Genomic DNA, 144,179 nt, shown 5'->3' with positions numbered 1-144,179 from the left:
TACAGATAAAGGAACCGAGGTAAATGGTTAAGTGATTCATCCAGGGTCACACAGCTAGTAAGTGTCTGAGGCTAGATTTGAACTCTGGAAGATGGGTCTTCCAGACTCCAAGCCCAGCACTCTATTCACTGTGCCATCTAGCTGCCCTATGGAGGTTTAGTGACTTGCTAAGGGTTATATATATTGTAAACATGAGAGGCTGGATTTCAGTCCAGATCCTCCGACTCAAGAACTAGAGTTCTTTTCACTGGGTCATGCTCTTTCATTGGCATAATTGCCGATTAATAATAGTAAATAACTTTCACATGAAAGTTTAAAGTTTTCAAAATGCTTTTCATACATGATCTCATTTCAGCTTTATAACCACCCTATGAAGCAGCAGGTACTATAGTTTTTACTATCCTCACTTTACAGATAAAGAAACTGAGGCTCAGAAAGATAAAATGATCACACGGTTAGTAGATGTCAGAAGTGGGATTTGAACGTAGTATTTCCTGACTCCGGAAGTTCTTCAATTTATCCATTCTATCTACTTCCACCCAATAACTTGGCAATGCAGATGAAATAGGGAGGGCTGATGTTTCATCCTAGTTAGGATAAGCTGTGGTTCTGAAAAGTCAGTCAATCAATGAGTATTTATTGAACATTCTGAGGATGGACTGTATTAAATCCTTGAATAAGAATGACTAGGGCTGCTGTGTCTAAAATGGAATGCTCAGTTTCCACATCTGTCAAGACGAGAGTAGTTTCCCTCTGTTGCATTGCCAAAGGGTTGTTAGTAATTCCCTTGCCCTAAGTCATATTTCATCTGAGGATAAAATAAAATGGAGATGCAATTAATGAAGAGCTCTTCTAATACCTAAAATAAGTCTCCTGCCTCTAGTTCTTCTACCTACTCTCTGGGTGAGGAAGCTAAGATAAATATACAACATGTGAATGCGCAAAATCCATTCTTTCTTTTGTAAGGACCAGTTGGATGTTTTCTTGCCTTCACAGAGCTTAAAATCTACTGGTAAGTTATCTCACCTGGAGTTATCCCTTCTGGCTAGAGTTTGGCCAGGACTATTATTTGGGAAATTTAACAAACATTTAAAGAGAGGATACTATGTGCCAAGCAAATGCAGCAGTCTACTTACCTTTCCATAGTCCTCTTTGCTCCATAAAGTAGAGAAAACTGTATTTTTTTCGGCGCTTCTAGGATTTGGTCACTGGGCTCTTTTCACTGACAGAACAGTTTTCCTTTGTCATAGGTGATAGTGCTCACCAATTGCCATAGTTCAAAAATTCGTTGCCTGGTGCCCAACCTTTGGGAGATGAGCCTTTCACTTGGCTAGAATGGTTCTAAGACCACACCCCTAGAGTTTCTCTCTGTGCTAATGCACTTTGGGCAAACCTTATAGAATTTATACTCTTTTGAATTAGACTTCAAGAATCTAGCACTAGAAAATGACCTTGCTAATGTGGGGCACCAGAGAATAGGACTGAATAGATTTTGACTTGAAATTATGGCAAATTAGTTGCTTTTTATTTTAGGGATATTTGCTCCCCAAGTCATTTATTTAGCAAAATAAGATTACTCACTATGCTTCCTGAAGTCATTTTGCTTTCAGAAAAAGTCAGAAATAGGGGATGGTAGTTGAGGTCTCCTAAAAATATACCTGGAGGCAAATGTTGGGCCTGGACTTGGGAAGACCTGATTTCAAATCCAGCCTCAGACACTTACTAGCTGTGTGACCCTATGAAGTCACTTAACCTTTGCCTTAATCCACTGGAGAAGGGAATGACAAACCACTCCAGTATTCTTGCCAAGAAAACCCCATGGACTACATTGGCATACTATGGTCACAAAGAGTCAGACATGATTGAAAGATTGAACAACAACATACCTAACTTATGATCGTTTCTCATGCAGCGTGAAGGTGACACGCAGCCCCTATTTAACAAAAGTTGTTTCTTAGAACCATTATTTATTTTTGGAAAATTTCATTTCTTTTCCTCCCCCTGAATAACTGTAGATCATTAAACTAAAACACCTCAAAACCTTGTAATTCAACTTGTAAAAATTTGATGGGTGTAAACAATTTGTTCTACACTGTTAATTCAAGAACAAAAGCAGACGTATCCATGAATAGGCAGAGATGCTGTTAATAGATTCAACAAATAGACTGAGGAAGCCAGAGACCCAGAACACATACCCTTTATGGTAAGAATGGAGGGAATGATGGTGTCTGCTTAACATCATAGAGGGAAAACAAAGCAACGATTTTTGTTTTATAGGAAAACAAGGCAGTTGAATTAATCTTAGGATCATTAGAGTATATATTTAGAGCCGGAAAGGACCTTAGAGGTCATCTGATACAACCTGTTTATTTTATACATGAGGAAACTCAGGGACCAGAGGGGTTAAGTGATTTACCCAATATACACAGATAGTAATCTGGATTCTACAAAGTTTTTCCCTTTCATGTCACTGGGAATAACCAATGATTAGGTGTGGAATCTGAAGAACTAAGTCCAGGCTCTTACTAGTGGTGTGATCTTGGACCAGCCACCTGTAAGAACCTATGTTTCCTCATCTGTAAAATTAGGAAAATGGTCCCTATACACTTTTGAAAAATGCTGATTTTGTTCAGAATGGCTCATACTTGAACTACAAATTGAAATCAACATATTTCTTGTGTTTGATCACCTCATTAGGTTTATAAGAATATCATATGAAACAATCTTTGTGTTATTATGGTTATTTTTTGCTTGTTTGTTTGTTGTTGCCACCTGGATATATGATTTCATCAATATAGGGAGGTACCAACGCAGATACTTACCTTCTCTAATGCAGTCTTAGTTTCCTGGGAGTAATCAGAGGTGAAGAGTCTTGCCTAGTGTCACATAACAAGTAAATGTCAGAGTCAAGATCTGAACTCCTATCTTTCTAATTCCAAGGCTGGCTTTCTTTCCATTATGCCATGCTTACTTCCCAGCTTTTATTAAGAGCTTCCAAATAAATTTCAGATTCCTTAACCTGGCGTTCTAGGCCTCTAAATTGTACAAACTCTCCTGATTTTTCACATTGACATAAAGATCACAACTTTTAAAGTTTGCGCAGTCATTTTGTGTCACCTCTTCATTTTACAAATGAGGAAACAGAAGTCTGACAAGGTTAAGTAACTTTCCCTTGTCAAATTCATACAGGTAGAAAGTGGAAAGCCAAAATTCAAACCTAGGAACTCTGAATTGTACATCCAAAGCTTTTTCCAGGGCACCCCACTGTCTCATAAGGCATAGTCAAAGTTAGTGCCAAAGTGAAATTTATCAGTCAAAGCCAGTTCTTTCTGGTGTTTTCTGTGCCAAAAACCTAGAGTTGATGGGTCCTCAGCATAGCCTGACAAATGCACAGCAGCCTACACCCCCAACCCCACCCCCTATTCCATCCCCAACATACAGGGGATGAGTATTCATGGCTTAGGGGAAAAATACTCAGGGAGACTCTATGCCCAAAGTTCCATGACTCTACTCAGAAACAATGTCCTACCTGTTTCCTCTCTCCTGGATTCTGGCATTTTGCACAGACAGGTGACTCAAAGCCAGCTTGTAAATGCCAGCAGGGAAATCTGGGCTTCTCTCCTTCTATGTGCTTCCAGCAGACCCAGGGCAAGAGAGGGGCTGATGGCATGATTCTCAGGATTACTGACCAAATATGGTGCCTTCTCACTGAAGTCACTCAGATGTATTGCCCTCTTTCCTACACTAGCACAAAGTATGCCACAGCTGAATTCCAGACTACCCCTTCAAGCTTTATTTCACACTAATCTCCTTCATGTACCCTCTATTCTAGACAAATTCAACTATTAATTGTATTATGAACAAGTTCTGTGTTTATTACCTCCATGTGTTTGTTTATGGAAGTTTCTATACCTGGGATCCTGTCTCTCACCCTACCCCTACTTCCTCCCTTCACTAAAGCTATATCTTTATATCTATACTGATATCCAAATCTTTATCTATGTATTTATCTAATACAGGAGAGGGTTGGCTAAAAGCTATATCTTTATATCTATACTGATATCCAAATCTTTATCTATGTATTTATCTAATACAGGAGAGGGTTGGCTAAATTTATGACTTAATCTCTATCGGGAATTTCCAGTGTAGAAATTTCCTCCATCAGGGTACATCACTATCTCAATTGTAATGTATAGTCTTAGATAAGTATTGAGAGGTTAGGTGACTTGCCCCAGCAATGTCAGAGGAAGGACTTGAAATCAAGTTTTCTTAAAAAAATCCAAATCTGACAAAAACCAACAAACAAGCATTTCCATATACAAAGAAGAACAAAAAAGAGGATTATATATGAAACCCCATATCTTTCTCTCTGAGACTGCCTTACTTCCTTTTTAAAATATATTTAATACATTCAACAATGTTTCAAAGCTGTGCTGTTGTGACTATCTCTCCCTCTAAACTTCCCTCTGATCTTTTCTATGTATTTTAAATCTATCAGGGTTTAGCAACTAGATTATTACTTTAAGGGGAGATTTGACTGATACACACAATTGACCCTGACTCTTACAAATGACAAAGTATTTTTACAAAGTATTTCCCTCACAACAGTCTTGTGAGTTTGGTTTTATGATGATACTGCCCCTCCCTCATTTTAAAAATAAAAACCATAAAAACAATTTTTAACATTTGTTTTTGTTAAAGTTTTGAGTTCCAGATTGTATCCCTCCCTCCCTCCTCCTCCCTCCCTGAGACATTAAGCTATCTGATATAGGTTTTACATGTGCAGTCATGTAAAACATTTCCATATTAGTCATTTTGTGCAAAAGACTTAAACAAAAAAAAGAAAAGAAGGAAGGAGGGAAGAGAAAGAAATGAAAAAAGGAAGAAAAGAAAGGAAGGAAGAAAAAAAGAAAAAGAAAGAAAGCCAAAAGTAGTATGCTTCTGTCTGTATTCAGACAACACCAATTCTTTCCCTGGAGGCAGATAGCATGTTTCATCATGAGCCTTTGGGATTGTCTTGAATCATCGTATTGCTGAGAGTAGTTAAGTCATTCACAATTATTCATTGTATAATTTTGCTGTTACTATGTTCAATGTTCTCCTGGTTCTGCTCACTTCACTTTGTATCAGTTCATGTAAGTCTTTCTGGATACCCCCCATTTTATAGAAAAGAAAACTGAGGCCTGAGAAGGGTTAAGTAACTCCCCTAAAGTCACACAGAAAGCAAGGGAGATAGAATTTATGTCCAGCTCATTGGATTCCCAGGTCAGGGTTTTTCTACCATACTATACTGCCTCTATTCAAGTCCTGGTTCAAGGTCATGTCCTCTGTGAAAGCTTCCCAGATCTTCTAGGCTAGAGGAATGACTTCTTCTAGTATTTTGCATCTTATGTCCTGTGTTGTATTGTAGTTGTTGGGTATATCTCTTAACATCCCCTATTCCATTATAAGACACTTGAGAGCATGGAAAGGATTGAGTCTCAGTTATCTTTGTATCTTCTTTAGTGCCCTGAACACAGAAGATTCTTAATAGATGTTGGTTGAATGACAATATTAGATTATTAATATACTTAATTATATAAAGAGAAAATATCAATGAATCATAGGATAAGATTATAAATTTAGATCTAGAAGTCACCTTAAAGTTCATGAAGTCCAATGTATCTTTATTTTACATGTGAGGAAATTGAGTCTTTGAGAAGTTACGTGACTTCTGCAGTGTCATATAGTAAGTACTGGAGGCAGGATTTGAACTTGGGGGCTTCTTACCTCCAAGTCCAGTACTTCATAAGAATGGTAACCTTCATTTAATATGATAACATTTTTAACCTGATGTCAATTTCTGCACACACATCAAATTTTAATGAAATCTTTTTAAAAATTGTAGAAAAACACACACTTGAAAATCGCAATTTTGGTTCAGCATGGTTCAAATCTGAACCACAAATTGAAATCAGTGTGTGTATCTTGCATTTTTAAATAGCCACTTCCTTCAATAGTCCTCATGGAAAAAACAGAAAAATATGAATATGTGAATAGTTGAATTTAAGCATGGACATTTTGCCAATTAGTATAAACCAGTTTCAACTATAAGTGACATGAAGGGTAATGACTTTTTGCCTGTGATATAGCTGGGGAAAATTTGAATGTTCTGTTTTTTTATTATTTAATATATTTAGTTTTCAGCATTGATTTTCACAAGAGTTTGAATTACAAATTTTCTCCCCATTTCTACCCTCCCCCCCACTCCAAGATGGTGTATATTCTGGTTGCCCTATTCCCCAGTCAGCCCTCCCTTCTGTCACCCCACTCCCCTCCCATCCCCTTTTCCCTTTCTTTCTTGTAGGGCAAGATAAATTTCTATGCCCCATTGCCTGTGTATCTTATTTTCTAGTTGGATGCAAAAAACTTTTTTTTTTGTTTTTGAACATCTGTTTTTAAAACTTTGAGTTCCAAATTCTCTCCCCTCTTCCCTTTCCATCCACCCTCCCTAAGAAGTCAAGCAATTCAACATAGGCCACATACGTATCATTATGTATAACCCTTCCACAATACTCATATTGTGAAAGACTAACTATATTTTGCTCCTTCCTAACCTATCCCCCTTTACTGAATTTTCTCCCTTGCCCCTGTCCCCTTTCGAAAGTGTTTGTATTTGATTACCTCCACCCCCATCTGCCCTTCCTTCTATCATCCCCCCCTTTTTTATCTTCTTCTTCCTCCTTTTTTCCTGTGGGATAAGTTACCCAATTGAGTCTGTATGTTATTCCCTCTCCAGGTCAAATCTGATGAGAGCAAGATTCACTCATTCCCCCTCACCTGACTTCTCTTCCCTTCCTACAGAACTGCTTTTTCTTGCTACTTTAATGCGAGATAATTTACCCCATTCTATCTCTCCCTCTCTCCCTCTCTCAATATATTCCTCTCTCATCCCTTAATTTGATTTTATTTCTTTTAGATATCTTCCCTTCATCTTCAACTCACCCTGTGCCCACTTTCTCTCTCTCTCTCTAATATATACATATACATATATACATACATACACACTCACATATACATATATATACATAAACATATATATATATATATATATGAATATTCCCTTCAGCTACCCTAATACTGAGGTCTCGTGAATCATACACATCATCTTTCCATGTAGGAATGTAAGAATGTTCTGTTTTAAGGATAACAATAGGTAACAAAAATTGGATTCTTTAGATAATTATTTTTCTTTAGATATGTGTGTTTAATCCTTATGACTAGGAAAGAAAATGTAAAATATTATAAAAGGCGAATTATAATCGGTTGAAAAACTCTTCTACCAATCAGTCCTTCTGGACCTCTATTGTACAATGATAAGATCATCGATGTAGAAGTGGAAGAGGCCTCATAGATCTCCTCCATGTATTTTACTGATGCCCAGAGTGGTTAAGTGACTTGCCCAAAGTCACACAGGTAATAAGAAGAAGAACTGGGATTGGAGCCCAGGCTGTCTCCCTTTAACTCCAAGGTTCTTTCCCTAAATCACACTATCTTTGATCATAGTTGCTGTTCACCATTTTGGATTGCCTTCTAAATCATCAAGAAAAGTTCAAATACACTTCAAATTAAGACCATGCTAAATGCAATTGTCTATATGTGGGGCATTATGCCCGACAGAAGTCACGGATGGGTTGTTGGACTGCAGAATATGCCTACCTTGATGAGCTCAAAGATCTCCTAGAGTATTGGCACAATTATTTGAAAATTGGCAATTTAAGATCTGCAAGTCAGTTTTTAACTGTCTTATGAATAAAACCTAATTTGGATAACTTGAGTTGATGGTTCATGATTTAGATGGGCCAATTGTCTCTGTAAGGGACAAATTATAAAATGTTTAAAACTTGTATTCTAGAAAATTGGTAATTATGTGTGGTATATAAGATAATCATTTGTTAATCATGATATTTTATAAAGAACCCTCCCCTTCTGCAGATGACTGCAGGCAGCACGAGATAACAGAAATCTTTGTAAACCTTGAAGAACTTTATAAATTTGAGTTATTATTATCATAATCCAGTTTCATTCTACACATATATTACATATATATGTCTATCTGTCTATCTTTCTATAATTTCTACATCTGTAGGCCTCTATTTGTAAATTGCTATGATTTGATTATTGATCATAACATATGTGATAATAATAGCTGATATTTATAGAACACTTCAATGTCTGCAAAAACCTTTTTGCACATGATCATGTTTGAGTCTTCTAACAACCCCCAGAAGGAGGTTCTCTAGGCAAGATGATCCTCATTTTACAGACAAGAAAAGTGAAGCCTAGAGAGGTCAAGCACCTTGTCCATGGTCCCATATCTAGTAAGTATCTGAGACAGGTTTAGAACCCAGAGCTTCTGAATACCAAGTTCTGTACTCTATTCATTATGCTACACTGGAGTAAAATCACATAATATTTTATAGATATAAAAATACTGAGGCACTGTATCAGTGGGAACTCATGACATATGAAGCACAGTTGGAGGGACCTTTAGAGATCATTTAGATTAGGGGTTCTTAACAATTTTGGGGTATGATGGACTTTTTTGATAGTCTGATGAAGCCTATGGACTCCTCATGTTTTTAAATACCTAAAACAAATAAAGTTACAAAGGAAACCAATTATATTGAAATTCAAACATCAAAAATACATGCATAAACATATGTATTTAAATATATGTGTCATCTATCTATCCATCCATCTATCATCTATCTATCCATTTGGAAATCAATCCATCATCTATCTATCCATCAGCTATCAATCTATCTGTCTATTCTTCCATCCATCCATCCATCCATCCATCCATGTATTCATTACTCTCTCTACCTCTCTTTATCTTTCTCTCATCTATCTACTCATCCATCCATCTCTCTATTCATCTCTCTGTCTTTCTCTGTCTCTCTCTGTCTATCAAAGCTCACAGATCCCAAGTTAAGAACTCCTGATCTAGTCCGATTCCCTCAGTTTACAGATGAGGACACTGAGTCTCAGAGGGGTGTGATGACTTTGCCAAGGTCCTATAGGAGGAAGCAGCTGAACCAGGACCTGAAGTTTCTGAACCTGGCTTCTGATTCTCAATTCAAGTGTGATTCTCACCACTCCAAACTGTCTCACTGAGAACATTCTTCCAAATATAAAAGGGTCCTCACTAGGTTGAAATCCTATTCTGTGAGGGTTGCCTGATGGTTATTCAATTTGGTTTCAATGTGACCCTTCCAGATTTTGTGGCTTATTTGTTTAAAGTGACTTTAACAAAGCTACCATGAGGAAGGCGCACCCCCCCCCCAACCCAAGTAAATAAAATCTCATATTTGTTCTGTTACCCTAATAAGCTTAATAACAATAATCCACAAACATCTGCAATCATAAAATAAAACTTCATTACCATTTCAATACAGTTAATACAAATCCTCAGGTTAGCCAGTGCGCCAGCTGTGTCCGGGTGCTCTGCAGTACAAAGCAACAATTCATTCCAAATTACCACTCTGGGTGAGTGACTCTTTGTTGCTGGCTCCCATCCCAAATATTCCCGCTGTTCAGAGCTATTGTTGCTCTTCACTGGAAGCCTTTCATTTCCTGGGAAAGCTCAAAGGATTGTCACCATGGAACGCTGTGGTAGGCTGCTACCTTCAGATTTTCTCATTTAGCTACCTTCTCTTTTCTTCAACATAGTGTCCTCTTCCATAAGAAAGATCCACAGTCTTCCCTTCCCTTCTTTCCTTTCCATCTGCTAAGAATTTCTGTCAACTCTACCTCCCACAAGTTCTTAGAGAGATGGAATGGATTAATGGATAGAGGGGTCATCCTTGGCATCAGGAAGGACTGAGTTGGAGAATGTGTTCTTGAGTCTACTCTTAATATCTCTGTGTCCCAGGCAACAATGGCAAACATTTATATAGCACTTTAAGGTTTGCAAAAGGATATCTATCTATCTATCTATCTATCTATCTATCTATCTATCTATCTATCTATCTATTGATTTGATAGATAGCTCTCTGACTTCTGACCTAGAGGACCTAGGTTCAAATCCTACCACTGTGAAACTCGCCACCTCTGTGACTTTGGGGTGGGGCAATCAGCCTTGCAAAGCCATCTTGATTCTCTGCTGTAAAATGAAGATGCTAGATGAGAAGGCCTGTGATCCCTAGATTCAGGGAACATCCTCTGAATGCGCCCTCCAAACATAAGGGGGTTGGATTTGTTGGCCTCTGAAGATCCTTCCTGTTCTACTTCTGAGTCTAAGATCATTCAATTAAAGAATCGTAGAGCCAGAGCTGGAAAAGAACACAGAGGCCATTTAGTCTGACCCCCTCAAGATGTTGAAACTAAAGCCCAGAGAGGGGAAGGGACTCACCAAGGTCACGTAGCAAGCTAGTGACAAAGACTACAACAGAGAACCCTAGACCTAGAACGGATCTTGGAGACCATCTAGTCCAACCCTATCATTTCACAGATGAGGAAACTGAAGCTCAATGAGGTTAAGTGATTTGTGCAAGGTCACACATGTGACAAGTGGCAGAGTCAGAATTTGAACTTGGTTTCTGGGACACTAAGGTTCTTTCCACTAAGTCAAGGCTGCATCCCAGTCTGTATTGGGGAGAGAATTTTCACACGGGTGCTTCTTTAGCACGATCAAATCACAATTTTGAACTAGAAAAAGGTCCTAGTGGCTTTGCAAATTTCCTCTAGGTTGGGAGCCTACCAAAGTACTTGTAAATGTTGAATTTTAAATTTCCAGCATAAATTTCCAACTGTATAATTAATAATAATAATAGTAAGTTGGTTGTCCTTCCTTCTTGAAGAGGATCTAGATGACATCACTGTGTTAGGATCTAGGTACAGTGTGTCTGACTGTGGTTGATCAGACCAGTAACAATAAGTATTAATAACAATAATTAGCATTTACATAGTGCTGTAAAGCTTGCAAAACACTTTGCAGGTGTGATTTCATATGATTCTTACAACATCCCTGTGAGGTAGGTCCTGCTATTATCCTTAATTTATAGATGAAGGAATTGAGGCAGAAGAAAGTTAAGTGACTTACCCAGGGTCATTCACTTAGTAAGTATCCAAGGCAGGATTTGAACTCAGATCTTTCTAAATCCAGGTCCAGCATTCTATAGACTTTGTCGCCTAGCTGTATACTTCCTTTCTAGCTACATGGGGTATGCTGTGAAGAAGAGACAACTCCCTCTCTCCAATTCCTATTAGGAGACCCTTAAGTCTGCCCCTACCATCTAATCTGACAGAGCACTTCCTTTTGAAGGTTTATGGCTCCTGATCCACTGATTAGAAACCGAGGATTGCTATTTGTCCTTCTTAGAAATCAGACACTCGATAACAACAATATGGCACCCACTTGGAGACCGAATTTCAGAGGCAATTCATTTTCCTGCCACTAAATACTTATCTCTCCCCTTTCATCTGCAGCCCAACCCCTTGCAACCCTGAGCAACAACTTAGGAGAGGAAGCTGGAAGGATATTTGTTCTCTGACCTACAGACAATATATAATGCTCAGGGAAAACATTGTTTAGGCTGACCCATCCATCTTCTGGATTAACTGCTTTGACCTTGGTTTGGCAGAACAGAAACCCAATCCAGGGATTTTCTCCCTCTGTTAGCCCATGGCATTAGAAGTCTATTAACTGTCAAGGCAAGGGCTGTAGAAAGCATTTCCTTGACATGCAATCACAATTCACGACTTAGGATTTAGGAATGATGCTGGATGCATTACAGCAGCCACCTATTGTGAGGTGTATAGCTTTGGCGTTTATTAAGGGCCCATTATGTGCCAGTGAGGGTTAGCTAGGTGGTGCAGTGGGTAGAATGTCAGGTTTGGAGTCAAAAAGACTCATCTTCATGTGTTCAAATGTGACCTCAGACACTCATTATCTGTGTGACCTTGGGCAAGTCACTTCATCCTGTTTGCCTCAGTGCCTTATCTGTAAAATGAGCTGGAGAAGGAAATGGTCAACCACTCCATTATCTTTGCCAAGAAAACCTCAGATGGAGTCACAAAGAGTCAGACACAATTGAAATGACTCAACAGCAACAACAACAACCAATGTGATGGTAATACAAAGAAAAAGATGGAGTAATCCCTGCTCTTAAGGAGCTTACATTCTATTGGGGGAGATACCATGTACACATAGAGGTGTATACATATATAGAATCATAGAATGAGGGTTGGGAGGGGTCTTAGCGGCCATACCTTCATTTTGCCAAGGAGGAAACAGAGACCCAGAATGGTTAAATGACTTGGCTGAAGTCATACAGACAGCTACTGGCAGTAGTGAGATTCAAACTCAGATCCCGTGATGCCAAATCCAGAGTTCTTCTTCCCCCTTTACTATGTCTCTATAAAGATAGTCTCGTAACTTTCTCCCCACTCTGGGGCTATTTTCAGAGGATCGTTATCATTTGCTAGGGGATTTCCCCATCCCTAGTGGTGATTCAGCACAGAGGAAGGGCCCTTGCACAGGAATGTGGCAGCTGATTTAACCCAGGGTTAATCCCAGCAGTATGTGCCAGAGATTCCTGAACTCCTTAGAAAAAAAAAATGGACTTGATGGGCCTGCATTGAAACTGGCTTTGAAACAGGCCGCTTGCCCTTCTCTTCCCTCCTCACCCCTCCTTCTGCCTCCAACTAAAATGCAGTTCTGGCTTTGAGATGAAATGCAGCAACTCTTTCATACAGCACGTCACACCCCACATCTATTTCCCAGACAGAAAATGAAGGAGACCATTTGAGCCAGATGAAACTCTGTTATTGCCCGGTAAATTTACGCAGGCAGAAGGTAAGAGGGGAGAAGAATCTGTCTGCAGGGTCCCATTGCACATTACGGAGATAGTGGTTGGGATAAAATTGGCAATAAACATGGTAATGAGCTCATTTTCATAGATTGAGTTCATTAATCTTCTCATGGGCAGCTTTTAAGTCTTGAAAAGACTTTTACGCTATACTGAACAGAAAGGAAATGGAGTCATGTAAAGTGGAAGTGGGGCACCCTGAAAAGCTGGCTCATTTCAGAACACAAGAGCTAGGTGGGTTAACCTGCTATTTGTCGCTCCCTTCCCCTGCTCCACGCATCCCCCACCCCCTCATCTTTCCCCCCTATGTAATTATCTTGTTGGCAGCTAGCAAACAATGCTTGACATGCTTTTTAAGATTGAAAAATACAGTGACACCTGCTTAGGAAGTCCACCCACAGTGCTACAGAAAAAGCAGCGTTTTTGACAATTGGTCTCTCAAAATAGATTCCGGGTAAGCATAGGAGTCCCCAGGGATGCTTGAAGGGTCAACTCAGGTGACCTCATAATGCCTGTTAGGCTGTTTCTTGGAGATCCCAAGGGCTCCTCTGTACAGATTCCTCTTAGGGGACTCTTAAGATCTAGGGTCACCTCTGGAGTCCCTATTAACTCTGGGGTCATGAGTTTCCATGGTGACTTGGAATCCTGGAAACCTCAGGAACCAGATTTTCTCGTAAGGATTAAGAAAATATATTACTAACAAACATAACATATTTGGTTCTAGGGCTGAAAGGGACCTTAGAGTCATCCAGCCCAATAGCCCATTTTACAGATAAGAAAACCAAGGCCTAAGAAGGTGAATTGAGTTGCCCAAAATCACACAGGGGATTTGAATTTAGGTCCTCTGACTCCAGGGCCAGAGCTCTTTCCTCCAAACACTCAACATCATGATCACCATCCTTATGACTGTTTAGGTGAGAAGTTCCTAACTTTTTTTTTTTTTTTGTCATGAATCCCTTTGTCAGTCTGGTGAAGCTTATGGACCCCTTCTCTGAGTGAGGTTTTTAAATAATTGAAGGACGTGCTGAATTTCAGTTAGAGGTTAGTGAAAATAAAAATGCAATATTTTGCCTATTGAACTTCATGGACTCCCCTGACATCTATCCATGGACCACTTGAGGGGATGGGCCAATGATTCCAGAAGAAAATCCCTTGTTTCTATACCAAAGCCTTGATCACATCCCTTGGACCTGTACTATAAACCCCTTAAAGGCAGAGACTGTCTCACTTCTCCCTTTGTAACACCAGCACCTAGACTAATTCCTGACATGTATAATTGGATCGTAATAAATTCTTGCTGCTTAATTGATTAAGTGCTTTGAAGGTCTTTTGTGGTTGAGCAGGAGATGGCTGAGTACAGACTTCAAATATATCAACTGGTCAGGAGCTCAGCAAAGTTGGCCACTTAGTTATGGAGGGAGTGAACCCAAGTTCTCTCCTGAGGTCATTTTACTTCCAGAATTGTAGGAAATGAGTAATAAATTGGAGATGGGACTGCTATGTGATATATGTCTAGTCAGTGCCAGTAATGATAGCCCACATTTCTATAATGCTATAAAGTATATCACATACTTCCATCCCAGAAATCTCATGAGGTAGGTAGTGTTAATTTTATTATCCTCATTTTTACAAACGAGGAAAACGAGATTCAGAGAGGCGGTGACTGGCTCACAGTTATACAATGGGTCATCTTTATCTTCTAACAAAGCTTGGGTCAGATACCAACTCCTTTATGAGATCTAGTTGATCCTTCCAGTTTTTCATCAATTAATCAATAAATAAGTATTTATTATGTACCTACTATTTGCCAGGCTCTATGCTAAGAGCTTGCAGTACAGAGACAAGTAGAAAAAAATCCCTACTCTTGAGGAGTTCATATTCTGTGGAGTGAGACAGTATGTACATATATGTACAAAATAGACATTAGGTTATATTTTTAGAGAAGAGGGCACTAGGAACTAGTGGGATCAGAAAAGACCTTGTGTGTTTTAACTGAGTTTTGAAAGAAAATAGGAATTTTTAAGATGAGGAGATAAAGAGAGGGTGTATTTCAGAAACTGGGGGAAACTAGTGGAAAGGCATGGGAGATTGGAAACACAGTTCTATGTATGAGGAACAGTAGGCAAAATTAATGCTTTTTTCTTCTTAAAATTACTTCGTATAGAATTGGCATTTCTATATGTGCGGGCTGTATGTCCCTCAGAAGAATGTAAGCCCCTTGAGGACAGGGACTATATAATGTTTATCTTTGTATCCTATCACAGTGGTTGGCATATAGGAGACACTTAATTGATTTTTGTTCAATTTAATTGAGTGTAATGGAATAATAAATGTTTTAACTAAACTTGGACTCCAGGTCCCCTTATTTCAATTCTAGCTAGTTATCTTTCTTACTGCTTACCTTTGTTCAAGGTACACAAATGTGAAACAACACAATGGGATGGGAAAAGCACTAGTCTTGGAGTCAGAAAAAATATGGGTCTTAGTACCTGTTTTGGGTCTTACTAGCTACGTAATGTTGAGCAAATCTTATCCAATCCTTACTTTTCTCATGTATAAAATGGAATTAATGATATCAGTACTAATAACCTCCCATGATTACTGTTACAAAAACACTTTGTAATCCTCAAGACAAGAAATAAATATGGGTTCTTATTATAGCAAGTATGAAATGACAAAGATCTCCCCTTGAGGAATTCTAGGTTTCATGGAGAACATGATATCTGAGCTGGATCCTGAAGGAAGGAAAAGATTTCAACAGTTACAGATATTGGGTCACCCATTTTGGGTGCAGAGGGTAGCATTAGGGAAAGCCGTGACATGGGAGAAGATGAGATTGGGGAATGATGAGGAGTCCACGTTAGCTGGGAGATAGCATGTATACAGATTTCTAGTCAAGATGGCTACCTGAACAAAAGACAGACCACTCAACTCCCATATTCCTATTCCAGCAAAACCTGAAATTTGAATGATTGAATAAAGATCAAGAAATCTACTACATTAAGTGAATTTTTCCAGCCCAGAATTACACAAAGGGTCACCCCAGGACAATAAAAAAGAGAGACCTTCAGCAAAGTCACCATCAGGGCAGGGAAGGCTTTTGGGACACATATAGATCACAGAGCTCTTTCCAGAAGGCCCTAACCTTGGGAAGGGGAGTTAGTGAAGAAAGAAGTGAAGAAAGAGTCAGTGAAGAAAGCCTAGAGATCCAGTGTAAGACCAAGGAATTCTGACCACCTTATCCAAAAATTCAATGAGAGTCAGAGCTTGGAACTGGCACAAAGTCCCAGTTCAGGAAATAAAGTTGGAGAGGTGAGTTAAACACCAATAAATACTTAAAAAAAGAATTGTAAATCAATATTCCCCCAAAAGAAGGAGCAACAGCTCCACAACAACCATGAGCAGAGACTCAAAGGAAATGATAGATTTTCCACAAGACTAACAAATATCTAGAAGAAATGAAGCAATAACAGAAACCTTCCCCCAAAAACTATGGAAATAAGAGCAAGCAGAATAAATAGCTTGGAAGACAAAGTGTTAAGCATTATCTAAGAAATGGATTCCCTGAAAACTAGAATAGACCAAACAGAAAACAATGACTATGAGACAGCAAAGAAAAAAAATAGAACAAAGTCAAAAGATTAAAAAAAATAGAAGAAAATGCAAGATACCTGTGATATCTATACATATATATTTATTTCTCTCTGTCTCTCAATATAGGTACCTCTCCATGTCTATCTATCTATCTATCTATCTATCTATCTATCTATCTATCTATCTCCTGGAAAATAGGTCAGAAAGAAATAATTGAAGAATCATTGAATTTCCTGAAAATTGTGATTAAAAAATCCCATTTTTCAATGAATCACAAATGAAAACTCTGTAGAAAGAATTCATGGATCACCTCTTGAAAGAAACCTCAAAAGAAAAAAAAATTCCAGGAATTTCATAACCAAAATCCAAAGCCCCTATGTCAAAGAAAAAATACTATAAGCACCGGAAACATAAGGTAAGTAGCTCAGACATTGAGGAACTACAAGAAGGATCACCCAAGAGCTAGTAGCTTCTACCTGAAATAAGAAGGGATCTTGGAACAGTACAGTACTCCAAAAGATTAAAGAGATAGGCTTACATTCAAGAATAACTACTGGAAAATCTTAATATAGTCTTACGGTACCAAAACAAAATAAGTGGGCTTTTATTGCAGTGATGTCAAACTCAAAAAGAAATCGGGACAACTAATGCATACATAAGGATCACATGTTGACAGTTTTAAAATGCAATGTTATCTATGTTTATTTTATTTTAATTTATCTTGTTAAATATTTCCCAATTATGTTTTAATCTGGTTTAGGTCACAGACTTGACACTTCTGGTTTAGCGGAATAAAGAACTTTTTTTTTTTAAATGAGTTTTGGCCAGTTTATTAAAAAATACTTTTGTACAGTTTACTTTTCACTGGTCTGTTTTGGCATGCTTCTAATGATATAAGAATCACTTGCATCAATGATAGCCAGTGTACATACTCTGTAGTACTTCCCACCCAATTTAATGTTGTGGCCATTGTCGTGATTTACTCCAGTTTTGGCCGACATAGCATAATATTCAATCTCTGATTTCCTCAAGGCTGACAGTTGTTGGCTAAGATGACCAATTTGGCTTTGCATTGTCTGATCATTTTCAGGGCCTCTGTAGCCTAGTACCTATTTGTCACTTTTCATGACCAGCTGGAGCCTCGAGTTGATGGACTTCAGTGACTTTTTCATCTTCTTTGCAGCCGCCATCTTCCTGCCTGTGGTGCTGGAGGACTCTCAGCCAGAGACTTGCCACCAAGATGGCCAGGAAGCAAGACATGGGAATAAAGGACTTTCAAGCAATTCTGATGAGAAAACCAGAGCTGAAGAAGAACTTGGAAATGGCAACATCTGCATCAAGGGAAGCCTAGAAAGTTAAATTTACTTGAGCCCCCAAAAGGAGCTATATAATGATCTAGTGCTAACATTCTAATGAGGAGGAGTAACAAGTAATCTTTATGAACTTCAGTGACTTCAAGAGATGTTGAAAATGTTAAATTGTTTCTGTTCTGAGGTTTTGAAGAGGGGAAAGAAAAGAGAGGCTGAAAAGAGAAATACACTAGTGTAGAAAGGATCAGGAAGGGGAAGAACTTGCCATTTCTCGTAATTGAGGTGTGAGAAAGGAGTATTCGAATGTGGAGCAAGGAATGGAAGCAGTGGGCATCATATTTATATAACTCTTATCTGAAATGGATAAAAGAGGGTTGAACACACACACATCTACGGTAAGCCAGTCAATAAATATTTATTAAGTACCTACTATGTGCCAAGCACTGTCAAACAGTAGGCTCATCCAGAGTTATAACTAGGGATTATGTGCTGAGGGCAGGGACGATAAATTGATTCCAGGGTAAGAAATATCAATGATCAAATGAGATAATATTTGGTAAAAAAAAAAAAGTGTTAGGTACAGTGCCTGGCACATAGAAGTCCTCTATAAATAGTTATTCCTTTCTTTTCGCTTCCCCAATATGAAAAATACCCTCAGTTGGGGGAGGGTGGAGGGTGAGGAGTACTTCCTCCCACCCTTGCCCCAGAACCCTGATGTAAAGCTTCTATGAAGTAAGGGAGAGTAGGTGTGGCAGAGGAGCTTAACTATATATACTGAAGCATTACAAGAACTTTCGGAAATTTCTAAATTTGCTACTCTGGAGCAAAGCTCTGGTGACCCTACCCTAGTTAGGGCTCTGGGGTGGTCAGTAGGTAGTGAATCTTTTGGCTATGGCAATCTAGAACTGCACATTAGAATCAAATTATGTAATTTTTTCAGAAATAAATTGACTCCAGTTTTCTGATTTGTTAATTGAATTTTGAAGGAAAAAAAAATCTAAATATGTGGTACTTCTAAATACAATACTTTTTTTTTTTTTAGTAAACTACTTACTAGATAATTTAGTAAGCTACTTGCTAGACAATTCATTTTGCATGTGCTAATATATGTAAATATTGTCTTACAACAAAGTACAATCTCTTTGAGGGCAGAGGCTTTCACTTTTGATGTTTTATTTTCAGCACCTAGCACAGTGCCAGGAACACAGGAGGGTTTTTTTTTTTAAATTTAAAACCATTCATTTATTTATTTTTTGAGGGGCAATTGGGGTTAAGTGACTTGCCCAGGGTCACAAAGCCACAGTAGGGATTTTAATAAATTCTTGTTGACTCGAATATAGGTTTTGTTTTTTTTTAAGTCGAAGTGCTATCTTTCGATCGTTTCAGATATGAGAAAGGTATGGAGTAATCGCTGCTTCATGATGACAATAGAAAATTCTCTAGCTCTGAATTGGTGCTTATTAAGCATTTGTTGAATTGAATTAAGTAGTATTAGTAATAATAATAGTTGGCATTTATCTAGTGATTTAAGCATTATAAAGTACTTTGTAAGTGTTATTTCATTTGATTCTTACAAACAGCTCTGTAAGATAGGTGCTTCATTTTATAGATGAGGAAACTGAGGATCAGAGGGGTTAGTTAAATGACCAGCCCAAGGTCACACAGTTTAAGGCAGTATTAAAACTCAGGTCTTCCTAATTATTTTCCCAATGGCAAATGGTTGGTGAGCAGAAGAAAAATGAACATTGGTTCACTAAGCCAATATGTGTAAGAGACAGAATTTGAACGGAAGTCTTACTGACTCTGAAACTAGATAGTGGTAGGCAGTGCTATCCATTTTACAGCTGAGGATATTGATTCTCAGAGATGTTTCCTACGAGATCATAGATTTAAAACTGGCAAGGACCAAAGAGGTAATCTATTCTAAACCCCTCAATCTGCAGATGAAGTTAAGTAAATGAAGTAAATTTACATTCTGTAAATGAAGTTAAGTGACTTGCCCCCAATCAATCAAGATTTGAACCTAGATCCCATGACCCTGTAGCCAATGCTCTTTCCATTTGGTCATACATCCTACTCTACTAAGTGACTTGTCAATGGTCATATAGCTAGTTAGTGTCAAAAGTAGGATTTGAAAGCAAATCCTTTATTGCTCTCCTGACATTCTCTAATGAATTTCTAAATAATCATATACATTGGCTTTTGGTTAATTCTAATTCTCCTTGACCTCAATGCAATACTGAAGTCTTCCCAACTTTCCTCAAAGTAGTGTTGATGTTTTCTAAAATTTCTTTTAAAAGGGTCTCTCAACCTCCCTAGGAAGACATGTTTAGGAGTAGTGATTTCATTTAGAAACCACATCCATATTTCATCACAAAAACTTGTTAAGTACTTATCAGTGCATGCTACTCTTCTGTACAATATTCAGGTCAAATAAAGAAGACAGTTGCCAAGAATTTATAATTTTAGATAGACAACAACAGCCTTGAAGGAGAATTGCACACCTGAGTCATCCCTGAACCAAGAGTTGATTGAGATAAGCAAAAACAACAACAACAACAAAAAAACGAAACCCCCAAAACCCAAAAAAAGCCTGCCATTATGCACAGGACACAGGATCATGGACCACAAGTGTCTTCCTGCCCTGTTTGTGACATACAGTGAGCTTGGAGTACAATATCTCACTGTCTCATTATATAACTTTTTTTTTCTCTTTTCCATGCTCACAAAATAGACACATGTAATCTGATTAATGCCCTCTAAGCTGGTGATAATGTCTCCCTGAACACATTTGGATAGGACTTAGTGAGATCTTGATTTGCCATATTCAAGGTTCCTTTTTTTCCTTTAAAGGTCAGTCCAATTATGCCATGATTAGAAGCCTTTCAATTTCCATTGCTGAGTCACCCTTCCTTTGAAAACCTACCCTGACCTTCTCAGGATGGAGGTAGATTTGATTCAACATTCCATGTAGGGAAGAACCTTATATGATTTTCAGTTTCAGCTGAGTATTCTAAAAAAAGGAGTTGGGGGGAGGGGGAACAACCCAACCCACAACACACTGCCTTCATATCAGTGGTTTGAAATAACGCATGGAAATGAAAAAATAATATTTCAATCCCTGGGGAGACCCTGCCATCTATTCTGGATGGGTCCCACCTTTCCCTCACCTTTTCTGGAGACTGCAGATTTCTTACTTATTAGATATAGCCCGGAAATTCATTTGTACATGCTTCATTTCAACAGGCATTGCCTACAATATAGTGGACAAAGGTAATTGTAAATACATTAATTGTAGTTGTGATTGTAATTGTCAATTACAATTGTAATTGACATCCTAAAGTCTTCATTTACTGACTACTTCCTGGCTATGTTAGCACCTTGCAACCTGGCCTCTGCTCTTGCTACTCTCTTGGCATTGCCTTCCCACAGGTCACCAATGATTTCCTAATTCCCAGATACGGTGGCCTTTCCTCAGTACTAACCTTGCTTGATGTCAATGCAGTATTTATCATTCTTGGTCACTGCCTTTTTGCTTTGATTCCTGTAACTGTGCTCTCCTCTGTTCCCTCCTGCCTTCTCAGCTTATCCCTCCCCATCTCCTTTGCTGGTATGTCAATTTTGCTGTCCACTCCAAATAAGAAAAATCATTTGCATTTCTATAGTGTTTTAAAGTTTGCAAATGTTTTACAAACATTATCTCATCTGGGCCTCACAACAACCCTAGGAGGTAGGTGCTATAATTACACACATTTTAGAGATGAGGAAGCTGAGTCTGAGATGGGTTAAATGACTTGCCTAAGGTCACCTAGGTAGTAAGTGTCTGAGGCCACATTTGAATTCAAGTTTTTCTGATTCAGGTGCTCTATCTACCAAACACCTACAGATCTCTTCTCTATATTCTTGGGCAAGTCACTTAACCCCAATTGCCCCGCCCTTCCCCCCTCCAAAAAAAATATGCATTTATTAAGCAACTATTAGGTGACAGCATTGTGCTAAGTGTTGGGGATACCAAAAAAGGCAACGACCAGTTCCTTCCCTCATGGAATTCCCATTCTAATAGGAGAGAATTGGTAAAAATAGGACAATTCTGTCAGGCCCCACAGATACAGACCATCTGGTGGGAAGTTCCTCTTGTTCATGAGCCTTCTACTTAGAGGTCTGCATTCAGGCTGGAATGGTTTGGGGCACGCTCTCCAATCCAAACCCCATTTCACCTGAGCCTGCTTCGAACCTGGGTAGCTCAAAGCAAAGTGGCTAAACCCAATGCTTCCTGCTGGGGTTCCAATCCATCGAGGGTTGGCCTCCATGGGAGCAGGAGTTTCTGGGCTGGCCTTCATTTGCAAAATGAGGTGACTGATCCAGCTGTGGATTGGAGTTGTTCTTCATGGATTTGTGCTGAGCAGTCACACCCTTTTTACTCTGGTGCCTAACATAGAATGGTCAGGGGCTAACTAGAAAGGGGAATAGGGACAGCTACCTGGTAAAGTAGATAGAGTGTGGGCTTGGAGTTAGGAAGACTTGAGTTCAAATGTGTTCTTAGACATTTGCTATTGTATGACCCTGGGCAAGTCACTTAACCCTGTTTGTCTCAGTTTCCTCATCCATAAAATGAACTGGAGGAGGAAATGGCAAACTAGTATCTTTGCCAAGAAAATTCCAAATGGGGTCATGATGAGTAGGACATGACTGAAGCGATTGAACAACAATAACAAAAGAAAAGGGATTGGTAGGTAAGGAACTAAGTTTCTCTGTAGGGGGAATCTACTCACACACACACGTATATATGTTATTTATTATATATGTATATGAGTATGTATGTGTGTGTATATATGTATATACACACACACACACACACACACACACACGCCATGGCAATTTTGACCATGTCACTTCTTTCCTCCAAAGCCTTCACTAATTCTTTTAAGATAAAAATATAAATTCCTTAGCTTGGCATTTGAGGCCCTCCACAGTCTAGTTCCCATCTACTTTTCTGGATTTTTTCCCCCCATAATCAAACTGAGATCCTAGCTGTTCTCTGAAGACGTGTAATTTCTCAGTGCCATAAAAATCAGCTGTCTTCTCTGCTTGGAATATACTTCTTCCTTATCTCTGCCATTTATAATCCTTATCCTCCTTCAAAACCTGCTTCCCCCAGCTGACTGTGTTCTCCTCCTCCTCAAATGTACCTAGAATAATTTGTTCTCTCTTTTTTCTTCCTTCACTCACTACCTTGTACTATACTTTTTTTGTTTTTTTGCAACTGAGCCACATCTTGCAATAAGATATAGGTTTCCTGAGGGCAGGGATGATTTTTCTTTCTCAGTTTTTTGTTTTTGTTTTTGTCTTTCAATTTTCATTGCCTACACAGTGCCTTGCATAAAGTAGACACTCGATAAGTGTTTGTTGAATCAATATTATGCTCTACCTGAGCGAATGGGTGAGGGGATGGAAAGCGAAGTGACCCTCCCTGGGCACACCAGCTGGCATGAATAAAATCAATCCTGCTGACTCACCAGATTGGCTTACTTTGATGCACATGGTAGGACATTCCAGCGTCCCCTAGGGGAAGATTTTAGGCCGTGCAATTTGGTCTCGATTTTTCAAATTACACAAGCAATTAGAAGCTCTTTCACATAAATATAATTTTCTTCAGCATCTGTTGAATTCTATTCGCTCACGAAATTTAGCAGGAAATTAAAAGCAGGAACACTTGCATAGCATAATGCCTAATTGGCCAAGTTTGAAAAAAAAACCTCATCCAATTTAGTCTCCAAAACTTTTTCCAAAAATCATTAGGCCCATCAAGTTTATATTACTAAAGTCTACTTTAATAAGTCATAGGATCATAAATGGAGAGTTGGACAGGACCTAAGAGACCATCGAATCCAATTTTTTCCTTTTATAGATTAGGGAATTGAGGTACAGAGAAGTGACTCGCCTAGGGTCACGCAGCTAGTAAATATCTGAGAGTGAATTTGGATGTTTTCTTAAATCCAAACCAAGAAGTCTAGTCACTGGGCCATGTATGTCAGCCCTATTAGGTTTTATCCAAGATCCTTTTGAATTTGTCACTCTTCCTTCCATCTTGGCACGCTTTGAAAACTTGCCAAATGTGGCTTCTACATCTTCATACAAGTCATTATTAAAAATGGGGTCAGGATAGGCCTGTGCTGCTAAAAACCAAAGTCAATACTATTTCATTTATCCACACCCTTTGAAGACCCTTTGAATATAATTAACCACCTGATCGGCTGTGAATCCATCAGATATTATATACGATCCACATTCTTTCACATTGTTCAAAAGTCTGGCTGAAATCTAGATACACTATACCTTTAGGCACCAAGTCATTTATTCTCACTCACCCTCAGTTTCCTTATCTGTGAAAACAGGATAATAATAACACTCACCTCATACACTTGTTATGGGTGTCAAATTAGACAATATAAAGAAAAGTGCTTCGTAAATCTTAAAAGACTGTATGAACGTTAGTCATTGTTACTGTTGTTGCTATATTTTTCTGATCTATTAGACTAATAGCCTCATCAAAAAAGAAAATCAGATCGATTTTTACTTTATTTATTCTTAGTGAACCCATCCTGGCTCCTAGGGATCATTAATATTCTTTCTAAGTGCTAACACATAAAAATCTATTGTAGAGTTTTGATGGGGATTGAGGTCAATTTCACTTGGTTTACACATTAAAGAATACTCCTTTTCCCCCTTTGTCTGTTTTTGAAATCAAGATTATATCAGCCAATCACTAGGATCACAAAGGATCATGAATTTAGTGTGGTAGGAACCTTAGGGGTCAGCTGGCAAGAACAACCCCCTCCTTTTACAGATAAGGAAGCTGAGACTGAGAGTTTGCCCAAGATCACTTAGCAAATAAATGTCTGAGGTGGGATGTGAATCTAGTTCTTCATGACTGCAGCACCAGACACTTACTACTTGTGTGATCTTGGGCAAGTCACTTAACCACCGTTACCCCCAATTTCCTCATCTTTAAAATGGGGATAATAGCACTTACCTTGCAAGTTTATTATGATATTAAATGACATCATACATATACAGTACTCTATAAGACTTCAAGTACTATATAAATGCTAGCTATTAAATACTACTTTTGATGGCTCACCCATTACATGAGTAAATTCTTTGAGTAACCTCAGAGTGAAGTTTATTTGATCCTGAATACACAGGATCATTTAAAGCAGGTAGGGTGTCCCTTTTGGCAATTCCTTCTCAATCATGTTTGCTTTGGGGTGGTTGGTGGTAGGAGGGGGATAGGAGCCAGCTATATTGCTATGAATGACTCCATTTTAGAATTAGTGTCCATTTCAGTGTAAAGGAGCAGCTGTGTTCAACCCTATATATCCACTTATACTCTATCCCAGTTCTTATTTGAGATCAGCCAAATGACAAACATAACCCTCCTCCTTCTCTTGCACTCGGTTCAGCAAAGGCTAGCTGATTGGAAAGTTCCTGTCCCACTAGCTCCCTCATCCCCCAAATATAAAAAAAAATTGCCCCAGAGGTACTGGCCAACTACTTGTAACCCAGTATAACTATATGCTTTTCTGTATGCTATTGTAGAAACATTTAAAAAATCTCTTTTTTAGTTCAGATGCTAGGTGGTGTAGTCTATAGTGGATAGAGCACTGGGCTTAATTCAAATCTGGCTTCAGACATTTACTAGCTAGCTGTGAGACCCTGGGCAAGTCACTTAACCGTGTTTGCCTCAGTTTCCTCATCTGTAAAATGAGGTGGAGAAATAAATAGCAAACCACTTTAGTATCTTTGCCAAGCAAACTACAAAATGAAGTTCTGAAGAATCTGAGATGACTGAACAACAATAACAAAATCCTTTTCTAGACTTTCCCATTTAGGGAACTACAAGGTCAAGAACAAAAACAAAGGTCTCAGGAATGTGGACTAAGTGTGTTAATCAAATTTAGAATAAAGAGTATCTCTTTCTCTTGATAAAATTTTAGCTTTTTCTATTTCTTGAAGTGATTAGTCCACCTAAGGGCAGTGCCCTATTTCCATTCTGAAAGGATTAAAGTATTAATCATTGGAAAGGAGCCCTTTAAATCCTCAAGGGTGTGGACCTGGGAGGAACTGAGTAGGATAGTTTGAGTGGAAAATTAAGTGACTAGTCTAGAATGTTGATCCACAATCTATTTTAACATACTGTAAACTTTTCTATTTTTTAATTCCTATAAATGTTACTACAACTGTCTTGAGGTGGAGAGATGTCTAAGGGCATGGGAGAGACTTTATCAGTTTGAACCTTTCTGTCTCCGAGCTAGAAATGTTTGGACTTAAAATATTGTTAGGCAGACTTGGGCCTAAAACACAGAATGTATTCAAAGGTTTGCTTGTCCCATAAAGACTTGCCTTCTCTGTGAGCTGAGGTTTCTTCATGCCACGGTTTGTAATTATGGACTAAATAAAGGTTTTTACTGACTTGTTCCCTAAATGGCAAGCAGGAGGTTTTCTTTCCATGACAGGTCTGCCTTTTCAAGATTGGAAAATGCTGATACAACTTATAAATCTTTTCCTTGTAAAGGAGACAGAAGTAAAATTGGAATAGAATAGTCATCTGTTTAAACCTTACTGTATGGCCCAAACAGTAGATCTCTTCCTCCCTCTTCTTTTTAAAAACTCTTATTGCTCTACCTACAGAATGTTGTTTTCTTTTGGTCTGCAGAATTTCCCACAAGTCTCAAATCATTACTTAGCCTTTCTGAAACCCTCCTTTTTAATGCATTCATTCTTGTTCATACTCACCTTCTTACAGTTTTTACCCGTATTCTTTGAGGAGTTTTCCCAGTATAAGAATATGAAGGTTCTGTGCTTTGCCCAGTTAGGAATTCTCCATGGGGTCCTCTCTCCACAAAGATTTTGCCAATCTGCTTAGTTTAGTAATTCTAAAATCCCGTTATCTGACCCTGTCTCACATGATGAAGTGCCTTATTCCTTGAGAAGACTAACCCCTTCTACATGTTTAAGGTATCCCATTCCACCCCTCCCATCTCCTCCATCAGATTACCCCTCCTTGTCATCCCCACTCTTTCACTTATTTTTAATATTTCCTTGACTATTGGCTCATTCCTACTGCCTACAAACATGCCCATTGCTCCTCTATCTTGAAAAAAAAAAACACCTTCACCTGGTTCTTCCATCCTCTCTAACTACCCTATATCTCCTATGCCCTTTGTAGCTAAATTCAAAAAGGCTGTCTACAATGGATGCTTTCACTTTCTCTCCTCTCACTCTCTTCTTAACCCTTACAATCCAGCTTCTGACCTTGTCATTCCACTGACATGGCTCTCTCCAAAGTTGCTAATGATTTCTTAGCTGCCAAATCCAGTGACCTTTTCTCAGTCTTCATTGTCCTTGAGGTGTCTGCAGCCTTTCATGCTGTTGATCATCCCTCTCCTCTTGGATACTCTCTTCTCTCTAATTCTTCTTCTATTCATCCACTAAAGTGATTTTCCTGAAGCACAGGTCCAACCATGTCACACTCGCTCTTCCCCCAACTCAGTAAACTTCAGTGGCTCCTCATCACTGACAGGATCAGATACAAGATGCGCTTGACATTCAAAGCCCTTTGTAACCCAAGCCCCTCCTACCCTTCCAGTCCTCTTATCCCTTACTCCCCAACAGGTACTCTTCGGTCCAATGACGCTACTCTCCTTGTGGTTCCAAGAACAAGACTCTCCATCTTTTGGCTCCTGGTATTTTTTCCTCATTGTTCCCTCATGCCTGGTATACTTTCCCTCCTCGGCTCTGACTACTGACCTCTCTGGCTTTTGTTAAGTCCCATTTAAAATCCCTTCTTCTACAGGAAGCCTCCAGCCCCTCTTAATTCCAATACTTTCCCCTCTATTAATTGTTTCCTATTTATCCTGTATATAGTTTGTTTAGTATATATTTGTTTGCATATTGTCTCTCCCATTATATAGTAAGCTCCTTGAGGTCATCTTTCTATCTCTGTCTCCCCTTTTCTCTCTCTGTCTCTCTTTTTTCTATCTCTCTCTGGTGTGTCTCTTTCTCTGTCTCTCTCTGTGCGTCTGCTTTGTGTCTATGTCTCTGTGTTTGTGTTTCTGTCTTTGTCTCTCTTCTCAGTGCCTATTAGCGCAGTGGCTGCCTGGCACATACTAAGCTCAGTGGTGGGGAACCTGTGGCCTCAAGACCAAATGTTGCCCTCTAGGTCCTCAAATGTAGCCCTTTAACCGAATCCAAACTTTATAGAACAAAAATCTCTTAATAAAAGGATTTGTTTTGTAAAACTTGGACTCAGTCAAAGGGCCACACCCAAGGACCTAGAAGGCCACATGTGGTGGCCTTGAGGCTGCAGGTTCCCCACCCCTGTACCAGAGGATTAATAAATGTTTATTGATTGACTTAGTAGATACCTACTAAAGTGTTGCTTGAGGTGCATAAAAATGAAGAATGAATTGCTAACATTGTTAGTTGTTGGGATTCACCTCCAGATCAAGGGATAAAAATTTAGAGTTGCAAGGGCCAGAAGAAGTCATCAGTAGGACTAGAACTCAGGTGTCCTGAGTCTGAGTTCACTTCACTTCCTCTTTTGCCATGCTGTCTCCCCAAATGTGGAGAACTCACCATATTAAGGTCCTCCCCCTCCCATTTCTTTGGATTCATTATCCATTTAAGGTATTCAATGTGAACCTACATGCATCTTGAGACACCTAAGATTATTTTGAGATCAGCATCAGTGTTCCAGCTATCTATTATGAGGTTTAGGAATTAAAGACAGATCAGAGTTTCAGTGTAATAATGTAAAGGAACATGATATGGCAAAATGTTACCCCCCCCTTAAGTATTATGATTTCTAGTTCTCCATGAATTAAATTTGTAACAGATGGGAGGTAATATGGGTCAGCTGGTAGTGGGAGGCTGCCATCTACTAAGCACCTGCTCTAGGGGGTTGTTCCTTCCCAGTAGGAGCTAATCCCTCTGCTCCTCCCCCATTCTTATCTTTGTAGTAGTTCAGAGATAATTTCCATTGTTTCGAAATAAATAATATAAATTCATTAATGGTGCGCTTTGTTATTATATTTCTATATCAAAGCAAATGAGGTACCCAGATCCTCCATAGGGAAGATGCTTCTGTAAACTTTAAACTATTCATTAAAGTAGAAAAGGAATCTGCCCATGTGGTTTAATTGGAGAAGCGATGGAGATGCCCACACCCACTCCAAAGTATCTCCCATTTGTTGTTTGAAATATGCCAGTGAGAGCTTAATTTCTTGAGCTGAAGGGATTCTAGGCAGTGTCCCTCTGAGAGACAGCCTGGCTTAGGAAACAGGGAGCTGTTCTGTGGGTTAGAAAGACTTGGATTCAGGTTCTGCCTTTGACATATACTTGCTATATTTTTCTGGGCAAGTCACTTAATCTCAAAATGTTCTCTCCAAAACTGTTTAAGGCTATAATTTGCAGAGCAGGTACTGACTGGCATTTGTAGGAATTTCTTTCTCACTAGGAGTGCCCCAAGCCAGTGAAATCATCAATCTAATTAAAAAAAGAAAATCATTGTTAGATGGCTCTTGTCTTGAAATGTAAGTATACCAGGGATTAATGTGGTAAGTCTATTTTTAGCTATTAACACTTTAGTTTATCAGATGACTCTCTTGTCAAGGCTAGTAAGGGGGGGACTGGGGCACTGGGCAGGCCAGATTAGATAGAGTGTTGCCATGGGGAGTGCAAGGGGGACCAGGGGCTTAAAGGGGGCACTGGGTGCCTGGTTGGATTGGAGACACTAAGAAGAGAAAGAGTAGCCCTTAAGGCAAATCATGATTGAAGCAAAGACAAACTTTTTGTTAATTCATAATTGGACCAAGCGTCAGCCCTCCTTGGCAGGGATGAAGGTGCAGGGTGTGGCCTCAGAGGTTATCTTAATCAATTCATGTCAGTAGTAAAGACTAAACTAGCTTGTGGCCATAGTTGTTGAGTTGTTTTCAGTCATGTCTGACTCTTCATAACCTCATTTGGGGTTTTCTTGGCAAAGATACTGGAGTAGTTTGCCTTCTCCTTGCCATCTCATTTCACAGATGAGGAAACTGAGGTAAACAGCGTTAAGAGACTTGCCCAGGATCACACAGTTGGTAAGTGTCTGAGGCCAGATTTGAATTTAGGAAGATGAGTCTTTCTGGCTCCAGGTTGTGATAGATGATTAATTGGACCCCTATTTTATTCCAATCAGTATTAATCAGTTTGATATGATTCCATAGGGGTAGTGACTATAAATTCTGTATGTTAGGTCCCAGGGCTGTGAGCTGAAGATTATAAGTTCACTTGCTTAATCGTAGGAAGCTCTAGAGTACCTCTACCCTTGTTTTTGCTTTGTTATGGTAACCAAGCCCATTGTGGCAGAGGTGACTCAATGACATGGAAACTCCCTCAGTTATTTTTGTAGTCTCTCTCTGTCCCTCGTCATCCCTCTATTGCCCAACATGGGGAGATGGCCGTGAGCACTTCACCAACAAGTAGCCCTGTTTGCTGGTCTGTGGCCTGCCTGTCTACCGCCCGTCTACCATGTGTATATTTTGACATCATAGTTCCGCCCATGGGTCTGCTCAAGGGTTTGGTAGGACTTCCTGAAAGGTCAAGACAAGTTTGTTAAGATCTGCTGATTGGCTCGTTTGTCAACTAGTGGGATTCTGTATTTTGTGTAGACCCTCCTGGAGGATCAGGATCAAGATCTATCAACCAATGAAACTGCGTTTGTGGTTTGCTCCATCTGTATTGTCTGGGTATCAAGCACTACAAAACTAAGGCTGTGGAGGAAGGAGACATCTCAGATAACTAGGAAGATCTGAGGTATACTTCATTGGAGGGGATCATGGACCCTTTAATAAAAGTGCTATATGGTCAGAGCTCTGCCTCAGTTTCTTTTGTTGTAGGTTGGACAATTTTGGACCCTGCAAGGCTTAGCACTCTATCTGCTATGCCACCTAGTTGCTCTGTGCCAATATACATGATTTGAAAATAGTTCCAAGAAGCTTTGTGTGCTATAAAGCTATGAATTGAGTGGTTCAAATGACACAGCAGAGTACCCAGGAATCTGTGCTCTAGTCCTGTGTGACATCCTATTTTAATCAATGAAGAAAAAAGTTGATCAAATTAGCAGATGTCACAAAGCTGAGAAGGGGCAGCTAACACATTGGATGACAGAGTCTGGATTGCTAATAATTTTGAGAGGCTACAATATTGATCTGAGTCTAAGAGGGTGCAATATCATGAGGAGAAAGTCTTATAATTTAGTTCAAAAAAGAGGTATGACTAGACAACAGAGGACCTCGAGCTCAACATACTGGTAGTGTTATGTGGAAGGTAAAAAACTTGATGTAAGCTTAGGTTTCATCGAGGGAGGAATAGGCAGGTGAGAGTCATTCTTTCCTGCTCTGATCAACTGGGGTATTGAATTCTGGGTATCCTATGTTAGGAAGGCCCTTCATGAGCTGGAGCATTTTCAGAAGAAGGCAGCCAGGATCATGCAGGTCCTTGAGATTATATCATGTCAGGATTGGGTAAAGGAAACAGGAATGTTTAACCCCAATAGGAGAAGAGTATTTGTCATGGGGAAAGGGAATTAAACCTGTTCTGCTTGGCTCCAGGTGGCACAATTAAGAGCAATGAGTGCAAGCTGAGAAAAGGAAGATTTCTGGTTCTACTCTATGTTTAAAAAGAAAAGAAAACTCCATGGTAATTGGAGCTTTCCAAAAGTGGAATGGGATATTTTGAGATAATAGCATCTACATAGCACTCTAATGCTTACAAGGTGCTTTACGGTTATTTCCTTATTTCCCTGGGAGACAGATGCTGTGTTATTATCCCTGTTTTACAGATGAGGAAACTGAGGCAGACTGACGTGAAGTGACTTGCCCAAGGTCACACAGTTAGCAAGTCTAAGGCAGGATTTGGACTTGGGTCTTCCTGATTCTAGGTCCATTGCTCTGTCCACTGTGCCACCTAGCTAGCTAGCTCCTCTTCATTAAAAACTTTCGAACAACACAGATGACATTTGGTTGGAGATATCAGAGAAGCAATACTTGTTCAGGATGAATTGGATTCAGTCTCTGAATTTGACCTGATTCATCATAAATGTAGAGCTGGAGGGGAACTTAAAGATCATCTAGTTCTATACCCTCATTTTATGATTCAGAAAGCCAAGATGCAGGGAAGTCAAACCAGCCAGTCTACAAGCACTTATTAAGCACTTACTGTATACCAGACACCATGCTAAGCACTGGTCCTTTGATGAAAGGTGAAAATGAGTTCCCTCTTCTGAAGGGGTTCACATTTCAGTGGGGGCTACAACCTGTGAATAGCTATATTCATACAAGATATTTGCAGTGAATGCTCATATGGATGGTAAGTGGTGGAGCCAAAATTTGAACCCAGGTCCACTGACTTTAAGCTGCTGCAATTATTCTCAGGCACCATTCTTTCCTCCTCTAGGAGGCTGTGATTCTATGGGAAAAAATCATTCATTCAATTCAATAAATATTTATTGAATACATTGTAGCTTGGTAGGGGTTGCTACAAAGTTATAGAGAGTTTTGCCCTCTAGTTGGGGAGTAAACAATAGGACACAAGTACCATTCACGATAGATAAGAAATGATTCTCATGCCTTCTCATGCCCTCCTCACCCCAGCAGACCAATCTTCTTCTTGCAGGAAACTCCATGATCTGGGGGGTAGAGAAAGTGTTCTACCGACTGAAAAGGAGGTCTGGAATACAAGAGGGGTCGGGGTAGGGAATTGGGTTGAAAAAGATACAGTGGTAGAACAACTCTAGGGAATCAAATGATTTTCTTTTCTTTTTGAGAGATTCATTTTGCTACTCTTTCCTTTTTTTTTTTGACATCATTGTCTTCTCCTACTGAATTCTCTCCTCCCTAAGATCTCGTCTTTGTAACAAATAAGTATAACTGAGAAAAAAAAATCAATATATTGACAGTCTCTGAAATAGAATTCTTTTCCCTATGGTAAATATTGCTTAATTTTAGAAGCTTTACTTTGCTTTACTCCCTATGTGCACATACATGCGTATACATACATATTTGCTTAGGTGTCTGTATGTATATCCAGGTGTACACATATATGCTTGTATACACACATGTGAGTATGTGTATGTGTTATATATCCCTATGTGCACATATATGTACATAGATCTGTATATACATATATGCACACATTGCGAGTAAAGAAAATACACATACACATATATATACATTACTTCCTATGTGCTTCTGTACTCCCTGTATGTACACACATATATTATATGTACATACATATATGATATGTACTATATAATATAGTATATACATACACATACATAGATACTATATGTACTATATATCTACTGTATATAATCTTTCTATATACATATATGCATACCCACATACACACGTATACATAGGAAATAAAGAAAAACACACACACATATACATACATTACTCCCTATGTTCTTCTGTACTCCCTATATATACATATATGCTCTCTCTGTATATACTATATATACCCCCTGTATATATGTATATATACACATATATATGTGCACACATAGAGAGTAAAGAAAAACATATACATATCTCTTATGTATACATATGTACACAATACTTTACTCCATATGTGCTTTTCTACTCCCTACTCACACATGTACATATATATATACACAGATAAAGAATAAAGAAAAGTATACATGCATATACATATATGTATAGCTCTATCAGATCTATACACATATATCTACTTTTCTGTGTTCCCTATACATACATACACATATACATACATACATACATACATAATATGCACATAGGGAGTAAAGAAAGATTTTTCCTCCCACCTGACCTGTTTTAATGGCATGTCATTTTCCAGGCTTAAAACCTTGGAGTCATCTTTAAATCCTCTCTCTTTCTTACTCTATACATCCAATTATTCATCAGATACCGTTAATTCTGTCTCCACAATGTCTTTCAAGGTAGTCCTTTCTGTGCTCACAGCTATGACCCAAGTTCAGCTCTTCATTACCACTTACCAACTATTACCTATATTCTGCTCTAATTGGTTCCCATGCCTCCATCATCTCCCTCTTCCAAGTTATCCTCGAGACCACTGATGGCATAATTGTCCTAAAGCACCCTTGTTCAAAGATCCCCCATGACTCCTCACTGCAAAAAAGACCTTTGCCTGCCACTCAAGGCCCTCCATAATCTAGTCCCTGTCCTCCCTCTCCTTTCCCCTAGCTTTATCTTACACTACTCTGCAAGTCTACTATAAGGAATAGGGTCAAGGATGGGACCTGTGATTTCAAGGCAGTCTGCAGATACCGTGGGTATGCAGAGAAAAACAAAACAAATAATAGCTCTCAAAGAGTTTATAACCCAGTAGGAGAATTAAGATATAAATACAAAAAAAAGAATAATACAAAAAGGAAAACAGCCACATCAGGCTACTTGCTGTTCCTCACATACCATGCTCCATCTCTATCCATATGGTTGCCCTGGTTATTCCCCAGGCCTGGAATGTTCTCCTTCCTTATTTCTGCCTCTTGGAGTCCCTGGCTTCCTTCAAGACTCTTCTTCTTCCCTCAGAAAAAGGAGGAAGATTGTATCAATTACTTTTGTGATTCTCGATAGTGAAGTAGTCAAAGGATATGAACCAATAGAAATTGAAGAGTAAATTATTAACAATTAAATGAAAGAGTGCTCCAAATTGCTAATAAGAAGATAAATGCAAATAAAAACTACTGCATACCTGGCAACTTGGTGAAGATGTCTAAAGATGGGAATAAATGTTCAAAGGGGATGTGGACATATAGGAACACTAATGCATCATTGGTAGAGTTGCAAACTAGGTCAACTGTCCTGGAAAACACTTTGGAATTGAGTGAAAAAATGGCTAAAATGTCCATTCATTTGACTTAGAGAGTTTATTACTAGGTAGGCATATGCCCCAAGGAGGTCATGGACAAAAAAAAGAAGTCTTCTGGAAATTACACTATTTATTTCAGCACTCTTTTGTGGTAGGAAGTTGAAATAAGGTAGATGCCCATCCATTGGACAATGCTCAACTAATTGTGGTACATGAATGTAATGGAATAATGGAAGAAACTGCTAATAAATGAATCTAGAGAATCATAGGAAGATTTATATGAATTGATGTAAAATAATAAGTAGAACTAAGCAGGAGGCAGGGCCAAGAGAACAAGAGATACAATGATTACTGTAGTGTAAATGAAAAGAACAGCCACAAAGCACGGGAAAATCAATGTTACTAATTAACAATTGCTAATGTTGTCTAGCAGCTCGGTAGCACAGTGGATAGAGCTCTGGGCTTGCAGTCAGGGAGATGAGTCCAAATGAGGCCTCAGACACTAACTGTGAGACTCTGAGCAAGTCACTTAACTGCTGCCTGGCTCAGTTTCCTCAACCATAAAATGGAATTTAATAATAATACCTACCTCCCAGGGTTGCTGTGAGGATCAAATGAGATAATACTTGTAAAAAACATGGTGTCTGGCACACAGTAGGCTCTTAATAAAAGTTTAGTCCCCTTTACTTTTAACTCTCCCTTAGCCCCCAATTATAAAGAACAAGTTTGGCCCCCCAAAGGGGAATAAAAATATATTTCTCCCCTGATTCTTTTGCTGAGGTGTTTGTGTGTGTGTATTGGGGGGCAGGGATGGAAGTGAGGAGTCCGTGTGTGTGTAATATTGCACATAGTGTCAGATTTTTTTCGATGTGTTGGTTGTATTTTTATTTTTTTTCTCTTTTGTTTTTGTTCTTTGGTTGTTCTTTTCCTGGGAAGATTTGTATGAAATGATACAGAATGAAGTGAGTAGAAACAGGAGAAACACACACACACACACACACACACACACACAAACATTTCCATATATTAAATCTATGTATTCATATGTAACACACTACCTACACAAACAATATTGTAAAATATAGAACTTGAAAACATAAGATCAGTGCAACGATCAACCACAATTTCTAGAGGACCAGTGATGAAGAATGCTACCTTAACTGAGAGGTGGTGGACTCAGGATGGCAGAATGAGACATACATTTTTGGACATGACCAATGTGGGGATTTGTTTGGCTTGACAACGTGTACTTGACTATGCACATTCTATGTAGCCATTTTGTTTTTCCTCCTCAGTTGGGCGAGGCAAGAGAGAGAAAATTAATGCTCGTTAATTGAAAAAATGAATTATGGTTCTTTAGTAGGGTTGGGGGAAACATATAGGGAAAAATCCAGGCAATGTTAAAGCAAAATATAAGAATAAAAACTATTTTTAAAAAATGATAGCCCCTACCCCAAAGGAGCTTATAGTCTCCTACTTTCTAGTACTTTACACTTATGCCAGTTACATTTTATATTATTACATCAATTCCATTATTAGCTTGTTGAGATCTTTTAAAATTGTGTCTATCCTTTGAGACAAATTGTTAGCACTTCCTTCCATCTTTTTGCCATTTGCAAATTAAATAAGCGTGTCTTCATGGATATTTTAAAAATACAGATAACAATAAAGAATGTGTCCCCATCATCTGCTTTGCCATTGCACCCTAAGATCCGTGGGAACTTTTCATCTAATTTGCAGCTGAAACTTCCTATATGCATTGCCTCCCCATCTTAGAATATGACCTCCCTGAGAGCAGGGCTGTCTTGTCTTCCTATTTGTATGCACAGCTTATGAACTTATGTATAGTGTTTTGCACGTAGTATATTAAATGTTTTTTTCTTCACTCATTCAAATACCTGGTCAAATGTTGAATAACAGAGCAAAAGACAGGCCTTGGAGTTAAGCTCATGGACCTGTAGCCTACAGACTCTACCTTCTTCTGTTTTGGAAATTTGAGACACCATTCACTTTTCTCCAGGTCTGTGGCATGTCTCAGGTCTTCAGATCACTGATAGAAATGACACTTGCCAGTTCTTTTGCTTGTTGGAGATAGGGTCCATCTAGCCCTGGTGACTTCAGTTTATCAAGGGCAGCCAGGGGCATTCTGGCCAGTATCTCACTTATCTTCAATTGCCATTCTATCAACCATGTTTCCTTGATCTCTGTCAGTCTGAAGATAATTTTCTTTGGTAAAGAAAACAAAAGCAAAATGAGTGAGTTAGTTTTATCTTCTCTCTGACACCCTTTATTATTATTCTTTCTACTTTGAACCTTAGGGTGATTCTTTCTTTAATCTTACTTTTGCCCTCAACATAGCTTAAGGAAAAAAAAAAGCAATTTTTTTTGGGATGTGTTTGCACTTAGCTCTCTATCTGCATTTTCTGTGCTTCAATGTTCCTGACACTATTTTTACAGGCCTGTACCATTATTCCTCTTATCTTTAACTTATATACATGCCTTTAAGAATCTAGGGCAGCTATATGCTAGAGAGGATACAGTGCTGGGCCTGGAGTCAGGAAGACTCACCTTTATGAGTTCAAATCTGGATTTAGACACTTACTAGCTGTGTAACACTGAGCAAGTCACTTAACCCTGCTTGCCTCAGTTTCTTCATCTGTCAAATGAGCTTGAAAAGAAAATGGAAAACCACTCCAGTATCTTTGCCAAGAAAACCTTAAATGGGGTTGTGAAGGGTCCAATATGTCTGAACAACAAAATCTAAATTGGTCAATGAGCTTCCTGTGCATACTCATCAGTCTCTTTAGACAACTCCCCTTTTTTCTTCAAATTTTTCAAGATAAGACTTATAAACACAAAAGAACAGGAAAACTGCCCAAAGTTTGCCTCAAGCTCTATATCTGTGATCATTCCATCTCATAATTATTTTCCTTCTCCATTCACTACCATGTTAGGTCTTGTTGCGCAGAGTCTGCACACTAGTGTTGTGGCAAGCTGAACACTAATAAGAATAAGAAATGATCTTAGGGAAATACCAGGTTGCCTTTTTGTTTAGTTTTTGGGTGTCCTGCTTAGAGATTTTTTATTTTTACCTCAAAAGGAATACCTGGCTCCAGCTGTTTGCTAATTTACATAGATATGGTGAACTTAATTGAGAAACAATCAAATTTATAGGTTGAGCCTGGCATGAAAATGAGATAATGTAAGTAAAATTCTCTGTTCCACTATTTGTTATGAGATTTTTGTATACAGTAGTCACGTTGTCTCTTCATGTTCACATCTTCTATATACATATATATATACAACATATATATGTATATACACAACATACATGTATGTAAATATACATACAAAATATATTTATGTATACACAATATCTGTATATATACATATTATATATATATAGACAACACTTGTATATATACAGTGAATTTCAATGTTGTTTACTTGTTTCAGTTGTGTCTGACTCTTCATGACCTCATTTGGGAGTTTCTTTGCAGAGATACTGAAGTGGTTTGCTATTTCCTTCTCTAGTTCCTTTGATAGATAAGGCAAACAGTTAAATGACTTGCCCAGGGTCATACAACTAGTAAGTGCATGAGGCTGGATTTGAACTCAGGTCTTCCTGACACCAGTCTCAGCATTCTATCTACCGCACCACCTAACTGCCCATACAATGGATACAACTATAGTATAATACTTCTGTCTCTCTATTGATTACATGTTTTAGAAAAACTTAACATTGAACACAAATACAGGCATCTAGGCTTAATTAATAGCTACTTTCATCCAGGAAGAGGTCCATAAGCACCCAGAAGTGTTTGCCCCAACCATCCGCTCAGGAAAAAAGAATTAGATGGATAATGCCTATTGTCCAGCTGTATGGCTAAACCATAGAGCTCATGCATCAATATAATGCAGAAATGTTTTGCACAAGCACTGCAAACAGGCAACAAGTAGGGGCCAGAAATTACAAAGCACCTTGAATGACCCTAAATTTCTTCAGAAAGAAGTTTCATCTTTTTAGTACCAATGTTATACCTGTGTTGTTGTGTGATTATATATGAGTCATGGAAAACTTGGTCTCTGAGGAATTTGAAATGAAAAACTCGATGAGCAATGGATTAGATCATAGTGGGTGTGAGCAGGATACTGCGTGTGACAAAGATGGAACTGAAAAGGGGAACCAGAATAAAGGATGTCAGTAAAAAAAAGTGTTGACCCCAAAAGAAGATAGTCTGGTCAGAGGATGAGAGTGAGAGGTAACTGATAAATATCTCAACTTGTTATATGAAGTGGACAACAGTTGCATAGGATAGACAATTGTGGATAAGTTGCAAGCTGATAATGGGAGGAAGCGTGCAAATCCATGAGATTACAGAACTTTTTGAGTATTTTAGGAATTTCAAAACATAAAATAGCATATTTTCATTCGCACCCTCGAAGTCCCCATCAGGATTCTTTGTCCGTTTGTCCTAGTTCACTTTTCCTCTTACATGAAAACATACATTTACTGTGTTTGCAATTGTTCTGTTTTTTCTTTTCTTTTTGTTATTTCATAAAGGTCTTTATAGATTTCTTTGCATTCCTCATACACTTGTCTTGATTGTACAATAGCATTTTCATTTAGCAACATATTGAAATTTGATGATTTTACCATCCTTCCACTTTAACATGTGGATGACCAGAAATTTACAGATAGCAAGAATCTTCAAATTATCTGGTCCAAAATATTCATTTTACAGTTAAGAAATCTTGAGACCTAGAGAGGTTAAATTGCTCAAGATCACAGAGGGATACATTGCAGAGCCATGAAAATCTTTGAAAATATAACTTCTCTTTTGTTTATTTTCTTTTTGACAATACTTTTTGGATCTATTCTAAGCCATATAATTACTGAGATAAATGAAACTTAAGTACCTTTCCCCACTGTTTTCCACTCTACAGAGTGTTCCTAAAGTCAGGACACAAAGGCAAAAATGCATATTTTCAAGAAATGAAATAAATGAAATTTTCAACATTTTATTTAATTGGAATATTAAGAAATAACATCTCCAGTATGATTTCCATCATTTGTGATGCAAAGGTTGATGCACTTTGCAAGATTCACAAGAACTTGATGCAATAATTCTACATTATCGTCAATTTTAGCAATTCACTCTATCCATTCAATTGTGTTGCATCTGTGATTTTCATTGAGTACACCTTCTCCTTTAGCTTACCCCCAAAAAAGAAGTCAAGGGGGCTAAGGTCTGTTAATATTCCAATTAAATAAAATAATTGTTGAAAATTTCATTTATTTCATTTGTTGAAAATATGCATTTTTGCCTATGTGTCCAGACTTTAGGGACACCCTGTATTTCTTCCATTTGACCTCACGTATTCTCTTTCCTCACCATTTTCCCAACTTCTCTGGTCTTTTTCAAACCTTCGCCACCCCAGACCATTCAACTTAGTTTTAAAGGTCTGTTTAGCCCTAGACATAAATACCATCCTCCAAGGAGATGTACTCCAAACTCTGTGATCATTGTTCTCTACCTCTCCTGAGATGGTCACACAATAGGGAGGGCTGTTTTATGAATGGGAGAGGAGGGAGAAGGAGGGAAAGGAACTGTGCCAGTTTCTATTTAATGACCTGCAACTTGGGCTGCCTTTTCTTATCTATGTCAAGAAAAGGGCAGACAATTCATTTACCAAGAGAAGATATTTGCAGAGTTCCAAAGGTTTTGCCAGATGGGAAGGGGATACAAGAATAGGATCCCCCGTTGAGGTTTCTAAAAAGAGAAAATGGATGAATATGGCATGTGAATACATATGGATAGAGTGTGGATATGGATGCTGAAAGAAAGCCTGGAAATGTAGGTCAATGTGGCTGTAGTATTAATAGAAATTTGGATCACATAAGCATAAAAATAGGTCTATCCATGAAATATTCCAGGAGGATAGATACACACACACACACACACACACACACACACACACACTCACATAGTCACATAGTCACACTCCCTTCATATAAATGCACATTAGTAGTATGTGGAGATTCTAAATACAAGAATTTTATTTCTGAATGAAATGGCTTCCCTTCCCATCTCCCAACCTCCATCCAAGTTTCTTTTTCTACATTTTAATTATCAAATGCTTTGTCTCTGAATTGGAACTACGACAACAGCCTGATAGATCATTATTCTTAGGCAGGACTGCCTTGCCTTAAAAAAAAATAAGTCTTTATTGATGTATTTTGTATTTTCTTTATATCACCATGATATTCCTAAGCACGCCTTCTCCTCCTCCTTCCAGAGAGTCATTCTAGATAACAAATGTCTAAAGACAGAAAAGAGGAAAAAAAGCAGCATAATTGATTAATATATTGAAGAAGTCTGAAAATATGTGCAACTTACAACACTTATAAATCTGCCAACTCTGCAAAGGTGTGGGATGGAGATGTCTTTTAATATCTCTTCATTCAAGTCATGCTTGATCTTTCTGATTTTGATATATGTATTTCTGAATTTTTTGGTTTGTGGTTATTCATTCCATTTACATTGCTCTTGTCACTGTGTATATTGTTTTCTTGGCTCTGCTTCTTCCACTCTCCATCATTTCTTATAGATCTCACCATACTTATATTAATCATTTCTTATAGCATAGTAGTACTCCACCACAGTCATATATCACAGTTTGTTTAGCTGGTCCTCAATTGATGAATACCTACTGTTTCTAATTCTTACAACCACAAAAATTGTTGTAACAAAGATTTTTGTGTATAGAGAAGCTTTCTTCTTATTAATGGACTCTTTGAGGTATAAGCCTCATAATGGAATCTCTGGGTCAAGGAGTATGGACATTTTAGTCAGTTTATTTGCACAACTTCAAATTGCTTCCTAAAATGGTTGTGCTGATTCACAGATCCACCAACTGTGCTTTGCTGTGTCTGTCTTTCCACATCTTTTCCATAATTGAGTATTTCCACTTTTTGTCACATTTGACAGTTTGCAGGGCATTAGGTGAAACCTCTGGGTTGTTTTGATTTGCATTTCTCTTATTATTAGTAATTTAGAGTGTTCTTTCATATGATTGTTAATACTTTCAAATTCTTTTGAAAACTGTTCATATTCCTTGACTACTTATCTATTGTGGGATGGATTTTGCTCACATGTGTGTAATATAGATATTTATACACATATGTATGTATACACACATATATGTCTATATATATATGCATATAGACATATATGTTTATATTTGCATCTCTCTCTCTCTCTCTCTCTTTCATTCTCTCTCCCTTTCATTCTCTCTCTCTCTTTCATTCTCTCTCTAAATTCTTTCTATATCTTGGATAACAAACCTTTATTAGAGAAATTTGATACAGGCTTTGTTTTCTATTCAACCACTTCCTTTCTCATCCTAGATGCATTAATTTCGTCTGTGCCAAAGCTTTTCAGTTTCATGTAATCAAAATTATCAATTTTATTTTTTTATAATTACCTTTTTTTCTCTTGTTGATTAAGAATTCATCTCCTACTCATAGCTGTGAGAGGTATATGATCTGTTTCTCTTCCAAGTTTTTTTTAGTCTAAGTCTAATTTGATCTAAGGTTAATCAAAGCCTAATTTCCACTAGACTGTTTTCCAGTTTTCCTAGTGGTTTAAAAAAAATCAAATAAGGAGTTTTGTCTTGGATTATTATGCTTTCCTTTTTATCAAACATGGGGTTACTAAATTCCATTGTTTTTGGTTTCCCCATCTAGTCTCTATTTTTTAACTCTCTATTGTTTGAAGCTCTCTAATTTTTTTTTTCCAAAGAAGCCAGTTTCTGGGCTAATAATTCACTATTTCACAAAAACTGTTGGGAAAATTGGAAAATGGTAGGGCAAAAACTGGGCATAGACCAATATCTTACACCATATACCAAAATAAAGTCAAAATGGGTTCATGATTTAGGAGTAAAAGCTGATACTATAAGTAATTTGGGAAAGCAAGGAATAGTTTACTTATCAGATTTGTGGAAAAGTAAAGAATTCATGACCCAACAAGAGATAGAGAGCATTACAAAATGCAAAATGGATAATTTTGATTATGTCAAATTGAAATGTTTTTGTACAAAAAAAGCCAATGCAACAAGAATTAGGAGGGAAGCAGAAAATTGGGAGAAAATCTTTGCAACTAGTATCTCTGATAAAGGCCTCATCTCTAAAATATACAGGGAGCTAAGCCAAATATATAGGAATACAAGCCATTCCCCAATTGAGAAATGGTCAAAGGATATGAACAGGCAGTTTTCAGAGGAAGAAATTAAAGCTATCTACAGGCATATGGAAAAATGCTCTGGATCGCTGCTGATTAGAGAAATGCAAATCAAAACAACTCTTAGATACCACATCTCTCCTGTCAGATTGGCTAAAATAACAAATCAGGAGAATGATAAATGCTGGAAAGGATGTGGGGAAATTGGAACATTGTTGCATTGCTGGTGGAGTTGCGAGCTGATCCAGCCATTTTGGAGGGTGGTGTGGAACTATGCCCAAAGGGCTATAGAAATGTTCATACCCTTTGACCCAGCAATTCCACTTCTAGGGTTGTATCCCAAAGAAATCACGCAAGCGGGAAAAGGACCCATATGTACAAGAATATTTATAGCTGGCTCTCTTTGTGGTAGCCAAGAATTGGAAATCAAAGGGATGCCCATCAATTGGGGAATGGCTGAACAAACTGTGGTACATGAAGGTAATGGAATACGTATTGTGCCATAAGAAATGGGGATGATGCAGACTTCATAACAACCTGGAAAAAACCTACACGACATAATGCTGAGTGAGCGGAGCAGAGCCAGGAGAACGTTGTGCACAGCCACAGATATATGGATTCCGTGAGGACCAACCCTGACAAACTGTGCTTTTCTCAGCAACCTAAGGGGCAAGGACAACTCCAGGGGACTCACGATGGAGAATGCTATCTTCATCGAGACAAAGAACTGCGAAGTTTGAATACAGACTGAGGCACACTACATGCTCACCTTTTCTGCTTCTCTTTTGTTTTTGTTTTTGGGGTTTTTTTTTGGTTTTTTTTTTTTTTTGGTTCTGTTTCTTCTTTCTCATGATTCATTCCATTGGTCAAAATTCTTCTCCATGACTTGACTGGTGCATAAATTAACTCAATGTGAAGTTATACATGACAGTTATATGAGACTTCATGCCGTCTTGGGGAGGGAGGGGGGAGGGAGGGGAGAAAAACTGGAACTCAAAACTATGTAGAACCGTGCGTGGTAAACTAAAAATAAATAAAGAAATTTATTTTAAAAAAGCTCTCTAATTTTTAACTTTTACTGCTGCTTTATAATATCAGTCATTGTCTAGAAGTGCTATCTCTCCATTCCTACCTTTCATCATTTCCATTGCTATTCTAGATAATTTCTTTTTCAAAATGAATTTTGTTATTATTTTTAGTTCTGTAAATTATGCCTTTGATGATTTTATTGCTATCACACTAAAACTATACTTGAACATTGGTAGCATTGACATTTTTATTATATTTGCATAGTCCAGCCATGGGCACTGAACTCCACCAATTTAAGTTTTTCTTTATTTCTTTAAGAAGCACTTTGTAAATATTTTTGTGCTTTGGTAAATTGATCCCCAAATATTTTATTCATCTTATGGTTACTTGGAAAGGGATTTCCCTTTCTATTATTTTCTCTTGGATTTTTTTATTGCTATATAGAAATGCTGTTGATTTATGAGAGTTTATTTTATGAACTACAACTTTGCTGAAATTATCTCAATTAGTATCTTTGCTGATTCCTTAGGATTTTCTAAGTAAAACATCATATCTTAGACAATAGGTATAGTTTTATTACTGCTCTACCTCTCTTTAATTTTTTTCTTTTGTCTTGCTATTGCTAACATTTATAGACCCATACAGTAATGGGGAGACTGGACACCTTTTCTTTACACTTGTATTTATTGGGAAAAAGTTTTACTGTATTCCTTTTGCATATTATGTTTTTTGGTTGTAAGATACTTTTTATGATCTTAAAAAATGGTCTCACTGTGTGTGTATGACACACACACATAATATGTATAAATAAGAGTCATACTTTGTCAATTTTTTCTACATATATCTATTGAGACAATCATGTGGTTTTGGATGTTTTTGTTTCTAATATGATTATTTATGCTGATTGCTTTCCTAACAATAAACCATTTTTTTTATCCCTGGTATATCTTTAACCTGGCCAAATTGAATGATTTTTTGAATGAATTACTGTAGTCTGACAGAATTTTATTTTAAAATTTTTGAATTGGAAGATGGCAGCTGGAAAGCAGGGACTTGTCTAAAGCTCTCCTCCAGGACCATCCAAACACCTATAAAAATGGCTCTGAACAAATTCTAGAACTGCAGAACCCATGAAAGAGCAGAGGGAAGCAGGGCTCCAGCCCAGGACAGCCTGGATGGTCGCTGGGTAAGGTCTATTGCACACAGCTGGGAGAGGAGCAGAGCAGAGCCCAGTGAGAACTGTGCCCGGACCAACCAGACTGGGAGCCAGGTGGAACAGGCCATAGCACCCTGAATCAGTGAGCTGTGGTAGTTACCAGACTTCTCAACCCACAAACACCAAAAGCAACAGAGAAGGTTAGTGGGGAAAAAAAAAACTTCTGGGACAGAGTGAAAGGAGTTCATGGTTCAGCCACCACCCCAGGGGCAGCGGAGGTGGTGCAGCTACAGAACTGCAGTTTCAGTTGCTTCTGGCCCCAGGCCCACCTGGTGGGAGGAATTAAGTGGTGGATCCCAGAGGGAGTGCAGAGCCTGCTCAGATCTGAGTCCGGTCCGTGTTGGTGGTTCTTGGGGGAGGAGGAGCCCTGGTGTGGTAGAACTTGCTGTGTAGAAATACCTCTGAAAACAATGGTGCAGCCCCTCAAGCTGGGGACAAAGTACTCTATACTCTACAAGCAGTCATATCCCGATGAAAAATTCAAGGGTCAAGTAGTTGGCTGGGAACATGGCCAGGCAGTGAAAATGGACTCAGATTCAGACTCAGACTTTGGAATCTTTTTCTGGTGACAAAGAAGACCAAGACATACAGCCAGAAGAAGTCAATAGAGTCAAAGAGCCTATATCAAAAACCTCCAAGAAAAACATGAACTGGTCTCAGGCCATGGAAGAGCTCAAAAAGGATTTGGAAAAGCAAGTAAGAGAAGTAGAGGAAAAATTGGGAAGAGGAATGAGAGTGATGTGAGAAAACCATGAAAAACAAGTCAATGATTTACTAAAGGAGACCCAAAAAAACACTGAAGAAAATAACACCTTAAAAAATAGACTAACTCAAATGGCAAAAGAGCTCCAAAAAGCCAATGAGGAGAAGAATGCCTTGAAAGGCAGAACTAGTCAAATGGAAAAGGAGGTCCAAAAGGCCACTGAAGAAAATATTACCTTAAAAATTAGATTGGAGCAAATGGAAGTTAGTGACTTTATGAGAAACTAAGATATTATAAAACAGAACCAAAGGAGTGAAAAAGTAGAAGACAATGGGACCTATCTCATTGGAAAAACCACTGACCTGGAAGATAGATCCAGGAGAGATAACTTAAAAATTATTGAACTACCTGAAAGCCATGATCAAAAAAAGAACCTAGATATCATCTTTCAAGAAATTATCAAGGAGAACTGCCCTGACATTCTAGAGCCAGAGGATAAAGTAGAAATTGAAAGAATCCACCAATTGCCCTCCTGAAAAAGATCCCCAAAAGAAAACTCCTAGGAATATTGTTGCCAAGTTCCAGAGCTCCCAGATCAAGGAAAAAATGCTGCAAGCAGCCAGAAAGAAACAATTTGAGTATTGTGGAAACATAATCAAGATAACACAAGATCTAGCAGCTTCTACATTAAGGGATCGAAGGGCTTGGAATATGATATTCCAGAGGTCAATGGAGCTAGGATTAAAACCAAGAATCGCCTACCCAGGAAAACTGAGTATCATGCTCCAAGGCAAAATATGGATTTTCAATAAAATAGAGGACTTTCAAGCTTTCTCAGCGAAAAGACCAGAGCTGAATAGAAAATTTGACTTTCAAACACAAGAATCAAGAGAAGCATGAAAAGGTAAACAAGAAAGAGAAACATAAGGGATTTACAAAAGCTAAACTGTTTTGTTAACATTCCTACATGGAAAAATGATGTGTGTAATTCATGAGACCTCAGTATTAGGGTAGCTGAAGGGAATATACATAAATACATACATATACATATACACATATACATGTACATATATATATATATATATATATATATATATATATATATATATATATATATATAGAGAGAGAGAGAGAGAGAGAGAGAGAGAGAGAGACAGACAGAGGCACAGGGTGAGTTGAATATGAAGGGATGATTTCTAAAAAAAAAATAAAATCAAATTAAAGGATGAGAGAGGAATATATTGAGAGAGGGAGAAAGGGAGAGAGAGAATGGGGTAAATTATCTCTCATAAAAGTGGCAAGAAAATGCAGTTCAGTAGGAAGGGAAGAGGGGGCAGGTGAGGGGGAATGAGGGAATCTTGCTCTCATCGGATTTGACCTGAGGAGGGAATAACTTGCACGCTCACTTGGGTATCTTACGCCACAGGAAAGAAGGAGGAAGGAGATAAAAGAGGGGAGATGATAGAAGGGAGGGCAGATAGGGGGAGGAGTCAATCAAAAGCAAACACTTTCGAAAACGGACAGGGTCAAGGGAGAAAAATGAAGAAAGGGGGATAGGATAGGAAGGAGCAAAACATAGTTAGTCTTTTACAACATGAGTATTGTCGAAGGGTTTTACATAATGATACACATTTGCCTACGTTGAATTGCTTGCCTTCTTAGGGAGGGTGGATGGGGAGGGAAGAGGGAATTTGGAACTCAAAGTTTTAAAAGCAGATGTTCAAAAAAAAAGTTTTTGCATGCAACTAGGAAATAAGATATGCAGGCAATGGGGCATAGAAATCTATCTTACCCTACAAGAAAGTAACAGTAAAGGGGATGGGGGGAGTGGGGTGGCAGAAGGGAGGGCTGACTGGGGAATGGGGCAATCAGAATATATGCCATCTTGGAGTGGGGGGAGGGTAGAAATGGGGAGAAAATTTGTAATTCCAACTCTTGTGAAAATCAATGCTGAAAACTAAAAATATTAAATAAATACATTTTTTTAAAAAAGAGAGCACCATTCTCTTCACAATTAAAACATTATAAAGCTTAGGGGTTGAGAGAAAGAAAACTAGAGGCTTTCACCCCCAAAATGAGACCATTAAAGTATAGGCTGAGTCGTGAGAACAAGGTCTCAGTTTTGCCTTTATTCGCATCCAAATGCTCAACAAAGTCCTGGCACCATAGTAAGTGGTTAGGCAATGCTTGTTTACTGGCTGAATAAGGAAATTTCTGGGTCAAATGCTGCCTCAAATACTTACTTGCTGTAGGAGCTTGAACAATTTACTTAATATTTCAGATTTAGTTTCCTCACCTGTAAAGTATGCATAATAATAACTGCATTATGTACCTTTCATGCTTGCTATAATAAATGCTCTCTTAAAATCTTAACAAAAAATTTTTGTTTTGAATTGGCATTCATCAATGATGGTCTGCATTCTTCATGGACTTAAAGTAAAGCTACCTACCTACTTGGTATTTTCTCTTCTAAATAGTTTCTAAGCTATTGCCTTCTATATTTTGCTTATTGGTCCACTCCCTCCTTCCCTACCCCCTCCTTTTGTTGTTGTTGTGTTTCACTCTCTGAAAACCACTCTCTGCAGGTGGTAGAGAGCTTATTGCCCTATTATATGGATTTTCCTACATCCCTGATCATGCAATTCATTATTAACCTTTACCTTCCCATGATCGTTTTTCCCCTCTTCTGCCATTAAATCTGTTCCCTAGGGCAGAAAATCAAATCAAGAAACACTCTTCTGAGTGTTAGTTGTCTCTAGGAGCTCTCACTCACCTTCTATTGAGGAAGGAGAAGTAGTTTCTCTAAGCACCAAATCCTTGCAGGTTATAGCCAATGTAAAGTCTACACCTCCTTTTATAGAATATCTCACTTCACTTCCCCCCCAAAACATTCATCAGTTGTACCCCTCATCTCCAAAAGAAGATTTCACTCTTTCCTATCTCTGTTTCAATCTTTACCTTTGTCTCTTCACCCATTCTCTTGGAGGTTCTCTTCTTCCTGAAACACTACAGGAGTTATTTCTCTTTCATTATTGAACTTTAACTTGATTTGGCTTGATTCCATACTCCCTTCTAGCTTCTTTCTCTCTTTTTATGTGCCCTCCCAATATGTAATTTAGTCCCACCAAAAAAAAAAAAAAAGATTCTCCTGTAGGTGGGTCTCCCCCATCACTTCTATTGGATGTCTACTTTCACCCTTGTCTTGTGTATATTTTGGTTTCTCTTTGGTTATTTTATTATTGTCTTTAGTTGTTATGTTTATTTGTGTACCTTTCTTATATTTATGTTGTTTAGAATACTTGAAGTTTTGTATCTGGTTTTCTTTCTAGGAATGCCTTGAAAACTGTTTTTTAAATATTAAACTTCCATCTTTTTTTTAACCTAATTTTACCTAGGCTAAGGTTTGCAATGTATGCCACCTTGCATTGAATTTTGAGCTTTTTTGCTCTTTGGTACACATTATTCCATTATCTCCAGTGGTTTCTGATAGGGGCATGATAGTTTTGTGGTATTCAAATTTCATTTCCTTTATATTTGAAGATCTCCTGGTCACTTGTAGAATTTGTTGTTTTTCACTAGAAATGTTAAATTTAAACACTGTATGTCTTGGAGTGTTAGCATGGGTCTTTTTCAGAGATATTCCGTGGACCCTTTGGATTAGTATTTTTCTCCTGTGTTCAGAAGTTTTGGGCTAATTTTTTTTTTTTGCATTATGATATTCAAGTTTTTTGAATGGTTGTGTTCTACTGAGGGGCTTAAAATTCTTAAGTTGTCTCCATACAGACTGTCTTCAAGATCAGTATGTTTTGTTTATATGAAGATCACGTTTCTTTTAACGTTATTGCTTTCCCCCGCTTCTCTTCCAGATCTGCATTTACATTCTCAATCAGTCTTTCTCTATTTTTTTATTTTAGTGAGACTTGCTTCTGTGGGTTAATGTTTTCTATCCTTCCAATCATTTCTGCTTTACAATCTATAAAATCAGGTTTCACAATTCTTATTTCTCTTTTAAACCATCCAGGAACATTCTGCTGTTGTTCCATGTTCTCTTAGGGATATCCAGGGTCCTCTGTCTTTTCAGGTGTTGGTCAATTTTCTTTTGTCTTGTAATATATATTTATAGATGCATAGACTTGTTTGGTGATCTGAAGGCCACCTCCCCTTTGCTGGTTTATCTGCTTATGTTCAAGTTCTTTAACTGAGTTTTCTTTCTCCTAAGATTTTTTTTTTGGTGATTTCAGTATTTTTCCCCCTTATATTCCCTTATTGTTTACTTTTTGACTTTTTCCCCTTTTATTGTGGTTTTCCTAGGGGATGACCCTCAAAACTTTCCCAGCCTCCTACCATGCTTAGAAACTCATATTTCTGACCTCAGGTGGAGGCTGGGCTCTTTACCTCAGGCTTAGTGGGGTACCACACAACCACACACATGGATTCTGCCCATACTGAGGTCTTAATCAGCACAAACTTATGTCTTTTAGTCATACATAGCAATGGGTTATAGAGAAAGGAGTGAATACTGTTATAAGCCTTGTGTTCAGGTTATGCAACCATGCTAGGGCATGGTGATTGCGGGGGAGAGGTTGCTGAGCGAGTACATTTGGGTTTAGGTATTGGGCTTCTCTCTTGTTCCTTCATTGGACTGTTACCTCATTAAGGTTCTTGATGTGCTAGATTGTAGAGGCAGCTGAAATTGCTTTATTTCTTGTTTATTTGGAGACGTTTGAGAGGTTATGAGGATCAGAGAAATATCTAGTCCAGGGCTGGGGAACATGTAGCCTCAAGGCCACAAGTAACCCTCTATGTCTTTGAGTGTGGCCCTTGGACTGAATCCAAACTTCACAGAACAAATCCCCTTAATAAAAAAAAACAACTTGTTTTGTACTCAGTCAAAAGGCCATACCCAAGGACCTAGAAGGCCACATGTGACCTCAACGCCTCAGATTCCCCACCCCTGAAGTCCTTTGTATTATTGATCATATGATCTGGAAGTCTCTGCAACCCAGAAGTTTCACTTTCCATAATCTACTGTGGACAGCTATTGAAAGAATGAATTTCTTTTTCAGACAGTCTGTTTTGTTGGTTTTTAACATGTTGGGAACAATATCCTAAAGCACTGATCCATGTAGGGTAGGCCAGGTTTTCTTACTGAAACCTTCCTTGAGATTTACTTTTTTTGGGGGGGGGGCAGGGCAATTGGGGTAAGTGACTTGCCCAAGATCATACAGCTAGTATATGTGTCAGGCGTCTGAGGCTGGATTGAACTCAGGTCCTCCTGACTTCAGGGCTGGTGCTCCACTCACCGCGCCACCTAGCTGCCCTTCCTTGATACTTATTGACCCGAGGAACTATAGGTCTGTATCATTGATAGAGCTTTCTGGTGACCTAAATATAAAAGCCAGCACATGAGGTATCAAATTCTCACCTCTCAGGCTTCTGACTTGCAGACCGTCTTAGCCAAGCTGCATCCAATGGAATCAATGCCGTATCCTTGCTAAAAATCCTTTCTCTGCATTGGCTATATAAACCTTTAAAAATCACTAGATGGTCTATGAGTATTTCTTTTCATTCCAATTCCAAACTTGAAATGCCAGACTAAAAGGAGTTAGGCCTGAGCTAGAACATACTAAAAGCCTCTTTTCCAGTTAAAAAGCTCATATTTTCAATATCCCTAGTCTCTCAGTTGCAAATCATATAGTAATACAATCTCGGACAAATTAAATTATAGGTGACCCATATAGCAATTAAAATACTCACAGTGGGTATAATTGAGTTATAGTATATTACCATTGGAGATTTGCAGGAGAGAATTGAGACAAAAAACATCATTAATGATATGTATAACTAGGTACGTAGGGAGAATGATATGTAGAGAAAGTGGGAGAAAAAGGATGGATAGTTTTAGTGGTGAAATGGTATCTAGAAAATGTTAAAATATACAATAGGAGGTAGCTAGGTTGCACCAGAATGTGCAGAGTTCTGGGCTTGCAGCCAAGAAGACTTGAATTCAAATTTGACCTCTAACACTTATTAACTACAGGACCTTGGGCAAGTCACTTAACCCCTGTTTTCCTCAGTTTCCTTGACTATAAAGAAGGGATAATAATAACACCGTATAGGGTTTTTGTGATGATCAAATGAGATAATATTTTTAAAGCACTTAGCACAGTGCCTGGCTCATAGTGGATGTTGAATAAATCCTTCCTTCACCCCCTCCTCTACTTACCTCTTACACACAAGGTTTCCTTAAAGCTATGCAAGGTTCCAGCTGTAAGCTGGGCTTATATTTAGTTTTCTTTAAGCTCATTACCCTTCCCCTCCAATGTATTTACTTCATTAGTCAACTGGAGGGTATAGTTAGTTCAAAAACAAGGAATCTGATGGAATATCATAGTAGTAAAATTAGTGATAGAATATTTCTCTATTGACCTAGGATTTGCTCTCCTACAAATATCATATCATTAGTGGTATGAGTGATCAAGCCAGTGGAACATATCTGGGCAGAGGACATTTCATGCAGGAGCAACTCATGCCTTCAATGCTGAAGGGTGGCTACTCCCTTCTAATGATGTCATTCAGTTGGGGCTGCTTTTCCTCTGCGTGACGCGTCTTTGTCTCTGTGCTGCTCTAACTTGTCTTATATCAGTTTACTAGATGTTGCTCCGTTGGTCTCATGGTCACTGCCAATATTGCCCCACTGAATATATTACAATGAATTCCAAAGGATGAAAGGAGAATGAGAGAACTTTCCTATTCTTTCATTTCCACACTTTAGTGGGGTCCCTTAGAAGAGATGTTCTCTCTTGCCTAAAAGGAGTGGAGTGGGCTGTGCCATTTCAGTTTCAGCTTTGAGATTAGAGGCTTAAACATCAACTCATTTAGGGATGTAAGGCCGTACATACTCATTCATCAGACTAGAGGAAAAAAAACCCTCAACTGAATTTTCTTCATGAGGAGGGGAATTTCTCAATTCCCAAAGTCTTAGTTGGCTATAGCTTTTATCTCCAGAAGAATAGTCTACAGCAGAAGGAAAGTGAAACCAGATAATTAGATCCCATGGGCATTTAATAAAACTCAAAGATATTTGAACCTATTCCCTCTTGCTAAGTAGGAATAATGTCTGTTTCCTGAGTCTGTGTGTGACTTAGGGTTACAAAAGCTTCATCAATTTCTACCAATTTCTGATTGTTCATTTGGACCCTTTCAAAATTAAGTTAGGGGGGCTGATTTTCAACCACTTTGTGGGTATGAAATCCACAGTTTTTGTCTATCCTCCAAGATCCTTTGGATCTTTGAGAGAGAGGCAAAAAATAAAAATCCCAGGTAGTGTGTATAAAAGTCTATCCTCTATCACAAACTTTTATGCCAGATTTTTCCTTTTTTTTTTTTTTAATGTATATGTGACACAAGCCTCCCAGGCTTTGAATTGTGTATCTTGGGCAAGCCACTTAAGTCACTTTTAAAAAAACCTGGAGTAATGCTGCTAACATATTCCATGGACCTTCTATGGTTATGGACATAGGCTAAAAGTTGTACAGGGTGGGATAGACTGGAAATCCTGTGGAAGGAATATGTACATTGATGAAATCACTGACCCTCTGAAATATTAAAGTCTTTTCCAGTGACATCTAGTGCCAGTGGAAAAGATGGGAAACTGACTAGACTTTAATTTCAATTTCAGTTAAGCGACTAACGAATGCTCTTGGTGGGGAATAAACTGTTTATGAAGAGAAAATAACACTTAGGGGAATTCTTTAAATCAACTACCAGTGAATACTTCAGTAATCATTTAATGACTACTGGCACCATTAAAATGAGGAGGATAAATTCGGAATAACTACTGCTAGAAGTCTACTGAATTCTGTAAAGTCATATTTTATTGAAGACAACTCCCTTTTCAATGCAGCGTGTCATAATGATGCTGTATTTCAATCAGAAAGGTTTAGTCCAAAGAAGTGAACAATACCAGAGCCAGAGAAAAGGGACAAAGACTTTTTGGCTATTATTTCTTGCATCAAAATCCAAATTTCAAGATTCAAAAATAAAAAAAAAATCAACATAAAATCAATTGAAAAAACCTATGATTTTGTCAATATGAGAAAGCTCCCATGGCACAAATCACAACACTGCTGATACTGAGAGTCTTGAAAAGTTGCTTAAGATGCAGAAAGGTTAAGTGATTTGCCCATGGAGAACAACTAGCGGGTGTGAGTCATGAGATTTGAACCCAGATCTTGTCTCCAAGTCTAGTGTACTACACACAGTGCCATATTGCCACTCAATTTTTTTTTAAGTATAAATAAGGACAAGATTGAAGGTTCATTCCTAGAATGAGCCAGAGCCTGGAGCTCAACTTCATAGCCATTGGCTGTGTCCCTAAACCCTGCCCAAACACTTCTGAAACATGAACATTAAACTGGATAAGGCAGTGTAGATGAATAAGGGTCATCTTAATAAGGATATTATAACCTTAATAAGGTTATTATATATATAATATATATATATATATATAAAATATAATAAGGTTATCTTTTTTATCAGATGGGTCAAAAAAGAATTTGAAGAGCACTTTTCAAGAGACTTACCATGAAGAACATTGATAAAAGGTTCTCTAAATATATAAAATGTAAGAGATCCCAGAGAATCATTGGAACCAGATGTTCATTACATTGCAAAAGATGTAGCCATGGAGAAATGGTAGCATAATCTGCTGTGTAAAGATTTAAGAAATTTTGCTACTGAGAAAGATGTTAAAGAGATTTGTTGTCTCAGACTGTCTTTTGAAGCCGACAGTTCAGAAGCATTACAACAAATAATGGCGGGCATATGGAATATGCCAGTTTCAAGTCAATTACATAATTATTTATTGAACAACAACAACAACTCTGAGAGCCTCTCTTTGGGGCCAGGCTTGCCCAGGATTGAACCAACAATACGAATTTGAGCCTAGAATTGGTGATGGTGGCGAGGTTATCTTTTGACGAAAGAGAGGTGCCCTGGGATTGTGTGACCTTTACATTTATTTACTATTTGTGTTTTATCTCTACATTAGAATGTAAGGTGCTTCTGACAAGAATTGTATTTGTATCCCCACATAATGCAATATCTTGCATATGGTTAGGGCTTGTGGACTTACTGAATTGAATCACTGATGGAAATCAAATGCCTTCGGAGCTCATGTCCTATTTTTGGTAGGTCAATAAGAATATTCTCCTATCTAGATTGTTGTTGTTTAGTCATTTCACTCATGTCTGACTCTCTATGACCCTATTTGGGTTTTTGTTGGGCAAAGATACTGGAGTGGTTTGCCATTTCCTTCTCCAGTTCATTTTCCAGATGAGAAAAGTGAAGCAAACCGAGTTAAGTGACTTGCCCGGGATGACACAGGTAGTAAGTGTCTGAGGCCAGATTTGAACTGAGAAAGATGAATCTTCCTGACTTCAGGCCTAGTATTCTCTCCACTGTACCACCTAGCTGCCCTTCATATCTATGTCTATGTCTATGTCTATGTCTATGTCTATGTCTATGTCTATGTCTATGTCTATGTCTATGTCTATGTCTGTCTATCTATCTATCTATTACATTTATTATTGTACCCATTGGATTTTAAGCTCCTCAAGGGCAAAGACTCTCTTTTGTGTTTCTTTGTACCTTCAGTTCTTAGTGCAATGAATACTCATTGTCTCACCGAATGTTCTTTAGTTCAAAGAGTCTTCTCAATGTTATAGAGTCTTAAAGTTGGAAAGGACCTTTGAAACCACCTAGTCTAACTTTCTCATATTTTTGAATGAGGAACTAAGGACCAGAGAGGATAAAAAAACTTACATAAGTTCACGATGCCTGGTAGCAAAAGAATTGGTTGCAGTGACTAGAGGGTCAGACCTAGAATTAGGAAAATCTGAGGTCAAATCTGGCCTCTAGTACTTGCTAGCTATATGACACTTAACCGCTGCCTGCCTCAGTCTCCTCATTTGTAAAATAGAGATGATAATAGCACCTACTTCCTTGTTATGAACATCAAAAGGGATAACATTATATGAGGCACCATGTAAACTTTAAAGTGCTATTTATGTAATTATTATCCTTATCATTATTATTATTGTAGGTTTCATGGGTTCTAGTCTGGAGATCTTTCTTTTCTACTATTTCCTTTCTTAGGCATCTCTACTCTAACTCCTTAGGCGTTTCTTAACTCTAGTTTTCTTTATGATGCCTACAATGTGCAAAAGGCAGAATTTCTTCTTTATTTAGAAGCAAAACTCTTTACATCTAGAAATCTAAAACAGAGCTACAGGCCTTTCATAATGTACCTGACACAGAACACTTTTTTTTTCTCCTTTCTTCTATTAATCTTAAATTCTGAAGGATTTACTAAGATCTCTTAACCCTTGATCTAAGACAGCAGAGTAGAGTCTGAAACAACCACAAAGATTACAGCTGAGGGATAAGCTGTAGATCTAAAGAGCCATATAAAGCCACAATAGCATTAAAAGCAAAGATTGAGAGTGTTAGATTCAGTTCAAGCCTTATACAATGCGCCAGGGTGGTGAGGGGGTGGTGTCAGCCTGTAAAGAGTCCCTTTTGTAATGGAACTTTAAAAACAATAAAAGATTAATTTCAGTAACTTCTGTTTTTGTATCATAGTCATTTCTGGCTTCCTGACTACCTGCCATTGAACCCTCTCATGTAACAAAGGAAAAAAAGTCGAAGAAAAATGATCAATAAAGTGACATTTCTGCGGATATATGCCATATTTTGTCCCTGTGGCCACTTACCTCTCTATCTGTAAAATGGAGATAATACTACCTACCTCCTATGGTTGTTGTGAAGATCAACTGGAATTATATTTGTTAAGTCCTTTGTAGACCTTAAAGTACTATCAAAATGCTAGCTATCATCATCATCATCATCATCATCGTCATCATCATCGTCATCATTGTCATCGTCATCATCACCACCACTACCACCACCATCATCATCACCATTGCCATCATCACCACTATTGAGGAGAAGGTATGTTTCATTCTTTGCTCCCTCAGATGAAGACTAGTTATTACAAGTACTCAGAGTTTGGATTCGTTTTCATTTTCATTTCTATATTTACTTGAAGCTGTATGAAAGTCTTTCAGAGTGAGAAAATCCCTCCTCCCATTTGTATATCTGTTCCTACTGGATAATTTTCAGTCAGTTACCTGTGGGCACTGAGGGGTTAAGTGAGTTGTCCAGGGTCACACAGATAACCCATGTCAAAGACAGAGCTTAATCTTAAGCCTGAGGCCAGCTCTCTATGCATTATGCCATGTTGTTTCTCATGCCTCTCAAGTTTTTCCACATTTCTCTGATTTCTTTTTAGTCATCATTTCTTGCTATCCAGTATTATTCTATTTGTAGATCTTTGCTTTATTCATTCTCTGACTGATGAGTATTGGCTTTGTTTCTACCTCTGCTACCATCAAATATGTAGCTATATATACTGGATCAGTGTTTATGTTTTGATCACAGAATTTCAGAATTTGAGAGCTGGAGGAGACTTCATAAGCTATAGATACCAACATACCAGAGGTTACCCAATCTTTGTTTGAAGGAAGACCTTCAAGGACAGGGAACCCACTACCTCTCAAAATAGTTTATTCCATTATGGATTGAACCTCACTCACTTTTCATCATGGCAGAAAGTTCACCAGGCTCATCAGGATCAAATTTAACCAATCCTGAGCCTTACAATAAAGCAGCTATAGTTGTCAGAAATCTTTTTGGGGTATGTGTCCAATAGTGGGAGTGCTGGGTCAAAGGATATAAACAACTTAGTGCTATTTTTTTGCATAATACTTGAGTGCTTTCAAAAACTCTTGGACTAATTCAAAGCTTTATAAATAATGTATTAATGTACCTATCATTTGGGGGTATGTTTTCCTCTTCAGATCATGAGCTTTAGGAAGAGGAGGACTCCATTCCTGAAAAAAATAATCGGTACTATTTTTCAAATATTGACATGCTATTCTATTAGGGCTTCTTGTTGAATATATTAACTTCTTCAAATTATTAGAATCAATGGCCTTATTAGCCAGAGTGGAAATGCTTTTTAAAATAAGAGTTATTAGAATTTACTCAATATATTGTCTGCATTCCAGGTTCCATGCCCAATGAGAAAGAGAGAGAGAGTAACCAAACTTTCTTGATAATTGAACTGAAAGATTAAACCCAAACTAGGAAAACAATTAGACTTCCCATGACAATAGCCAATTAAAATGTATGACATCATCCTGTTTTCAGATGATTCCTAATTGAACAATGAGATCAGATGATTGATGAAGATCAGGATTGGTCAAATTTGATCCTGATGAGTCTGGGGAATTTTCATGCTATAATGGAGTGGGTGAGGTCCAACTCACAAGTGTCTCTACTGGGTTTGTAGGAATGGGGTAGGAGGATTGGAGCCAGTGTACGTGTTTTGTGGTTGGTTCCTTAAAGCAGGATTGATGAGTAGTGTAGGTGATTCTGGAGATCTGAGTTAAGGTCCAGGATAAGGTCAGGGTAAGACTGGCCACAACTAGGTTTTTAGCTTCTCACTAGAGTGGGTAAATGAGATGGGTGGTGGGAAGGTGGCAGGGAAGAAGCAATACTGGGCATTGGGTGCACAGACATCTATAGATATATGGTTAACAAGTCAGGCCATGAGAAGAGAAGCAAAAGAGAGTGTCCAGACAGGGAAACCTTGGGTTGAAGCTAAAGTCAGTCTCTCTTTTAGGAGGGCAAATTGTGACTAGAGAGATTTCTACTATGTTCTTTCTTTTAATAGACTGGACTTCTCTGAGTGGGGTACTCAGTTTATCCTGAACTTAAATATCTCCCAAGTAGCCTCCATTAAAACCATAATCTCATCTTCCTTAGTCCAGGAATCCCTTGAGTCAGAAGTTGGAGATAATGTTCTATCTTCTGGGTGGTCTGAAGGATTTCATTGTAGCCAGCAAGAGTATGCCTTCCTATCAAATTCCTCATGGCTGTTTGGGGCTGTTTAGAAGTCTTTAGAGTAAGGATGCCCAAGAGAGGAGACCTATTGGTTTTTTCCAGGATGCATGTCATCAGAGCCATAATTAGTAATTTTTATAATTAATAGAAATAATATTTAATATAAAGTATTAGATATAACAATATCTTATGACATAAGATATATCATGATAATATTATATAATATAAAATTAACAATAACACTAAATAATTAATGACTAGTACAAATGTCACAAATTTTTCTTAGGACAAGTGGCACAAAGGATAACTTAAATTGTTGTGGGGAGGGAAGGGGAGTGATGGGAGGGGTTGATCCATTTTGCATTTCGTAACTTTTTATTTTAAACAATTTATGCTTACTAATAAGGTCCTAAACTCTGTCATTTTTACGCAGCTAAAAGACTGCAAATAACACCACTCTCTAAATTTGGCACCCTGGGACAAAGTCATCCCACTTTAGCCAAAACTATGCTTTTCAATACAACAGTTTAGAGATAATAAATAAAATTACCTATGCATTAGAGATTTAACCACTCTCAAACCATTCCCTCAAAAGTCCAAATCAATGGTTCCAAATAGAATGTAAACTCGGTGAGGACAGAGCTGTTTTTCATTTTTGTTTCATTTTGTAATGTCTTTGTATTCCCAGGATCTACAATGATGCCTTTCATACAGTAGGCTTTTCTTTTTTGAGGAGGAGAGCCTGGAGCTATGTTTTCTTTGGTATAGGAAAGCAGATTTGCAACTGTTCTGCCACTTCTAATTTTGGGACTGCCTGGACCACTGAAAGGTTAAATGACATATTCAAAGTCACACAACCAGTATGGGTTAGGAGTGAAACTTGAACACAGATCTTCCTGATTCTGAATCTGGTGCTCAGTCTACTATCCTTGCTTAAACAGGAGCTTAATGAATGCTTGAGGAGCTGTGGATTTATTTCTATTTGTGGCCTGGGAGCTGCTGGTTTTCTATGTGTTTTTTTCATATGAAGACTGGTCCAAAATGCAGGGATGGGATGTGCTAACATTGAGGTGAATTTGTCAACCTACACTGGAAGAATAGATGAGTTACTCCTTGTTCTGGGTCATTTTACAACTGGAAACCCATCAAATATAGCGTGAGCATACTGGGCAAACACTGGTATTACTTTTTCTCTCCTCTATTTCTTACCTCCTTACCCATTGCCCCATGGTCACCTGATAAGATGAGGTCCATGCAGATCAATTATCGGGATGGTTCAAGGACAACTGAGTTATACTGATAATCACAAACAAGCAGGATTTATTTTCCTAGGGTAAATGGTGTAGACCCACAAATGATTCTCTGGAATTTTGAATGTCAAGGAGAAAGAGGAGCTGGCACTGCCATTCCTAACTGATCAGATTGTGTGTAGGAAAACACTGACGGACTTTATAATACACTGCTGCCAAATTGGTAGCATGACTCAACCCTCCATTGTAGCAGGGCACACTTCATATGGAGCAAATGGGAAGACTAGGACTGTGGCAGATGTCTTAAGAACAATGTTATTAAGTTCCTCCAAACATTCAAGAAGTCTGTTTATTTTAATCATTGTAATAGTTCCTACTAGAGAAGAGGGTAGGTGCTTAAAATAATAAAAAATGCCACCTCTAGGACACAAGTCGCTGAACAGTGACAATAGCTTCCCAAGCCACAAATAACTGGGATAACAAATACATTTCAAGATGGTAACGCAGGCTACATTTATATCAAAGTGCCATTCAGTGGTGGTGGTAGAGAAAATGACTTCTAATTTGGGCTGTAGGATGTAACCAACTGCTGTTAAATACCTTTAAATAGATAATACAACTAACTACCTTATAGCCTATTAAGGGTGAAGAAAACCAAAGAAGTCATTGAATATACACATTGATTTATATCCAAAATATACCTATGCTATCTTGATGAAGCAGTATGATGACTGGTAACTTGTTTCTATTTCTAACAGATGTCAGCTGGGTTTTTCCCTTTCCCTTTAGATATGAACATTCAAAATACAACAATCATGGAAGGATTGTATACTCAAGTCATGAGATAGGACTGTAGGACTTTTTGTGTCAGTAGGCAAGCTGGGTTTCTAGGGATTATCTTGTGAGCCAAAATCGAATAGAGAGGCAGATATTACTAGGTGCAGAGAGATATTTAAGGCTCTTAGGCAATACTGGTGGTCTGCCGAGCTTGAAAACTGCACTTACCCTATTAATTCTGATTGTTCTCTTATATTGTAGCCCCTGGTTTCTCAGTTTGACACCCCTCTGTTTTTGATAAGAATCTCTATTTGTTGTATGTCACAGATTCATAGTAGAGCTTTTAGAGGCCAGCTAGTGAGAGTCAGGACTATTCTACTTTATGAGTTCAAATCCCGCCTCAGATACTTACTGGCTATGTGACCCTGGGCAAGTCATTTCATCCTGTTTGCCTCAGTTTCCTCATCTGTAAAATGAGCTGGAGAAGGAAATGGCAAACTACTCCAGTATCATTGCCAAGAATACCCCAAATAGGGTCATGGAGAGTTGGACATGACTGAAAGCAACAACTGAGTCCAATTCCATGATTTTATAGATGAAATTATGTGTCTTATTCAGGGTGACTTGACATAGGTACTAAGTAACAGGGCAAGGATTCAAACTCACGTGATCTGACTCCAAATCCAGGTCTTTCTACTTTCCCGCACTCCCTCTTCTAAACATCTTACACACCTTAGTGTTATATCTCTGCATTTGTAACTTGGATCCAGTAAATTGCCTCTTATTTCTGATTGTTCCCTTAGTTTGATGGCATATTTTGGGGACTCTTGACTCTTGGTCCTGTGTCCAGCTAATTTCTATCACTCAATTTCTGCCTAATTTCTGTGATTCCAAGTTGTCCTTTGCCAAGAGAGAATGGATCTTAATCTCTATCCCTGTGATTTCCTGTCTGTAGAACAAAGACAGGTTCTCTGTCTTACTGAAACATATTGAAGACCAATATAATAACCCAGGGAGTGCCCAAAGGGGTATATAACTATGTATCTGAGATAGGTTCAGACTGATCATGTTTATGAGTATAGGTAAAGGCCCATTTGGGGATGGAATGAAAGCCTTTGGATTCCAGAGCGAGATAATCCATATTAAGACAAATGTACGTATATGTGCTAATCTTGTAGAATGATTTCTTTAGGAGTGATATGCAATATAAATATGGTGTAATGAAGATGATAATGAATTGGACAATGATGATGATGATGATGATAATAATGATGATGTGTTATGAAATCAGTTCTCTGATGATGCAGCTACCTCCAGGTCTTTTTCCTACCTTCTAATGAGAACACTCAGCTCCTATAAATTGAAATTGAGGTAATTGTCTGATAAGGCAACTTTCTTGATTGAGGCTGTCTTCATTTCATGCCCCATTGGTTGCAACCACTATGCCTTGGTTTTACTCTCCTTTGTACCAAAAGTCTATTGGTTTTCCAGAAGCAACTTTTCTCAGATAGTTCTGGGGCTTAGTGGAAAAAAAAAAAAGGAAGAGAATGACAGGTCTGCCATTACAGGTAACTAATTTCCATTAGTAACAGAGCTAATAATCTGAGAAGGGTGGGAGTACACAATGACACAGAGGGGGATCTTAAAATTAAAGCAGTCCACTCAAAGACCCCAGCTTCTGGGATGAGACTCACTATTTGACAAAAATGTCTGGGAAAACTGAAAATAGTACGGCAGAAATTGGGCATAGACCAACATCTTACACTGTATACCAAAATAAAGTCCAAATGGGTATGTGATTTAGATATAAAGGCTGATACTATAAGCAAATTAGGAGGGTAAGGAATAGTTTACCTGTCAGATTTATGGAGAATGGAAGAATTTATGACCAAACGAGTTAGAGAACATTATGAAATGCAAAATGGATGATTTTGATTACATTAAATTGAAAAGTTTTTGCACAAACAAAGCCAATGCAACCAAAATCAGGAAGGAAGCAGAAAATTGGGAAAGAATTTTTACGACCAGTGTCTCTGATAAATATATAGAGAATTGAGTCAAATTTATAAGAATAGAAGTCATTCCCCAATTGAGAAATGGTCAAAGGATACAAACAGGCAGTTTTCAGAGGAAGAAATTGAAACTATTTATAGTCATATGAAAAAATGTTCTAATTCACTATTGATTGGAGAAATCCAAATCAAAACAACTCTTAGGTACCACATCACACCTATCAGATTGGCTAACATGACAGGACAGGAAAATTATAAATGCTGGAGAAGATGTGGGAAAATTGGAACACTAATACATTATTGGTGGAGTTGTGAACTGATTTCACCATTCTGGAGAGCAATTTGGAACTATGCCCAAAGGGCTTTCAAACTTTGCATACCCTTTGACCCAGCAATACCACTTCTAGGGCTGTATCCCAAAGAGATCATAAAAATGGGGAAAGGACCCACATTTACAAAAATATTTATAGCAGCTCTTTTTGTGGTGTTCAAGAACTAGAAATTGAGGGGATATCCATCAACTGGGGAATGGCTCAACAGGTTGTGGCATATGAATGTAATGAAATACTATGGTGCTATAAGAAATGATGAGCAGGAGGACTTCAGGAAAACCTGGAAGGACATTAATTGATGCTGAGTGAAGTGAGCAGAATCAGGAGAACTTTGTACACAGTAACAACCATATTGTGCAATGACTGACTTTGATAGAATCAACTCTTCTCAGCAATGCAAGGACCTAAAACAATTCCAAAAGACTCATGATAGAAAATGCTATCCATATCCAGAAAAAAGAAATCTGGAGTCTGAATGCAGATCAAAGCAGACTATTTGCTCTCTTTTTTTTTTTCTTTCTTTCTCACGGTTCCTTCCATTCATTCTAATTCTTCTATACAACATGACTAATGTGAAAATATGTTTAATAAGAATGTATATAGAGAGCCTATATCAGATTGCATGCTGTCTTGGGAGGAGGAAGAGGAGGGAGGTGGAGAAAACTTGAAACTTATGGAAGTGAATGTCAAAAACTAAAAATAAGTAAATTAATTTGTAAAAAAAAAAATTAAAGCAGTCCTTCACCTCTACTCTCCCCTAGATTTCATAGGTAAAGGAAACTTCCCCTAATACTGTAGATTAACAACCTTGGAGAGTAGTCTGAGGCTCTGAGAGTTTGTGGCTTTGACCAACTGTCTAGGCCTACAAGTGACAGAATATTGCATCCCATGCACACATTCTTGACCCTTACACTGGTGTGCATCCCACCCTCTTCTTGGAATGCTCTCTCTCTTCACTTCTTCCTTCCACCCTCCTTGGTTTCTTTCAAGACTCAATCTAAACCTGACTTTCTTCAGGAGGCCTTTTTTTTTGGTCTCTCCTTTCCTCTCCATAACCTGTATACATGGAGGGCAGCTGGGTAGAGCAATGGATAGAGCCCTGGCCTGGAGCCTGGAAGACCTGAGTTCAAATCCAGCCTCAAACACCACCTAGCTGTATGACCCTGGATAAATTGTTTAACCTCTGCTTGCCTCAGTTTCTTCATCTCTAAAATGAGGATAATGGTAGTATCTATCTTGCAAAGCTACAGTGGGGATCAAATAAGATAATAATTATCAAGCACTTAGCACAGTGCCTGGCAGTGATAGATAGTGATGGATGCATATTGACTAAGTTTCCTCACTGCATTCCATACAAAAAATCCTCCCCCTCCCCCCAATTTTTATATTATTAGAATATTTTCTAGTGCAAGGAACTGACTTACTCATAGTATTGACTTAGGTGGGATCCTAGTAGTGATCTATGTTTCTTGGGAGTAGGGATTGTTTCATTATGTGTACCTCGTACATGACTAGGGAAGGCACTTGAGTTTTGCGGGGAGGGCTCAGTTTCTCCATCTATAAAATGCAGATAATACATATCTCACTTAGTATGAGCCAAGCGTTTTATAAACCTTAAGGCAGTAGAGAAATGGGAGCTGCTTCTATTTCTCTGGATTTAAAATATGAGTGGGTTTCTTCCTTTATCTCCTCCTCCTCCTCTCTTCCTGTGCATTGGCTCCTCCTCCTCTCTTCCTAGGACATTGGCTCTCCTCCTATCTGTGTTCTTGAAGGGTGGGAGGGCCCCATGAGGCCCAAAAGAGAGTGGGAGATACTCCAAGGCCCAAGGGTGGATGAGTAAAACCAGCTTGGGAATCCAAGTAATCTGATGTCATTGCTGGCCTTGCATTCTTTACTGGGTGGCCTCCAAGAGTCTCAGATAACAATTCTCTGGTTAGATACAAAGAAGAGGCAAATTACCTTTAAAGGCTCAGGAAGGACTTTTAGTTTCTCCTGAGTACTAAAAATTTATAGTTAATTTGGTGTTGGGAAACTGTACTTTCATTGTTATTAAAGAAATGGGAGCTGAATTTAAGACGAACCACTTGGTTCTTTAGCAAGTCCATAATTCCTGTTGGGATATTAAAGGAGTATTAATGGGGTATTAAAGGAGGCCTAGCATCTCTGGTGTGAGGGGTTGCCTAACCTTTTCAGGACTGCTCGTCCATGATTGGTGTCCACCTGGCACTCAATTCTCACCTGTGGCTCCAAGCAGCTGTAGTGCGTTCAATGGACACACCTTGGTAAAACTGCCTCAGAAAAACGGGCTAAACCAGGTTGAGTAATTGACAGGACAGGCCTCAAACCCAGACCAGACAAGTCTGGAAACATTTTAATACAATGGGAAGAACACTCAACTAGATATTGGGAGTTCTGGGGTCTAATATTGGCTATGTCACTCTAGATTTGGATGCCATTAGAACATAAGCTCCAGGTTGAGGGTAACTGAAAGGCCTCAAACCTATTGTTGAGTTAAGGGATGTCTACCCCAAGCATTTGAAGACATCCCCCAATGGAATGAGAAGATGAGAACGATTTGTTATAATGGCCATGATGGCAGCTGAAGAAGGTGCTGCAGAGTGCTTAGTCAGACCTTGAAAATGCTAACGTCATCTACTGCATCCCGGGCCATTGCCAGTCATCTTGACTTTTGTCTTGCCACTGGACTTCAATGACTGGAAGAAAAAGTGAGGCTGGCGACTTTGTGTAACTCTGCCTCACTTAAATCTAATCCATGCATGAGTTAAGACATCACGCATGATGTCATCGATCCTCTTCAAAAATGAAGGACAAATAATAACAATTCCTGCCTTTTCTTCTTTCCTTAGTTCATAGGATGATAGGATTTAGAGTGCACAGTGCCTGGCACATAGTAGGCACTTAATATATGTTTATTGATTAATTGATGGAATGAGTAGAAGGGATCTTCCAAGGAAGTCTAACCCTCTTGATTTAAATGATTTGCCTCAAGACCATTCACAGGATTTAAATTCAGGACCTTAATGAAGGACCAGTCCTCCTTCCATTAGTAACTTATTTTTCTTCAATTCAATTAGCTAATTATGTGACTCCTCTATGCTCTTTCTTGGTGGAGATATAAAATTTGTATGACAAAGTTCTAGCCTTTAGGGCCGGGGTCAGAAAACTATGGTCTGTGGGCCAAATCAGCCTGCTGTCTATTTTTGTGCAGCTAGAAAACTAAGAATGATTTTTACATTTTTAAATGTCTTATTATATTTAAAACGTAAGTATATATATATATATATATATAGCTTGCAAGTTGTATTAAAACAGGTGGGGGCTGAATTTGGCCTTTAGCCCCAGTATAGTAAGGGGGTGTCACACATAACAAATGATTAAAGTGCAAAATAATCTATGATATGTATCTAGAGAAGTACAAATAATATGATTTGTGAGGCTCAAGGCAGACAAGGTCACTGTTGACCACGGAGATCAGGGAAGACTTCCTGGAGAAGGTGATATGTGAGCTGGACTTTTAAGACAGGTGAGAATCCAGCAGGTGAGGCAGGGATGAGAGAGAGAAGGCATTCTTGGGCTAGGGCATAGTACACTTGGCAGTACAATACAGTATGCAGAATACGAGGGCCACAGTGATAGAATTAGTCAATAGTTGAGTTGCAGAAAAAAGGGAAAAAAAGGAGATGGAAGATTCCCAGCTAAACACAAGTTTTCATATATGGAAAACTGGATGAATTTTGGTCCCAGGAATGGAAATTGCTGAGTCAGAAGAAGGGGTAGTGGGCTTAGGGGAAAAAAGATAATGAACCCAGTTTTCAGTTGTCTTCAGTTTGAAGCTTTGGTTGAGATGTGGTACTCTGTCAAGAGTATTGCCTCTGGAGTCAGGACCTGGTCTCGGATTCTCATCTGGGCCTCCTGGCCTTCTTCAAGCTCCAGTTAAAATCTCACTTTCTACAGGTGGGAATCTTTTAATTGTTTCCCATCTATCCTGTATGTAGCTTGTTTGCATGTGATCTCCTCCATTAGAATGGGAGCTTCTCAAGGACAAGCACTGTCTTTTTGTTTTTCTTTGTATCCCCAGTGCTTAATTCAGTGCCTGGCACATAGTAGGTGCTTAATAAATGTTTATTGGTTGACTGACTGATATAAGCCCATTTCTGAAGCTTACTACCTGTTTGCTTGGGCCATTCTCTCAAACCCTAAGCCCTCAGCTATTTCATTTATAAAATCAAGGGGCTGGACCTCAGATGACTTCTGAAGTCCGTTGTAGCTCTCATGTCCTATAGGCATCTGGAAGAATAAATCTGACCCTTAGGAGACAAAGATGCTTGAGAGACAATGATTCAGGTATTATCTGTGTGGAGACGATATCTAAAGTGGTAGAAGTGAATGAGATTGCCAAGGGAAAACAGAGGGATAGAGGGCCAAGTAAGAAGTCAGGAGGAAACTAATCAACTTGCAAAGGAGACAGAGAAAAAGAAATAGGAGAACCAGGAGAGGGAAATACCTCTGAAGCCAAGTGGAGAGCAAGTTGTCTAGAAGGAGGAACTGGTCACCAGATGACCCAGAGAAGTCAAAGATGAGCACCCAAAATTGGTTATTAGAATGGTTAATTAATAACTAACAAGAATGTAATTGAAGGATGCATTCTAGTAGAGTAGTGGAGATAGAAACCAGATTGCAATGTACTGAAGACTGCATAATAAGGAACTGGGAGCATTAGTTGTAGATAATTTTTTTCAAGAAGTTTATCCATGAAAAGAAATAGAGGAATGGGATGGTAGCTGGATGGGAGATAAGGGCCAAGGAAAAGCTTTTTTTAGGACTGGGTAGACTTTAGCATGTGTTTAAATAGATAGAAGGTGACAGTGTCTAGGGAGAGTCTGAAGATGCATTCTTATAATTGTTTCCTGGTTTGGTTGGAGCTCTTAGACATTCATTTGAATGGTGCTAGTGTTAGAGTGTTCAAATTCTTGTTAAAATTTCAAGAATGCAAAGAGAATTAATTTTATGCCTCTGTCCCCACCCTCCCATTTTTTCCCCCCATTAAAGATATTTTTGAACACCAAGAAGGCAAAGCTTAGACATGCAAACATTCTGGCTCTACAGGTCCCTTGCAAAAATTCAATGTGTTTGGTTTTAAGTATTTCCCAGTTCGGTATTCTTGAAGCAATAAAGGTCAGAAGAATATTAATTTTTTATAATAGAACAGTTAACTGTCTCCAGAAAAAAATTTTTCTTTGCTATCCAGTTCCTTTAACTTTCCTTGAGTCTAATAAAGTCAAGCTTATTTAGGGAGTGATGTCTGTTCTTTTTCCAGGGTTTCAATCAATACCAGGGGAAGGAATACCCCCATAGATGGGATTATGGATCCTTAACCTGCATACATGAACTTTTTAAAATTAAATTTTGATGATTTTATTTCAACATAATTGCTTTCCTTTGTCATCCTATGAACTTTATTTTATGAATTAAAAAAATATGATTCTGAGAAAGATCTACAGGCTTCATTAGATTGCCAAAGGGTTAAAAAAAAGGTTTAGAACTCCTGCAGTAGAAGCTACTGAAGTATAATTTTGAAGACTTGTTCTGATGCCATGTCATGGTATGACAGTGACCTTGGACTCATGAGGGCTGTAACAATGGAATGTAAACAACAGCAGATCCTACCAAGCTATAAAAGTTACAAGTTTGAGACCAGCAAGGAACTGCATGTCTTTTACCCAAAGGTCAGACTCGCTTTGTCGGATAGGTTCATTGTCAGAAGCGGAGCCACAAGATGATACATGTCAGCCAGTCAACAAGCGATGCATTTATTAGTTACTATGTGTCAGGAACTGCGCTAAGCATTGGGGAAGTGAGGAAAGGCAATCTCTTAGGTCACTAGAAATGAAAGAGATTAAGAAAAGCCTCCAGCAGAAGGTGAAAGCATTTATATGGGTTTATATTTTGTATATGTATATTAATAAGTATATTAAACATGTGTAATATAAACATGCATGTAATATATGTATACTTTATATATATATATATATCCACCCCATTCTCTCTCTTTCTCTTCTCTTTCCTTCTCCTCCTCCTTCTCTCCTCCCCTCCCCTCCCCTCCCCTCCCCTCCCCTCTCCTCTCCTCCCCTCCCCTCCCCTCCCCTCCCCTCTCCTCCCCTCCCCTCCCCTCTCCTCTCCTCTCCTCCCCTCCCCTCCCCTCCCCTCCCCTCCCCTCCCCTCCCCTCCCCTCCCCTCCCCTCTCCTCTCCTCTCCTCTCCTCTCCTCTCCTCTCCTCTCCTCTCCTCTCCTCTCCTCTCCTCTCCTCTCCTCTCCTCTCCTCTCCTCTCCTCTCCTCTCCTCTCCTCTCCTCTTTTCTTCTCTTCTTTCTCTCTCTCTTTTTCTTTCTCCCTCCCTCCCTCCTCCATAGACACACATGCACGCACCGATAAAGAGGTAAAGAGTTCTTGGGCAATGACATAGCATAATCTGAACGAGACATTTTTTCACTTAAAATTTTTTTTATTATGATTTTATTTATTGTGATTTATTATGATTTTAACAAAGACCAAATAAAATGCCCACTAACGTATAAATTATAGAACAGAAGGAGAGCATTGTTCATGAAACTGGAAAGTTTGTTTTTCTTTTTAACAAATTCAGCATATGACTTTCAAAACTGTCCTGCTTATAACAATAGACATTCTTTGGCCGTTTGAACAGATGTCTAGATATCCTGGGTATATAATTGGATATGATGGGAAGCATGGTCTAGCCTGGGGATGACTAGGTATAGTGTGCTAGATAAGTCAGTACTCAGTCACCATTCAAGATAGCTTAGCCCCAGAGTGGGAGGTAACTTCACAAACGTTTTTAAAGCACATATGTGTCAAGTATTGGACTAAGCACTGGGAACACACATTCAAGCAAAAAAAAAAAAAAGGACAGTCCCTGCCCTCAAGTAGTTTACATTTTAATGAAGGAAAACAACACATAAAAAGAGAGTGGAAAGGAGAGGGAAGAAAATGGGAAGGAACCCTCATAGGGAAATGATGGTGAAATCCTCAGAGTGAAGCCTGACTGAACCGAGCCTTTCCTCAAAATGGAAGTTATAGGAGTAACTCATTAATGAGGAAGGGGCTAGAAGGGAGGAGAAAGAAGGCAAATTAGGAATGGTGACAAATTTTTTCCTGGAGCCTGAGGACATGGATTCTAGAGATTCAGCTGCCTCTAGGCATACAAAATAAATGATGGAGAAAAAAAACCCACCTTCCTTTCATCACCATACTAATTCATTCATCAACAATCACATTTCATCTTATATACTTCCTTGTTCTTTCCAGAAGTGAGAGCAAACATAGTGGGGGATGGGGAGGGAGGAGGGGGAGAGCAGACTCTCTTTAATGCTATCCTCGTTGAGAGATTGCTTTCTGACTAAGAGCTATGAGCATAACTGAGTGAGAAACGAGAAATTCATCATTCCAGTGTACTGTCTTCATTGACTCCTGGTACTTGCCCACTCAGTAGACTAGGTAGGCTAGTCGTTTGTGGTACTGAGATGCTGAAAGATTCTTCAATAAGCAGGGTGCCAGTCACACTGAATGTCAACTCCAACTCTGCCCTTCCCATCTGAACATAGACAGGTGGTTAAACCCATCTGGGCTCTGCATTGCCGACTTGAGACACCCACAAGCATTCTCTTACATTCCCAGGGAGCTGATTAAAGCCTTTTTAAAATGGAAGACCTGCTTAAGCCCAATCAATGCCTTTGGAAACACTGAAAAGCTTTCCTCCTTTGGCCAGACCTATTTGTCTTAACTCTCCATTGCGTGGGATGTCACCACCACCACCACCATCGCCACCGGAGGTGTTTAGCTACATTTTTGGTATGACCTGTTTGGAAAGCAGGCAATGGAAAATGTGCCCAATAAAATCATATGCAGCTCAGTTGTGCAAATCCAAAGAACACTCAGTGGGATGACTGGTAAATAGCAGGAAACTCAAAGGAGCCTCTGTGTTTCTTTTCACCTTCCCCCCCCTCCCTTTTTTTTATTTACTCATTGCCTTGTAGCACTAAAAGGGGACAAGCTATAAAAGGTAATATTGACAAAACTGGTCTGAAGCCCCCAATGAAAGGGCTTCTTTATGGAGGCCCTGGTGCCAGAGGGAGAGAATACAGACCTGCTTTCAAGCAGCTCCCTCCATTCTGTGTTTACACCCTTGGTGCTGAGCTGTCACCAATGGTGAAATCCACCCGTTATTGGACGCTGCTCAAAGCTCTTTAGGGCAAAGAAACAAGCTTGGGGGACAGTTATTGCTTTCTCCTAATCGACTGTTAGGATGAGTATTGTTTTAATCACCAAGCAGCAGCTGGTCTCAGATCCAAACGGCAAATTACTCATGTACCCACCTACAGATCCTAATGTAAAATACACAAAACCTCAGTCACATGCTTGCTTTCTTGCTTTATGGACTAATTAGCTGGGGGAGGGAAGAAGGGAGTGGAAGCTCAGAAAATGAAGTGTATTTTCATAAACTTACTGTTCAGGCTGTGGCATTTCATTGCCAAGGAAAAGTAGCCAGGCTTTCCCTCCTATCTCCCCTCCCTAAAACAGGCATTCTTAACCTTTTAAAATTTTTATTTATTTACTTTGTATCATGGATCTTTTTGAAAGTCTGGTGAAGCCTATGGACCTTTCTCAGACTAATGATTTTAAATAACTGAAGGAAATGCTAAATTTCAATTAGATGTACTTTTCCCCCCATTCAAGTTGACAGGCATCTTAGGATCTATCCATTGACCTCTTGGGGATCTATGGGTCTCACATCAAGAACCACTGATGCTAAAATCTGAGATCTCATGTGGTCAGATATGTGCCTTATGTTCCTTGCCATTGGAATCACAAAATTAGGGAAGAAATGATTTAGGGCCATTTGAAAATTCTAAAAAGGTCTCTTAGGTGAGATTGGGAAAACCTACTCCTGTCACTCTACTCCAAATATAGAAATAATTCTCTCTTTAAACAGCAGTTTCTATTGGCTTTATAGATAGCAAAGCAAGACACTGAGAACCAGAAGAACTTGCTTTATTAGCCCCTGTTTTTCTAGGAGTGGTGGTTATTTGGTTGCAGGGAACCCCCACATCAGCCTTTTGAGTAGCTGTAGGGTTCCTGGGGCTATTTCCCTCTCTTAAATTATTTGTGATTGGGCAAATGACCACTTAAGTCTTTTTCCAAGGGTTAGAAGTGGTCTTTTTTTGGGGGGGGGGGAAGGAGAATAGAGGGGTGGAATATTTAGAGGGAGAATATATATTTAAAAAACAAAACCAAGGGTCTACAGATAGGGTCTGGATCCAACTGTAAGGGTATAGATGGGAAATTTATAATAACCTTAGAATTTGAGTACTGCTGAACTTTCTCATGGTTATATTCAAATAACCTTGAATTTGCTGCTCTGAACTTTGTATCTGAATTCAGATCTTGACTGTGCTGGTTACTATCTTTGAGACCTTGGGTAAGTCACTTAATCTCTCTTGGTCTCAGTTTCCTCATCTGTAAAATGAGGGGGTTCATTGTTTTCTAAGGCCCCTTCCATTTCTAGGTATAGGATCCAGGAGATGGTACATCCTTGAGGCTGAATGATTCTTGGTGCAGGCCAATTAGCAGTTCAAATATATACTGGGCTTCCTTCAGTAGACTAATGTAGGCAAGAGACTGACTGGTTAATAATATAGGGCAAGGTGCCTCAACTCATCTCTCACCTCCGATTATGTGCCTGAAGACATCACCTATTCTGGAAGTATATAAGGGGATTGTGGCTGCCTCCTGACATTTAGACATTTTTTACTGGTGGGAAGGAAAAGCAGGATGACAAGATGGAAATCTCTATCACCTGTGGCCTTCCTTAAATCTATACCTGTTGAGAGGAAGCCTTGTGTGATTTTTGCCCAAGGACTATGCAACTTTGTACTTATTTTTTTTTTAAGCTGTATGAAACAGGCAGGGAACTTTTGCCTGCAAAACAATATTATAAGAGTTTCCACTGAAGAGACAGAAAAAATTGCCCTGCTAGTAGACATCCCATCACAGAAGAATGATAATTTATTAGGCCTTTGCTGTTATTACTTCTGTATGTGGTGGACCAGAAAACCTCCAGTTTTCAGAATAAATACTTTCCATTTAGATGGAGAATTTTTGCCAAATGCAAACATCCAAAATAACATTTTTCCTTCATGCTTCTATTGCTGGTCTTCTTCACTCAACTCAAAACATTCTATGGAGAAAGCCAAATAGTCTGACATTCTTTTAGAACTGTAGAATTATTTTAATTCTTTCAGAATAATAGGGTTGTTGGAAAGTGGAGTAAAAATAGAAGCTCTGTGGGGGTTTGTATGTTAGCTATATTATTTGCCTCTATCTGTCCCAAAATAATTTAAAGACCTGCTATTGTACCTAAGGACCTTATACCTGGATGCCCTTTTCCAACTCATATGTTGGATCCCACCCCTTACTCCCCACCTCAGACAAACAGTTCCATGTGTTCATATCAGTTTAGAAAAATAGCTTGTGTTTGAGTAGATCTCATCTCCTATGCCTAGAATGCTCTCTTATCTCATCTCTCCCTCTTGGCTTCTCTAACTTCCTTCAAATCCCCAGTAAAATTTCACCTTCTGTGGGAAGCTCTTCCCAATCCCCCTTAATTAATGCTAGTGCTTTCCCACTGTGATTATCTCCAATCAGTCAGTCCACTGGCATTTATTAAGCACCTACTATGTGCCAGGCACTGTGCTAAGCACTGGGAATATAAAAAAAGGCAAAAACCAATCAAACAAACACTGCCCCACCCCCCTGCAGCAACAACAATAACAAAACCTAGACCCTGCTACCAAGGAACTCATGGTCTAATGGGGAACACAACATGCAGACAACTATGTGCAAAAAAGATATATGCAGGATAAATTGAGGATGCATGACTAGCAGCTCAACAGAGGTGGCACAGTGGACAGAGTGCTAGGTCTAGGATCAGGAGTTCAAATTCAGATACTTACTAGTTGTGTGACTCTGGGCAAGTCTCCATGGTGAGAATCTAATGAGATAACATTTGTGAAATTCTTAGAATAGTATCTGGTACATCACAGATGCTTAATAGATGCTTCTCTCGCCCTCCCTCCCACCAAGTGCTTAATACAGGGTGTTCCTAAAGTCTGGACACAGGCAAAACTGCATATTTTCAAGAAATGAAATGAATGATATTTTCAAAAATGTTTTATTTGATTGGAATATTAACAAATAACATCTTCAGTATGATTTCCATCATTTGTGATGCAAAGGTTGATGCGCTTTGCAAGATTCACGTGAACTCGATGCAATAACTCCACATCGCTGTCAATTTTAGCACATTCGGTCTTTATACGTTCAATCGAGTGTGTTGCATCTGTGATTTTCATTGAGTACACCTTCTCCTTTAGCATACCCCAGAAAAAGAAGTCACTGAACAACACGGAGTCTTCAGTGAAACGGTTAATGAGATGTTAATGAGATTTCCTATGTGTCCAGACTTTAGGGGCACCCTGTACATTTCGGGGCACAAAATAAGTGCATTAATAAATGCTCTTTGACTGATTGACTGACTGATGAGCCTCCACCGGTGTAGGTACTTTTACTATTCAACCTGAAGATATGATTAGTTCAAAGCAAAGGCATTTAATAAAATAGCATAGTAAGAAAAACTTTCCTCTCCCATGGGCGCACTCTCCAACAAATACCTTTATCTCTGTGGGAAGAAATCAAAAATCTTTGCTCTCATACTCTGAAGTACACTTGCCTTCTTTCATGCCCCATACCAGGTCTCAATCCATGCTCCCAGGACCCCTAAAATGGACATGGTTACTTACATCACTTGGATGAGCAGAGAGCCACCAAGTCCAATTCTGGTAACATGGTCACTAGGTGTTACAATCTGCCTTGATATAATGACCTCCACAAAACTTTAGCTCCCACTTCCCCCACTGCCATCTAGCCTGCTGGTATACCCTTACCTCTTACAGACCTTTCCAGCTGCTCTACAGAGGAACCCTCTTATATGTGTTGTTTCCCTCAATTAAGAGTGTGAATTACCCAGTAGCTGGAACTGTCTCGTTTTTTCTGTTTGCATTGCCTTCACTTAGTACAGTGCTTTGCATAAAGTAAGTACTTAATAAATGCATTAAATTCATTCATTCAGCCCTCTTTTCAGTTCCTTAACTCCAAGATTCTTTAGGTCTTTTATGCAGATGAATTTATCCTGTCTAGATCTTGTTTGGACAGCTAGGTGGCACAGTGGATAGAGCTCCGGACCTGGAGTCAGGAATTCTTATCTTCCTGAGTTCAAATCTGGCCTCAGACACTTGCTAGCCATGTGACCTTGAGCAAGTCACTTAACCCTGTTTGCCTCAGTTTCCTTATTTGTATAATGAGCCAGAGAAGGAAATGGCATTATCTTTGCCAAGAAAAACCCAAATGGCATCAGATGTGACTGAAATGACTGAATAATAGATCTTATTTGCATGCTGTCTCCTCCAATAGTGAACTCTTTCAGAGCAGAGTCTGTTTTTCAGCCTTTATATCTCCAGTATTTAGCACAGTGCCTGGCACATAGTAGGTGCTTTCTAAATGCTTGTGGTTTTGATTTGACATAAGAGAATAATGGGCAGAAACAAAATTGTCTTCAAGGGGAGAGGTCATTCCCCTTGTCGTCCTCTGGCCTAGTAGTGTCCTTGCCTTTCATGTGCACACATGGCTAGTCTCCACTTTTTATAGGCTGTGAAACCCGAAGCGGCCTTCCCTTCTCTCGGTTCCAGTTTCCTCTTCTGTAAAATGAGGGGATTAGTGTGGATGACCTTTAAATTCCCTCCCAGCTTTAGAAGAATAATCTTAGGATTCCTACACTATTAACCATTCATGAGATGATTTTCATCTGTATTTTACTATTGGTGCATAGGCCTATTGCAAAATTCAGATTTTCTTCATCCCATCCCTAAAGCATCCACTGTTTTTCTTTTCTTTTTGCCTTTAGCAAAATATAGACTCATCATTCTAACTCAGAGCCAAATAAAATAGGTTTAGGAAATCTGTGACTCAGAATAATTGCTGGACAATTTAAATAGAAAATCACTCCCAATTAACCTGTATAGAATTTGGGGGACCTAATGTACCTCAAGGGAGGTAGCAACTGAATAGAGATGATAACATGTTCCATTCCTCCTCTACACACGTGGTCTTGTGAGCACATAGATCTTAAAAAAAATAAAAAAAAAACAAAACGAAACAACTCAACCAGTTGTTCGACCTACATTAATTACAGAAGGGTGCTAACCCTTCGCTTTTTTTTCCCTCCATGAACATTCTGTGGAATCAGGAAAATCACAGCCTTTTTAAGCTGGAAGGCACCTTAGAGACAATCTGTTCAAAACAAAGGCCTAGAACAATTAAGGAGCTTGTTGAAGACCACACAACTACAGAATGTCAGAGCCAGGCCTCTGGACTCACAGCATTGGGCATTATGCACCCTGCTTTGCAGCTCCCTTCCATGTGGATGACCTGCCCAGAACAGCCACACAAGCTTGATGTAATCAAAATAATTTTCCCTTCCTTTCCCACAAGCCTAGTTGCAGATTTTCCTTTCTTCCTTTCTCAGCTTGCCACTTCTTGGGTCTCTCTCTCTCTTTTTTTCTCCTCTCCTCTCCTCTCCTCTCCTCTCCTCTCCTCTCCTCTCCTCTCCTCTCCTCTCCTCTCCTCTCCTCTCCTCTCCTCTCCTCTCCTCTCCTCTCCTCTCCTCTCCTCTCCTCTCCCCTCCCCTCCTCTCCTCTCCTCTCCTCTCCTCTCCTCTCCTCTCCTCTCCTCTCCTCTCCTCTCCTCTCCTCTCCTCTCCTCTCCTCTCCTCTCCTCTCCTCTCCTCTCCTCTCCTCTCCTCTCCTCTCCTCTCTCCTCCCTCTCCCACCCCTCTCTCTCCCCTCATCTCTTCCCCAGGATTCTGACTTCTTACAGTCTAGGTATCAGACTTGGAAAACTAAATCCCAAAATTGCTTCTTCTTCTCCTCTTCCCTTCCCATCCCCCTTCCCAACTTTTAGGCTTCTCCACATCCTTAGACTAAAAACCTAGGTCTGGAAGAGTCTTTTTACACTCTCAATTGATTCTTTTATACTTTGTGAACTCTGAACTCCCATTAGCACCAATGTGTGACTTTCTTTACTAGGCCAAAGGGAAACAGGAGAGAGTGGGAGAGAAATGGGAGAGAACCTGTTAATGGCCAGTCTGGTTCCTGTCATTACTAGCAGCCACCCCTTTGCTTTAGGGAGCCTCCCCGGCTCTGCCTTGGGTCCTTTCTCCCACCTGTGATAAGCACATCTTGAATGAAAAAGACAATGTATTTGAAGCTCCCCGGGGTATTAAGAGTTGTTATCTCCTCCTCAACATTTCTGTCTCCATCTGGCTACAGTTTGTTGCAAATGGAGTAAACTGATCTGGGCGATATTGAAGGGGCATGTGAGTCATCTCTTAGGGGTCCTTAGCTGCTCTGCCAGGGAGAAGGAAGAAGAGAGAAGGGGAGGGGAGAGGAGAAGAGAGAAGAGAGGGAGAAAGGGAAAGGAGAGGAGTGGAAAGAAGAGATAAGAGGAAGAGAGAACAAGAGAGAAAACAGGAGAAGAGAGAGGACAGAGGAAGTGGGAGAGTAGGGGAAGAGGAATAGACAAAGGTTGGAGAGGGATTGGGCAGGTAGAAGGGAAAGAGCAGGGATATGGAGAATGGAGGAGAAGGGAGAGCAGGGGAGGGGAGGGGAGGGGAGGGGAGGGGAGAGGAAAGAGCCCAAAATAGAGCCTTGGGATACAACAAAGTAAAGGGGACTGCTCCAAGTAACAACAAGAAGCAGACGGGGCATTAACAACTGTGCTTCCATCTCTTCTTTATTATTTTAGAAGCCTTAGAAATATCATAAGCATGGGTCAAGCAACCTTGTCAAGTATTGGAGAAGGTACTCTTGGTCATGCAGAATATTTGTGGAGAGCTTATCCATTTTAAATGCTCTAATTAAGTAGGTTTGTTAATTCATTAGGGTAATTAAAAACCTCTGTTTGGCCCCCACAATTTGAGGTGAACCTTGACTTTCATAGTACCAACCCCTCTTAGCCAACTGATTACCCATCCATAGGAGAAACATGAAGAGTCTACAAGCATTGCTTTGTAAGAGATCCTCCCAGAATTCCACCCATAAGACAGAAAGGAGAGGCAGTGTGTGATGCTTTTCTTAAATAACTTTATTTTCAGCACTCTCTCCCTATTGGCACTGATCAAAATGGTTCAGTGAATGAAAAGATATTAGACTAGAAATCAGAAGACCATGGGCTCTAACCATACCTCATTCATTCATTTGAACATTTGATCATTTATTCAGTCACTTAGTGAGCACACCTACTGCGTGTAAGAATTTGTGCTAGGGCTTCAATTCTATTGGATGGGACAATGCACGCACAGCTAAATAAATACAAAATATATAAAAGTAATATGAGGTGGGTGGTAGAGAGAATAGCATCTGAAAGGGATTGGGAAAGGTCTTCTGTAGGACATGGCATTTTAGCTCAACCTTGAAAGAAGCTAGGGATTGTATGGGATGGAGGTGAAGAGGGAGGGTATTCCAGGAATAGGGAATGACCTATGTGAAATCACAGAAACAAAAGACAGAATTTCCTGTATATGGAGCAACAAGAAGACCAGTTTGGCCTAAACTTGGAGTGCAGGTGAAGGGGTATCTATGCATAATCCTGGAAAGGAAAGCTGGAACCAGGGTGTGAAGGACTTTGAGGAAAGCCAAACAAAATAGTCTGTATTTCATTCAAGAAGTAAGAGGAAGCCATGGAAGCTTTTTGAGCAGGGAAGTGACCTGCAGTTAAGGCCTATTGATTTGCTAGCTATGGAAAGGATGATTGGAAGGAGTGAGACTGGAGGTAGGAGGACAAATGACTAGTTGTGTTGTTTTGGACAAAACCTCAATGTCCACCAACTGAAAAATAGGTATAACTATCATGTTCTACCTACCTGAAAGTGACATTATGAATGACGAATGTGAAAGCCTAATTGACAACGATAAAGTAATATCCAAATTAGGGTCTGATTGTTTCAATCACGGTTATCTAAATAGGTTATCACAGAGCAAAACCAGAAATTTAACTCAAAACTTTCTGACTCCTTTGAAAATTCTGACCAAACAAGACTGGTATGATCTACAGAAGATTTGGAAGTATTATAGTATGATGGGAAGAACACTCAACTAGATATCAGGAGATCTGGGTTCTAATCTTGGCTCTGCCTTCCAGATTTGGACCAGATGATTCCATAAGAATGTGAACTCCAGGTTGAGGGTAGCCAACATGCCCAAGCATGTGGAGATTTCCTTGGTGGAATGGGCAGATGAGAATGCTTTGTTCCAATGGCCATGAAGGTGGCTGAAGCAGGTTCTATACAGTGCTTAGAGCTTGGTCAGACATCAAAGATGCCAAGGTTGTCCATGGCATCCTGGGCCATTGCTGGTCATCTTGACTTTTGTCTTGCCACTGGTCTTCCATGACTCAGAGAAGAGAAAGTGAGGCTGACAACTTTGTGAAACTCTGCCTCACTTAAACCCAATTCATGCACAAGTCAAGCCATCACCCATGATGTCATTGGTCCACTGAAAATAAGACAAACAACAAACTCCTTGAGAATAGTGACCACCTCCTTTTCATCTTTGTATGCCTAGTGCAGGGATTGGCATAGAATAAGGGCTTACTAAATGATTGCTGATTGATTGATGAGCTCTAAGGCTCCTTCCAGCTCTAAAATTCTACCCTCGCCACAATGGAATTGCCATACACTTTTAGACAGAGCAGAAAATCAGCCCCAGTAGACAGCTCCAATTTCAGTAATTGCTAGCTTATGAAATGCCTCTGAGGTTAACATTCCCAGCAACAATCTCTTGAGTCCATTTTAAAATTAAACTCTCACACAATGTTAATTATGGTGGATATGGAAGCAGAATATATAATATAATTTTAACGGGCATTGGAGGGACCCCTTCTAACTTTTCTAACAGCAATCCAAATCTCTGATGTTCTAAATGGAAGCCCCAAGTCACCTCTCTCTGCCTTCTTCCAACTCAGTCCTGATGCTTGCAGGAGACACTAGTGTGTTTTGTCTAGAATCTTAACAGAAAGCTGCGATATACTGGCCACATATTTTGCCTTTTTCCAGGTACCACCTCTTTCTCTCTAATGTACAATTAGGGTACAATTAGTAGAAAAGAGGTGGTGCATTTAATATATCACCGAGACAGTGACGCCCACACAAGCTCTATACAAGTAAAAGAATAAGACAGAATCTTGCAAAGCAGAAAATGCAAACTGTAATTGGGTTACCATTTAATTCGGAGATGATAGCTACTACTTTACCTCATATCAGTTTCCAATCTAATAGAGCACCCCATTACCATAAAGGAGGGAGTCTGGACCTTATGAACTCTAGGTCCCTTTCAGTTCTAGCTTTGAGTCAGTTGTTCTGTGCAATTGATTGGTCAATAAACATTTATTAAGTGCCTACTATATGCCAGGTACTATGCTAAGTGCTGAAAAAACAAAGACAGAAATGAAACAGTTTTTACCCTGATAGTTTTACTCAGAGGTGTCAAACACATGCCTGCAGTCACAAGCAACCAGCAAAAATTCCAAATGTCCAAATCAGATTAAAATTTAATTTGGAAATGTTTAAAAAATAGACAAAATATAATCCAACATTTGTTCAGTAGTTTCAGCCACGTCTGACTCTTCGTGACCTCATTTTGGGTTTTCTTGGCAAAGATACTGGAGTGGTTTGCCATTTCCTTTTCCAGCTCATTTTACAGATAAGAAAATGGAGGCAAACAGGGTTAAGTGACTTGCCCAGAACTGTACATCTAATAAGTGTTTGAAGCCAGATTTGAACTAAGGAAAATCAGTCTTCCTGACTCCAGGCCCAGCACTCTATCCACTGGACCACCTAGATGCCCACAATCCTAACTAGATAATGTCTATTTGTGGTTTTCTAAGTCAGTATGCAGCCTGCAGAGATCAGTTTCTATTTGAATTTGATACCACTGGTTTACTTTATAACAGGGGATATGTAGATATATTCAAGACACATGCAACAGAAGTAAGGTACCCAAGGAAGAGATGGCACTAGCAGATGGGGACCCCAGGAAAGGCCTCCCGCTGAATGAGCTGCACTCTGATGGACACCAGGGACTCTCTGGGGATAGAGATGAAGAGGCAGAGAATTCCACAGTGAAAGGACATGGCATTTTAATTTGATGTTCTAGACTTTGAGTGATCCCTTGGTCTTTCTCCTGCCCCATGATAGCAGCAAGGGGTTACGCTGATGCATCTGTTAAGACAACTTCTTTCTGGGGATCTCTTGTCTATAGCTCTCCAGGTGGAAAAACAGATCTCCTGTGATATCTATTGGAGAGATGATGTGGGTACAGAAACAGAATTTGGCAATGGATTCAAAATACGAGATGAATGAGAGAGAGTGAGAAGTCAAAGATGACATTAATATTCTGGACCTGGTTGACTATTAGGACAGTGGTGCCCTCAACAGTGATAAGAAAGTTCAGAAGAAGAGTGGCTTTTGAAATAGTAATGGATGATGACAAGGGTTGATATTTAGAGAGAGAGAAGAGGTAGTCCATGACGGATGGCCTTGATTTTCCCCATAAAATATGAAGCAAGGCTCTCAGCTGTGAGGGTGGGTGGAGGGAGTGCTGTGGGAGGCTTGAGGAGAGAAGAGAATGTTTAAAACAATTTTTGTGATGAATGAGACAGAAAATCAATTAAGGAGATACATACATATTTGTGTCTAATGGTAGCCATCTCTAGGACTCGAGGGAGGGAAGAAAAAAAGAAATTTATAGGACAACTTTATATATTTAAAAGGAACAGCAAGTTGTACATAATAGGTTTGCAGTTTCATGTATAATCATGTTTTTTTATTATACTACATTACCAAAATTATTTTTTCTTTTGTAAATTAAAAGTAAAAATAAAAAAAATGAATAAAAGAAGTAAAAGGATTGCCTTGCTTCAGTGAGGGTCCAGTTAAGAGTAGACAAATTTGCAGTAAACTGAATTGTCATGAATGTATGAGGTCTGGCAAGGTATGAATATCCACTGGACAAGGGAGAAAGGGGTTAGAGAATAGAAGGTAGCATAAAGCTTATTTGTTTACTAAGGCATCTAGATTAGCAAGGGAGGAGAGTATATTCAGAGCAAGGATGATGGCCTGGGGAAATCTGATGTGTGGAGAGGTTGGAGATCACATGAAGATGAAGAATAAGCTTGGGTGGAGTAAGGCCTAGAAAGAGATGGAATGATAGAATATTATGATGAGATAAAGGAATTTTAGAGTCCATGATCATGAAAATGGATCACTTGTGGGTGATGGCAAGCTCAAGGGTGTAACTAACTGTCTCTGTATTTAGCTCATGGGGAGTAGAGAAACAGAAGAGATTGAGGAACTAGGAAGCTAGGATATTTGAAGGAACCTCAATATTTATGTTGAAGTCCCTAAGTTTGAGGGCAGGAATTGCAGTAGAGAGATGAACTTTGGGGCAGACACTGAACTCATTGAGAATAGAACAGTACAGGCAACAGGATGACAAAGCACATGTCCATCTGAAAGAGATGAGGAAGGAGGGTGATAACGGTCATGATGGGGAACAGGGATAGTGAGTGATCAACATTAAATTTTTTGGAATTTTTAAAAATATTATTTTCTTTTTTTTACCCAATTATATGTTAAAACATTTTGAAAACTTTTAAAAAAATTTGTAGTTCTGAATTCTATCTCTCCCTCCCTCTTCCCTTCCCCCTCCCTGAGATAGTAAGCAATCTGATATAGGTTATACATGTGCAATCATGTAAAACATTTCCATATTAGTCATTTTGTACAAGAAGACTCAGACAAACAAAAAAAGAATGAAAGAAAGAAAGTGAAAAATAGTATGCTTCACTCCGTATTCAGATATCAGTTCTTTCTCTGGAGGCAGACAGCATGCTTCATCAAAAGTTGTTTGAGATTGTCTTGGAACATTGCATTGTTGAGTATAGCTAAGTCATTCACAATTCAGCATACAATATTGCTGTTACTGTGTACAATGTTCTCTTGGTTCTGCTCACTTCACTCTGCATCAGTTCATGCAAGTCTTTTCAGGTTTTTCTGAAATTGTCCTGCTTGTCATTTCTTATAGCACAATAATATTCCATCACGATCAAATACCATAGCTTGTTCAACCACTCCCAAATTCAGACCTTAGCAGTGATATTGCTGGATCAAAGGGTATGCATGGTTTTATAGCCCTTTGGGCATAGTTCCAAACTGATCTCCAGAGTGGTGGGAGGTGGTCAACATTTGAACCACCTCTTCCATAAAGACTCCCTGTTTTCCTCATTGAGTAGTATTCATTTCTCCCATGCACATCATCTAGTACTTTGGTTTATATCCCTTTGCACTTAAACTGTATTTTAAAAAAAGTTATCACTGTGTAAAACATATCTCCCTACAAGGCTATAAATTCCATGAGGCAGGGACCACACCTTTTCTTAGTCTTTTGTTATTGTCAGAACCTCAGAACATCACAGTGATTTATACTTACAAGGTCAGCCAGTCAATAAGCATTTCTTAAGCACCTACAATGTGCCACACGCTGTATGTATATGAAATGTGGAATAGTGGATAGAGTTCTGGACTTGAGGTTGGGAAGACCTGGGTGCAAATGGTGCTCTGTCAATTACTGGCAATGTGACCAAGGGCAAGCTACAGGTTCCTTTTTTTTTTTTGTAAAACAGAAATAATAATGCCCATTTCATAGGATTGTTAAGAAGAGTAGGTGGACCACGTATCTAAAAGACATTGTAAACTTCAAAGCACTTTGTCAATTTCAGTCATACATATAAAATTGAACCAAAACATAAGATTGGATGGTTATATTTACCATGATGTATTATGTCAAGTTATAGTACTAAAGAAAGTTATAAAAATATTGGAAATTATGCTTACTCTCATTGATGCTATAGGACTTCAAAGAATTAAAACCGTTGGGCGATCCAAAGAACAGTGGGAAGAAACATGGCAGGGGCAGGTTAGCTACAGTATATTACTAACTGTGCCTTTCCTATAAGGAATGGTATAAAGCAAGGATTTTTAAACCTTTTCTTTCATGGTTCCCTTTGTCTGTCTGGTGAAGCCATTGTATGAAGCCCTTCTCAGAAGAATATTTTTAAGTGTAAAATAAAAAGTAGAGGATTACAAAAGAAACCAATTAAATAAAGCATATATATGTACATACATACATACACACATACATATGTGTGTACATATATATGTGTATATGTATGTAAACCAGATTCACAGACTCCCTAAAGTATATTCCATGGACCCCAGATTAACAACCCTTGCTATAAGAAGGCTCTCATCAAGGATATGTAAGCTCATGGGAGGCACTGTAACATAATGGATAAGGCACTGGACTTGGAGTCAGGATGAACTGGGTTCAAATCCCACCTTAGACACAGTCTGTTTTTGGCTTCAAATTCATCTTTTATAAATTAAAATGACTGGACTTAATGGTCTCTAAGGTCCCTTCTTGCTTTAAATTATCATTTGATGATCATTGTAGCAAGGATGAAGGATAACAGATTGTTGTATTGGTATCCATGAAATATTAAAAGGCTTAGTGGTTCCAATATAAAGCATAGATCTTCCATGGAGAATTCATAGTAGGACTTTCACAACAATTATATAGAAAGAGAGGGCAAATAGGCCCGTGTCATCTACCCCAGCAGAGGAGTATAAGATCGCAGATTCTACTCAATTCCCTTCCATCACATATGGATTAAGCACCTATTGACTTAGGGGAGCTAGGAATACAAAAACTAAACTAAAAAAATCAACCAAGCCTTGCTCACAAAAAAACTTGGGTTCTGTTAGGGAGGTGGTAGAATTCAACATTTACATAGATGAGTAAATACAAGAAAGTTTGAAAAGGGAGAGGAATCTAACAACCACAATATAGGTAGTGCCTCCTGTAAGAGGTAATACTTGTGAAGAAGGGAGGAAACAAGCATTGATTAAACACCTACTGTATGCCAGGCCCTGTGCTAAGCATTTTACAAATATTATCTCATTTGATCCTCACAAAAACCCTGGGAGGTAGATGCTCTTATTACCCCCCATTTTACAGTTGAAGAAACTGAGGCAGACAAAGGTTAAGTGACTTGCCCAGGATCACCTAGTTTAAGCTCAGATTTTCCTCATTCTAGGCTCAACACTCTATTCTCTGCACCATTTAATGTCTTGTGCTGACCTCTTAAGGAAGCAAATATTTAAATCTGATTTTATTTGTATAAAAAGTTTTTTTTTTTATAATTTTGTTTATATAGCTCCTGGGTTTGTTTTGGCAGATATACCGCCAGGTATTTTATACCATCTAGAGTTATTTTAAATGTGGTATCTTTTGCTATTTCTTCTTGTAGAAGGAAGCTACAGATTCTAAAGAATATAGATGAGGAGGGAGTACAAAGCTAAGGGGAAAGCCTAAGCAATGCAGCAAGAGATGGAATGCTGAGTTTGAGGAAGCTGAAGTAGGCCAGTATTGTGGGAATATAGAGTCCACAAGAGGGAATGGATGTGGACATGTGAAATGGGTCTGGAAGAGCAGGCTAATTAGTGCTAGACTGTGAAAGGCTTTCAATGTCAAGGCCAGGAATTTGTATTTTATCATGGCAGCAATAGGGAGCCATTGAGGATTCTTGAGGAGGGATGCAAAATGATTAGCTTTGTGCTTTAGGAATATTAGCTTGGCAGCTATACAGAAGACGGGTTAGAGAAGAGAGACACTGGAAGCAGGGAAACCATTCATGAGACTGTTGCCATGGTACAAGTGAGAGATGATGCATTGGACATACGAGTAGAGAGGAGCTGGTGCCAAATATGTTGCGTAGGTTGAATTGATAAGAATTAGTTGGATAAAAGGAGTTAGGGAGGGGGAAGAATTTCAAGGATGTTTCCAAGGTAGCAAATGCAAATAATTGATGTAAGCTATTACAGAGTTAAAGGTAGCATGGCACAATGGATGGACTCTGAGTCAGGGTTCAAGCATCCATGTGACCTTGGGCAAACCACTTAGCCTTCTCTTGTCCTAGGCAAATCTCCAAGCCTATAAGTGACAAAGAAGTCATTGATCTGCCTTGGTAGAAGGAAGTTTCTCACCACAACCTCCTTGAAAGGATGAAATTGAAGAACTAATCAAAATAACAATAACGATGACATTAATAAACAACAATAATGATAAAATTACAACTTTGCAACATGACTTTTTTTTGGTTTGGTCAGGAAAGCTCTGTCTTCCTTCTATCTGAAGCATTATCTCACTCTAAGAAATGGAGATTAGCCAGTGATGGTTGATCTCCTCCTCTCCTTCTTGTACTTTCTCTTTCTACCCTGCCTTCCCCCAATAATTCTGGGGGAAAGAGAGGGAGCTGTCTCAAGAGGAGGCTGGTTTTAATATAAGATCGAAGGACATAATTCCTCAAACACAGCCTTACTAACTTAATTTCTCCTCTCCCCACCATCTTTCTCTATCCCTTGAACTCTGCTGGGGCTGCTGGGCTCACAGCTCTGACTCTGGCTTTAGGGAAAAAAAAATGTTTAAATAAGTTTTTATTGATGTCTTCTATTTCTTATAGTTATCCACAATATCCTTCCCCTCTCCACTGCTCCCCAGAGACCCATCCCACATAACAGGTAGTATTGTTTTAAAGAAGAAGAAAATTTAATTCAAACTTTAGAAAAAATTTTAGGTGGGATGGGAACAACAAAGAAAGAGAGATTTCTTATCTCTTGGTGATAGGATCAAAAGCTCATAGACCTAAGACTGAAAGGGACCTTAGAGGTCATCTAGTCCAACCTTCTCATTTTTCATATGAGGAAACTGAGTCTCAGGAGAAATCCCTTTCCCAAGGTCATAGGGCTAATAATGTAGCAAAGCTAGGATTCCCACCCAGTGCCTCTGTCTTCAAATACAACACTTGTCCCTCTGTACTATACTGCATTTTGCATTTGAATTTTGCATTGCTTTGCCCACTCTAATAATGACAACTGGCTGTGTGACCCAGAACAGGTCACTTTAACCTCTTTTTGCCTCAGTGTCCTTATCTGCAAAATGGGGATATTCGTAGCACCTCCCTCCCAGGGTGGTTCTGAGAATCAAACAAGATAACAATTGTAAAACACTTAGCACAGTGCCTGGCACACAGTAAGCGCTATATAAATATTAGTTGTTTTTATTATTATTATCATGTTTGTAAAGGGCTTTTTATCTGATGATCTCCTTTGTGCATCCCACCAACCCTGTGAAATGGATCCTAAAGTTCTTATTAATTACAAATGAGTAAACTGAGGCTCAGAGAGGTTGTCTAGGCTGAGACAGTAAGCATCAATGATGGGATTTCAACAGGGTTCTATATTTAGTTTATCCAACCCTCTAGTCACTCTGTGGTATTGTCTCTCTTCCTATTGTCTTTACCCCTTCCTCAGCTGTGATTTCACAGGCATGGGGAGGGAGCTCTTGGTGAGCAAATGCCCTCAGCCAATGTAAGTCTGCACCTGCATTGCAACCTGTCTTAGAGAGGTGCCTGGGACGCTGAATGGTTAAGTGACTTGTCCAGGGTCACACAGCCAGTAAGTCTCTGGAGATGGATCTGAACGCAGGTGTTCCAGACTCCCAGGCTGGCTCCTTTTGCACTCTATCACTATGATAGAGATGATTTCTTTTTGGCTAGATTCATTTCACCCAAGTGCTCTGAGGATTCCTTTTTGAAAATTTCCAAATCTCTACATCCACATGTTCTCCATGTTAAAAACAGTTCTCAGTTGAGGCCACTGTCCTAAATGGATCCTTGACCATTTAGCCAAGTCTATCTGGGTAAAGGTTGAAGGATTTTTTTTTCTTCCTCCTTTAGACAATGTATTGCATTTTGTCATGGAAAAAATGAGCACAATTAGAATGTTTTCTAGATTAGATACCAGGTGTCAGAATACAGAAGATCTCTGTTTTGGCAGCCAGATTGTTTTTCCAATGTCAAGTACAGTACAAAGTTTCTGGTGTAGGCTCCCCGCCTTTCCTGGTGCCCACTGCTTGAACTTCCATCCCTGGAATCTAGTGCAACCTTTAAAGACAGCCACAGAGTGACTCAGAATGGGACCTGATTGCAAAAAGGAATCTGTGCTCAGACACAAATAATTAACCTGCAGTAAAGAATGAAGGCCTCTTGGGTTATTATTTCAGGTCCTTCTCAGACTAGGAGTCTGAGGGAAATTTTTCAATTAATTTCCCCAAAGGGGCTCCAAATAGTCTGCCATGATTTTATAAGTGTGTGTGTGTGTGTGTGTGTGTGTGTGTGTGTGTGTGTGTGTGTGTTTTAATGTGCTATAGGGAGGTTTTCTCTCCCTGATGTTTGCCATCCAGTACTTTGGGGAAATTTAGCCAAAATCTAATCCCTGCTTCCTTTCAAGATCATGCTGCAGGAATTCTCAACCTTGAATCCATGAACTTAAATTTTTTTTGATAATTCTATTGTTGGTATCTTGATATTGATATCTGTCATTGGTATCATTGATTTCCTTTGACATCCTATATGTTTTATATTATGCATCTGAAAACATTATTCAGAGAAATGGTCCATAGACTTGGCCAGACTGCCAAAGGGGTCTGGCATACACAAAAAAGGTTGAAAGCCCCCACTCTGTGGGGATTGATGGAAAGAGCTCGGTATATTTGGCCTGGAAAAGATGTAGCATGTGACAGTTGACTTCAAAGAGTTGTCCCTTAGAAGAGAGATTAGATTTGTTCTGTTTGGCTACTGAAGACAGAACCAAGAACAAGGGGTAAAAGTTGTAAAGCGTGACATTTAGGCTTGATCCCAGGAAAATTTTTCTGACTATTGGAGCTATTCTAAAGCGGAATGGACTGTCTTGGTAGTATGTGGGGTGCTGGACACTAGAAGCCTTCAAAGAACTGTAATGCACATTGTAGATAGGATTGTTTTTGCAAGCATGCCAAACTAGAAACCCACCCAATCACCAATGCTGAAATTCTGCTGCTATGATAATACAGCACTTATGATGCGCCAGGTACTTTGACAAATATTATCTCATTTGACCCCCACAACAACTCTGGGAGGTGAGTGCTATTATCACTCCCATTTTGCAGACGAGAAAACTGAGGTTATGCAACTTGCCCCAAGGTCACATGGGTAGCAAGTGTCTGAGTCTGGCTTTGTACTCAGATCTTCCTGATTGCATGCCCAGCTCTCTATTCATTGAGCTGCCTAGCTGCCTCTAACAGAGATGGGAACGAGACTACTGATTTCAGTGGTGTAGGAAGCTCCCCAGTGAGACACTTCTTTCTACCAATGAGGGTAGTCTCTTAAAGAGTTGCCTAGAGCACCAAGAAGTTATATTATTTTCCCCAGGGTCCCAGAGCCAGTATGAGATTGAAGCAGAGTATGAATATCCCAGCTTGGGGTCCAGCTCTCTGGGAGGTACAATACTGCCTCTCAGAGTAATTCCAAGCCCTGTATAAATTAAGTTCTGGGTATGGCCCCATTGGCCTTTCTACACTTGTTACATATTATTCTCTTTATGCAATTCATGTTCCAGTCAAAGTGACCCATTTGTTCCTCTCTGAACTGAGCATCCCATTTCCCACCTCCATACATTTGCATGGACTACCCTTCCATGCCTGGAATCTAATTTCCATCTCTCAGAATCCCTGGCTTCCTTCTGAGCTATGCTCATGCATCACCTCCTATGGGATGCCTACCTTGAGTGCCCTCTTCCTCCTCAAATTCTTATGTATGTGCTTTTCTGTTTATATGTTTTACACCCTTAGTGGAACGCAAGGCTACTTGAGGGCAGGGGTCCCTTCCTTTTTGTCTTTGTATCTCCAGTGCCTAGCATAGTGCCTGGAACACAGTAGATGCTTAATCAGTACTTGTGGGGATAGATTTTTTGAGAGGCAGCTAGTAAGTGTCTAAGCAGAGAATGCCTAGATGGGATTGTGACTTTGGAGTAGGGAGCTGGTCCTTGGCACAAGAGGAAAATATTTTCTAACTTTAACCATTTGAGTGGATCAATCCAGAATATACTTAACTATAGTCTTGTTCTTCCTCCTTCCTTCCTTCCTTCCTTCCTTCCTTCCTTCCTTCCTTCCTTTCTTCCTTCCAAAAAGACATTGCAGATTTACTGTGTGAGTTGTCCTGGGCCAGGTCCTAGAACCTCAACATAGCCTGTTAGAGCAGAAAGAAAACTAACTTTTGTGTCAGAAGACCTGGATTAAAATCCTAATTTTGCCAGTTTCTTTCTACCTCTCTGATCTTCTTGGGTAAATCATCTAATCTCATCCCCCTGGCCTTTGTTTCCTCATCTGTAAAATGGACTGGCTGCTGAGATCTCTTCCAATTCCTACAGTCTTAGTAAGACCGAAAGAAAGGAGGTTTGACACAGTATTAGGCACAATAGAGTAGGTACTTAAGAAGCACTAGTTGAGGGGGCGGAGCCAAGATGGCACAGTATGGCAGGGACTCATCAGAACTCTCCTCCAAAACCCTCCAAATACCTTCAAAAATGCCTAAATAAATTCTAGAGCAGCAGGAGCCATAAAAAAAATTTTTCCAGCCGAGACAACTTACAAGGTTGGCATGAAGGGTCTCTTGCACCAGGCTGACAGGAGTGCCATCTAGCTGCACTAGCACAGCTCAGGCCCCAGTGAAGCTGGGCAGGTCTGGGGGCTATTGAAATTGTTGGCAGTTATGGTGGTTTCTGGACCTCTTGGCCCACAGATGCCAGGGAGAATTTAGAAGGTTAACAGGAATGGTCTATTGCTCCAGGGTGTGAGTGGAGTGCAGGCTCCACCAGCACAGCTGGGCCCCAGCAGGTCAGGAACAGGCTTTTGGAGTGACTGAATCAGCAGTGGGTGCTTTTGGGGCTCCCAGTCCACAGATGGTAAGGGGGTTGAACCACTAGTCAGAAGGAGATGACAGGGGTCTTTTTGCTAGCACTGTTGCTTTGCCCACACTCAGATCGGGTCCCAGACCTGGGTGGCAGTCCCAGGGTGAGGAGGAGCACTAGCAGAGCAGGGCTTGGGGTGAGTGGAGGGGAGACCTCACAGTTCCAGGGCAGAAAAGAGTGCTTGTGGTCACTCACAGGCCAGAGCACAGACCAGGAGAGAGTAAATGGACCTCTCCTTTGATCATACCACCTTGGAAGAACTGAAAACTTATGGGTCCCTAGACCTGTCAGCTTACAGGTCTGAAAACAGCTGCACAAAACCCATGAAGTTTGGGACAGTGTGCCCTCCACTCTGGAAGCAGAGCCCTACTTTAACAAACAGTTTAAAATCTAGTAATAGGCTGGGAAAATGAGCAAACAAACTCAGAGGAAAAAAAAACTCTGATGGTAGAAAGTTATGGCGACAAGGAAGATCAAAACACATACTTGGAAGAAGTTAACAAAGTCAAAGAGTGTCTGCATCCAAAGCCTCCAAGAAAAAGATGAATTGGTCTCAGGCCATGGAAGAGCTCAGAAAGGATTTGGAAAATCAAAGTAAGAGAGGTAGAGGAAAAATTGGGAAGAGAAATGAGAGGGATGCAAGGAAATCATAAGAAAAGAGTCAACAGCTTGGTGAAGGAGACACAAAAATGCTGAAGAATATAAAAGCAGACTAGGCCAAATGGCAAAAGAAATTCAAAAAGCCAATGAGATGAAGAATGCCTTCCAAAAGCTCACTGAAGAAAGTAATTGCTTAAAAGAAGCACTAGTTGAATCTAACTCAGTCACATCTTAGGTTCCAGTTAGAAGGTTTCTATTACTGGTTTCCCCAATTAGCAAGGCAGCTAAATTACATTCGCTTGACTGTGAAACCTTAGGCCATCAGAGAGAGATTTAACAGTGTCTTGAGATGACCACTGCCTCAGCTAACCTCATTCTTAGCTCCGGTGTGGTACCAGTTGAATGGGATGGATAATTGTGAAGACTTCACAGGGTATGTCTAAGGGAGTAGGAGAAGCTTGGGATTTGGCCTTGTGATTCTGGAAGGTCAGGGCCTGGAGCTGTGGGCATACCCTTCCCCCTCTCTCTTGGATGTTAGAAGATAATGAACTTCCTGTGAGCTATTTGTTCTCTTCTCCAGAAAGGTCTCTCCTTCCCCCCCCACCCCATTTCTTCTCCTAGACTTTCAGATGCCATCCCAGCAGTTGAGTTTTGATAGGAAAAAACCTGAATGGATCCGATCAACCTTGGTCCCCTGTCTAGTTTTCGCACCTAGACTGTAAGTCCACCTCCCAGCCAATGGTGAGAAGGGATAGAGGTGGGTGGGAATCTTTTCATTAAGAGTATAAATTAAGGCAGGTTCCCTTTTATCTTGCCTCCTCCATTATGGAGGTGTGCCCAAATCTTGCAAGGTTTGTAAAATAAATTTACTTTGTTTCTCCTAAAGATGCCTCTCCTATTACTTAAAAATTATGTCCCACACACAGTCGAACCTGGCCATCTGACTGAAGACTGGCCACCTTGGCCTCTGAGAGGAAATGCGGAAGGGTAAAAATTCTAAGCCTAGAACTAATCTAACCAGTCAGTCCCCACCACCCCCACTGTGGAAATATGCTTTGTGCTTTGTACTCAGGTACAAGGATTTCTACCTGAAGGTTTGTTTATTTTGCTGCTAACAATGGCTTCTGGAGGCCCTTTCTGACTTTCTTTTATTTTGGTTTATAGGCCAGAACTGTATACCAGAATTTAAACTTAGAATTCCGTGTAGTTGAAAATAAAGAGTGAACTTTGGAAAGAAACAAGAGTTTGGTAGGACCAGTGCTTACCAGACTGTAAATTTATTGGTACAAAGAGGTGACTTGTATTTTTTTTATATAGTGTGCATATAATTATGAACATACATATTGTGTTCTTGTTGGGATGTCAATTTCTTGAGATTAGGAGTCATATTTGGACCTCAGCACCTAGCACAGTGCCTGGTATGTGGCGCTCGTGAGTGGTTATTGACTGATGAGGAAACTATCTCTGTTAATGTGGTCAAGTAGCTACCCATCAACTGATAGTCTTAGAGATGTGTCACTGAGAGATAAGTAAGTTGCTCAGGGTCACACAGTCATCATGTGTGTATCAGATGTAGGACTTGAAAACTGGGTCTTCCTGACTCCAAGTTGATGTTCAGTAATTTTTGACTCTGTGTCCCCATTTGGGGTTTTTCTTGGTAAAGATACTGGAGTGGTGTGCCACTTCCTTCTCCAGCTCATTTTGCAGATGACGAGACTGAGGCAAACAGGGCTAAATGACTTGCCCAGGGTCACACAGCTAGTAAGTATCTGAAGCTGGATTTGAACTCATGAAGCTGAATCTTCCTGATTCCAAGCCCAGCACTCTATCCACTGTGCCACTTACCTGCCTGAAAGGGTTCTGAGAAGACATTCAGGAAATTGTGCTTCAGCCTTCTTTTTCCCCCTTACAACTCAGAGCACACATTCTGCCCTTCTCCAATGAACTTCTCACATAAGATTTTTCATTAATATGTTTGTGTTTAGGACTCTAGGAAGGCAACCTGGGGACTGGTCTTTGACGTTACTTCATTCAACTTTTTGACCAATGACTTACATGAAGTTGCAGACAGCAACTGAGCACAGTAATCTTCCACACTATCCATTTTACTATGTTGCCCACCATTAAGACAACACTTCATTAAGAGAGATGGTTAGGATCCAAAAGGTTCTGGAAGGACAGATTTCCCAATAAGGAGAAATTGATCAAGGATAAAAGTAGTCTTTGGGGGCACAATGGATAGAATGCCAACCCTTGAATCAGGAGGACCTGAGTTCAAATTTGGTCTCAGACACTTACTATCTGTATCACCTTGGCAAAGTCACTTAGCCTACTTGTCTCTTCTGTAAAATTAACCAGAGAAAGAAATGGCAAACCACTTCAGTCTTTCTGCCAAGACAACTCCAGATAGGTCATGGGGGGTGAGACATGACTTAAAAGACTCAACAACAACAACAATAACAAAAATAGTCTTACATTTGGGTTAGCAAAAATCAACTTCATAAGTCTAGGATAGGGAGAACTTCCCAATGAAAGTTTATATGAAAACAGCTGGGAGTTTTAGTGGATTTTCAGACAGTCAGTCAGTAAGCCTTCATTGTGCCAGCCTACTCTGTGCCAGGCACCATGCCAAGGACCATGGCTGTAGAAAAAGGAAGCAAAAGGCAGTCCTTACCCTATACTATTTTTTTGAGGCAATTGGGGTTAAGTGACTTGCTCAGGATCACACAGCTAGTAAATGTCTGAGGCTGGATTTGAACTTAAAACCTCCTGACTCCAGGGCTAGTGCTATATCCACCGTGCCACTTAGTTGCCCCACTATACTGTTTTTTCAATCAAGAGGTTGGATGACCACTAGTGGTGGACACTTTGGAGGATATTTTGATGCCAGAGCAGATGATTTCTGAGGTCCCTTCCAATTCTGAGATTCACTGACTATTATTCCCCTACTTAACTATAAGCTCCATTGAGATCTATATATCTTCTAAACTTTTTTTATCTCCCAGCTTCTGTGTGTGCTCAGCACACAGCAGGTGCTTAATAACTGTCTGTCAAATGAATGAATGCATGCATGCATGGACTTTCCTACTTGGACTGTGACTATTTTTCTTTGGGCAATTGGTGTCCAAGCCCTAGGGATTCTTCAGTTTTTAAATCATTGCTCTCAATCTGAATTTCCTTCTCTGGTTTCCTTTAGATTCAGTTGCTAGTCTGCTCTCCAAGGTCGGAAAGTGTTCAGGGGGTTTGATTTACCGAGCTATGGGGGAGAGATCCTGCTGTGCCCATAGAGGAGATGGTAATTCTTTGAAAAAAGGATTGTTCAGCTCCTACAGAGAGAGGCTCCAGGCAAGTATCAATTAAATTCATTACTATCATCAATAACTACTGAGCTCCTGTACAGGACAGAGCTAATAAGAGATACAATTAAACTCATGACACCAAGGAAAACAATTTTCTAGTATGTATCTTTGACTTAGTTTTCCAACAGTTTTTTTTTTTTGGAGGGCAGGCAATTTTGAAATAACAGAAGCTGAGAATCTTGGGCCTCATATAGATTGAACAGCATTGGTCTCTTCCCTTGGGGTGGGAGGAAGAGAAACAGCTGTTAATAGAATCAAGATCCAGTCTAAAAAAAAATGTCAGCGAGTGTCTTTTAAATCTGGTTTTCTTAACAGCTCTTTGGAGCCCTGTTCACAATGTGGTTGGTTTGTAATCGGATCTGTAGTCAGTCTTTTCCCCCAATGGTTCTGCACTCTCCTTGCCTAAGTGTTAAATTGATTTAGAGCCTGCACTTTAGAGCCATTTCCTAAAATGCATCTTTAGATTTCATTTCTGGAAAGCGCAGAATTTCTCTGGCTGAACATTCTCTTGAGCCTAAGCTCCACCCTTTATAATGCAGTACAGAAAATGTGATTCCATTGTCGATTTGTCCATGATACTGCTCTGTGTAACGGTCCCCTTCCTTGAAATGTCATTTCCAAGATATTTACAGAAGCCATTCAAATTGGAGGGAAAGGCTTAGAGAGATAGTCTTAATAAAAGGCAGAGTGTATCCCCCCCCCCCCGGCTTTTTTTCCAAAGCCCAAATTATCTTATTCAGCCTGAAGTAACTGTTTCAAGGAAAGTACTATATCTGTTCAACCAAGATAAAAAGCTATAAATGGTAATCTATCTAAAGTCTCTATGATTTTTGCATTAGGATATAATTTTCTAGGAATCCTAGGCTAGTCCTAGGAAGATTATAGTTTCTTTCTGTTGAGTTAAATTGGAGGGCTGTTTAGCTCAATGCCATGGTACCTGCTTTCCAGTGGCTATATGTGGGACCACACAGAAGTGTTTCCCTTTTATTGTTGCTGACTCTACAGGGTTTACTTTTCAATGCCATGGTGCAGTTGCCTTTCTGCATTTTAAAATCTCCCCCCCCTCCGTTTATAATTATACAAGAAAAGACATTAAATTTAATTGTAACTTTGGCCCAGATCCAAAGTAAGTACATAATTTTTGACTTAGAGGTCAACTGGAGGAGAATGTAACTCACTCAACCATTTTATTTTTGGATAAGGAAACTGAGGCTCAGATATGTTAAGTGCTTCACCCAGACACATGGATGGTAAGTGTCAGAGGTGGAATTTGAATCTAGGACTCGGTGATTTCCTAGGCTTCCACACTATCCATTTACTATGTTGCCCACCATTAAGACAACACTTCATGAAGTTACTGAAGACAAGAAAAGACCTATATGTATGGAAATATTCACAGCAACATTATGTGTGATAACAAAAAGCTGAAAATAAAACATATGTCTAATATTTAAGGAATGGCTGAACCAACTGCTATATGTGGATATAATGGAATAGTACTGCTGAATAATATGGGAAAAGTATGGAGAATTGAGAAAGTCATGCAAAGACTACATGAAGTGATGAGAGGGAAGAAAAGAGCACCAGAGATCTCTGTACATAATGACTACACAGTATAAATAAAATCAAACCTGGAAGGTAACAATACTCAGGTTAAATACAATGAACAATAAGAGCCCTATATTAATAAAGTTAAAGAACACACCATTTCTTTCTGTTAACAACTGGCAAACTACAAAAGCTGTAAGTGGTATGTTCCATTGGTTGTAAACATACCATTAGGTAGTTTTGCTTAATTGTTTCTAGGGAATATGCCTGATAAGGGGGCTTACTGAGGTTTTGGGAAGTGTCTGTAGAAAACAAAATGTATTGACAAATTTAATTTTTAAAAAAGATCACTTTTTTGAAGTCTACAGGAACAGTCCACATTTCAGTTGAGATTCTATCTACAGCAAGAAAATTCATTTAATGAGGGCACTGGGGCTAGCACAGAAGGCATAGTTGATTGGATTCACACTCTCGAAATGTAGAATAGCTCCTGTCAATCCATACCCCAGATGTATCATTTTGGGGTCAGTTGTGTCTCATTGTATAGACATAGCCTTTAGGTCACCCATAATTTTGATTCTTCCAAAACTGTAGCATTTCACAAATTACATCTTTTTATTTCTGTGAGTCACAGGATACAAATAATCTCCAAAGATATAAAATTGAGCATCACTCAGAAGGCAGGATGATGGGTGTGAGTAGGCTACAACAAATGGAAAACTTACAAAAGAAGACTAGAATGAAGGATATAATTAAAGATATGTATAACAAAAAGATGGTATGGTCACATAGCAAGAGCAAAGGCAAAAGCAAGAAATGATCCATGGGCTCCACGGGTAGCCTTGTGATGCCAAGAAAAAGCAAGGAAGGCTACCAACACATAGAGTGGACCTTCTAGAGTTAGCTTATGAAATGTCATGGATAAGAGTCACATCAGGTAGTCAGGAATAGAGAGATGTTGACCATCCAAAGTGATGAACTCACAGATACATTTATGTTTCTCTTAGGTGAGGAGTATCACCAGACTAATATTGGTATTGAAAAGGTGAGTCATTTCAGGTAACAGATTTCAAGATCATTGAACAGATTGGCATTGTCAACACTGGAGAGAAATATCGTAGATAACCTATGACTAGTGATGCTATGGAGAAGTGACCTAAAAGAAGATATCTAGGAGATGTATCATTGGAAAAGGAGGCAAAAAAGAGTGAGAAATAATAGATGAACAGTTTAAGTCTTATAGTGGTACCTGAAATGATTATAATAAAGGATTCCTCCAGAGTCTTCTAGATCATAACATCATGGAGTTGGAAAGGAAGCTTAGAAGGCATCTAGTGCAACACCTCATTTTGTAGATGGTGAATCTGAGGTCCAGAAAAGGTTTGCCCAGGGTCATACAGGTGATGTGTCAGAGGCATGATTTGAATTCAAGATCTTTGATCTAGAGTTAGAATTCTTTGGTTGATTCCTATCTATAACATTGTACAGAATACCCCATCAATAAGATCATGGACTCATTGAAATATTATCTTGTTTATTCACTGATGCATTCGACAAGCATTTATAGTGTACCTACTATATGCCCTGCACTGTGTAAGCTGGCAATCCAAACACAAAAAAAGCCTTCAAGGAGCTCACATTCTGTTGGATGTGTTGTTTTAGAAGACACAGCCTAAAAGTCTTACTTACAAAGCACTGATGTTTATGGATATATATTTTTAAAATCTTCTACCCACACCAGGCTTCCGTGGCCTAGGTCTACATTTCTAGGCCTACTCCACATTTTGTTCTTAATTATCATCACACCACATACCTTCACAATCCATTTTCTGCCCTATACACAACCAGAAATGAACTTAAAATTTCCACGAAGTACATCTAATGAAGCAATAAAAGCAAGTGAGTCATCAAATAAAGAAGATGGTATAGCAAAAAAATATGAACTTACTTTTTTAAAATGGTTTACAACCTTGAAAATGAAGATAAAAAGGATTTGGCAAAGCTTTTATATTGGAGCAATAAAGTCTTTACACCTTTGTACAACAGCCTATACTCTTCTAAAAGGGTTGTAAGGTTCACAAGTAATTTGGAATACAATGACCTAGGTGAACCTGTTGACTCATAATCTCCATGGGACCATTTGGTCTTTCTTGTTTGTTGTTCACTTGATGCGTTTTGCTAGAATACTTGCTGGCCCACATCACCTTTCACAGAAATTATTGAACCAAAGAAACTCTGTGACCCAGAAAGGTGAGCAAAACAATCAAAACAAAACATTAAGGCAAAGAAGAGAAAAGAATAACCAATGGTTAAATTGTGGAACCTTCAGGAAAAAAGACTTCTAAAACTTGCCTTCCTGTTGATGGGCCAAGCAATTAGCACCATCATTTTAGAAGTAATGAAAAGAATGTTAAAAATACTATTAATAAGTCCATGTTTCATGTTGCCTCCATAGCCACAATATAAGCTCCTTGAGGGCAGGCACTGTTTCATTTTTGCCTTTGGTTCCTGACATGTTTGTTGTTTTTCAGTGATTCAGTTATGTCTGACTCTTTGTGATCCCACGGACTCGTCCATAGAGTTTTCTTGGCAAGGTTACTGGAGTGGCTTGCTATTTCCTTCTCCAGTGTGTCCCCATTTTACAGATGAGGAACTGAGGCAAACAGAGGTTAAATGATTTGCCCAGGGTCACACAGCTAGTAAGCGTCTGAGGTCACATTTGAACTCAGATCTTCCTGGCTCCAGGCCTGGTACTCTATCTGCTGTACTACTTAGCTGACCCTTTTTGGTACATAGAAGGTGCTTAACAAATAAGTGTTTATTAGTTGGTTAGTAATAGCTCACTTTTCTTTTTCATGAGATTCTGTGGCCTAAACCATCCATCACCTGGTAGGTAAATCTTGTGATGATTTTACTGTCGTAATAAAAGCTCTGAGGCTAATTGATTTAGAGCTAGATTGATAATGAAGCCAAGTTAGACCTCGCCATTGCATAATTGAAGAAACTGAGGCCCAGAAAGTTGAAGTGACTTGAATAATGTCACTGAGTAGTAAGAGATAGAGCTGAGGTTTCACTGAAGTCCTTTCTCTGCAAAAGCCAGCGTGCTTTCCCCTGGACCATGCTGCTATCCTCTACTTTTCACACAAGCTAGTAGACTTGTTGTGCTCTAACCCTTTTCTGAGCATCCCATTTCTCGTGTCTGAGCCTTTGTATAGGCAGTGTCTGTAGCCATAATGGCTTTTGTTTTCTTTGAATGGCTCAGCTTGCCTCATTGAGCCTCTGGACACTGTGGCTTGCTCTTCCGGGGCAGGAGGCCCGGAGAGCATGCCGGGAAGCAGACAGCTTCCTGTGTGAGGAGTCATGGGGCTGGCTGAGGGGAGGTGTTAGCTCCAGAACCTGGTCTATGCTAGGGGGAGGGGCCAACTCAGGAACCAATCGGCCCTGGTCATTTGGGCGGAGCTTGATGATGTCAAAAACCCTATAAGAGGGGAGAGGACAGCTTGAAGATTCTTTTCCTTTTCCGGTTGGAGCCAGCGACAGTTACGACAGTTACGTCAGTTACAGCGACCGTTACATCGTCAGTTACAGTTGCAGCTTCAGTTACAGACACAGACACAGCTGAGGCAGGAGCTGCCAGTAGCAGAGCTGATCTACGGGAGGAAGCTGAACAAAGACTTCAGTCCAGTGGGTAATCTTATTACCATAAAAGGGGGAAACATGATTTTGCTTTACGCAATCATGTTTCTCTGTAGCCTCCTGGTTACTCTTTCAAGGCGTACTTATTGGGCCTGGAAGATTATGATCAACATATCAAAATGGGGCTTCTGGTTCATGGGTTGGTTACTGTGGAGCCTAAATAAATGTTTTGATTCTTCTGCCTTCTACTTTGAGAGTTTCTTATATCCGGCGGTTCCGAACCTTTCAGACATGTTTATGATCCTCTTTGAGATTATAAACTCTGCCCTCCTGATACAGTGTCTCACACCTGGAATGCATTCTCTCATCCCTAGGACCTCTTAGAATCAATGAGAAAATTTCCTGAGCTCTTATGATGTGCCAAGTACTGATGATACAAGTACAAAAGTGATTATAATACAATATAATATCATACCGTGTGATACAAGTAAGAAGAAAGAAATAGTCACTGCTCTCAGGGAACTTATAATCTAAAGGTAGGGGAGGAGAGGAGACAACACACAAAAGCAATCTGAAAAGGACAGAGGAGCACAGGGTACTAGCCTCCAGGGCATTATGACTGTGGACTCAAAACCAACTAGAGCAGCTGATAGGAAATTAAGAGTTGGCTGAGCTTTTGGCCCTTCTTTAAAAAGAGACTTGGGGAAGAAAGAGGCAACTGAGGATACAGATGAGGTATGAGTACCAAAGCTCAGCCATCTTTGTGATGATGCATTTCCTGGTGATGAGCTTATTCTTGGGGCTGGGAGGGATGATGGTGGTGGAGTCAAAAACAAACAGGGCAGCTGATAGAAAATCAAAGTAAAAGACAGTTCTTATCCCCAGGTCCCATTAGAGGAGACAACACCTATAGGGCCTAGGTTGTTAGGGATGGGCACTTTGGTCAGAAAGTGACAGAGAAGGTGAATGACACCAGAAGTGATTAGATTAGCAAGACTCATCCAGGAACAATAGCAGTATTGATATGGTTAGGTTTCCAGAGGCTCATCTCTGGAACTCCTTTTCTTGGGAAGTCTTCCCTGCTCCTCTTAGTTATTAGTACTCTCTCTATCCTCAAACTGTTTCCCCTAATAGAATATAAATTCCTTGGGGGTCAAGACTTTCATTTTTAACTATTTCTCTAGTTCTTTACCTATAAATGATTGATGGATTGAATTAACTCAAATCCAGAGTTGTGGAGTAAGAATTAGCTCAAAACACAACTTGTTAATGGTGATGATTATGATGATGCTCCTTTCTATTGTGTAGTATTTTGGAATTATATCTGGAATGAACACTTTTGGAAATGCAGTCCTATTTATTGATTTTCTGGTCAACAGATATTTTCCTAAAGGTCTGCTCTGATGTTGTTGTTGTTCAATCATGCCTGATTCTTCACGATCTCATTTGGGGTTTTCTTGACAAAGATACTGGAGTGGATTGACATTTCCTTCTCCATATGAAGAAACTGAAGCAAAGAGGTTAAGTGACTTGCCAGCGTCGCACAGTTAGTAAGTGTCTGAGGTTGTATTCGAACTCAGGTTTTCCTGACTCTGGGCCTGGTACTCTATCCACTGTACCACCTAGCTGCTCCCTGCTCTGACTAGGCATTCTTATCCCCACTTTAAAGGAAACTGAAATTCAGAGTGACTGACTTGGGCATAGTCATGTAGCTTGTAGGTGTCTGAGGAGGGATCCCAACCTTGACTTTCCTGATTTTAAGTCTGGTCCACTGGCTCCCAGGCTGCATCTCACATGGGAGAGAGGGTGCAGGAGCAAAACATAATAATAAAATAAAAAAAATAATAACTGAGATGGAAGTGCATTTGTGTACTTTTCCTCTTAAGTCACTGCTTGAGGACTTTAACCACAACCACAACAGTTTATTAACTAACTCCCTTAACTATAGAAGTCATGCACTGGGCATGAAAGATGGCAGCTCCTGGCTCCAATGAGCTTATACTCTAAGAAGGAGTCTCTGATTTCTGAATAGGTAAGTAGCAGAGGATGATGGGGGCAAAAGAGGCAATGAGAACATGTACTTTAGGAAGATTTAAGGTAGATGAGGTGGGAGACAGCACTTTCAACTGAGAGAGAAGAATATCAAAGAAGGGTCATATGCTCATAGAGTAATGGATTTAGAGTAAGAAGATTAAGAATCCATCTAGTCAAATGCCTTAATTTTACATATGAGAAAACAAAGGTCTAGCAAGGGTAATTGATGTACCTACGGTCATGCAGGTAGTATTTAAGAGAGTCAGGATTTGAACCAATGTCCCTAGACTCCAAATACAGGCCGTCTTCCCCTGAACCATACCATTTCTCAGAGGCTTCAAGACATGGTACACGAGCAGTGATTTAAAACTGTGATGATTGTTTTAACACAGATAGGTTTTCCTCGTTCTTCCTTGTTGGATCTTCATTCTACTGATTGGGTATATCCCCCAATGTCCTATCCTAGGGCTCTTTTCTCTATACGATTTCATCAATTCTTACAGGTTCCAATTGTCACCTTTATATTGGATGATCTCCAGATCTATATATCCAGCCTGTCTCTCTCCTGAGATACAGTCCCCTCATCATGTCCAGAATGAAGCTCATTATCTTTCTTAATTTTCTTCCAAACATCACTATTACTTTTGAAGTCACCACTATTCTCTAAATCACTCTTAAAGCCTTGATATTATTCTTGGCCCCTTACTCTAACTCACCACACATAGCCAATCCATTGTCATATCTTGAACTTTTTACTTTTACAACATCTCTCAAACACATCCTCTTTTCTTTATTTCTGTAGCTACTACCCTCATTCAAGGCCTGAAAACCTCTCTCTTGGATGACTACAATAGACTTAGAATTGATCTCTGTGCCCCCAGTCTCTCCTCACTCAGATTCATTTTTCAGCTGTTAAAAAAATCAATTTTCTTCTTTTTCTGGATTTATGTATTTTTGTTTATTATTTATTATTTCACTGCTTCTCCCCTCTTGTTGAACAATTAAAAATACACCCTCACAACAAACACTCATAGCCCAGAAAAGCAAATGCCCACATTGGCCATATCCAAAACTATATTGCTCATTCTGGATTTTAAGTCCTTCACCTCTTTGGAAAGAGATGAGTTGTATGACTCATATCCAGTTCTCTGGACTTGTGATTTATCATTGCATTAATTAGAGTTCTAAAGACAAAGTGATTTTTCTGAAACATAGGCCTGCGTTTGTAATCCTCTTGCTCAATAAACACCATTGATCCCTCTAGGATCAAAAATAAAGTCCTCCATTTGGCATTCATATTCTCAATAATCTGTCCTATAATAGGGGTCTGGCCCATGTGCAGGGTCTCTACTGGCTTTTTCCCACATGGAGACACGGGGGCCTGTTCTCTGCCTCTAGAAGAGTAGTAATGACATAGAATGGAAGTGACCTGGAGAAACTCGGGAGCATGTATGTATGAATATTCTGTACCGGGTTCTGGTTGATGAAGAGGTGATCTGATTGGCTGTGGAAATGTTTTAAAAGGCTTGCCAGCTTCAGCCACTGCCTCTTTGCCTCCCTGTTCTTGGGGCAGCTCAGCAATTCTTTTGCACATGGTGATTGGTGACGGGAGTGGAGCCTATGACTAGGTCCAGATGATGCCTCAACATCCTGGCATTCTAGAATTTGGGATTGTCCCCAGTGAGGCATTGATACCCCAGAGTTATGAGAGGAGTGGAGACTAACTCAGCATCCTGGGGGTCCAGAGCCCAGGAATGCAGTCAATGTGGAATTCTCAAGAGTGCCCTGACAAGCAAGAAGTAATGTTCAGGACGTTAGCCCAGTGGTAGCTGAGATAAAGACTCATCCAGCAGTGATGCAGCTTTTGAACATGAACCAATGCTACAATGCTATGTCTGAATGCTGTTAAATCGAGCCTCTCTCTCCCCTAGAGACTGAAGTGGTATAGGAGAGAATATTCCCCAAAAGCATTATGATAAACATTTATACTTTGCAACAAATTCTAAGAAAATAAATTTTTATAAAAAGCTACCAGATATTATGGGCAGCTAGGTGGTGCAGCAGATAGAGTGCCAGTCCTGAAATCAGGAAGACTCATCTTCATGAGTTCAAATCTGACCTCAGACCACTTCCTTGTTGTGTGACCCATGGCAAGTCACTTAACCCTGTTTGCCTCAGTTTCCTTATTTGTAAAATGAGCTGGAGAAGGAAATGGCAAACCTGATGTTAAGTGGTTAAGTTTAACAGAAACACTACATGCTGGCATCTAATTAAGGAGAGAACATAGCCAATGGGGGTTAGGGCCAATGGCAGTAAAACAAGAACCCACCAAACCCTTCAAGGTGCCCTAGAATCCTGCTACCCTGTAGCAGCCTAGCTTTGGGAGAGTGAACTAAAATATATGCTGCAATACCTTTTCAGTGTTTTTAACCTGATCCCTTCCTACTTTTCCAGGCTTCTTATGTTCCACATACTCTAGAACCCAGCAACATCGGCTTCCTTGTTATTCCTTTCACAAGACACTCTGTCTCTTAACTCCAGGGATTTTCCTTGGCTGTCTTTCTCTCTCCTCACCTGCACTTAGCTTCTTTTAAGTCTCAGCAAAACTCCCACTTTGGGTAAGAAGCTTTTCCCAGTTTTCCTTGCCTTTGAGATTATCTGCAATTTATCCTGTATAAATCTTGTTTGTATGAAGTTATTTGCATGTTGTTTCCATCATTAGATTGTGAGTTCCTTAACAGCATGGACTGTTTTTTTTTAACCTTTCTTTGCATCTCCAGAACTTAGCACAGTGCCTGACACATAGCAGATGATTAACAAATACTTATTGACTGACTGACTAACCATTTATTCTGTCCACAATTCAGCCACACCAACCCACTTGCAGTTCTTTGAATTGGATGCTCCATCTCCTCTTTCTGTGACTTTTCACTGTTGTCTGTCATACCTGGAATGCTCTGATTCCTTCAAGAGTGAACTCAAATCTCGCTTTCTGCAGGAGGGTTTTCTTGGGTCTTCATAGCTGCCAGAACCTTCCCCACTAAGTCACCTTTGATCTACTCTGTAAGCTTCTTGAAGGCAGGGCATGTATCTGCATTTTTTTTGTCTTTCCTTTCCCATTTAGTACAACATCTCACACATAGTAAGTGTTTAAGAAACACTTATTAGCTAATAGACTAACACATCTCAGGCATAGGGGAAAGAATCTGTTTTAATGTATGGAGTCTGGAGATCACATGTTGAGTTTGGAGAAAATCTAGTACGATTGGTTGAAAAATGGGTGTGCAAAGAGAAGTTATGTGAAATATGTCTGGAAAGGTTAGCTGGAGTTGTATTGCTGAGAACTTTTAAGAGTTGTGAGGGAAGATATGGACTTCATAATAACCTGAAAAGACCTACATTATATGATGCTGAGTGAGAGTGGCAGAACCAGGAGAACATTATATACAGCCACAGACATATTGATTCTGTGATGACTAACTTTGATAGACTTGGTTCTCCTCAGCAATATAAGGCTCAAAGACAGCTTCAAAGGACTCATGATGGAGAGAGCTAGCTACATCCAGAGAAAGAACTGTGGAGTCTGAATGTACACTGAGGCAAACTATTTGCTCTCTTTCTTTTTAGTTTCATTTTTTCTCTCTCATGATTCATTCCATTGGTCATAATTCTTCTTTGCAACTTGACTATTGTGTAAATAAGTTTAATGCGAAGGTTTATGTAGAATCTATATCGGACTGCATGCCATTTTGGGGAGGGGGGAGGGGAGGGAAGGGAAGAAAATTTGAAACTCAAGAACACGTAGAACTAAGTACTGTAAACTAAAAATAAAAAATCTGATTAAAATAAAGAGTTGCCAGACTCAGACACTTATTAGCTGTGTGACCCTGGGGAAGTCATTTAGCCCTGTTTGCCTTAGTTTCCTCATCTGTAAAATGAGCTGGAGAAGAAAATGGCAAACTACTCCAGTATCTTTGCCAAGAAAACCCCAAATGAGGTCGTGAAGAGTTGGATACAATTGAACAACAACAATAATAAATGTTTGTTCTCTTCCCTTAAATACATTTTTGGGCTAAGGTGTTTGTTTTCTCTTGTACTGGGAGGCACTGAAAATATTTGGTCAGGGTACTGTCATGGTCAATGGGTATATTAGGGAGGATTGTTTTGAGAACTTTAAAAAGTAAATTTGTTTTTAATTAACTAGTGTTTCTCTTTTCTCTCCTGCCTACCTTCCCTCAACACCTATTGACAAATTAAAAAAAAAAGAAAAAGAAAACTTTTTAACAAATGTGCATGGTGAGGCGAAGCAAATTCCCACATTGGCCAAGCCCCCAAATTTGTAGCTCATTCCTCCTATTGAGTCCAATACCTCTTTGTCATGCAGTAGGTTTTATTCTTCATCTCTGGTCCTCTACTGTCACAGTAACTCATTACATTGATCAGAGTTCATAAGTCTTTCAAAGTTAGTTTTTATCATGTTATCATATAAATTGCTTTCCTGGTCCTGCTCATTTTCCCTTTTGTCTATTCAAACAAGCCTTCCCAGATATCTCTGAAACCATTTTTTTCTATTATTTCTGGCTGCACAAAAATATTCCATTCAACCTTCATGCTATATTTTCAGTCATTTCCCTATTGATGGGCATCACCTTAGTTTCCAATTCTTTGTCTTCAAAACAACTACTATCAATATTTTCATGAATACTTTGCCCTTTTCCTCTTTCTTTGATACTCTATGGTGGGTATCAGCCTGGTAGTGATTTCACTAGGTCAAAGGGTAAGTGCATTTTAGTGACTTCAGGGACATATTTCCAAATTGCTTTTGTTTTGGGTGTTTTTTGAAAACTGGTTTCAAGTCTGGAAAGTCTTTTCCTTCCAAAGGGCTGTCTTCTTCAGTTGGCCCTTTTGGGCCTCACAGAATCACAAAGGAAGCTTTTTTTCTCAAAATCTTTGCATGGTTAAGGCTTAGTATATTTCTTGTCACAAAGAATGGGGGAAGGGGGTTAGAACTGTGATTTCATTGCATAAGGAATTTCTACTGAGGATACCCTTTATTAATAAGGACCAGCCCTTTCTCTGTAACTCATAGTAGGATCATAGCATCACAGGATCATAAGTTGAAATCTGAAAAAGACCTCAGAGACCACCTAGTCAATCCCAAATCCACTTTATAGATAAGGGAATTAAAGCTTTCTGAAATAAAACTATTTTCCCTGGGTCACACAGTCAATCTGTGTCAGAGGCAAACTCAAACACAAGTTTGAATCTTCTGGGCTCCTGTACAGACTGTGTGATTGACTTGAGGGCTCCCCGTTCATTGTATAGCTAGCATTCATTATAGTTGACATTTTAATATTTTCAAAGCACTTTACAAATATGACTTTACTTTAGTCTCACAACCACCTTGGGAGGTAGGTACTATTATTACCCTCATTTTACAGATGAGAACACTGAGGCATAAGGAGGCTAAGTAACTTTCTTAGGTTCACATGGCTAGTAAGTGTCTGAGGCTGGATTTGAAATGAGGCTGGATTTGAAATCAGGATTTCCTCACTCCAAGTCCAGTGCTCTATCCACTGTGCCATCCAGCTGCTTTATAGTAGTTAATTTCAGTGGAATGTTTTCTCTTAGTATCTACTCTGGATTGGAACTTCTCGAGAACAGTCATTCTCATTCATGCTGGTAGTTACAGAATCCCAGATGTGTAGCTCATGGCTATAAGTCAGTTAGTTCTGAATTTATTTTTAATCTTGAGAAAATATCTCTTATGAACAAGCATTGACTAACTCACAAGCCCCAGTGAATATTATCTAGTCCCCTCATGTGCTTTGTGCAAAGCATGGAGAAGATATGGTTACTGGCCTGAAGGAGCTGACATAGCAAGAAGGAACCATTAGTTGTTTGTGGTCATAAAAACAAGAGCAAAAACTATGCAAAACCAAACCAAACCTCACCATAATTATTTGTATTGGAGAATGATTTTCTTTTCTGCTTAATTATAAAGGACTTCACGGAGAATGAGAGGTTTAGGAAAATCTAGGGAGGAAAGGAAGTTAAGAACAAGATCAGAAAATACAAAAACGAATACTTGCTCCAAATGTATAATATGCTTTAAAAAGAGCATAGGCTTAGTCTTTGGCTGATTAATCATTAATTAAATGATTAAATAAAATAAAATAAATTAATCATTAAATAAATAAACATTTATTAAGTTCTTACTATTTAGCTGATTAATTATTAATTAAATCATTAAATAAAATAAATAAACTAATCATTAATTAAATAAACATTTATTAAGTTCCTACTATGTGTCAGACTCTGCTAGGTGCTAAGGGAAAAGATGTGGAAAAGAGGAATAATAACTAGCATTTATAAAGCACTTTAATGTTTGCAAAGTACTTTGCATATATTATCTCATTTGATCTCCTAACAATCCTGGGATTGTTATTATCATCACTGTTTTATGTGAGGAAACCGAGACACAGATATGTTAAGAACTTTTCCAGGGTCATGCATCTGGTAAGTGGATGAGGTAGGATTTGAACTCAGGTCTTCCTGACTCAAAGTCTGACAGTCTATTATGCCACTAGCTTAAGACAGATTCAGAACTGGTTAGATGGCAAGACTCTAAGGGTAGTTTTTAATGGTTCAATTTTTTAAAGGAATAAATGTTTATGGATATTGTCTGTTTTCACAAAACCGAAATTTCTCCCTGTATCCCTCTTCCTCTCTTCTCTCAAAAAGCTATCCCTTAGAAAATAAATATTTTAAAAAGACAGAAGAGGAAAAAAATCAACAAAACCGATCAATATATTGAAAAAAAATTGACAATGCATGTAATGTTCCACAGTTCAGCAAAGGAGTGGTGGGAGACATCTTCTCATAACTTTCCTTTGGGGGTCATTTGTTCTTTGTAATTTTGCAACATTTATTTTCATTTGTTTTATATTTGTTACCTTTGTTATATTTCCTTTTACACTGTGTATACTATTTTCTTGGCTCTGCTTACTTTTCTCTGTATCACATCATTTAAGTTTTTCCATGTTTCTCTGTATTCATCATATTTGTCATTTCTTAGAACATAGTAATATTGCTTTCCATTCATGCATTACAGTTTCTTCAGCCACTCTGTAATCAAACGGGTACCTACTTTGTTAATGGTTTCGTGTCAGCATGGCAGAAGGTATCCAGAGGAGTATCCCAGGGAACTGTCCTTGGTTCTGTGCTGATTAACATTCTTGTTAATGACTTGGATCAGGGCATGTATATAGTCTGCTCACAAATTTGTAGCTAACACAAAGCTGGGAAGGAGAGCTAACATAGTAAATAACAAAGAGATTTTCAGGCTATCATTGAGCTGATATGATGAAATTCAATAGGCAACAACATAAAGTCTCACCTTGGGTATGGAAAACCAGCTACACAAGTGTAAGATGGGAGAAGCACAGATGGACAGATGTTTTTCTGGAAAGGATATTGATTTTTCATTGGGGTTGCAAAATCCATATGAATCAGCAGGATGATGTTGGTCAAAAAAAGCTTATGCAATCTGGACTGCATTAGGAGGGGCAATTGGGAGGGATAATTCCTCTGTACTCTGCCCTCATCAAACCTCATTAGGAGTATTGTGTTTATTTCTGGGTGCCAGAATATAAGAAGGATATTGATAAACTGGAAATTGTCCAGAGCAGGGCAACCAGGAGAACGAAAGGCTTTGAGTTCATGACATGGAATTGCTTAAAGGAATTGGGCATGTTTAAGCTGGGGAAGAGAAAGCTCAGGGAGACATAATAACTATTTTCAGATATTTGAAAGGCTGTGATGAAAAGGAGATTAGACTTATTCTTTTTCACCCCAGAGAGGAGAAATGAAAGCAGTGGGTTGAAGTTACAAAGGGGCAAATTTAAGTTGGAAGTCAGGAAGAACTCCTTAACAGTTAGAGTTGTCCAAAAGTAGAACGGCTTACCAAGAGAGATGATGGGTTCCCTCTAATTGGAGATCTTCAAGCAGAGGCTGCTTGGCCTTTGGGTCCCAACTTAGTGGTGGTTATCACAAAGACTCATTTGTAGATCATGCCTCATTTGGACATGACCTTTGCCAGACCAATATCATATAGGAACTCAGTTAAGTCTGAGCCAAATGTCACCTGAGAATCAAACCCATTTATATGGGACTCTCCTCATTGATGCTTGGAGCCTGCGAGAAGAGAAAAGTTGGTGAAAGCTTGAGAAAAGACATCCTGGTCTTTGAACTTCCAGCTTCAAGAGAAAAGATACGTATTCCAGATTTTCTTTAGGTCACTGAAAGGAGAGAAAGACTCCTGGAAGAAGCTAACATGTAGAGGAGCCGATAATCTCTAGCAGACAAATGAAATAGAACAAGACAAATATTCAGGCATGAGTTCTGGGGGGTGGGGAGGAGGTATCCCTCTTCCTGATTTAGTTCACACTGTGGTCTTCACCCCCCGGATACAGCAGGAAAGAACACATAGGAAAATAGAGTGTCTGTCTGGTTTTAAAGATATATTTGTTCTGGGTATGGAGTCAATCAGAGAAGATTACTCTCACCCATTTTATATGAAAAATATAGGATGCAGAGTGTCTCTATGTTAGATGATCTGGGCCTGCACAGGGCTAGCCAACCTATATTCTTATCCCCAGAGTTTAAGAAGGGAGAGCAAAATGTGGATCCTGAGTTATGGAGGGAAATATGTATACTTTTGATCTTGCTATATCTTTGAAGTAAAAATCCCTTTCTAAAAGCTAAGTGATTTTAAATGATTAAATGAAACTGGCGTACTAGTCATTCACTGGCAACTAGTAGTGTGTGTGTGTGTGTGTGTGTGTGTGTGTGTGTGTGTGTGTGTGTTACACAAGTGGGGGCTCGAGATAAGGCAGTAGAGAAGAAATACCCCTAACCCCTGTAACTCCTCCTAGAACCTTGAAAGGCGACTATAGTGGGCTTGACTCTTTGAGAATGGGTCAGAGCATACTCACTATACAATGAATGACATAATCTTTACTCTCAAGGAGCTTACATTCTAATGGAGAATATGAATATATTCTGTTATAAGTATATATGGAACAGATATACAGAGAAAAAATAGAAACAGTCAATTAATGTTAAGCACCTACTATATACCATTCATTGTGCTAAGTGTGGATATGAAGAAAGGTCAAAGTTCAGATTCTCAAGGACTTCATAGTCTAAGGGGGAGAGACAACATGCAGACAGCTATGTACTAGCAAGGTGTGTACAGGACAAACTAGAAATTACCAATAGAGAGAAGATATTAGAATTAAATGGGATTAGGAAAGGTTTCAGGTAGATGGTAGGATTTTACTTGGGACTTGAAGGAAGCCAGGGAAGCCAGAGATAAGGAGAGAGAACATTTCGTTTATGGAGGACAGTTGCAGAGTCAGGAAATGGAGTGTCTTGTTCTGGGAACATCTAGGAGGCTAGTGTCATTGAATTGAAGAGTATGGATTGGGGGTTGTGGTGTGTAAGGAGACTGTAAAAGTTGGTGGGGGTGGGGGAGATAGGTTGTGAAGGCCTTTGAACAGTAAAAGGAAGATTTTAAATGTGATCTTGAAGGTAATGGGGAACCACTGGTTTTTGAGTTGGGGGCGACATGGTCAGATCAGCACTTTATAAAGAGTACTTTGATATCTGAGTGGCAGATGGACTAAAATGGGGAGAGACTTGTGGTAGACAAACCAATCAGCAGTCCATTATAAAACATAAAGTAATTCAATACAAGAGAATTTGAGAGTGAGGGGGGATCAGAAAAGTGATGCTTGAGCTGCATATTAAAGTAAGAAAAGGATTTTATGAGGTGGAGGTGAGGAGGGAGTGCATTCTAGGCATGGGGGAACAACCCCTAGAGGCACAGAAATGGGCTATGGAATATTGTTTGAGGAACAGTGAGATCATTTTGTCTGGATTCCAGATTGCAGGAAGCAGAGTAATGTCCAGTGAAACTGGAAAGATAGGTTGGTGCCAGGTTGTGAAGGGCTTTATAGCCTAAACAGGGACTTGAATTTTGTCCTAAAGGTAATAGGGAGCCACTAAACTTGAGTGAGTAGGGAAATGACACAGTCAGTTTATCGTTTAAGGAGAATCATTTTGTTGGCACTGTGTAGGATGGGTTGGATTGAGGATATGCTTGAAGCAGTGAGATCAATTAGGAGGTTGTTGCAATCATATAAGTAAGAAGTAAGGAGATAACTACAACAGATATGCAATAGACTTTTTTTTGGATTTTTAATATGTATTTCCTTGTAACCTGGTTGCCATTAATATAAATACCTTATGCTTTATTGTGTACATTGTATATGGTCTGGGCTTCCTTTAAGAAGGTACATAGTAGTTTCCATTTTGATTAACTCTGAATCTGGACACTTTAGGAGTTCTATGAAAAAAAGGTTTGTTTTAATGTGTAGTTGGGAGTAAATCCACTATGAAAATTCATCCGATCATTGAACTGTTAACAATTTAAAATTGTTTATTGAAGAACTGAAGACTTTTAAAAATGGTTCTTTGATTACAGATCATTTCCAAAAGTGGTTTTGTTTTCAGTTTTATTGAACTCAAGATAGATGAATACATATCTATAGATACACACACATGTGTATGTTTACATATGTAAGCACGTATGTATATGTATTTCCATATATGTGTATGTGTATATGTGCCCATATGTGTGTGCCCATCAACTTTTTCCTCAAATGATTCAGACTTCCCTTGGCAGTCACATCTCTTAACAAAATGGTGGAAAGGGGATTGGGGAAAATAAACAGAACCAACTATCTGGCTTCTACTTTGTCCATTGCTCTAGTATATTCCTGTTGTCAAGGCTGTCCAAAACAATATGGCATGATGTTAGCTCATGCTTTAAATGTTAAACTGATTACATCCATGTATTTGTATTTTTGTTTTTGACATTGTCAAAGTGCTATGGGAAATTAAAATAACACAAAATTAGAAAAAAATAAAGATGATTTAAAAACAAATGAAAAAAGAAGTAAGGAGAATTTGAACTGAGGCTACAATTGGTCATATAAGAGAGATGATATAATTGGAAGGGGTGTTAGGGCTAATCTATTTGGATCCCTTTATTTTAAGTTGTTAAAACTGAGACTTTGGTTTGCCCAAGGTCACCTGGGGGCAAGTAGTAAATAAGGATTCAAAGCCATGTTTTGAATACAAGAATGCTTTCTCCTACCCCATCTTGCCTCTTGAAAGAATTTTTGACTGACTGGTAAAGGAACTAAGGTTATGGTAGTACAAGCCTAGAACACTGACTGCTAGTAACTCAAAGAATCTATTTTATAGACTATTTGTAATTCAGAGATGGTTTGAGACTCCAAGACCAGATATGTCAAAATATAAATGGAAGTATGTATGAAGGCACAGTAGGAGCTGGTTACCACCCTTTTGTCCCCAGGAGCTGATTACCACAAGGTAGACAAGTCACAAATGCTGCACATTGGAACAAGAATACCATTCACTGTTTGTTAAGCTAGTCTCAGTGGCACCACCATCTGAGACAGCCGCTAATCCTTTAAAACTTTTAAGGAAAATCGTTGAATTGGGCCAAAGAGAAACTTGATTAATAACTTATTTCAATAATAAAGAGGCAGTGCATTGTTGGCAAACAATGGCCAGCAACTTTATTTAAAAGTGTAAAAACCATTTTTAGCTCACATGCTCTACAAAAACAATAGGTCGCAGGCTGGACTTTGCTTGTTGGTTGTAGTTTGCTGAGCCCTGGAGTAGTGGGCAGAGCACTGGACTTGGAGTCAGGAACATCTGGGTTCAAATCCTGGACATTTGTTCCCAATTTTGATTATCTTTCATTAACTTTCTATTTCTTTTCCTTCCTTCCCTCCTTTATTCCCTCCCATCCCCATTTCTTGTTGACTGATTGCTTAATAAACAGAGTTGTCTATTACAATAAGGGCTACACTATTGAAGTCCTCTATAATATTGGAAACTACTTTTTCAGCATCCAGCCTAACACAGGCATCATTTACAAATTCATTATCCTTGTGCTATGACTAAGTCAAGGGGAAGGTGCCTTCTGTATTGGGACCAGGGCTGGCGTATATAGTCCTCAAAGAAGGACTCTAAGACTCTTGATCTAGAGCTGAATGGTGCCCCACAGCTCACCAAATTCAGCCTCTCTCATGTTACAGCTGAGAAAACTGGGCCCCAGAAAGATGAAGTGATTTGCTCATATTGTGTCACATAGATCGTGTAGAATTTGAGCTCAGGTCCTATGACTCCAGAGTTGGTTCTCTTTCTACTACACCATGCTGCCACTGGTATGATGTGGGTTCAACCCTCATGGAGCTTCTACTTGTACTTGTATTGCCAGTGTCTAACATAGTGCCTGGTACATAGTAGGCACTTAATAAGGCTTTCTTTCCTTCCTTTCTTCCTTCCTTTTTTCCTTCCTTCCTTCCTTCCTTTCTTCCTTCCTTTTTTCCTTCCTTCCTTCCTTCCTTTCTTCCTTCCTTTTTTCCTTCCTTCCTTCCTTCCTTCCTTCCTTCCTTCCTTCCTTCCTCCTTTCCTTCCTTCCTTTCTTCCTTCCTTCTTTCCTTCCTTTCTTCCTTCCTTCCTTCCATCCTTTGACTGTGCAGTGAGGTCACTTGAGCCATGTAGCCTGATCTTGGTTATCATCCTGGTTGCCTTCATAATGTGTGTGGTGAAGCCTCAGCAGAACATCTAAGTGAGTGAGTGACCTCCTTAATTCATGACTTGTCTCTTGAGGGTGGATATATGGCCCATCCTCAGGACCATTTGTTAGAGGTAGAAGGTGGGTCTCCTAATCTGTCAATCCTGTCAATCTGTTTCCTCCTTGATCCCTGGAATTCATTCCACCCCACTACTTTTGACTCCCATTTTTTCCAGGAAGAACATGATGCTTCTTTGGTAGGGAACAGAGCCAAACAGGAAAGTAAAGTGATCTTTTTGCAAGACTGCCTTTGGGCAAGGCTAATGGTGTGGGAGACTAGGGAGGAACTGGGCAATGAGAGCAAAAGCATTAGTGCATGAGGCCCTAATGAGGCAGCATGGAGATGATGCACGCAGAACAGGGCATGGGAGGGAAGGGAAAGAGCAGTAGTGAATAAGGATAGTGATCGTTGTTGCTACACCAAATCCCCAGGAAGGTACTGTCATCATCCTCTAAATTAGCCATCTTATTAAAAGGTGTTCTCTGACCCTAGTTATGACTCTGAATCTGATAAAAACTGCAAAAGATTCATATCCTAGTCCACAACACTTAAGGGAATTCCTTTCCTTCAGCATAGGGGTACTTTACCACAGGTCCTTGAGCTTAAAAACAACAACTGTATTTTGATATAATAAGTTTTCTTTATAATCCTATGTATTTTATCCTGTGCATTTAAAAACATTATTCTCAGAAGGGGTCCATGGGTTTCACCAGATTGACAAAACATTTAAATATACAAATAAATCTTAAGAGCTCCTGCTCTTGTTTTTCTGCTTTCCCTAAAGATCTACACAGTCCACAAGGCTCACAGTACCAGTGAAGAGAAAGGTCCAAGAGACAGGCTTCTGCTTCTTCTTTCCATGGGGGCTGAGAGCAATGTCTCATGCTTCTTCCTATGTCCAGGCTGTGAGCCACCCTCCACTCCCCACTATTAGCTTATGGCTCTGAGTCTCTTCCCTGCTATCTCTGCTTTTACACCCCAGAAGGGGGTCCTTTTTCTTCTCCCTTTGCTCTTTCTAGGGCATTTTTTAATGGCTCTTCTTTCTCTTGCGTATCTTCCTTTGGTGTTTTCCATCTGTTTTAAAGGCTCAGCTTAAGTGTGTTAACTGAATCAATGTAGAGGCAATTAATGGATCCCTACTACTTCTGTGATGGCTTAGCTCTGGACTTCTTCAATGGACCATGTCAATGGAACAATAAGAACTTAGGTCAATTTGAATCCAGAACTTGTCAAAGAGTTGGCCAGGGTATTTCTTGCTTTATTTAAGACTCAGTTGAGGGTAGAGGGGCTAACTTGATTTCTGGTGTGAACAGTTATATAACTCAGAATTCCAGTACCTGGGGCAAATTCATGTGAGGTGATAGGTATGAGGTTCTCCTAAATATGATTATTCCTGCAAAGTGGACTAGAGCTATTGATCATAAGCATTAAAGATACCAAAGAACATGAACTCCAGAATACTTGAAGGGAACCAGGATTGGGGTGAGATAGACAGTTATAAATAAGGTACCAAATTTGTTGAGGAGGAGGGAAGGTGACCTAGAGGTCCATAGAGGACAGCAGCAAAGTTTTGAAGACTATAGAGTCAACTTTAAAGAACACATGAAAGCTGAGTGGGAGTAGAGAACCAGGAATGATATCAACTTTTCCTTCTTGTTCTAGAATGGTAGGAGGTATGAGAGAAAGGACAGCCAGTCTTGGAGAGGGTGCCAGGAGAGGGGACGTCTTCAGGAGAAAGCTATGTTTAAACAATCACCCAAAAGTGGGAGGAATTCAAGAGGAAGATGTTTATAATGAAAGGAGTTTTGTAATTAGCAGGAAAGATTTCCAGAAAATAGAGGGGAGGAAGAGACCATGGAAGGCTAGAGAGTGTAGGGGAATGGTTTCAAGGTAAGTAGCCTTACAAAGAGTTAATCTGACCATGGGAGCAGGTGAGGTAGAGAGAGGTAATCAGTTTTCTTCCTCTTCTTACCCAACCTTTGTGGATAGTGGTCCTGCTCCCTTGCATGACACCCTGCCCCCACTTGGTCATGAGGTGATGGAACATCTTGAGGTCTAGAGATGGTGATCTCTAGACCACAGTGGAGAGAGAAGTATCCCTGGAGAAAGAATCCCTGGCTGCCTCACTTAGAGTTATAGCTCTCAGTCTCACCATACCTGTTAAAGAAATGTCTTACTGACTTTTTAAAAACTTTACTGTCATTTTTCATACCCTTCCTCCAAGAAGCAGAGTCAAGTAAAACAAACCAAAGACTTGATAGAAAATCCCTCCTTCCCCATCAAAATCCATCACACCTCTCATCAGTTCTCTGGAGTCAGTATTATATGCCTTGATTTTTCAAAATGAGAAACTTTGGTGTAGGGAAAAAATGGATAGATGCAAAAGGATTTGACACAACATAGAGTGTTTCTTTGAGAAGTGTTGCTTTAAAAAAAGAACAAAAAGATCTCTTTGGAACACACACTATGAAGAAAAATGCCTTGGAGCTACAAAAAGTGGATCGGTGTGAAGGGGAGCACGTTTTCGTGTTCTCATAAAATTAGCCTTGTTCGTTGGTGAGAAGGCTGAGAGGCTCTCGTTTTATTTCTGGCTTTGCTGTTAATTTGTTCTGTGACCCCGGAGGTCCCTGACTTCACTTTTCTGGTATTTAGTGTTTCTTATTTTTAAGAATCAGATTCTTTTACCTATTTTGATCTTTCCCTCAATCATAGTATAAAAGAGAAATGAAATGATTAATAAAAGAGTCTTGAAAGTGCCTTAAAAGGAGGATAGAACTATTATTGAAAATACAAAATTCCCATTGAGACCATGTGTAAAGAATAAAAAGCCATAGAATAAAATGAAAATTCTACTTGCCCTTTTTTTCTTGGGAAAAAAATTAAGTTCTTAATATTGCTTTTGGCTAGCTGCTAACTATTTAGTGCCTGGTATATAGTAGGCACTTAATAAATGCTTGTTGAATGACTGACTATTCTGTCCATAAAAACACAAGAAGTGTTTATTAGAAGCTTATTATGTGCCAGGCACTATGATAAGCTCAAAGAAAGACAATAATAGTTTCTATCCTCAAGGAGCTCATAGACTAATGAGGGAGATGGTATGTAAATAACTAGGAACATATTAGTTATATACCAATTACATGAGGAGTAATGTGGGAAGGGGAGGTAGCTAAGTGGCTCAGTGGATAGAGCAGTGGGCCTGGAGTCAGGAAGACCCGAGTTCAAATTTGGCCTTAGAAACTCACTTAGCTGTGTGATCCTGGACAAATCACTTAACCCTGTTTGCCTCAGTTTCCTTATCTGAAAAATGAACTGGAGAAGAAAATGGCAAACCACTCCAGTATCTTTGCCAAGAAAACCCCCAAATGAGTTCATTAAGAGTCAGACATGACTGGAACAACTGGACAAGAATTGTGGGAGAGAAGGAACCGGCAGATGAGAGAGCAAGAAAGGTCTCCTGTAACAGGTAGGAGTTAAGCTGAGACTTGAAGGAAGTTGGGGAAACTAGAGGAAATAGAGGAATCAGAGGGGTAGGTCATTCTAGGCATGGTGGTGGTAGGGGTGGGAGTTATTCCTAAGGATATGGGAAATGCAGTGTGGTGTCCGTGGGAGAAATGGCAAATAGGTCAGTATAGCTGACAAATGGCTAGCTGGATTATGAAGCTCATGAAATGGAAAAGTAGAAAGAGGAGTGTTGTGAAGTGCCTTAAATGCCAAACAGAGGAGTAAATATTTATATTAATATTAAGATAATTGTACTTAGGTGCCTATTAGGAATAATTTGTACTTTGAAAATGTTCCTTTTTTCCGGGCTTTGTAAATGTTAATACATGTATTTAATTTTTTCCATTTGATTTTATTTTTCAATTAATGAGCATTTATTTTCTCTATTTCCAGTTCTCCCCTACTCTCTCCCCCCCACCCCCGCCCCTGCATTTAAAAGGAAAAAAGAAAAAGAAAACCCTTGCAATAGATATATGTAACGGAGGAGAAGCCAATAAGTCCAAGTCTTATGAGCCTGAATGGAAGCAGTTCCCCATGTGAAACAGATGGTGAAACCTACTTCTGAACTGTGATGACATGTCATGGAAGTTCTTTAAAGAGACTTTGGTACATGAGATGGCATTCTGTAACTGGTTGCACCATATCGCAAATATGTTTAATTGGTTGTGGAGACATTCCCACCCCTCTCTCAGTTGGTCTTTTGCTGTTGGTTTGGTGTCTCTTTGTATTACTTCTTCCTGGTTAACTCTGGTGAGACACAACGTTCTAAGGGAAGAGATTGCAGGTCCTCTGCCTCTGAGGACAACATGTTTTTGCTGTTCAGTCATTTTTCAGTCACATTCTACTCATGACCCCATTTGGGGTTTTCTTGGCAAGGATACCGGTGTGGTTTGCCATTTCCTTTTCCTTTTCATTTTACAAATGAGGAAACTGAGGCAAACAGGGTTTTAAATGACTTGCCCAGGATCACACAGTTAGTAAGTATCTGAGGCCAGATTTGAACTCAGGAGGATGAGTCTTCTTGACTTCAGGCCGGACACTCTATCTACTCTAGCTTCCCTTGAGGGCAACATTTTAACCCTTTGAACAAGGGCCTTGATTCTTTACCTGCCTCAATGTTTGTTCGCTAGTTTTAGGTGAAGGGACTAGAGGTGAGTTTTGAAATGTCAGGAGAACGAGCCATTCAAGGTTTGTGAGTATAGGAATCAGGGAGTTGAGGCCATGCCACATATTGTAGCCACGAGAAGCTACTTTCAGAACTGATAGCAATGCCACATTTTGATGTAAACTTGGGACCATTGCTAGATGAAAACTGTGCAAAGCCCTTTATAATCTAGCCCCCTCCTACCTTTCCTGGTGACTCACACCTCATTCTCCTCTGCATACGCCTTAATCCAGTGATACTGGTCTCTTTGCTGTTCCATGAATAAGACACTCCTTTTCTTGGCTCTGGACATTTTCTCTGGCTGTCCTCCCTGCCTGGAATGCTCTTTCTCCCTATAAATATTTACCTATATCTAGATATCTGCATCTATATCAATATATCTATTTATATTTATCTCTCTCTCCATCTTACTTTATATATTTGCTTGTATTATGTCTTCCCAGTTAGATTGTAAACTCCTTAAAGGCAGGGACTGTTCTTTGTCTCTTTTTGTATCCCCAGTGTTTAGTAACAGGACTGATGCATGGTAGACACTAAATAAATGTTTATCTATTTGCCTCAAGGAAGTCTGAGTCTACTACCACCAAAGTCTGGGGTGGTATAGGAGAAATTACTCATGAAGGAGGGAAATGTTTGTAGTTCTGTTTTTACCCCTATATTTTAAAGTTTTGCTAATTCCTGTTAATTGATTAAATGGAACTAGGGCTTTAGTCACTGGCCAGCAGTGGTGATGGGGAAACCCTCTTCTGCTATTGGCCTCAACTATTGGCTCAAACCAATAATAGTAGAGAGAGATTCCCCAACCCCTCAGGGGTACCCCTCAGGGATACACCTAGCACCCTGATGGGGAGATGTAGTAGTCTGATTCTCATTTCCTATGCATAGTTAGGCAAAACAAATTCCCCCTAATGTGAGAATTTGTTTTGCTTGACTGTGCGCACAGTCCACTTGACCTAGGCAGGTAAGCTAGCCCACCCTGATGCTCCATCCACTGTTCTCTGGTATCATGTCTTCTTCTTGGCAGTTGGTGAGGTCAGTTTCTTACCATTCCTTCACTTCCTGGTTGCTTTCTCCTTCCATTCCAGCAGAAGGAAGGGTCACCATACATAAAACTACCTCTAGTTTGGTATGTCTTCTTATTCTTATCCTGACTCAGCAACCTGAGGACCATATTGATTTTATTTCCAGTGTGGAGGAGCAGGGAGGGGGCCAGGGTGTTCCACCTTGCTTTCAAACTATGGAAGTAGAATAGGAAGCCAAAGTATTCCTGATCCCACCCCCATGCATTATCCCTCCCCCCCCCCAAAAGGGAATTTGTCTACGTGTCCCTTGACATTATGTGTCACTCTAGGTGTGGTAGGTACTTGCAATGGCTCAGATCCCAAATTGGAGGTACTGTGGTTCTTGGCCAAGTTAGCTTTCCAGGAGGGGCAACCTTCTTAAGTAATAAAACACTGACTTTGAAACAGATAATGAATGATACAATGAAACATTTCCAGGAAGTAGTACAGCGAATTCCCAGAATGAACCCTTTAAAAAATAAATTATTGATTTTTATTGTGGACATAAGAGACACCAAATAAAAAGGGAATCACTTGCATAGACATAGCAGCACAAAAAGAGACGGTTGAACATGAAACTGTTTCACGTTTTTATTACGTACAGGTACCTTTTCTTTTTAAGTACACACCAAACTGAACATGTAGCTTTCCCAGCTTCCTAGCTTGCCCATAAGCAATTTCATCTATCCTCTTATAGATTTCAGGCAGGTCAGTCACTCAACAAACATTTATTATTTAAGTGCTTACTAGCTATTATTTATGACTAAGTGCATACTAGCTATTTTTATTTATTATTAAGTACTTACTAGCTATAATTATTACTAGCTATATATTATTAAATGCTTCCTAGCTATGATAATATTAATATCAATAGATAGCATTTACATAGGGCTTTAAAATTTGCAAAGCACTTTACTGGGGCAGCTAGGTAACTCAGCGGATAGAATGCTTGGCCTGAAGTCAAGAAGACCTGAGTTCAAATTCAGCCTTAGACACTTACTATCTGTTTGACCCCTTGACAAGTCCCTTAAACCTCTGTTTGCCTTAATCCACTGGAGAAAGAAATTGCAAACCACTCCAGTATCTTTGCCAAGAAAACTTTATGCACAGGACAGTCCACGGGGGCGTAAAGAATCAGACATGACTAAACAACAATGCAACAAAAGCATTTTACGTATATTATTTGATTTGATTCTTACAAAAACCCTTAAGGTTGGTTCCCATTTTTTTAGATGAGGAAATAGTCTGAGAGTGGTTAAGTGGTTTGCCCAGTGTCTGCACTGCGGGTAAATGTCTGAGGCAGGATTTGGTGTGCTATGTGCAAAACTCTGTGTTGAATGCTGGAGATACAAGGAAAGCCAAAAACACAGCAGGGTCTTTGAGGAGCTCATATATTAAGAGTGCCTGTTATGTATAGGTTGCAGAAGGAAATGACAAACCACTCCAGTATCTTTCCTAAGAAAACATTAAATGGTGCCATGAAGAGTTGGACACAACTAAAAAGTGACGGCACATCATCCCGTATACCACATTCAGTGTCCTGCTGTGCAAGGCAAACCATTTCTTATGTCTAGATCTCTGCACATGTGGTCTCCCATGTCTGAAATATATTTCTTCTATACCTTTAGTATACCTTTTAGAATCCTTCCTTCCTTCCTTCCTTTCATTCTTTTTCTCTCCCTCTCTCTCTTTCTCTCTCTTTCTTCCTTCCTTCCTTTCTTTATTTCTTTCTTCCTTTCTTTCTCTCTTCCTTCCTTTCTTTCTTCTTTGTTTCTTCATTTCTTCCTTCCTTCCTTCCTTTCTTTCTCTCTCCCTCTCCCTTCCTTCCTTTCTTTATTTCTTTCTTTCTCTCTTCCTTCCTTTCTTTATTTCTTCCTTCCTTTCTTTTTTCTTCCTTTCATTCTTTCTTTCTTCCTTTTTTCTTCCTTCCTTTCTTCTTTGTTTCTTCCTTCCTTCCTTTCTTTGTTTCTTTCTTTCTTTTTGTTTCTTTCTTTGTTTCTTTCTTTTTTTTCTTGTTAGGTTTCCAGATTCTCTTTAGTGAGAAATCCTTGACGAGAAAGACTCTGAGAAGAAACCAGTATCTGGAGAAGCAATCCCTTGATCTATCTATATTTTTCTATCCTCAACTTTCCATACCAGATATTTTTGGGGCATTTCTTCTTAGATGGGATCTGGTATTTTCTATTTTTCCTTGGTTGAGCTAAAATTTCTTGTTCCCAAATGGGAGTGCTCCTTCACTCTGTGTTGGCTGGCATATATTCTCATTGGTACACTTTCTGTGATTTCTGCTCATTATTGGCTTGGATAAGTGAGTATATTTACTAGGCACCACATATAGTCTTTCTGTGACTAGCATTTGGTGAGAAGGGAGTCAAGTCTTGGACATACAGCTTGGGACACTTTTTCTTCATTAAGGAAAAATGATCAGAAGCAGTGCTTGAGCCTAAAAAATATTTCCCCAAGACTAACAATATTTGGGGATGAGTGGATAGATATAATTCTAGCTCAGTACTACCTCTCTCAGGAGAATAGAGCAGGTAGCCTTGTGGTGCTATTAGTTTGCTCCCAGCAGGAATCAAACTTTCCTGTGGAAAAGAGTGGATAGAAGAGACTCTAGAGATACCTGTTTATTCCTGTCTGTGAGCCACATCTAGACAGAACCATGTGGACATGCATAACCTACATAGGCAACACAAATACACACATATGCTACACAAGGAAGTTAGTGGCCCTGGGTTCAAACACTAGTTCTGTAACTATAAAATAAATGAATAAATAAAATGTATGAAGTTATAAAAATAAATAAAAATAAAATAAATAAATAAAATATTTATTTATAAATAAAATACATAAAATTAGGAAAAAAAACTAGACTGAATGAATGTCTAGGTCCCTTCTACGCTAGTTTTATAATAATATCTACTATTCTATGAATCTGTCACTTCCCTTTTCTTGCCTCAGTTTCCTCATCTGTAAAAGAAAAGGATTGGACTGGATAACTTCTAAGGTCCTTTTCAGCATGAAGTATATTTTGCCAAGTGCTTGTGATGAAATCTAATATGCCGCAAAGCCTCTCTAACTGAAGGCTCCCGTTTCCAGGGAGTGATCCCTTTATGAGATTTAAACATTAAATGCATTTGGAAAGTTCAGTGTTTTGTCACTAACCTCCACTTGACTCAGGGTTGTAAACTTTGGTCAGTGGGCTGATCAGTCCCTTGTCTAATTTTAAAAACACATACGCAGCATATAGCAGTTATTAGTTCTCATAATGAGTGCTCTTTCTTCAACTGGAAAACCCTTCTTTCAGAAGTAGAGTAAAACGTTAACTCCTGAGAATCATTTCAAGTGATAACATGCTCTGCTATAAAATTTTATAGCCACTGGACCAAGTCCATAATTTCTTTGCTTGTAATCAGATTGGTGAAGTCCATATGAATAGCTCCCATACTGGTAAGCTGAAGTCATGGTTTAAGAGGAGAATAGGTCAAGAACATTTTCTGTTCCCTCAGGGCGTGTGGTTAGGGATTTGGGTCTCTTTTTCCTTAGAAAGCAATGCTGTGTTTAGCTTCCTGTAGGGTCAGGCTGAATCCCACTGATGTGCTGGTCTTTTTGTTGTTGAAAATCCAAGTGGGGCATAGTATCTGCAGAGACAAAAGGAACTGAAGAAGTTTTATTTTACATTGGATTTTATTTTGATATTCTTTAAATTTATTTTATTTTATTTTAAATTTATGGAATAAAACGAGCATTTTCATAACATTGTATAATTTAAAAAATGCATGTGAAACTGCAAATATTTATGTACAATTTACTATTCTTTTTAAGTATATAATAAAGTTATCATGTAAATTTCTTTAAAACATCTTTTTCCTTCCCACCCCCACCCCTTGCCCTGGAGATAGCTACTATTAGACATTAGACATATTAGACATATATGCACATATATATATATATGTGTGTGTGTGTGTGTGTGTGTGTAAAATCATCCTATAATACTTCTATTTATATATTTAACTGTTTTCTAGGAAGTAGATACAGGATTTTAGAGCTGGAAGGGGTTCAACTAGTCCAACCATCTCAGCTTTACAACGAGGAAACTAAAGCCTAAGTGAAGTCAGATGACTTGCCAAAGGTCACGCTGCAAGAAATAATAGATATGAACTCACAGTTCTTCTCTCCAAATCCAGTATTCTTTTCACTACTCCACTGTCTTTTTTAGTCTAGTTCCCTCAATTAGATTATGAACTCCTTGAAGGCAAGACTCATGTCTTCTATATTTCCCATAGTGTCAGCACAATGCTTGGCATGTAGTAATGAAAAATCCATTGGGATTTGCAGATTGACTGGTTTCGTCAATGTCCCCCCCTTTAGGAGCCAACATTAACAAGCCAGTCCAAGCATCAGTATTTTGAGAGGAAGGGGATAAAAATGATCCAGAGTATTAAAGCATCAACTTAATGTCTGATTTAAATATCCTGTTAGCTTGACTTCATGGATAGAAGGCTGGCTTCAGGGTCAGGAACACATAGCCCTATGAACTTTTAAAAAACTTAATTTTGTTTTAAAAAATCTTAATTTTTGTTAATATTTATTAAATTTTATTAATATTAAATATTATAAATTTAAAATATTTTGCTAATTACATTTCAATATAATTGCTTTTCTTTGCAAACCTATATATTTAACATATTATATTAATATTTATACAATCTATTTATATTATAATATTTATAGAATATTTTAATGTATTTCCGAGGAGGAGGCGATGGACTTCACCCAACTGCTAAAAGAATCCATGACACAAAAAAGATTAAACTCTAACATGAAAAATGCTTTAAGCAACACATAAATGCTATCATAATCATTGTTGTCATAGTCATTTCCTCACCAGAAATTTGAAGCTTACCTGACTGACTCTGGGTAGATCAATTAGCCTTCCTGGGCCTCAGTTTCCTCCACCATAAAATGAGGTGGTTGGATTAGATGGTCTCAGAGAGCTCTTCTAGCTCTAGATAAATGAATGAATTAGATTCCTTTTTCAGTAGAATTACAGGTCTAGTTGTTCCCCCAAATATACTAGCATAAAGGTAACTTCTATATCAAATATGCTGGGCTTACTCTCCCAACCCACACTCAAAGTAGCAGGTTGGGTGCCCCGAGTTTGGCTAGCTTCGTCATTCTTCAGGGTCCTAGGTCAATCTTCCCATTGGTATCTTTCTTTTTCTTGGCATTTGTACAAATCTTTTTCATAAGAAATAGAGTGGTCTGTGATCATTCTTAATTAGCCTCACTGTTTTATAAGCAAATTTTCAAATAATATTTTCAGAAAAGCAATTCAAGGAATGATAGCTCAGATTTATTTTTTTAAATTTTATTGAAAAGCTTTGCTGTATTTTTTTTTAATGACTGAGCTTCTATTTTGATGAAGCTAGAAGTTCAGGGGCTCTCACAGCCCTGATCCGACTACTGTTGGGTGTGGAAACTTTGTCTTGCTTTGTTTCTGACCTTGGTCAGTTTAATCCTCCTTAGAAAACCTGGTGGTCTCTGCTTATGGGGGTTCACCAAATTAATGCCAATCCTAATTCAGATACCTAATTAGCATAACCCATTGCAGCTCAAAACTCCTGAGCTCAAAAGAACCAGCAGCCCCAGCCTCCTGGCACCTAGAATTTCAAGGTAGAGTCACTGTGTCCAGCTGCTGTCTTGTTTTATCTCAAACTTCTTTCTGCTTATCTTCTCTTCCCCACATCGAACCCTTCCTTTTAATGAGGAATAGCACTTAAAGCCAGAAAAAACAGAATTCTGTCTAACAGCCTAATCATAGCCTTCTCCTTAGAGGAAGGATATGGATTTCATTAGTTCTAAAGGAATGGCATTGCTCATTACAATTAGTTGGCTGTATTTTGGTGTTATTGATTACATTATGATAGCCACTTTGTATATTTGTAATAGACTTTGATTGGAACTGAGTTGAGCTCCTGTGGCAATTTTTGGCAACATGTATGGTTTGGCACTGAAGGACTTGTATCTCGAGATGATGAAGTCATCACCTTATTTGTCCCTTGGTCCCCGTGATGGCAGCAGTGCTGGAGGCCTGGGTCAAAGGTGGTTGGTTAGCCACTAAGCCTGGAAGATCAGCCTGCTCAGAAGAATTTAAAAGGATAATAGATTGAAAGCTAGAGGGGATTTTAGAGGCCATCTTGTCCATCCCTCTTCTTTTACAGATGAGGAAAAAAGTTCAGAGGTCAAGTGACTTGCCCAGAGTCTCACACTTACTAAGGACATGAATACAAGTCCATCATTCTTTCCATCACATCAGCTGCTACTCTGAGAGCAAACTCACCTTCAGAGGCTCTTTCTTCCCATCTACTTGAGACGGCTAGGTGGTACAGTGCACAGAACACTGGATCTGGAGTCAGGAAGACCTGAGTTCAAATGCAGCCTCAGACCCTTACTAGCTGTGTAACTCTGGGCAAGTCCCTTAACCTCTGTCTTCCTCAGTTTCCTTAACTGTAAAATAGAGATAATAATAACACTTCCCCCCAGGGCTGTTGTGAGGATGAAATGTTACAATATTTGTAAAGTGTTTAACCAAGTGCTTAGTGCCTACTTCTTCCCTTCCTCCCCTCCTGGGGTGTATGGAGACTGTGAGTCTCTCTCTTGAACTTCCTGTGGCAAGAAGGGAGTGGCCTCTCTTCTGGTGCCCCATCTCAGACAGTTCTGTCACCAATTAGCATTGCATTGAGACAGTCTGAGACTGGACTTCAAGTTTCTATTTATTTCTCCAACCTTGTTTTTCTTTTTCTGAGCACAAGTGACCAAAAATCAATTAAACAAGACAATCGGTGCCTGTTTCTTGTTGCATATTATTCTCTTCCTTCTTCCTTATTTGCCGTGTCGATGCCCACAGGTCTCCTGCTATTTCTTGGCATTCCTTCCATCTACTGTTTCCCATGGTGCAACCATCTTTTACTAGATTCATGTGCCATGATTTATCCAATCCTTCTCCAATCAATGGGTGCTAGAAAGTTCACAAAGCACCTTCCTCACAATAACCTTTGGAGGTATATGGTACAAATGTTATCACCTCCATTTTATCATGGGGAAACTCTAGTTTAGAGCAATTAATTGAACTACCCAGGGTCATACAGTTAACAGGTATCAGACTTAGGATATGAACATGTCTTTGCTGATTCGAAGGCTACTGCTCATTCTAATATGCCACAGTTAATGCTTCTTCCTTGAGCTATGTTGCAATCTCTGATAGACTCTTGTCCAGTCATTCGCCCTGTAAATTTCTTGGGGATGGTGGTGTTGAAAATGTTAGATGGTCAGAACACATGGATCTGGGGGCAGAGAGAGAGAGGGATACAGAGGGAAATTCAGACTATGTAAAAACAAAAGCAATCAATCCCAATTCATTTTTAAAAATTCATTTTATTTTCAATTAGGGAAAAAAAACCAAGCATTTCCATAACACAGTCCAATAAAAAAAAGATGTTTGCATACAAAACTGCAAATCTACCATGTATAATTTGCTATTCCTTCCAGATAAACAACAACATTATCATGTAAAATTCTTTTCTCCCGTTTTTTCTACCTTCCCTCACCTCCTTACTCTAGAGATGGCTGGGTATCATTGGACCCAGATAGGTATGTGTTTATATTTATATGTATATATGTGTATATATATATACATATATATATATATATATAAAATTATTCTATATATCCTTCTATTTATCAGTTCTCTTTCTAGATGCAGATGGCATCTCTCTTTATATGTCCTTTATTTTTAATTAGTGTATTTATAATAGTCAAAATGACTTAGTTGCCCAAAGTCATTCTTAAAACAATACTGCTGTTACTATGTACAGTGTTCTCTTGGTTCTGTTCACTTCACTCTTCACTATTTCATGCAAGTCTTTCTATGCCTTTATAAGATCATTCCATCACAACCACATACCACAACTTGTTCAGACATTTCCCAATTGATAGTGATCCCTGAAATTTCTAGTTCTTTGCAACCACAAAGAGAACTGCTATAAATATCACTAAATTTTTTTTATAAAATTCATTTTTTAAAGTAATAGAATCCCAGATTCATAGATTTAGAATTGACTAAGACCTGAGAACTCATCTAATTGAATTATTTGAATGTAGACACATAACTTAGTAACCACATCCATGGATGTAGTAATGTACTTAGAAGCTGTGTAAGATATAGCAGGAGTAGAGACATTATCCTTGATCTCAAGTAGCTTATACTCTCTGTTCATAACTTCACATCAAGTCATACACAAATCAAATGTAGTTCTATTTGAGTGTAGAAGGCTGAACCAGAAGAAATGGGTGGAATCTGCAAAACAGCAAATTCAGGCTTGATATCTGGAAACACTTCATAATAATGAGAGCTATTAGAAAAACAGAAGGTACTGTCTTGGGAAGGTAGATGTTTCTCTTGAGCCAGGATACCTAAGAGGACCTGGGTTCAAATTCTACCTCTTCTGTGTAAGCTGGGCTATGTCACTCAACCTCTCTGGAACTCAGTTTCCTTAGCTGTAAAATGAGGGGGTTGCCCTCATTGGTGGTTTTAAAGCAGAAGTTGAATGATCAAAAAGAGGAGGGGTTGGATTACACAGTAGCTAATATCCTTTCCAAATCTGAATCCCATGATTTCCTTCTGTGTGAAGGGGCTGATTTAATCAGTCTCCATGACTTGGGCTCTGCTAATCATTATCCTAAAATTGATGGTTTAAATGGTTTGAGGCTTTTAAAGGGTTACCTTTGGGTTGGTGGAGTTTGAAGTGTGGATGTTATCACAGTACCATAGGGTTAGAGCATGAGGGAATTTTAGAGACCATTTAGTCCAAGGTTATCATTTTACAGAAAAGGGAACTGAGACCCAGCGAGGGACCTTGTGAGTGTTTTGTATATTCCTCTAAGGTATGAGAAGCAGCTTTGAAGACAAGAAGATCTGAGTTCAAGTCCCACCTTTGGCACACACTAGTTATGGCAAGTCACTTAACTTTTTAGCACCAAGTTGCCAAGAAGAACCATAGCCTTCTACAATGCCATACTGGATGGCATTGTTAGATGGAGTTTCCTCACTCAGGAGTTCCTTCTGTTGGCAAATGAAATCACAGCTCAAGTCCCTACCCTTATCCTAGGTTATTAGCTGGTAGGGTCCCAGAGTCAAGATAATGTAGGATCAATCAATAAATGGAAAAGTAGTCAGTAAGCACTTGATATGTTCCATATGCACATATGTATGTTATATATGTGTGTATATATATTCATGCAAACATATATGCTTTATCTAGCTGAGATAGATATTGAGAGAGAGAATGAGAGACAGAGAGACAAAGGCACAGAGACAGAGAGGGAAAGGAGAGACAGAGAGACAGAGACAGAAAGATAAAGACACAGAAACAGAAAGATGAAGACAGAGAGGAAAAGGAGAGAGGGGGAGAGAGAGAGAGAGAGAAAGATTGAGAGAGAGAGAATACAGTATCTGGGTGTTGGTTGTCTGGTTGTCTGGTTGTCCTTCATACTTGAAGAGGACCAAAATAACATCACAATTTCAGGTATATGTCAGACAGTGCCTGATCAGACCATCTATATCAATGAAATCACAAGTCTGGTCCCTATTCTATGTGTATTTTGTCTTTCCCATTAGAATGTAAGTCTCTTAATGGTAGACGTTGTTCCACTTTTGTCTTTGTACCCCCAGCGTTTAGCATGGTGCCTGGTACTTGGTGGGCATTTTACAAATATTTGATGATTGATTGTTAAGTGACGTTCCCAGGACTGTATGAGTAATAAGTGAAAGAGGTAAAGTTTGAATCCAGGTTCACTGATTCCGAATCCATGGTACCATATCTAAAAAGAATTTTTACTGATGACACCATAGCCTTCTACAGTCTCTCATTGACCAGTCCGTTTTGTTTCACTTATTAGACAAACTTCAGCTTTGAGAACTAAACCAGCCAGCCTCAAACCTCTCCAAGAAGACAGGAATACTGACAGGATGCAGAATCTTTGGTGAAAAAGGAAGTATGAATACTTAAGGTCAAAAGTCAGCAACAGTGTCACTGAATCAGCTCTAGCTCAGCAAATGTGCATGACCTCTGCCCAACTCTGTGGGGTTACTTGTGAGTTTTAAGTGACTGCAGTAATCATCCGGTTTGGAGACAGACGGTGTCACCTTGAGGCAGTGTTTAGAGAGAGGCAGTGTGGTACAGTGGTAGAAACTCTGGGCCTGAAGACAGAAGAGGCCTGGGTTCACAGTTTTGATTCTGATGCCTACTACATGTGTGATTGTGAAAAAGCCATTCTTGTCTCTGAATTCCTCAGTTTTACATTTAAGCTGGTCCCAACCTACCTTTCTAGGCACATTATACATCACTGGCCTTCACAGATTCTATACTTTAGCCAAATGGGCCTTCTTCACACCAGGCATTCCAATTCCTTTCTCCAGGCTTTTTGTACAGGGATTCCCCATGCTTGGAATGCATGCCTTCTTCACCTCTTCCTTTTAGAACAGATGAATGAAAACACATTTATTAAGAGTTTACTATGCACAAAATACTATGCTAAGAATCCCTAGCTTCCTCCAGTTTGTCTCCAATGCTCCTTCCTACATAAAAGCTTCACTGATTCCCAATCCATCAGGTTATAGAGTTCCCCTTAGAAGTCATTTAGTCTACCCCCCTCCCCTCATTTTAGAGTTGAGAAAATTGAGGTCCAGAGATACAGTGTATATGAGGACTTTCTTCTTATCAAGCACAATAACTTCTGCCTAAAGGGTCTTGCTAGGAATTTGACCAGGATCTCTTGTCCAATGAAGACTTTTGACTCTGACTTGTGCTTGATCTTCCAGAAAACAATTAGAGAATTTTAGAGCTGAAAAGGACCCTGGAGATTATCTAGATTCAGTCTTAAGAAGATCTGGGTTCAGGTCCTACCTTGGACATCTGCTATTTCCCACAAGGAGTTCTCCACACAGTCAAAATCACAGATTTAGACTAAAAATAAACAAATAAAAGGCCACCAAACCATTAACCTCTATCTATAGATAGGGTATTCTCAATACCTTGCTTGTACATAAGAATAAGGTAGTCAAATACCTATGCTATCTCAGAAGCATATGGAGATTGAGACCTAAATGGAGATGAAGAGTTGATGTTTTAACCTAACTCTCCTTCCTTTGGAAGCCTGAAAAGAATTCTGAAATCAAATCTTATGGTACTAAATACAGTTTGAATATAGTTGGGCTTTTATAACCTAAATGTAATTAACAATCAACCTTTGGGACCCTAACTTTTTTGCTTATCTGGGAAGGGGTCTGGTTGTCAGGTTGCTATTTCTTCCAGTTGATAAATATACCTACAATGCTATTGTTTCTTTACCTTCACTCTAGAATCAGCCTTGTAAAATCACATTGCTTAACTTGCTTGACTAGGCCTCTGGGGAGGAGCCCTCTTTACCACAGATTATTTAGTTTTTTAAACTAAAATCTTAAAACAGAAATCCATTCCTTGCCAAGGGACTTTATGACTGGGCAGCTAGCCAATACATGATTTAAGAAAAAGTTTAGAAAATACTCATAAGGTGTTGGGGTTAGGGATTGAACCTATGAATTCACTGACACGAGGGGCTCCCAGGTAAGGAAGCTTTTTCTACCAATGCAGGTTGGAAGCTTCTTTGCAACTTATAGTCTTAAGGAGTTGGAATACCAAGAGGTTAAATGCCTAGCCTATGTCAGAGGTAGGAACTCCAGGTTGTGGTGGTTTCAAGGCTAATTCCTTATCCATTACTGCTGCTATCTTTACTGCACAAAACACTCTCTCTAACTCAGGAACATTAATTAAGTCTTGTGTGAGAAATGTAGCTTCCCATGATTTAGGGCACTTTCAGTGACCCAGAGATAAAAGCCCAGTGGCATTGTGGGAAAAAACCCCAACAACATTGAACTTGTAGTCAGAAGACCTGGAGTCAGATTCTTGCTCTACCCGTTACTAATTATGTGATCATAGGCCATCCACTTCACTTCTTAAGGCCCTAGTTTCCTTTACTGTGAAATGAGGTTTGAGTAGATAGCCTCAGTGTCTGTATCTGTAAAATAGGGACTATAATAGCACCTACCTCCCTGGGTTATTGTGAGAATAAAATAACATTTATAAAACATTATGTAACAGCTATTATTGTTATTATTATTACGTGAGAAATAACAAACAACAAAATCAATAATGAAAAATCCCCCAATTGGTCCCTGTTTTCTACTGGGGATAAGAAATTTCTATTTCATTTCTCTCTCTCTCTCTCTCTCTCTCTCTCTTTCTCTCTCTCTGTCTCTCTCTCTCTCTCTCTCTTCCTAGAGATAGATGGATAGATATCTAGACAGGTAGGTTGAAGTAGAGAGATAGAAAATATACTCTAATACTCTCAAATACTCAAGTAGGTCCCATGAAGTAATGTAGTATGAGCTTAGGGCACTTTAAACAAAACCAAATAGAGGAATATTTGAAATAGACTGAATAAATAATATTTTTACTTAATAATTACCTCAATTAATAAATGCTTGTTTATTCATTCATTCATTCCTTGGTTCCAAGGCAAATACAATGCAGTGTGGAATTTATCTAAACAGCTGTATCTGTTTGAATCCAGATCAAGTGTCCCATTCCATCCAGTAAATTCACCCAGATAGGCTGGGCAGCTTTTCCAATTCCTTGTAACTGCTTCGTGTCCCTCCACTAAGAGAAGAAACCTTTCACATGGGCCTCTGGAGACAATATTCCCTTTCCCTGGGGAATTTAATCCATTATGCTTTAGCAGTTGGAGGGAGGAGGGGTGGGTAAAACTTAACTGTGCTGATTGGTGAATGAGTGAAAACTTGCTGGAACTACAAAAGCTGACTGGACTCATATCATGCTTCACATCCCATCCAACCACCCTCCTGGAATCCAGGGATCACCCAACTTAGGCATTTTGCCATCTGTTCTGCAGTATTGTATGTTTTAGACCATTGTCCACTCCCACAGCTCCCAACTCAATTTTCCACTTAGTACTCTTGCTTGGGTAACACTGAATAAATCAGTATTACCATTGCTACAGTAAAGGATATGATGATGTCCTTCCTTATGGCTTTAGTCACAGTCCCCATGGCTGCCCAGAACAAAATTCCCTTCCCCTCCCATCACTCCCTTAGCTGTGTTGTCTCCTTCTGAGAGAATGTGAGGTCTCTGAAGCTAAGAATTATCACCCTTTGGTATTCTTATCCTCAGGGTCTAGCTAAGTACCAGCCTGACAAATAATAGTTACTTTATAAATGTTACTTCATTCATTCATTTGTTCGTGCCTAGAATGGGGATGAGGAAAATAATAGTAAAAGAAGAGGGGAAAAAACAAGATGTTTGAGAAATCCTCCTAGACACAGGATTTTTGGATCATTGTTCTGATGCTCACTTTAAGGTGTATGGGGACCTCAGGTATATGATTTGGCAGTAGGAGGAATACTAAAGAGCATGTCTTCAGGAGGAGCAGGAGGAGGAGGAGGAGGACGACGACATAATTGAAAGAGTGGGGACAATGGGAAGTAATCCAATGACCCATGGTTCCTAAAGTCCAGGCTGAAACCGTTTGCATTTCTGAACTGTTGTCTCAGAACTGCCAGGAAAAACAAAGGATTGCAAATGTCCTACAGTATTGATTTTATTCCGTCTCAGTGGCCAGCACTTTCATATTAAAGGTATGGGTACTGCCATAAATCTCTTAAAGTAATGTCTGAATAGAGGTGAGTTATGTGGTTGAGAACTGAGAGCGCGTTGTATATGTTGGAAGAATGAATGGCTGAGATCACTTGGTACTCCCCTTTCCTCAAGGAAAACACTTAGCAGAGAGCCCCTTCTGCTCCGCCCTGGGACACAGGGTGCTGAAAACTCTTGTCTTCTCTTAAATCAATGAAGACGCTAAATAGAATAATCATCAGGTTTTCTCATCACTCAAGAAATGGTGGCAAGGTGAAATTTCAGAGGAAGGTCCATACCTAGATATTTATTTTAAAAATTTTTTTAAAATTAAATTTTTTCGTCAAACTTAGATATTTAAAGGCAACAGTTTTATTATAGGATCATAGAACTGACAAGGACCTTAGAGGTCACTGAGCCCAACTTCCTCATTTTACAGCTAGGGAAACTGAGGTCCAGAGATGTTAAGTGACTTGCCCAAGGTTATACATGTAGTAAGTGACAGGTAGAATTCTAATCCAGCTCCAGAGCTTTTCTAGCTCTTTCCATTGTGTCATTCAATTCAGTTCAATTAGAATTTATTAAATGCTTACTATGTGCCATGCACTGTTTTTGTAAGATCTTTGAAAGCAAGAGCTGCATTGCTTTTATATTTATATGCCCACAGCCCAGCACAGTGCTTGACACATGAGAAAGTCTAATAAACGCTTGTTTTGGGCCTTTGGTACGTACTTCTGAGTAGAGCACTGTGCCTACCTGTGTTAACCTGGGCAAGTAACTTAACCCCAGTTGCCTCCCCGCAAAAAGACACGTGTGAAAGGCAGCATAGCATGGTGGATAAAGGGCCAGCCTTCGATTCCAGATTTATCTTCAAATTTTGTATCTGCAAAAAATGATTTTTTTGTCCATGGGCAGGTGTTTATGTTCCTACTGATCCTAGCATATTCTCTAGGACTCTAAGTTACACATGTGTACAAGTGGAAGGAATATCTATGCTGGGAATTCCCCACATAAAAGAAATCATGAGCCTGGACCAAAAAAAGATACATTCATGATTTGGAATTTAGAATTCTAAACCCTTCACCATTCCTATCAATTTCCTCTGAAGATGCTCAAGTTTATCAATGCCCTTCCTAACATGTAGTGCACAGAACTAAACATCATTTTTCAGATGTTGTCTGACCCAGGACAGAACACAACAAGCTCATCTATTACTACCCTTATTCTGGATACTATATGCTTGTTTTATTTATATGTGCATTTGTTCATTAATTAATTCACTCACATATATTTTAAAAATTTTTAATGTTTGCATTACCTTTATTTTCCCACATATCTTTTCCATTCCCCTACCTAGAGAAATATTATTTTATTTCTCAGTAAAAGTAGCCCAAGATTGTATTAGCTTTCTAGATGCCATCTCACACTGTTGACTCAGCCTTGTATACCATATTTTGTTCTTGTACAGTGGATTCTTTTTCTAAAATGTAGGTGGAAGGCTTCACATTTATCTCCGTTAAGTTTCATTTCATTAGATTTGGCCCATTGTTCTGGTCTGTCAAGAACTTTTTGGATCCTGACTCCATCACCAAACAGATTAGCTGTCCATCCCAGCTTTGCATCTTCTGTAAATTTGCTAAGTATGCCATTTATGGCTTCATATAAATCATTGGTAAAAATGTTGCATGATAGAGAAATGAGAGCAGTTTCCTGGGGCATCCCACCAGTGACTTTGCTAGGGACAGATCCCTTGGGAACACATAATTGATAATCTTCCATGAAAAGTACCTTAGGAAAGTACATCAGAGAGGTGCAGAACATAGTCTAGGAAGTCAAAGGAAGGAAGATTGTTATAAGCAGGAGGGATCAAATAAGGTTTCACAAATGACTTCCAAGGAGGGGCTTCCCACTCCTGAATTCTAAGAGCTTGCTAGCCTAAGGAGGTGATGTTTAAGTTGGGCTTTTAATGAGTGCATGGGAATTCAGGAAATGAAGTGGGATCTGGTAGACAAGTAGTAGAGATAAACAAAGCATTCATTAGGCCCTTACTATGTTCTAGGAACCATGCTAAGCACTGGCAAATAAGAAAATCCCTACCCTCAAGAAGTTTACATTCTAATCATAGAAGACAACATAGAAGGAGAAGACAGAAAATGACTTGGGTTCCTCTTGACAAGGTGGTCTAGGCCAGAGACTCACCAATCTGGATGTTACTCCTTGTTGTCTAAAGTTTCTATGTAGTTTTTTTTTTACTCATGAATTCAAAGTGCAATTTAAAATTTCCTCCTCCTCCTTCTCCTCCTTCTTTTCCTCCTCCTCCTCCTCCTCCTTCTCCTCCTCCTCCTCCTCCTCCTCCTCCTCCTCCTTCTCTTCCTTGTCCTCCTTATTCTCATTCTCCTCCTTCTCTTCCTCCTCCTCATCCTCCTTCTCCTTCTCCTTCTTCTCTTCCTCCTCCTCCTTCTCCTCCTTTTTCTTCTTCAAAAATGTGTATTTGATTGAATACAGAACTAATGCTACGTTCCTTCTTTCATCTTTTCCCAATACTATTTGGATAAGTAGTTTCCACACTGGGAGTTTCTTCTCCATGAATTCAGATTGGACGTCTTCTGGAACTTAGTAGGTGACCTGCAAGAGCCCCTAAATATGAGAAATCTGCCATCCAGTGTCTGTTCTGATGATGTGTCTCTTTGCATATACCTGGGCTTGTTCTTAGTCAGTTAACACATAATTCATCATCAGGTCTTTATTTTAATCTTTTCCAGCTTAATGGAATAGTTCAGAGCTTGTGGAAAAATCTTTGACACTTCCGTTCTTCTCTCAATTGTGAGGAATGGGACATGACCTTGATGGCAATCATCATAATAGTATGTATTTCCAGCTTTCTATAAAATACAGGCAGTGGATGATACTATAGGAAGACTGAATTACAAGGGTTGAACCCAGAGAAATGTTTTCTTCAGTGATATGTTAAAATACTTTGGTTATTAGTAGAACTTAATGAATGTGGTAGTAGGTCAACTTCTGTGCTTAGATATATTTTTATTATTAAAATTTTCAGCACTGGACAGCACAGTGACACAATTCACATAGAGGGAAGGCATAGATTTTTAAAAAGTGAACAATTGTTTTACTCTTCTGGGTGCTACCAATTCAGGTCTACTGCTTCACTCATCTGGTAAATAAATCTGATCATCTCTTGTCTGTTTGTGACAGAGTACCTAAAGATAGATGACTAGAGGAAAGCTGTAATAGCAGTAATACGCAGGCAAGCAGAAACAGTTTGGAAAAAGGAAGTCAATCTAGGTGCGTGAAAGAATGATTTTTTTTTCTTTTCTTGCTGACTAAATGGAATTTCACAAACCTCTATTCCCCAATAGGAAAAGAAAAATAAAAGTCATCTATGATGACTCTCATGGTGCAGAAGGGGCATGAAAAGATGAGGGAAAGGTGAGGGCAATTTAGACACTAAATTTATTCTCCATTGACATCAATTTTTTTTATAAGTGTAAGTGCCATTCCTTGGAGTCTTTTCAGGGAATCAACATGAGAACCTGAGACAACCATCACTAGGGCAATAAATACTGGTTCTATCAGAGAGAAGATATGCTAAACTTTTTGTTCCAGTTGATAAACTACACACTTTTGTGTAGTTGCTTTTGAGCAAACTTGTCAAAGTCAAAATCTGCACCTGTTGTATCTATTTTGATTTTGGAGGTAATACTCTCCTCATCTTAACCTCTCTGGGGCCTCACTTTCCCCATCTGTCAAATGAGTGGATTTGACTAGGTGACCTCTGAGGTCCCTTCCAGCTTTAAATCTATGATCTTATGATCATACATACAATCTTTCTGCCCTGACCCTTTTACAAAATGTCCCATCCCTGTCACTAATTCCTCTCAGCAATGAGCAGGTACAATGAGTTCAATGAAGTGATGAAGCCATTTGTCTTGCCTGTATAAAAGTTATCTGGGGTTAGCATTTTCATAATTGCATTATTAACCATTGTGAGCTATGATGTAACATTTTTAAAAGATTCTTAATTGAAAATAAACTATCAAAAATATTATATTTGATGGTTTCTACCACATTTTCCCCTCCCCATTTTTCTTCAATGAAGTCCCAGAAAACTTAAAAAAATCCTGTATAAACCCAACTAAACAGAAAGTCAGAACACTAAACAGAGCACCCCTTAGTTCAGTCCCAGTGTCTATAATTATAGAAGTTAGACCTACTCTCCAAAATTCCTCTTTGCCCCTGTGAATTTACATGGTCAGCATGGTATAGTAGAGTATGCTGGGATAGGTATAGAGGACCTTGGTTCAAATCTTGTTTCTGCCACTTATTAAATGTGTGGCTTTACCCAACTCATTTCCTTTCTCTGGGATTCCTTATTTTCAAAATACAGAGGTCTTAGCTTACTATGAAGACCTAACACTTTCAAGTTCACTGAAATTTCCAAGGAGAATGACTGAGCAAGAGGTCAGTAAATGTTGCAAGATACATCAGAGGAATTAGTACCAAGGAGAGGGACTATGAGGTGGTGGAAAGAATGCTGAATTTGGAGTCAGGAAACCTGACCTTCAAACTCTCTCTGACATTTACGAGCTATGTGACTCTGAACAGGTCACTTAATCTTTTTTGAAGCTCATTTTATACATCATAAAATAGAGACCATAATTCTTGGACTACCTATTTCCCAGGGTTATCACGAGGAAATAATTTGTAAATCTTAAATAGCAATTATTAATAAGTGAGTTATTGTCAGATAACTCAAATCAGTAGGGAACAAAGGGAGTAAAAAAAAGGGCATCTTTGGAAAAATAGAGTTTTCCAGGTCAAGAAAATGATCTCAGTCTGATAGATCTCCATCAATGTGAAATTAATTGACCAACCTTTATTATGCACCCAATGTGTACCAGCTAGGTGCTGGGGATAAAAAGATTTCATTTGGTTAAAATTTTCATACTGAGTGTAGGAAGACACAGAGGAGCAATTGTATTGTTGGACCTGATAATCAGAATACTAAATACATTGAGGAAGGGTACAAATGGGCTGGATTTGGTGTTGGAGGCTCTTGGTGATGATGCCACCTTTGTTACAACCTGTGTGACCTTCATTTCTCTGGCACTCAATTTTCGCGTTTGTGAAAAGAGGATATTGAACTAAATTATATTTAAGGTTCTTTCTAGCTTTAAATCTATGATGTGACTTTCCTCTCCAGTATCCCCACTGAGATGGAATTTTCTTTCATTGTTGCTCCTTTAGTCACATATAACTTCTGGACACCTTCCCTAGAGATGGAGCAACCAGGATTATGAAAGGACTTGATTGCTTGCCTTATGAAGAGCAGGTGAAGGAATTGGGCATATTTAACCCAGAGAAAAGCAGGCTGGATTGGGGGCGGGACAGAAAGGGACAGTGTAACTGTACTCAAATATCTGAAGGGTGACAATGTGGAAGAGAGGTTATACTTGTTCCATTTGGCTCCAGGGGCAGAGTTAGAAGTAGTGGGTGACAAAAAGTGAAAAAAAGAAATGCCATGATAACTTTATTATATATTTAAAAGGAATAGCAAGTTGTACATAATAGATTTACTGTTTCATGTGTGACTATCTTTTTAAAAAATTATACTATGTTATTGTAACCCCAATCACAGCAGCAGTCTGATTGGCTGGAACTCAATGCACATACAAGTCTCTGATTGGCTAAAACTCATGCACATCTGGTTGGCTAGAACTCAATGCACATATCCAGCAAAAATCCCACTTTGGTTGCTGTTACAGTTATGGAAATGCTTGTTTTATTGCATAAATTAAAAATTAAATAAAGATTAAAAAAGAAGAAATGGGCAGAAGCTGAAAAATTGAATTATTCTGAAGTTTCCCCTAACAAATAAAGCTCTCCCAAACCAAAAGGGGTTTCCTTCAATGGTGGCATTTAAGCAGAGACTGGATAACCATTTTTTTTGGTATATGCTAGGGGTGATTCTTTGGTAAGTATGGATTGGCTTAGATGGCTGTTAAGGTACCTTCCAACTATAAAATTCTGTGATCCTGAGATAATACCTTGTCTAGACTACAGAATAATTACAAAATGCCCAAATATTGGACAGATGAGTTCTGACTAGACAATAATTCATGTCAAATCAAGTCAAGTCAATAAGCATTTATTGAGCAGTTAGTATGTACGAGGCACTCTGCTAAATGCTGGGGATACAAACTCAATGAAAAAAAAAAGACAGTCCCTTCTCTCAAACAACTTACATTCTAATAGGGGAAGACAACACATAAGACAACATAAGACACTTAAAATGGTGCTGAAGTGAAAGGGGAGGTACCTGCATAGGGGCATAGTAGAAGTCTAGAGAATGAAAGGTTTGGGGCCTTCCTCAAAATGGAGATTTCTGAGAGGAACTCATTGGTGGGAGCAGGAGGCTGCAAGGAGAGGGAAAGAAGATAGCTGAGGCATAATGGTGAAGTGCAGAATGTTAAAGATGGCTGGGCCATTCCTTAAAATGGAGATTTCAAGAGGAACTCACCAATGGAAGAAGGGGGATGTAGGGTCAGATTGAGAAGGCAGCTAAGGTATGGGAGCAATTCATAATTCATGTGAAAAGATCTAGCATTTTTGGTGGACTCGATATAAGATGATAGTGTGACATGGTAGTCAAAAAAGTCGAACTGAAGCTAGTCTCCGTTAAGAGTAATGTAGTGTCCAAGGTAAAGGAGATGATAAGTGGCCTCATATTTTTACTTGACTAGGCCGTAGCTGCTGTGTGATGGGTAATTCTGGATATCACAGTTTCAGGGCATAAGTGAACTGACCAAGTTTAAATGAAGATAACCAGCAGAGTGAGGGGACTTATAACCATGCCATATGAGAAATGGCACGTGTTTTGCCTGGAGAAGACTTAAAAGAGACATAATAGCTGACCTCAAGTATCTGAAAGGCTTTGATGGGGAAGAGGGATAAGGCTTGCTCTGCATGACCCTAGATAACAGAAATAGAGGAAATGGGCAGGTCACAGTGAGATAGATTTAGGCTCCATGTGAGCAAAAAAAAAATCTTCCTGATAATTAGAGGATCTTTCAAAATGTATGAGGCTGCTTAGGGAGGAGTGGAGATCCTCGACATTAAGAATGTCCACAAAGGAATGGTTTGACAACCCCGTAGGTCTTTAAATGGAGATTCCTTGGCCGTAAGTCAGGGATATTTACTCATGTTCAGGCATGGCTGGGCCTGGATGTTCTCTGAGGTGCCTCCCAATTCTGAGATTTTATGCTTCTCACAACCATAGCCATCCACTTCACTGCCGTGATATGAGAAAATGAAGAGGGCTTCCCTCCATTGATACCCTTGCTCGGGCAAAGGAAAGAGCAAAAATAGCAAGAAATGTAAGTGACAGAATGTAGCTGCAAATCTTAAACCTGGCCTTCATCCCTTCCTTTGACATTATTATTAAACGGTTTTGGAAACATCTAGAATAGTTCCAGGGGAACAGAGAGAACTGATCATTGATTTTTTTTTAAAGATGAAACTGTTATATAGGGGAAAATTCTCTTTTAACATTTTTTATAGCAGCTTTTCATGGGGAGAGGGATGTACTCTGTCTCCAATGGCAACACTTTTTCAAAAGCAAAGTTGATAAAAAAGCAGCTATTAAGATGCTTGCTCTCACCCCCTCCCTCTACCCCCCCCCCCAGTTCTCAAGCACTATAACTGTAAAAATGCAAAGCAAAAGAATGCCTAGGTATCATGTTGAACCTCTCAGAGTTTACCATGTGTTACTGCCTTAGTTTTCTAGCTAAAAAAGTGAAGAATATATGTGGTGTATGTATATGTATACTATATATACATACATGTATACGTACGTGTGTATATGTATACAAATATATGCCAGATCAGCCTGTGAAATGTCAGACTGAAATGTGTTTCTGGTGAGGGGATTAACATTGAGTTCTTCCTGGGACAGGTCATGCTGGGTTAATCTCTAGGAGGAACTGAAAGAGCATTAGTTCTCATCTGAAGAGAGAATTGTAAGTTTCTTGGCCCTCTGCCATAAAATTCCACCACAGTCCGTTTTCACTCCTTCATGCCTTGAAGTGCCCCTGTAAAAACTCAGAACTACCGAATGTTCTCACAAAAAAAACCTTATTACATTAACATCAGATAAGAAGAACTACAATAATAACGTTCAAATGGAAAACTATTCTCTATTTCAAACACAATATCAATTAAAATAATATGACACTTTTTTTCAAGGATGTAGTTTAAGCTCATTGGTTCTGCCTAGTCATAAATTCATTATTATCTCTCCTAGATAGAACTAAATATGATTTCAAGATAAGACAGTCAAATTACAATATTTTATTAATTTCTTGATGTACATGGATGAGCTCAAGCGATTATGGCTCCACTCAGAAATACTCAAAATAGCTGCTTTATCTTGTGGAATCTTCCTCCAGTAGTATCAAAATGTCATGTGGAATTGATAAATGCAAACACCTTCATAAATTTGAAGGAATGATAGAGATTGAAGGCTTCAAGCTTGAATTCAGAGGTCAAATTGAATTAATGAAGGGAGGTGATACTGATAAATACCTTGTCACCTCTTGTCAAGATACATTGAGTGTTAAGCTAGCTAGGAAAAAGCCAGGGCTAAATATTGTGAGACTTAATGGAATCCTGAAATCAAACTTCAATGGGAAAAACATGTCTAAAGCAATGGACACCTGTGCAATACCAATGTTAAGGTATCATTTCATGATGGTAAGATGGGCAGTAACAGATTTGGAAGGCATTCTGAAAAAAAAGCTATACAATATTAATAAAACACAGGGACCCAAAATAGTAATGGCAACCATAGAAATGTTAACACTTACTTGCCAGAAAGGAGAAAGAGAATTGATAGGTATTTTTGGAGCGTACCATAAATAGGTTAAAAAAATCCCTACGGAAATAACTTTGGAGCAAGCAGATATCACTTCAATGAATAATAGACAAGGCAAACAACAGCTATACTTCATTGAATTTGTTAAATGCAGTAAAAAGTGGTTGGTCTTTAAAAGGCGTCCATGGAATAGAAAAGATCCATGGGAAGACTTAAAAGACCCTCTATGGGTGACATCCATATTGACTCAGCTGACAACATGGAGAAAGAGAAGTGACAAGCAAATGGTAGATTTGTTTGCAGAAATGGAGGGCTTTTGTGACGGCAATCCAGGAATAGGACATTGCCACTAGAAATTACAGAAGGGTTATCCCTAAGGAACCTAGATTTAGCCATCAATAGAAATGCAAGGAGATGGTGGAAACTTTGTAGCATATTACTGTAAAGGGCAGTTAGGGGGTGCAGTGGATGGGGCACTGGAATCAGGAAGGCATCCTCATGAGTTCAAATCAGGCCTCAGTTACTTACTAACTGTGTCTCCTTGGGCAAGTCACTTAACCCTGCTTGCCTCAGTTCCTTAT

Source organism: Trichosurus vulpecula, chromosome 5, assembly GCF_011100635.1.
Source record: "Trichosurus vulpecula isolate mTriVul1 chromosome 5, mTriVul1.pri, whole genome shotgun sequence".
Lineage (NCBI taxonomy): Eukaryota > Metazoa > Chordata > Mammalia > Diprotodontia > Phalangeridae > Trichosurus > Trichosurus vulpecula.
This window is presented reverse-complemented; position numbering follows the sequence as displayed.